General features: G+C 39.7%; 5 protein-coding genes across 8 annotated transcripts; 3 read left to right on the top strand and 2 right to left on the bottom strand.

Moving 5' to 3' along the window:
* The first annotated feature begins 14,852 nt into the window (after nt 1–14,852).
* On the top strand, nt 14,853–47,078 carry LOC121513436 (protein SOGA3-like). 4 transcript variants are annotated; one of them, XM_041793198.1, is made up of 12 exons: nt 14,853–14,926; nt 15,897–16,702; nt 16,909–17,133; nt 17,207–17,365; nt 18,090–18,161; nt 18,476–18,795; nt 19,290–19,449; nt 22,619–22,688; nt 22,884–23,430; nt 23,545–23,674; nt 23,797–24,119; nt 31,183–31,312. In XM_041793198.1, the coding sequence occupies exons 2-11, from the start codon at nt 15,950–15,952 to the stop codon at nt 23,905–23,907; spliced, it is 2,547 nt and encodes an 848-aa protein (XP_041649132.1). In that variant the 5' UTR covers nt 14,853–14,926; nt 15,897–15,949; the 3' UTR covers nt 23,908–24,119; nt 31,183–31,312. The 4 variants fall into 4 exon arrangements, with proteins under 4 accessions (XP_041649132.1, XP_041649131.1, XP_041649130.1 ...); XM_041793197.1 differs by lacking the exon at nt 14,853–14,926 and having other exon boundaries at nt 15,727–16,702; XM_041793196.1 differs by lacking the exons at nt 14,853–14,926; nt 15,897–16,702; nt 16,909–17,133; ... (6 more) ...; nt 23,545–23,674; nt 23,797–24,119 and adding exons at nt 29,366–30,873; nt 38,747–39,049; nt 41,880–42,455; ... (2 more) ...; nt 45,658–45,693; nt 45,776–45,914 and having other exon boundaries at nt 31,183–31,350.
* Nucleotides 47,079–59,072: 11,994 nt separating this feature from the next.
* On the top strand, nt 59,073–66,712 carry echdc1 (enoyl CoA hydratase domain containing 1). Its single transcript, XM_041792601.1, has 7 exons — nt 59,073–59,131; nt 61,017–61,083; nt 61,554–61,723; nt 61,893–62,035; nt 62,162–62,214; nt 62,361–62,441; nt 64,662–66,712. Exons 2-7 carry the CDS (start codon nt 61,025–61,027, stop codon nt 65,065–65,067), a joined length of 912 nt encoding a protein of 303 aa, XP_041648535.1. The 5' UTR covers nt 59,073–59,131; nt 61,017–61,024; the 3' UTR covers nt 65,068–66,712.
* A 669-nt stretch (nt 66,713–67,381) lies between these two features.
* LOC121513318 (E3 ubiquitin-protein ligase rnf146-like) lies at nt 67,382–73,622 on the bottom strand. The gene is made up of 3 exons (XM_041792981.1): nt 73,454–73,622; nt 72,761–72,820; nt 67,382–70,241 (listed from the first exon to the last, which is right to left on the bottom strand). The coding sequence occupies exon 3, from the start codon at nt 70,227–70,229 to the stop codon at nt 69,078–69,080; it is 1,152 nt and encodes a 383-aa protein (XP_041648915.1). The 5' UTR covers nt 70,230–70,241; nt 72,761–72,820; nt 73,454–73,622; the 3' UTR covers nt 67,382–69,077.
* Nucleotides 73,623–73,643: 21 nt separating this feature from the next.
* Nucleotides 73,644–75,206, top strand: mdh2 (malate dehydrogenase 2, NAD (mitochondrial)). Its single transcript, XM_041792983.1, has one exon. It carries the CDS (start codon nt 73,779–73,781, stop codon nt 74,790–74,792), a length of 1,014 nt encoding a protein of 337 aa, XP_041648917.1. The 5' UTR covers nt 73,644–73,778; the 3' UTR covers nt 74,793–75,206.
* A 5,106-nt stretch (nt 75,207–80,312) lies between these two features.
* Nucleotides 80,313–109,570, bottom strand: rspo3 (R-spondin 3). The gene is made up of 6 exons (XM_041792815.1): nt 108,717–109,570; nt 93,501–93,695; nt 92,294–92,437; nt 91,938–92,084; nt 91,378–91,563; nt 80,313–81,333 (listed from the first exon to the last, which is right to left on the bottom strand). Exons 1-6 carry the CDS (start codon nt 108,814–108,816, stop codon nt 81,110–81,112), a joined length of 996 nt encoding a protein of 331 aa, XP_041648749.1. The 5' UTR covers nt 108,817–109,570; the 3' UTR covers nt 80,313–81,109.
* Nucleotides 109,571–115,600: the final 6,030 nt, after the last annotated feature.

Genomic DNA, 115,600 nt, shown 5'->3' with positions numbered 1-115,600 from the left:
TATGTGAAAAGCATTTGCCTTCCCTCTTAAATCTTGAATTAACTGTGATTAACCACAGTTTTTGTTAAGCTAAATTCAATTTCAATAGCCACACCCAGGCCTGACTACGGCCAGACTTGTTCAATCAAGAAATCACTTAAGTAGAACCTGTCTGACAAAGGGAAGTAGACTACAAGATCTCAACAAGCTACACATCATGCCACCAACTAAAGAAATTCAAGAATAGATGTGAAACAAAGTCATTGACATCTATCAGTCTAAAAGGGGTTAAATCATTTTCTAAGCCTTTGGGACTCCAATGAACCCATGGTTAGAGCCATTATCCACAAATGGAGAAAACTTACAACAGTGGTGAACCTTCCCAGGAGTCGCCGGCCAACCAAAATTACAACTAAAGATCACATGGACAACTCCTCCAGGAGGTCACAGAAGAACCCAGAAAAACATCTAAAGACCTGCAGGCCTCACTGGCCTCAGTTAAGATCAGTGTTTATGACTCAGCAATAAGATAGAGACTGGGCAAAAATGGCACCCATGGGAGAATTCCAAGTTCAAAAGCATTATTGGCCAAGAAGAACACAAAGGCTCGTCTCACGTTTGCCAAAAACATCTTGGTGATCCCCAAGACTTTTTAGATATTATTTTGTGGAATGACAAGATGAAAGTTGAACTTTTTGGAGGGTATACATTCTGTTGCATCTGGAGTTAAACTAACACAGCAGCATATAAAAAGATCATCACACCAACAGTCAAACATGCTGTTGGCAGTGTGATGGTCTGGGGCTGCAGCAAAGCAGTTACTGAAAAAAACATTAATTCATGCTCTTAACCAGAAAATCCTTAAGATGAATGTCTGGCCATTTTTAAATGATAATGTCAGATGACAATATCATTTAAAAATAGTGTTTTGTATTAATTCAGGTCATCTTTGTCTAAAACTAAAATTTGTTTGATGATCTGAAACATTTAAGTGTGACAAATATGCAAAATAATAAGAAATCAAGAAGGGTAAAATACTTACACAGCACTGTAAGTGTACAAAAGAAAGGAATCTGACCTGAGGACACGATAAACAAAGAGAGAAGAGAACTTAAACAGTAAAGTTACAATTATATACAGGTGTACTTATACAAATATATATTAAGACATTTAATGTGAAACACAACAGTACTTGTAAACAGAAATAGATAATGCTTTAAAAATAAAATCTGAATCATTTTAATGTTCTAGGTGTAAGATGTGAAAATCAAATTTCAGTTTTTTTGAGACATTATTTTCACAGATGGTCCATATATTGTAGAACAGTGTTTCTCAACTGGTGGGTTGGGACCCAAAAGTGGGTCGCGGAGCAGTTTTCAGTGGGTCGCGAATGTGTGACTGGAAAAAAACGGCAAAAGCCTATAAACATGCAATTATACTGTTTATCTTACTCTATTTTGATTGTAATAATGGGTAAATTAAAATGTTTGATCCGTATTTCAACTCATTTATCTTCTTTTCTTGCAATAAAAGAGCTGCTTTTACCATGTCAATAAAGTGATTTCTTAAGATCTCTGGAAAATTGGCTGAAATTTACACTTTATTATGGGGAAAAGGGGTGTAAAACATGCCAGTTTTGCCCTGTCATTAATTCTGTTCCATCCAAGATCTTAAGTACAACATTTTATTTCCTAAATGTGCATTGTTGAAAATTTTTGGAAATTTGGGTCGCGATTTGTCATCAGAGATATCAATTGGTCCTGAGGCTGGACCAGTTGAGAGTCACTGTTGTAGAAGACAGCCTTGGCAAAAAAAAAAAAAAAAAAAAAAAAAAAAAAAAATTTAAAGCATCTTTGCACCACTAGAGGGCGTTGTTGTTACACTACAGTTAATCAGCATTCCAGTTACTGAAGTGCGTGCTCAGTGTCCAGCCCACGTTTGAACACCACACATTAATTATGGAAATAACTCCTCTTCAAGATAAGACACTTTAAAAAGTCACTTTAATCTGTCAGAATTTAATAGGCTGATAATTAAAACTGTGAAATCTCTGATGATCTGATAATAAAAGCTAATTTCATTCATGTATAAGACAAAGTATAAAACACAATCAACAAAGTGATGTGTCTTTGCATTTGGTTATCTGTGAAGGGTTGAAACTTTGCACCATGTAGTAAAGGAATAGTTTAACTCAAATGCGATGAATTCATTTTTTAATGCACTTTAAGGATGCATTTGTATGTTTTTGCTTTGTTACACCTTAACTCCACATCCAAGATCTAGTCAGGTTGAGTCATGTTTTTTCAATCAGGAGACTTAATACGAGTTTAACAATGATTTCTTTTACAAACTAGAAATTTTTTAAATTGTGAAATGTCCAGCAAATAGACTCCATCGTGATGGCTTTATAAACCTGAAAGGATAGTGAGGCAGACAGTGGATAGATACTCCTCTATGGAGTCTAGACAGGGGTGGTGGTGACTGAAGGAGCAGGAAAAGAAGAGGAATGGACTTCTGAGAAGCTTGAACCAGAGAAGATCAGATGGCAGTGAAGGGACGCAAGATGGCATGAAGGAGTTGGACCAGAACATCGCTGAGATGTAATGGAGTTGGCGTGAAGAAGGGTTGCAGTATATCTCATATCAGTAAGTAATTTCACAAAAAGTAGCTGAAAATTTTTTTAATTTTTTTACACTTTGAACACTTTGCAGCTCAGAACATGGCCTCTTTGGTAGAATTTCTTTGGTAGAACTTTGTTCTCTGCAACTGCAGGATGCCATCTACTAAGAACCTCTCATTTAGAGTACAGAGTACTGAGTAGCTCCTGAGGAGCTGTACAGTGAAATATGATCTTTCCTCATTGGCATTTGCAACATGATACAGTGAAATGCAACAGCTGTTTTTTAGATGTGATGTGGATCATTATCTTGCTGTGTGTTAGTGACAGTCATGTGTAGTCAAAGCCAAACTACAGGCCATTGCTTTGACAGAGAGCTAGAAACTCCTTGCTTTTTCTTTTTTTTTGAGTAATTTATGCTTTTTTAATGAAATAAAGTACAATACTTCCCCCAAAATTTACCCAGGTAAAAGTTAAAATTACTGTGTACTTAAAAAGGATGATGACACACTCTGAAATATTAGCTTCTGAATGACAGTAGAACTTTTCACAGGCCTTTGAAACAGAAACGTTTATATGAAATAGAAAAGATTTCACATGTGCATCACTACAAGACACAGACAGGAACAGGAGGAGAGACCAAGGACAGATTGTTTACTTATTAATCAGTCTCAGATTGCGCTGATCTTTGGGATTGATAGAAAAATAAAAACTAGGAGCAAAGTGACTTTTTGGCATGTGTTCTCATCAAAATTAGAAAGCTACAGTGGACGGTTGTGTGATGACTCTGAGAGCGATGAATCGGCATACACTTCCTGATTGTATTTTTCCCTTCATAACTAAAATCAATAAACATTTTTGACAGTATAAGTATCCATAAAGTTCTTTTGAAAACAACCCACTTCCACCAAAGTGATATGGCAAATGGAGACAATCAGGGACAGCTCTAGCCATTTTCACTTCCTGGGCAAGATTCCAGTGTAGTACCACCCATCCCAACATTTCATCATCACCTCAGAGAAAGTTAAAAAAATTTACTCACTAATATCAGCATAGGGTTTCTATTTTGGGTTCTTTTTCTGTCTGTAGTCAAAACATTTTTTGATGATGCACAATAAAATGTTTAAAAAGGAATTCAGAGCAGATGATGTGAGATGGTAACAAAGCGCAATTGTGAAAGAAGCCATTTCCTATTAATGCACAGCACAGACCTCAGGGGGTCTAGGGGGTTTCTCCCTCAGGAGAAAAATCAACACTAGCCAAGCCAGGTCTCAGACCTGCAACCTCCAGTGTAAAATATTATTCTATAGCTACATCTGTATCCATTATGCCACCAACTCTCACAAATGATAGGATACCAGCTGTCCTATTCTACATAGTCATTATACTTGTAGCTGTTCAGTCCATTTTATTTTGAAATGCCATCTAAAACAATGTTTTATTTTGAAACACTGTTTAGGACAACAATTAAAGCAACGTTTTATACAGTGTTTAAAAATTGGGAGCTCCACCAGCAGTCAATGCTACTGGGAGTGATTTCCTTTGTCTCTCATAACAAAAAGGAAATTGTAGTAGATTTCTCTACACATGGTGCTCCATTCATGATGTTCAGGGCTCTCTGGCGCCCCCTTTAGTGTGGCGCCTTTGGCGACCACCTATATTGCCTATGACCAGAACCTGTCCTGGAGACAATGCAACTGAAACCAAATCCAAATAAAAGACAAAGAGCACCCACATACACAATATGTAAATAGTAAATACCTAAAGGAGACACAGGTCTTCAGCAGGGACTTGTCCAGAGACAGAGCAGAGATTTAATGAATGATGAGTCTGTTCTTTAACAGGGGAACAGAAACCACAAAAAAGTCACATCACCATTTACCTCAAGGGGCTTGGTGTCTGCTTCAGCCTATACCAGAAGTTCTGACCCTGTTTTTTTTTTTTTTTTTTTACTGTTGAAGCCCCCTGACTAGTGGTGCCAAAGAGTGGAACCAATAGCCATTATAACTCTGATACACAATACATATAGTAGTGGTCTTTATATCATATAAACAAGGAATTCTCAATCTGTCCTGAATTTCCATGAAAAGTGGTGTTACACTTCTGTACATCATGGTAACTACAACTCATTATCGTTATATCATAATTATCATTCTTTCTTTAAGGACTCCTCATAATAACACTTCAGTACCTCCTATAATCTGATAAAAGTAAGATCAAATCTGTCGCCATAAGAGAGGATATGTACTTCCATAAAAGGGCGTGGCCATGTCTGCCAAGTATAAACTGTGTGTTTCTGATCAAATATGGTCTAAAAAAAACAAACAAACTGCTAAAGGTTAATGTTTTGGAACCTTTGTAGAACAAAAATGATAAATCATTCTTAAAATTTAATTCCTCATCCCTGTGGGCTCAGACAAAGGTTACTATGGTAACAGTACACAGCAGCTGCGTGGATCTCCCCCATCCAAATCAAGCTCCCACCCCCACTCACTGCCTCCCCTCCCCTCCTTCTGCCTCTTCTTGAATCAGCTGAGCACGTGTGGGAAACAGCCCCAGTGCAATAAACTATTAAACATGGCTTCAGCACGTGTTTGCATTTGTAGGTGGAGGTTTAATTTAGTGTGCTTGTGTAATAGGTAGAGATTGAGAAACATGTTTACACCAGAGTGTGGGTGCAGCACCCCCATGCAGAGTTTATGAGTGGGAGGCCTCCTGCAGCAGGACAGGGGGGTAATACATGCGTGATGTTTGTGTTTTTCTTCAACTCTTAGCAATAATTTCACAACTGTATCACAGAAAATCACAGCCTCAGCAGTTACTTTTCCTTCAATCTGTGACCTCAAATCCTGCCAACTGTTACAGCCGTCTCATCAAGATGATTTATTCTGACAAACAGCTAAACATCTTGAGCATTATCCTGTGAATGAGGTTTGGAAAGGGTAAAAGATTCGTAGCTTGGGGTGTATTACACACTGTGAGAAGAATCTGTGATTTCTGCAGAAGAATACAGTTAATTCTCTGTAAAAATCTTTAAAGCTCCACTAACGTCTCTGCCAAGTAGTAAGATTGCACAACGCTTTTGGAAAACTGAGTCACTCAACTTTAGGAAATAGTAAAAGCAGATTTTGATTCACACAGCATATTTTAGTATTGATGCAAAGGCCTGCTTCATGTGACATTAGCTGGTGTTGAACCAAAGACTGTACTTTTTTTTAATTATTATTTAACCAGGTAGTCTCTGGCCAAGACAGCACATCAGTTACAACAAGAGGATCATCAACATACAGCAAACCTGAAAGACAAAGAAAAGAATAAAGCCAGCTAAATGAAGCAATCGCATTACTCAGTTAGACGGCTAGTTAACACTGGTTAAAAGTGTCGCAGTGCAACTAGATTTTTCACATGTAGGGTGCTCTGGCGGTCATTCCAGGTCCAGGGAACAAAATCAGCAAAAGCTTTTTAATCAAGATCAGAACAAACCCTTGGAACCTAGTCAGAAATCCACCTGGAAATGTACAGATATATTACAGTGATTTCCTGTATTTCATTATTGACGGGGACTTCTAAAGCCTGTGATTCCTATGCCATATTGGAAACCGAACTCTTGGACAACCTCTAACCTGGCAAAGAGGTAGAAATGAGGTTGGCCTCCTGACAAACAACTACAGTCAAATCAGCCATATACTTAATTATGAACAGCTCTTTTACTTTTCAGGCTGTTTTGCCTTTATTTAATAGGACAGCAGGAACGAGAGAGGAAATATGGGGAGAGAGCAAAGGGGGAAGACATGCACCAAACAGCACCAGGGTCAGGAACTAATCCTACAACCAGTGCACTGTATACAGGACGCCTGTGCCTATGTCGAACTCTTATCCTTCAGAAAAATCAAAGCAGATGAGTTGCAAAGAAATTCACCCTCTCTGCCAATACGCAAGATTTTCAGACCCAAGTCTTGTTTCTAACCAGGCTGTAAAGTTGTTTAACCTGACATGCCAGATAAACTAACTCATTGTATAGATATATTTCACATTCATTTGGGAAATTTCCCATACAAAGTGTTTGGGAAGGGCAGGACTAAATGAGGTTGTAGACACTCGTAGCTCCAGCTTTTTCGTAATGAAAAGCTTTCAGTGTGGCTCTTTGCTTTTGTTTTATTAAAGAAAGGTGTTCCAGTTCTGAAAAAACTGCCACTATACTAAAGCTACATCCTAGCTGACTGCTCCACCAGCAGCCATTGCTATTGGCAGTAAAGCAAAACCCTGTACCACAGCTACTGTCCTCAAATGACACTGATTGGTCAGAACCATTTTTGGTTCGGCACAAATGATTTGAGCTTTTCAAGTTGGATTTGCCTGATGACAGACATGGTGTCTGGCAAATCCATGTGCTAAGCACAGTTAAAAGTTGTTTATTTCTACCACATGAACAGACTTTTATGAATGGGTGTGAATGCAGCTCCCGTCTGCACTTCCACTATAGCTATTTTTCATCTAGAGGGTTGCTTGGTTTTTACACTCAGTGAAATTACAGTAGTTTTTGGCCTTTAAATCTTCGTTTTCTTTTTTGTACAAATGGAATAAACAAACCACAAACCAAACAATCAGAGTATTGGTTAAAAAGAAAAATAAGAAAGGCTATGCACCTGTCATATAAACATGCAGCTCAGAGAGCTTCACATGGGAACAGAAGGATGGAAAATAACAGCAGAACTTGAATGAATCAATGAATCAATAGATAATAAAAACTAGTTTTAAAAAGACCTATCAAATGATTGAAATCAGTTAATAAAAGTGAAAACTTAAGGATAAAGCTGTTGTAAAATGAGCTAGACATCTGTAAGAAATACATATAAACAGTCTGTGTGTGTTTAAGGTATACTGTCAGGATTCACATGTATGCCAGTTTAACTGAGTAGTGTAGAGCTGCCTCCTTCAGTGAAATCCCGTGTGATTTCACAGCAAAGACGTAGTTTTCCTGCCTCTCAGAAGCTCAGCTGATATCTGGAGCACAACAACTGAGACATGAGGCTGGTCTGTTTTTTACACTTCCTGTGCAAAAAAATATTACACCAATAAAACACCAGCTTCACAAAGGCTTTCAGTGTTTACATGCCAGAGTGAAGGCTACAACACTTATGACTCTTTGTTCCCTCATCTGTGACACGGCTTTATTATGAGAGAGAAAATCAATGAATAATGAAGCTGTAGAAAACTGTGCACAGTGGGAGTTTTTCTCCTGCTGCTGTTTGTTGTTGTTTACACTGGATTTAGAGACAAAATCCTACAATCCTTAACAGTGATTGAGTCTGTTCTATGGAATCCCTAAGAGGTCATACAGGCATAAGTTTATTTTTCTCACATTTCAGTCGATTTCTCCAAATATATGTTGTTATCTTGGGATAACAATGCTGATTTCTAATATCTGTGTTATTTGTAGTCCTTTATGATCTCAGGAAATTAACACGTTATTGCCTAAAAGTAGCACTGATATCTTGAGGTAGTTTGTAAATTAAAAAATAAGCTAAGATCTTGAGATATCAAACAGAAATGACCTGTTATGGGGAAAAAAAGAGTAAAATTGAATGCAGAGAAAAATGTCCCCTTCAGGCTTCTGTATGTTGCAGATCATAGTTCTCTGTTTTTGTTGAGGTCTCTATATCAATGATGAATGTTTTAGCTGTTAGTTATGGAAAGTGCAAATGTGTATGCCTTGAAAGTGCCTTAAATGAAACAATTTAAAATACTTCTTGTAACACAGTTTAAACTAAACATAATAGGTACAACAAAGAAGCTGCTGTTGCAAAGTATTTGGCCTCGCTAAAAAGCACATTTAGTTCAGGTTTGTATAAGACAAATTGAGCGCCTTTGTTGTTATTGCATAATAGGATTCAAAGAGATTAAGATCACTTCTCATTTGTGGGGTTACGTGTGGCAAAGTCAGCAGCCTGCCTTTTCTCTCCCTGGCTCTTTGGTCTCCCTCCAACCTCTGCCTGCAGCACACGAGTATGATCTGCACTCAGAGAGGGTTTTTATTGTTTAGTTGAGTTGTAGTTTTCTCATGGTCCTATTATGGTCCATGGTCCTTATTATTGTTTTTGTTTGTTCTGAAATTGCTGCACGTTAAAAAAGTGTATCTGATCTTATGTTGTGTTAATCATGTTTGCTCACTTCCATTAAAATAGATGATTAACTTTTCAGAACAGCAACTATGGCTCCTGTCCGTCTTTAGTGTGCAGTAGAAGGTGTCTGGTTTCCAAAAAATTTTGATTCATCTGACCACAGAACCGCGGGTCGACCTTGACTTTGGGGCAGGAAGTGATATTACCCAAGATCAGAACCAGAATGATACACTGAATGATGAATAAAAAACAAAATTTACTGAGGGGGATAAATTTAAATTTAACACACCACAAACTAAGGAAAACCTAGTTAGGGTTAAGGTTTGGCACCCAAACCTAGTATGTCACTTCCTGCCCAATGGTCCAGGTTGCCCTATTGTAGAGGTCTGTAACAGATGAGCCCACAATGTCCCACCATAGAGGTCTGCAGCCTTTCAGAGAAGATGGCAGCATTTCTGGACTGTGTTCACATAATGGTTCTTCTTTGCATCATACAGCTTTAACTTGCATTTGTGAATGGCACAGCAAACTATGTTGACAGACAGTTATTTCTGGAAGTGTTCCTGAGCCCATGCAGTGATTTCTAGTACAGAATCATGTCTGTTTGTAATTAAGCGCCGCCTGTAGGGGCCAAAAGATAATGAGCACCCAGTATTTATCTATGGCCTTGTCCCTTGTGCACAGAGATTTGTCCAGATTCTCTCAATCTTCTGATGATGTTATGTACTGTAGACAGTGGGATATTCAAAGTACACTGAGGAACATTTTTCTGAAATTGTTCACCAATTTTTAGACAAATTTTATCGTAGATTGGTGAACCTCTGCCCATCTTTACTTCTGAGAGACTCCACCTCTCTAAAATGCTCCTTTTATACCCAGTCATGTTACTGACTTGTTGATAATTAACTTAATTGCTCCTCCAGCTGTATTCCATAAGGACTACTTACTCAAAGCCTTAGTTTCAACATCTGATATGTTCATGCTACAGTGAATAAGATATAGGTTTGTGAGATTTAAACACCTTATATATATGTAGGAGGATCTCTAAAAAAACAAAGCGGAAATTAACAGATCAACACTTCAAATTAGTCCTGATTGTATGTATAAACACTGACTAGAGCACATGCAGCCTGGGATCCCCGTCTACACACACTGTTACTGCGATGATCCTGAGTATGAGTGTTTGTGAATTATAGAGAAAGTGAGAATGTGAGAGGGACTCGGGAGTGTAAAATGAATGAGAGGGATATTTTTAGATGAAGGTTCATCAGGGCCACTCTCTCTCTCCCTCCCTCACTCTCAGCTGTACATGGTGTAGGATGGAGAACAGAGTAGGCTAATAATTGCATTTACCACTCAAGAAGATGGCGTAATGGTGACAAAAACAACAACGGCTATAAAAAAACAGACTGTCAGGAATTGTTGATGGTGAGCTGTCACATTATCACAGCAGAACTTGATACTTTTTTCTGCCTCATATCTTTAAAATCTATTGTATTGAGATGAGACACAAACAGGCGACTTTCTGCAGGGATATTACACAAACAAGTGCAAATATTTCAAAAGACAATAAAATGTTAGTCGGTTTATTTGATGATGATTTTACTGAGAATGCAAGCTAATTAAACATACTGTAAGTGATCATCAGAATTCCCTAGAGTTTAAAAAACTGATGTCAAATGACACCTTTTGAGGCAAGCGTCTCCTTCTTTTGTTTCACCCCGGACAAAGCTGAATCAGTAATCTCGTTGGACACATGGGAGCTTCCCTGGTGCAGACATCTGTCACTTTAATGCAAGCAAATGATTGAATAGTCCCGGGGCAGAGGGACAGCATAGGTGGAGGAAGTGGTGAATGTGTGACTGAGCTGGACCCAAACATCTGTTATCCTTTTCAGAGAAAATGGATCATCGTCCGGCCTAAAGCCGGCTGATTGGCCCAACAATATCTTGTCTGGCAATTAAAGTGGGATTACAAAAGAAAGCATTAACAGATTCAGAAACATAGTGTTGTTAAAGTCTGCAGTGACTGAAACAAATGGATTGCACAGAGGTATACACCAGAGCTGTGGTTACTGAAGCTTTGACAGGGACTAAAATCCATGCCGTAAAACTTTCAGAGCAGAGAAAATCCTCACTTCCAGTCTGAATCAATCCCCGCCACTTGCTAAAAAATTAACTTGTTATTTTGCTCACGCAGAACTGATGCACACTACACCGGTCTGCTTGTATCTTGAAGCAACTATTTCAGATGTGCGTGTGGGTTTTATCTAGTGGGCGCATGTCCAAGAATTAAAATTTGGAAATGGCTGGTGAGATGGGTCCAGCCCTCAGCAAAATAATTCAATCACAGTGAAGATACATTGAATTTATGAGGAACCAAGGAGAGCTGGGCCCGTTTCCAAGCAGAATAAATCGTCCTGAGCGACCATTTTCTCTGGAGAACCTCACATGAACCTGTTTTCCAACCAAAGCCAATCCTTTTTCAGCTTTTATAGTATTCAAACTAATTCTTGGCTAGATGAATGCCAGGCAGAACGCATTAACTGAGAAATTAAATGTCTTATTAATCCCCCGAAATAATCGAACAAGGCCTATTGTCTTCTATTCAAACAGGGAATGGTTTAACAGATGATTTTTTTTGCATTTGTTTCAACATTTCCCCTCAGTTTGGGGCTGAAGAAGAATTGAGTGATGGTTTCTGTGCTTACATGGGCTTTACTGCTCTTTTGTTCTTTGAACTGCCATGCCAATAAAGTCTTTGAATTGAACAGAACTGAACAGACGAGAATCAGAGAGAGAAAGATGGCTCATCCTCAGACACAATGACTACAATAACTATAAGGATTTTGAATTTCTTTAGGGCAGAAAGAAAACCACTTTCACTGAAATCAAAGCCACATTTCTGATTAGTGAACAAAAACTATAATCACCAAACAGCTCTGCTAATGCGTGATATGAGTGACCATGTTTCTGCTCATGTTGGTCCAGTGTTTTATCAAGTCCAACTCAAAGTTGCCATCTAGCTGGAGATATTAGAGCACTTCATGTGTCTGTCTAGTGCCAAGCTTTATGGAGGGACTAATTTCTTCTTCCTGTAGGACTTGGCATCTGACCACAGTGCCAAAACTACTATAAGTCCAATTTGCTGACCATGGTATTACTGTGCTTGATTGCCTGACCTGAGCCCCATAGAGAATCCGTGCAGTATTGCCAAGATGAAGATGATAGACACCAGTGCCAAAAGTACAGATGAGCTGAAGGCTGCTATCAAAGCAACCTGGGCTTCATAACACCTAGACAGTGCCACAGACTGATAACCACCATGCCACGCCACAATGAGCAGCAATTCCTTATTGCATGAATGACCACATTTCAAGAAGCTTGGCATATCTGTATTTTGAATCTTTTTTTGATTTTCCTGACCTGTAAGTAATAATCATCAGTTAAAAAATAGCTTGAAATATTTCTCTTAATGCGTAATAAGTATATGAATCTAGAATATAAATGTTTTACATAGGGCTGTCAGTATCAATGCATTAATTAATGCATTAATACTGACAACCCTAACTTTATATTTTGTTGCACATTCTTTTGAGGCAATCCCTGCAATCAAATGATTTCAGTGAGACTCCTGCACCTGTCCACAGGTATTTTGGCCCACTCCTTGTAAGCAAACTTCTCCAGCTGTCTTGGGTTTGAAGGGTGGCTTCTCCAGACTGCATGTTTCAGCTCCTTCCACAGAAGTTCAATAGGATTTAGATCAGGGCTCAGAAGGCCACTTCAGAGTATGCCAATGTTTTGTTCTGAGCCATTCTTGGGTGTTTTTAGCTCTGTGTTTTGGGTCATTGTCCTGTTGAAGGACCCATGATCTGTCACTCTGATCAAACTTTTGCTCGAGAATGCTTTGATAGTCTTGAGATTTCATTGTACCCTGCACAGATTCAAGACACCCTGTGCCAGATGCAGCAAAACAGCCCCAGAAGATAACCGAGGCCCCTCCATGTTTCACAGTAGCTACAGTGTTCTTTTCTCTGTATGCTTCATTTTTGTTTCCGTGAACATGGAGCTGATGTGACTAAACAGAAAACTCCAGTTTTGTCTCATCTGTCTGAAGGACATTCTCCCAGAAGCTTTGTGGATTATCAGTATGCGTCTTGACTAATTCCAATCTGGCTTTTTTATGATTTGATTTCAACAGTGGAGTCTTACTTTGTCATCTTCCATTAAGTCCACTTTTGCTTAAACAGTGACGAGTGGTTCGTTCTGACACTGATGTACCTTGACCTTGGAGTTCATCTCTAACCTTTTGGAAGTTGTCCTGGGCTCTTTGGTTACCATTCATATAATCCATCTCTTGAATTTGTCATCAATTTTTCTCTTGCAGCCATGTCCAGGTAGGTTGGCTAATGCCCCATAGACCTTAAATTCCTGAATAAAATGTGCAACAGTATTCAGAAGAACATCAAGCTGCTTGGAGATGGTCTTATAGCCTTTACCTTTAACATGATTGTCTATCATTCTCTTTCTAATCTACTAGGACAACTGTCTCCTTAGCTTTCTGTGGTCCATGGTCCAAATAGGCAGACTGACAGGTTACAAGTTCAAGACACCCATAATGTTAATTACAGGACACACCTTAGTTTCACATGTCCCTATAGTCAAATTATTTTACATTTTTTGTAGGGGGGCCATCTGTTTTGTCCAGGACAGTTTCATTAGATTTTTAATGATTCTGTTGATCCACAATTCAAAAGCAATGTTGCATTTTCATTAGTTATTTTTAAGTAAATGTTTTCTACATTATTACTTTCATCAGTTTAACGTTATTTCAGGGACCATTGTGGGGTTTTCTTTCTTTAACAGAAGGGTACCAACAATTTTGTCCACATGTGGAAGTTAATAATGCCAATAATGACCAACAAGCTATGGGAATGGAACTGCAGACTCAGGGGTGAAAAGGGGAATGAGTATACTGGGTCCTTATGCCAATGAGCCTCAAATATTCTCAAATTAATAGCTATATTAAATGGGACATATTATGCAAAAATCACTTTTCAGGCTTTTCTAACACAAATATGTTTTCCTGGCCTGTCCACAGTCCCCTCCCTCTCCCCCTCTCTTTCTCCACCTTTCAGAAAATGTGTGCTGAAACAAGCCGTTCTCAGATTTTACACCTAATGACCTCACATCAGGAGTAAGCACCCACCCCCAGGTTTGGTTGGCCCTTCCCCACTTGGAGGAAAGTTCAGCCCTCCTCTACTGATCCTCTCAGCTACCAGCTGAGATGCTGGGTAGCTCAGTGGGTTAACCTGCTGAATTTGGTCTGGGAGATTGATGGTTCAAATCCCAGACAGGTTGCAACCTTTGGATAAAAGTGTCTGTAACATCAGGAATACCACATCCATTCATGAGATGGGCGTGGTCAGGGGCGGAGTCAGACAGCTCATTAACATTTAAAGCCACAGACACAGAAATGGCTGGTTCTGAGAAGGACTGAAACAGATGGTTTTTAGACATGCAAAAGTCCTATACTAGAGTGTTTTTTCAGCAACATCTTCACAGGCATGCTTTGGGGACCTCTGAGACCAATGTAAAGTTGTCTTAAAGGGGTAAAATATGTCCCCTTTAAGGGACCTTTTTGTGTTGCCCCTGCATGTCAAAACTTTTCAACATGGTTTTATTTTGAGAAGTGGAGCATTCAGATTTAATTCAGGGTAAGAATGCATCATTTTATAAGCTCAAAAATATAAGACAAGAAGGCCCATGTGATGAAAACTAATGAATATGCTGTATTTTTTCTGTCCAACCTGCTCTTACAACCACACTGCCCCCAAGGCTAAAAACTGCATTGTATCATTAAAGGGTATTTTCCCCCCCTTTGGGTACAAGCATTTTGTCTCAGGTGCAGATCCACATACCCAAGGTCACTTCAAATGACTGAATACAAGGTGAATTTTCAGTTTTCAGAAGCCTCATCCATCCAATCACTGTTGAGCGAAGGAGAGAGAGAGCATGGTGCCCTCTTCCAATGAGAGCAGCCTGCTGCGCGCTGCTTCATTTCCGTGCACGCGGGCCCTCCCAGCGATGATGTAATGTCATGAATATTGAAACAGGTTGCCTGGTGGTCGGGAGGCGCTCGAGTCAGCATCCCTTCTGCCTCCCCATCATCACTACCCTCCAGCATCCGACGAAAACAACCAGAAAAGGTAAGAAATTCACCTGAATTTCCCTCTTTTCCCACCTGACTGTGTTTTCTTCTTTGCGTACAGAGACGTGATTGTGAGGAAACACTAACATGTATGAAGGGCAAATCTCTGACTGATGTCCACATTATGATCACTACTGTCAGGCCTTCATGCTGGGTTCTTTTACTGTTGCTTCCATGTAGAATACTTCAGAATAAATGCAGCTTTTTTTCCCTCTGTATTTGGACTGATGAGTGTCTGTATTTGATGAGTATGCACAGAGAAAGAGCGCGCGTATGACAGGTAGTAATTTTTTTGCGTTTAAAGCGACAAAAGAAAAAACACATAGACTTTAAACTGAGTAGGAAAGGACAGCATCGCGGTGTCCGGTAGTTTCTGACACTTTCAGGCTGATTTTCCATCCATTGTAAAAGTGAGTCATCGTTAAAGAGAGTAGGGATGATGGCTGACAGGAAACGGCTCTCTTGTCTGAGCTGGCTCATCTGATATCATGAAACTGGATCTTCCTTTGTTTCTGCAGGGATCAGATCAGATGCCTTACAGAACCTGATTTCTGTCCACTGAGCTGGAGCTGCTTTAATTGGCTGTCTGCTGCTCCAGGTTTACAGCCTGTGACATTGCTTTCTCTCTCTCTCTCTCTTGTCGGTTGCCCTTTGGGCTGCGCACATGACGCAAATGATCGACTAATTGGCCGATCTGCAGCTAATCTATCATACATCTCCTACTGCATGATCCCTAGTGGACACATGAACCCGTCCCTGGTTGTTTTGAGCTGGTAAAACCGAACTAACCTTCTTTATGTAAATCTAATACATGATCAGATTAAAAACAGATGTTTCCTGCAGTCCCACTAACAAGTTGGAGTTATTTCGTCAACCTGTAGAGATCAACCTCTCCTCTTTGAGTGTCTAGTCCGCATCACTGAAACGTTTTTGTAGCCACTAGTTCAGAGCTGTCACTTGTTTTCCAGCCACTTGAAGAGGATGGATGTTGTAGAGGATGATCTGAGCCTCTGACACCACCATGAACCCTTCCTCTGCCGACTCGCCGCGGCAGCCAGACAATAGCAGCCGGAAGCAGCCGCGGTCCTCTTCTCCAGCCGGCCTTAAAGAGAGCGGAGCTAAAGCTGCACAGAAAAGCAGCAGCTCGTCAAAGCCCATCACCTCAAAGCAAGCTGCAGGAGGAGGGGGAGGAGGTGGAGGAGGAGGAAGAAGCAGCCGAGGTCATTCTCCCGTCTCCACTGGCAGGGAGCGGCAGGCCGGAGGCGCTTCTTCCGTCAGAGGCGCGGCTGCTGTCCAGGCTTCTGGTGCTGAAAGCCCCACGTTGAGCAGGTCTGCGGAAAGAGGAGGCGGCATCCAGACTCCAGAGGACTCCTCTCGTCTTGTTATCGATGCTTCTTCACCCTCGAGGGGAGACACGAACCGCGTCGTCTCCGACCAGCCCTGCGCATCCAAATCCCCCAAACTGAGGAGCAAAAATCCGAAAGGCGGGGAGGCCGGCGCGGCGACGAGCGGCAGCAAAAAGAGCTCTAAAAGCACGGTGGGCTGCGGACCTGGTTTCTGGAAGGAAGGATGCTTACAGTCAGAGCTGATACAGTTTCACTTGAATAAGAGCCTGGGGAAGAAAGGGACAAAGATGCAGACGAAATCGGCATCACCACCGGCCTCAGAGCCGGAGCTGTCCCCCGAGCCTGAGTGTTCAAAAGCGGCTCCACAGCCAGACCAGAGACTGCAGGAGGAGATCGAGAGACTGGAGGATGAAAACGAAGACCTTAAGGTATGAGTACGATTTGTATTCATTTGCAGAATTTGATACTTTTGCGTGCGCAATGGTGGCACCTGTTGTTCGCTAAAGGCTGCATGTTAACCACTGCATGCTTTGTCTGAAAACCACGTTGATAAAACAGCCCAGCTTTCTTAGGTGAGCTTGATAGATTTCAATTGTGATGTGACGCCTTTTCGTTTGTGTCCCTCGCTTTTTAGACTGAGATCGAGGAGATGCGGGCAGAGATGGATGAGATGAGGGACACCTTCTATGAGGAAGACGCCTGTCAGCTGCAGGACATGCGCAGAGAGTTAGAAAGGGCCAACAAGAACTGCCGGATCCTACAGTACCGACTAAAGAAGGCCGAGAGGAAGAGGCTGCGGTTTGCAGAGAGTGGCCAGGTGGATGGAGAGCTGCTCAGGAGTCTGGAGCAAGACCTGAAGGTGAGACTACGGCAGTAGAACAAAAACTGCATTCATCATATTCAAGCATAACGGTTTCTGTCTGTCTGCCTAGGTGGCGAAGGATGTGTCTGTCCGCTTGCACCATGAGCTGGAGAACGTGGAGGAGAAGAGGATGAAGACAGAAGATGAGAATGAGAAGCTGAGGCAGCAGCTGATCGAGGTGGAGGTCACCAAGCAAGCCCTGCAGAATGAGCTGGAGAAAGCCAAGGAGGTGAGGGGCAGAGGAGAGAGGTCTAATAACTACTGCATCATCTCCTGTGTGATTTGAAAGTCTAATGCAAATTATGTCTGGAATTAAATCAAAGGTCAGGTGGAAAATATTATGGCATAACCTTTGAGTACCTTGGAGATTGAAGGAAGGTTAATCAGAGCAATATGGAGTGATTTTTTGCTGCAGTAATGACTCATATCTATCAATTTTAGGCATAAACGAAGGAAAAATGTCCCTTATTCACATGTTTAAGCTTTGTAAAAGATGTTACTGTTATAGAGATCAAATACAACTCATCCAACAGGCTGGCAGGATAGGTCAGCAGGGTTGTCTTTTGTAGCTGTTACAGATTTAAAAAAAGAAACATCAGGTCAAAAAATAATCCCGAAAGCTGTAAATAGGCACAGTTAATCCCACTGGTGTCCACAACTGCCCAGATTTACGTCCCAATACCCCCTTTAAGATGTGTGAGATATCCATTAATGCCAGCAATAAAAGACAGAGGAGCAAAAATGCCACCTTTTTCTTGGATGGTGTTGCGAGTGAAGCAGAGGAGAACACTTCTGTTTGGCCAGAAATGCTCTCAAAGGAGAAATCAAACAGTCATGTTTTCCATGACTTAGCCTTCAGTGTTTAATAAATCTGGATGATATCACTGCTTTCAATAAGAAAAAAACAATGAGCTGGTGGTGATGTTGATGATGTAACCGCTGTTTCCCTGCAGCTTTCACTAAAGAGAAAAGGAAGTAAGGATGGGCCAAAGACAGAGAGGAAGGCTCCACAGACCCCCATCGAGGTGAGTCAGCATTATTACATTATAAAGCTATAAACTTCAATTAAGATCTTTAATAGTGGTGCTGTTTACACTGCAACGTCCAACCTGGTATCACAGACTCATATTATGTGGTTTGAGTCACATAAAGAAGTTACCCTCTCTGTGTTGGAGTATGCACTGGTGCAACAAAGTGTTTCTAGGAATCTTGATATTAAAGCATGTAGCCAAACAAAGTGGAGGAAACTGTACTGCTTGTGCATTTCCCCCATTTTAACTTCATATAAATGTACAAACCAGAGGATTGAAAGTAAACAGCCTTGTGTTTCTCATCACAGGAGGAAAACGAGGATCTGAAATGCCAGCTGGCTTTCATCAAGGAGGAAGCCATCCTGATGAGGAAAAAAATGGCAAAGATAGACAAGGAGAAGGACCGGCTGGAGCAGGAGCTGCAGAAGTACAGATCTTTCTACGGAGACGTGGACAGCCCGCTGCCTAAAGGTGAGGCTGGAGGGCCTCCGACCACTCGTGAATCAGAGCTGAAGCTCCGCCTACGCCTGGTGGAGGAGGAGGCCAACATACTGGGGAGGAAAATTGTGGAGCTGGAGGTGGAGAACAGGGGGCTGAAGGCTGAACTGGATGACATGAGGGAGGACAGGTACTTTCACATTTCAGATAAATGATAGGCATGTCACAATACAATCAACTCTTGGTGTAAGCCGGATCACAATACTGGGTTCACAATCAGATTTTATCACAATTATTTACATTTTTCTATTTTTCACAAAGAAAATACACTGAGGTCAAACTTTTACTGTAATTATCTGTGAAAAAATGTCCCTTGTCAGCATTTATAAATGCCAAAGTCAGCCTCTGCTGGCTTAAGAAATTAGTATTAAAATGTATTTTTTTGTCTAATCAATTCAAATTGTCCATATTTCTTTCTACTTTTACTGTATTGATGCAGGTCTTTACGTTCCAGGTAGATAATGTTGGCTAAAATGAGTGTCAGTGGTAAATGGATGTAAAAATAAATTAATGTTATGATTGACCTGAACATGAGAGTATAATAAAACCATAATTTTCAGGAAAAGAAAAGAAAGTACTGATAACTTAAACCCACAGTCCTCAATGCTTCTTTTCTTCTTCTAGCATGGCTGCTTCAGGAGTAGACAGCTCTGGCAGTGGAGGTCAGCAGTGCAGAGAGCAGGGCGAGGCTCTGTCAGAGCTCAGACAGCAGCTACAGCTGGTGGAAGACGAGGCTGAACTTCTCCGCAGGAATTTAGCAGATGTTGAAGAGGAAAACAAAAAGGTACGTCATATTGACTTTTCTTTAATAGGGCAGATTTTCTTCACAAGTTCTCAGCACTGGTATTGAGACCTCTGAGGACACAACTGCTCAGTACAGTTACCTTTATAATTGATTGTATTTAATTCTCTGCTGGTTGTCTGGGACTGAAATGATCCTTGTTTCTAGCAAATGTAGGACAGAATGGTAACACACTATAAATAATACTGTATGATTCATGATATTTCCAAGCAGCTAACCTAAGACTGCAGAGAAATATACTTTCGTCAGGAACACTGGTCATACAGTTTATCATTTTATTGCAAAATGGATCAACAGTTTTATTTGGTGAAGAAGGATCTGCTTAAAGGAAGCTCCCTGGGTTAGTAAAGCAGCACGCTTTGACTTTCCAGGGATAGCATGGCAAGAAACCCTCATAATGAATAATATAGAATTAGTTCAAACACATGGAATCCACAGTAGCATGAATCTGAATATGAGGGTAAAACAAGCCCTGCTATAAAGGAGGAGGCTGGGGTGAAGGAGGTTAAGCTTTGCAGCTAGCAGCAGTGTTGTGCATCAGCATTAATGCAAGTAGGGATTAGTGAGAAATATGTCATATTTAGATACACCTCTGTTGAGGGAAAGAGCTGTGTTTGGCTGTAGGAGCTGGGAGGATAATTAGGATCAGCTGGCTGTCAGCTGGGCGTATGACTACCGTGTCCTGCATGAACTAATGCTAAGCTTCATAATATAGCTATCTTCAGGCTTGCACAAAACTCCTGAAAACTTCCCAGTTCCCAGTAAACAAGAATGGTTGAATTTTCACCACAACGTTCTCATTTTTTGCCCTGCCAGCCTACTGAGTAGAAATTTCTGGATAAAATTGAGTGGAGCTGCTGTGTGAAAATTCTCTGTGAGAGAATAAGAAAGAGAAGGTAATGACCTTTGGGGTCCTAGTCCTCAGCACTCACAACCTCACAATAAGTTCTAGTTTTGATAAAAAGGCAAAAAATGTCATTATTGTCTTTGACTCTGCTTCATGCGCCAGCTTTGATATATTGTAAGTGTTACTATGTCAGTTGTTAGTTAAGTTATACCTACAATCATCTAAAAGTGATGTACTGGTAGGCTGCTAGGCTAGGTGGCAAATAAGATAACCGATAAATAGGACTTATAAAAGGTATTCACCACCTTGGATGTTTTGCCCTTTTAATTATTTTATGAATCAGTGCTGGTCAATTATTTCATAAAAAAAACTCATTAATTCCAAAGTGGAAAGGGATTTCTACAAAGTAATGCCAATTAAATAAAAATATACGATGTGATATAAGTGACCTCATAACTATTCACCCCCTTCAAACCAGTATTCAATAGAGTCACCTTTGGCTGCGATCACAGCACTGAGTCTGTGTTGATAGGTCTCAGTCAGGCTTTCAAATCTGGACACTGCAATTTAACTCCATTCTTCTTTGCAAAACTGCTCAGGTTCTGCCAGGTTGCACAGGGATCGGGGCTGAACAGGCCTTTTCAAGTACAGCCACAAATTCTCTGTTAGACTGAGGTCTCGGCTTTGAGTCAGCCACTCCAAACATTCACCCTGTTGTCTTTAAAACCCTCTAACTCTGAGTTTCTGCACTCTTTTTTTTATTTTAACCATAAAAGGCCCAGAAAATGTCCTATGAGTTAATGCTTTTGCCCACAATACTTAGAACTTGAAATATATGGCATATTACATTTGACTGCATGTTAAGAGTGTTTTAACAGTTGAAAATGAAGAAACACAAAAAGGGGGGAACTTTATGCTAGAATTTTAGCAAGTAAAGGTGAAATTATGGCAATAACTACAGCTTTCTCTGTATGCTTTGGGCCATTGTGTTGCTGGAAAATAAACCTTCCCCCAAGCCACAGTTCTCTTGCATACTGAATTAGGCTGTCCTCCAGGATTTTCCTATATTTTCACACATTTATTTTACCCTCTACCTTTACAAGCCTTACAGGGCTGGCTGCTGAGAAGCATCCCCACAGCATGATGCTGCCACCATCATGCTTCACAGTGGGGATGGTGTGTTTGTGGTGATGTGCAGTACTGGGTGTCTGCCAAACATAGCGTCTTGTCTTATGGCCAAAAAAGCACAATTTTGGTCTCAACAGACTGAAGAACTTTTTCCACTTGACCATGGAGTCTCCCACATGCCTTCTGACAAACTCTAGACCAGATTTAACATGAGCTTTCTCAGCAGTGGCTTTCACTTTGTCACTCTGCCATAAAGCTTTGACTGGTGAAGAACCCGGGCAACAGTGGTTGTATTTATGCAGTCACTTATTTTACCTTATATATTTTTGTTTAGTTGATATTACTTTGTAAAAATTTCTTTTCACTTTGACATCAAAAAGGTTTTTTTTGTAAAATTCTTTTAAGATTTATTTTTGGGCCTTTTCATGCCTTTATTTGATAGAGGAAGGACAGTGGATAGACTTGGAAACAGGGAAGAGACATGCAGTGAAGGGCCACAGGCCGGATTCGAACCTGGGCTGCCCGCGTACATGGGTAGTGCCTTAAACCACTCGACCATCTGCACTCCCTTGTAAAATACTTTTGTCAAAAAAGGCAGATTTCATTGACCATGATTGATAGGTAAAATCCGAAAAAGGGTAAAACATCCAAGATGATGAATGCTTTTTAAGGGCACTGTTTATAGCTTCTTGTTAAACAAACTGCACACACTTTTAGCTCAACCTGACAGAGTAGCTAACATTTAAAGTTTAAGGTTGTGTGATCCACCTTCATCTAGGTCCACTATAATATCACAGCATAGTACAGGTTGGCATTTGCAGGTTTTTGAAAATGCCTCAGTCATGCTCTTTCCTCAGTGCTGGGTTAAATTTGATAAAATCAGATTAAAAAGTGGTCGAAGAGGTCAGCTGAAACTCTGTCTGAAGAAAAGGCCAGCCAGACACTTCTGTCACGGCCAATAAAACAAGAGCTTGCAAGTTGGTCTGGTTCCTAGGCAACTAGGTAACACAATACTGCTTTAAATTCAGTGACGTTAGATTTCATTTTGTGTCTGCTCTGTCCTTGTGTTCCTTGTTTTATTATTAGACTCATCAATGACTTTAAGGCTTTTGAAAATAAAACGTCTGAACTATTCATACCTGCTACAGGAGGAATAATGTTCTGTTTCATCTTTAGGTGACAAGTGAACTCAATAAACTGAAGTACAAAGCAGGATCTCATGAACCAGGATCGAGACATGGGGGAGGTTTGTTGATGCTCTTTCTTTAAATTGAGTCGTTGTTGGAGGAGAAAACAACAGCACACCAGAGATATCTGTTCTTGTCCTTAATAAATCTGTGTCTGATGAGAAATGTGTTTCATTAAGCCTCCAGGAGAAGCACATTAAAGTCTCATTTGCAGAGGTGTTCTACTTCTCACTGTTGCCTCGTTTCAACCCCAGGAGGAGGTGACCCCGCTAAAGTGGAGGCCCTGCAGGAGGAGCTGAAAGCGGCGCGTCTGCAGATCAATGAACTGAGCGGCAAAGTGATGCAGCTCCAGTACGAGAACCGGGTGCTGCTCTCTAACATGCAGCGTTACGACCTCGCATCCCACCTGGGCATCCGCGGCAGCCCAAGGGACAGTGACGCAGAGAGCGACGGGGGACGAGACGACGACACCCCTTCAGCCTCCGCATCCTCCCCTCGCCTCCTCCCGCCCCATCGCAAGCGTGAGGGCCCTATAGGAGGGGAGAGTGACTCAGATGAGGTGAGGAACATTCGCTGCCTCACCCCGACGCGTTCCCTTTACTCACCTGTGGATAGTCGTTTTTTATCCAGAAGCCTGAAGGACCGACAACAGATGATAGACATCCGCATCGAGGCGGAAAGGCTGGGTCGGACCATCGATAGGCTCATCGCTGACACCAGCACTATCATCGCCGAAGCCCGAGTATATGTCACCAATGGGGAGCTTTTTGCAAGACTGGATGAAGATGAGGAGGGTGGCAGGTAATAAACACATGAAAATGACAAGGATATTATTTCTCAATATATCCTGTATCAAAACACTATCAATATCACAATACTGTGATATTTAAAGTCCACTCTACCTTATGTGCACAGGATTAGAGAGCATGAGCTGCTGTATCGTATCAACGCTCAGATGAAGGCCTTCAGGAAGGAGCTGCAGAGCTTCATAGACCGGCTTGACGTCCCCAGGCAGGAGGATAAACAGGCAGAGGAGCCACTGTCTGTAAGGAAATGCAAACAAATAAAGATGAATAACTTTATAGTCTTTAACTTTTGTGTTCACTAAAATGCACCTCTCTTTCCTCCTATCCATCTTTCCTTTCTCATTGGCCCTCATCCATCAAGATGTTTCAGCCCATTATTTTATTGATCCTCATTCTTGTTTTGTTTTCCTCACTCTCTTATGCCACCATTTTTAAATTGGTATTCCTTTTCACTTTGTTCTTTGTTCTGTAAAGCACACACTCAATATCACATTATGTATATTTTCATTATTATTTTCTTTCTGATTTATTCATTTCATTTTGTTTGTGTGGAACGCGTCACATAAGGTCATTCAAGGTACAGGACATTACCATTTTCCATTTAAGATCCAAGCAACTCATCGACTCAGATGCTTTCAACATTTACTGGAGACCAAACATTGTGGAGTGAAGGTGGAGTCTTAGGTAAGTATGTCATTAAACTCCCTTAATTTTATGTAAAAGGTTCTTCTAGATTAGCAGTGGGGGGCGACTGGCAGCCTGGGGGCCACATACGCAAGTCAAGTACAAATATCCTTAAAATTGTAAACATGAAGAAAACAACAAAATCTACCATGAAAACATGAAAAAACCCATCTGTAATTATCTTTGATAACCCATTATGTTAGTTTATTAACTGTTGCTGGTAAAATCTTTTATATACATTATCAAATAAATTTGTATAAAAGACTAGTATTCACCCCCTTGGATGTTTTTAACCCTTTTATTATTTTTTCTAAAATAATCAATCATGGTCAATATAATTCAGCTTTTTTGACAGAAAAATGACAACACACTCTTTAATATCAAAGGGAAAACAGATTTCTACAAAGTACAGAAATGTATATATGAAATATGTAATCTAAAATAAGTTGCTGAATAAAAATTCCCTCCCTTCAAGTCAGTATTTAGTAGAGTCACCATTGGCTGCAGTCGCAGCTTAGTCTGTGTGGATAGGTCTCAGTCAGACTTGCACATCTGGACACTGACTCCATTCTTCTTTTGCAAAACTGCTCAAGCTCTGTCAGGTCATTTTGTTGCTGGAAAATAAATACTTTCCAAAGCCATAGTTCTCTTCCAGACTGAATAAGATTGTCCTCCAGGATTGTCCTATGTTCTATTGCATTCATTTACCCTCTACCTATTCAAGCCACCCAGGGCTGGCTGTCAAGAAGCATCCACACAGCATCAAACATAGAGTCTTGTCAGATGGCCAAAAAGAACCATTTTGGTCTCATCAGACTGAAGAACTTTCTTCCACTTGACCATGGAGTCTCCCACATGCCCTTAACTCTAGTTGAGGTTTAACATGAGCATTCTTCAACAGTGGCTTTCTCTTTGTCACTCTCTCATAGAGCTTTGACTGTTGAAGAACCGGGGCAACAGTTGTTGTATGCAGAGTCTCTCCCATCTCAGCTGCTGAAGATTGTAACTCCTTCAGAGTAGTCATAGGTGTCTTTGTGGCCTCTCTCACTAATCTCCTTCTTGCACAGTCATGGGAGGACGGCCTGATCTAGGCAGATTTACACATGGCAATTTCTTCCATTTCATGATGATGGATTTGACTGAAGTCTGGCGGATGTTCAGTGCCTTGAAAAAATCTTTGTCTCCATCCTCTGACTTACACTTTTCAATAACTTTTTCTGCTTTGAATGTTTTTGTTTTAATGGTGTAACCGTAGCTAGGATTTCCAAACACAGGTTCCTTTATATCACAGTCAATTGAAACACATTCACTGCACTCAGGTGATTGCCATTTCACTAACTGTGACACGACTAACGCCTCTGTTGAATTAAGTCATTCACTTTAAAAGAGGTGAATATTTATGCAGCCACTTTACCTTACATATTTTCATTTAATTGACATTACTTTTAGAAATTGGTTTTCACTTTGACATTATAGTGTTTTTATTTCTTTGTTTCTGTCCAAATATTGATCATGATTGATTTATAAAATCATTAAAAGGGTAAAACATCAAAGAGGGTGAATACTTTATATTGGAACTGTATGTAAGAAAAAATATATTAAAATAACCAGTAAAAAATATTATATTCAGTGCATTAAAACACTAAATTCTATGTTGAGCTGATTACTACTATTACTATTTGCATTTAAGTTTAAAAGTATAAATTTTAGTTTAAAGAATTGCGCTATGTGTTTTTCCCTTTGGTTAAATTATAAGTTATTTCATTGTTAACTGGAGAGAGATGTGCTAAAAAATGTCTTCGTCTGGCAGTAAGACTAAAATTTATATGGCCCTTAAGTAATCAAAGTTACCCTTCCCTGATCATCTAAGTCTGTTTTGGTACACCAAGACTGGCAGTTTCTCTTGCCAGGCCTTATTGGAGTGTCTCAGGAATGTGTGGGTGTGGACCTGCTATGTTTGATTGACCCCTGTCTCATTTTCTTTTTAGTTTGCAGAATTTTCAGTCTCTGTGGGCAGTTGCAATTCCTGCATTGTTGAGTCACACTTTAAGCTGAATAGAGGTCAAAAGAGCAACTATAAGAGGAAACTGTGTGGGTGTGCAGGTCTATTAATTAGATTAATGATTTGTGGAGAACGTTGTTGTTTTTAATTGTAAAAATGTATAAAATACATAATTTGAATAATTGGTAAAATATTCTTTCCTTTATCTAATAATGTTTTATTTGTGGGACACTTTTCAAGACAGGACCACAAATTACAGAAAAGCAACAAACAACAGCACATTTAGAACCAAAGGAGACAATCACAAAAGTTGGGTACAAACAATCAAAGGCAAACACCAAAGCTTGGATAACCAACAGTAAGCTAAAAAAGCAAGTCTGTAAAATGTTGACCTTGCAAAGCCAATGGATTGGCCAGATTCCATGTCAGTCATCAAGCAGATTCATCTTGCAAAGCTTCATTCTGAAACTCTTGTTCGTTTCATTCTGAAACTCTTGTTCGCTTCATACTGAAACACTTGTTCCTGGTCAGAGAATGACCACACCAGTCAGTACCATTTACGGAAAATGAGGTGGTAGCTATTAGGGCTGAACGATTTGCAAAAATAATCTAATTGCGATTCTTTTCCCAAATATTGCAATTTAATATTCTATTATTCTTGGGTTAATCTTATGTATTTTTCAATAAATTCAAGCAATAAATAATTCCATAAATAAGACCATGTGCATTGAAAACAATGAAATTATTTCAGAAGCAATGAATCCATAGTAGCATGAATCTGAATAGGGGGAGCATCAAGCTTCTTTAAGCTATAAAGGAGGTGGCTGGGGTGGAGGAGGTGAGGCTGGCTACCAGCTGATCGCAGCTGGGGTATGACTTTTGTGAACTAACACTAAGCTTCATCAGTTGTAGACAGAATGAGCTAACTATTTTTGCTGGTATTGCAAATGTGATGTCATTTGCTTTGTTTGAGGGCATTATAATTTTTATGTCACTCATTTTGATTAAGAAAAACATACATAAAAAACAAAAAGGAGGGTTTTTGTAAACCATTATAAAAATCGATACTTGAACGTTTGTATAATTTGCATAAAATCTCTGCTGCAAAAAAAATGATCAATTAAACTGGTATTTTGACACATTTCAAGTTAAAGAAATTTTGCATCTTTGCGATTTGAAAATTGCAGCAGGCCATATTGTGATTTAATCTAAATTGCGATTAATTGCCCAGCCCTTGTAGCTATGGGTGTGGTTTAAGTGTACCACAATGATAACAGCTGCCCGTTGAGCTTGCATCATGTAGTTTACTCCCATTGATACAGTGCATTCAGAAAGTTTTAAGACCCCCTTCATTTTTTTCCCAATTCAACCTGAAATCTTATGTTGCAGGCTGATGCATAGAAACAAAATCATTTTTGTTTTTTGTCAGCTGGGAGGCCTTCTATATAATCAAGTTCTAGAAACATCTCAGCAATGATTGAGAGAAATGAGAGCACCTGAGTTAATTGTTTCTGCAAACGGTCTAAATACCTAAGTAAATTTAATATTTATGTTTTTTAAATTTTAATAAATTTGCAAAAAAATTTATAAAATTCTCTTTTCATTTTGGGCGTATTGAGGATAGATTAATGAGAATAAAAATATTTTTTAACTGTAGCATCAGGCAGCAACATAACAAAATTGAAAAAAATGAAGGGGATCTGAATACTCTTTGAGTGCACTGTATCTCCATATCTGTTTTACTCCTCAGCAGCAGTGCCAGCCTACTATGTCATATGTTTTGTCGCCTCGATTGGTCCGTAATGAAAACGACATACAGAGCATTCACCGAAAGGTTCTACCAAACACAGACTATGGAGCTGTGTCTTATGAGAAATGTGTGGGCTGTTGCCCCTCCCAGATGAACATGAAACATATCCTATGAATCAGATATGAGAAACAATATCTGGTGTGTCAGGCTGTAAAAAACAAGTCTTAAAACGGCACTTAAAAGTAGAAAATGTCCACTGACCTAATACAAACTGGAAGTCTGTTCCAGAGCTGAGGTGTCATTACAGAAAAAGCTCAATTACCAGTGCACTGATAACCTTATCATTATGTTTGTGTGCCCCAGGCTGTAGTCCTCGAAGCAAGCAGGGATAAAATCTGGCCAGTGGCTCTTTGCCTCTATATCACTTCCAAATCTCTCACATCAATTTCTAACTCCATCCACTGTCCTATCTAAATAGAGGCATAAAACTAAATCTTTGAAAAAAGCTTGATCAACCTTTGACTGAAAGAGTTAATGGGCCTAAAGGCTGATATAAGGGGCCTTCTTGGGCATTAAAATATAATGCAACATTCAGAACCATATTGGAGGACATCCCTTTTAATCCTAAGAGCTATAACTCTTTTTTTGTAGCTTGTGAATGATATATTTTGTAATTTATCTCATGTTTAACGGGTATGCAAAGCCAAAAGATCACTCTTTACTCTGATCACGTTTTATGAAAACATTTGATAGCAGCATTAGTAAGATCTACAAGCAGTAGCTACATTATAAATACTTAAGTCTGTGTTATGACTGTGGGGCACTGCATGGATATGCACCCAAAGTGCAAACTTACAATAACAACATTGACTCTTAACACTCTCACACACCATCTGCTTCTGAAAAAATCCACCTATTTCTCTTCCAAGTTCCTCTGAGGCAACTTTGCCGTCTGAGTCATGCCTTGTGTCAATAATCTGTAACAAATCAGCCAAATGTGCTCAAGTAACGTGATAGTAGCATTGACATTTCACCCATATTTTGATATTGCTTATGTACAACCGTGTAAAAGTGCCCTTGGGTGGGTCTGTACAAAACAGCCAGAAATGTGCTGATGGTGGATCTGTTTAAACCAGCAGACCTGACCACCAGGACGAGGGAGGAACCGGTCCACTTCTTTCATCCCACCGGTGGGACGTTTGACGTCACATATTAGGGCCAGCTGTGGAGAGAGAGAGAGAGAGGGACGAGAGAGAGAGGAAGAGGAAAACACAGAGAAAAAGGGTTTTTTATTCCCGTTAATGAATGCATCATTTCAGCTGTAGGCTGCTGCTCCTCTGGTTGTTGATTTTGAACTTTTATCTACTTCATTCTTATGTAGACTTCATTGAATCTGCTTTTTTGCCTGAAAAACAAACTGTCACGGCTCTTTTTAAGGACAATCAATGCAACATTCAAGACCATATTAGAGGTAAGGGTCTACCCAAGTCAATGGCACGTGCTACGTTTTGCCTCTGAACGCTAGCTCGCGCGTTACCGTTAGTCGGCCTGTTAACTTAATCGTTGGAAAATCTAACATACAACCCAATTATTAGTGCTATGATATGATTAATATCCCAACCTAGTCTCTTTCCTCGGGATAGCCATCGCATTGCCACGCTTTAGAAAGTAAATGAGACATAGCAGAAGGGTAGAAATAACTCATTTTATTGACGAGACAAGAGGGGAGGTGAGAAATTTAGCATTTTAACAGAAAAGTAGGACCTACCGCATATTTTTAGCTGTGAATAAGTATAAAAATGACTGCTATAAAACTAATAAGTCTTTGTTTGACCACTTTAATGTGTAACGGCTAGCTAGCATGCAGCCGTTTGAGTATCCACGGGTCGAGCAGACCCCAACACCTTGCGCATGGGTACTGCGCAAGGTGGTAGATAGGCTATCCTGCGGCATAATTAGAGCAACCAGTGTTGATTAACGGGTGTTTCCTCTCTGCTTCGTCCAGACGCCGCTCTGCTATTTGGCTTAGGGTAAATAAACTCCCGGTTACAGGGGGTAAAAATACTCTTCTGCTCTTACATCAGTGCGCTCCGTGATATTTTTGGGAGCGTCCCCCATTCGCGTTGGAGCGGTTACTGGGTGGCTGTCGTTGCCAGATCTGGAGTGTCGCCTCCAACGACTCAGTACAGAGAGGAGAGGAGACACAGAGGGAGTTTGATAAACATGCAAAAGAGAAAATAACAGTGCACTGAAGAGGTCCTTGAAAGATAAACAACAGACAACTGAGGACCAAGCATGACGGCTTGACCTTGTCTCAGTGAGGATATGGAGGGGACCAAAGCGTCCAGTCGAGACGCCTTTAAAGCGGTGGCTGCTTTGTGGCCAACGGTGGATCTAGCCGGGTTTGGATAACTGGCTTTTATTTGTGCTAACGGTCACTATCCGAAAAAATCATGGAAAACTTTTCCGAGTTGTATCTAAGCCTTAACAGAGCAATAATCGAGACTTTCAAAGTGGCTCGGTTTACCTTCTACGACTTTTAATTGATCTTACGTTTTTTATTTGTTGTATTTTGATGCACTGGAGGAATGTGGAGTGCGTTTATGAACGGCTCGGGGCTGCACGGCGGGGGCGGTGCTGGTGGGGGCTACGTCCCGTCTCAGGGATGGGAGTTCGTTCCGTGCTCCAGGATGGATAAGACAGAAAGAGGCAGGGGCAAAAGCCGCAGCCCCCTCAGGAGAATCTCCTCTCCTCCCACAGTCTTCAGTCAGATCTACGAGCAACAATTTTCCGCTGCTTCACCGGGAGTTGGAAGAGAAGGTGGAGCGGGGACAAAGCTTGAGGTCCTCAGGGGACAAATGTGGCCAGGTTCTGAACCCCAGCAACAGCAACACACGCGGCTTAAAAAGAAATTTGAGGATTTGAAAAAGCGGCACGTGCAGGATAAGGAGGAATGGATGCGCGAGAAGGAGTCATTGCTGAGAGAAGTAGCTGACATACAAGTAATTGTTTTGCCCACTACACTATACCTTTCTGTGTGCGAAAGCTCCCCAGAAGGTGCACTTTGGGTCATTTTGTTGTGTTAGTATGGGGAGTCAAATTTTTGTCTAATGTTGTTAGTGATTTGGTTGAGTGCTTTGTGTCAAATTAGGGCCTCAAATTTAAAGAATGTGAGAATTTCAATGATTAACTATCATCCCCTACTATTTATGATTATCCTTTATATATTGCACAAATTTGGCACTTCACACATGCCAGCCCATTTGCCACATTCAACTGACAAGATTGCTGCTGACTGTGTTTCCATGCAGGGAGGGGAGAACAGGAGGCTTCTGTTGGACCTGAAGACAGTTTTGGATGAATTGCAGGCGGAGGTGAAAAGAGAGGAGGAGAAGAGGAGCGATCTGCAGCTGCAGTACACCAGAGACAGATGTGCTTGGGAGCTGGAGAAGGCTGAGCTCAAATGCAGGATTGCACAGGTAACAAACAATGATGACAAAGATGTACTGGTGGGGCTTTCAGACTGCTCAAACGCACATCTAAAGTTTACGTGTGTTGGAGTAGAGCAGTATACTGTATAGGATACTTTATTTTTAGCTGTGCATTTAGTGTGTGTGGGCTTGTACAGTATGCAGGTGCATACCTTTTAAATAGAGCAACACTGTACATAGTTTAACAGCAGTGAGTTAAGTGTTGCACTGCATGTAAAAAAAAAAAAAAACACTATTGTAACTTCTATGTTATGTCTAATATGGTATGTCTGTTCATGTCTGGCCTCAAATTTGGTGCAAATTTGGCTTGTCACTTTTGCCACCCACATGACATGGTGATAAGTCACCCTGGCATCCACCCAACTTGAGCCTTCAGCTTAGACAAAAGATTTGCACCGAGGAGACAAACATAGCTATTCCCTCTCAGCCAGACACAGACACCCATCTTGGCTTAAACAGCAAACTCTAAGTACATCATATATTAACCTACTGTTTCCTTGGACAGCTACTGTTAAGTGTTTCTTGAAATCCTGAAGTTTGCATACCAGTGCCATGCTGTGTCAGGCATTGCACGAATCACTTGAAAGATCTTGCATGGATGTTCTTCAAAGCTATGTGGCTTAGGGATTTAGCATTTTTCTTCTGCTTAGATCAGAGGATGGATTTATTTGATTGAATTCAAAACCTGAGCAGACTTGCTTTTGATACCGAGACTTTTATATCTTAGACTTTCTTTATTTCTTTTTTATGATGTTGTGATGCCACTGTCTCTGCCAGTTGAGCTCCATATGATTTCTATCACAGACATAAAACTGATTAGTCATGCGTTAACTCACCAGACAGTCCTCTTTTGTTTGTGCTCTAGAGCAAAATAAAAAAAATCAAATGATTCTTTAAATAGAGCAAAGAAGGCCAGAATTTTCAGTAAGTGGTGCTGGAAATTAACAAGGTGGTGCTATGGTACTGCAGCACCGTCAGACAAGACCACTGATAACTCTGTGACACGGGAATGCAACATAGTAACACGCTTTTACCACATCACACTCACATGGATGGTTTAATGTGTGATGGTACAGTGTCAGTGTTCAGCTCCTCTCTTTGTCCTGCTGGCTCTGTGCCTTCTCACAGTGTGGATGACTGAGAGCCGTATAAAAACAGACATTTACTGTTCTGTTTTGTTTTTGTAAGGCTCAGTGTGACCGTGGAAGAGGCTTACTCTACTGCTGGAGGCTATTACACGATGCCACACACACACACACAGATTTTCATGCCAAGATGTTGATGTGAGGCATTTGTGTTAGCGTCTGTGGAGCCACCTATCATGTCTAAGAGCTCTGCCACTCTAGTAAATCATAGGGAGAGCTATCCTTATATTTTGTTTCTCTGTTCAATTACAGCAAACAAGAGAAACATCCAAAGAATTTGGTAATAATGTATGGAACAAGCAGGCATACTCACATGCAGATATTTCCAAATTAATCTCACAGACCAAAAAGAATGCGACTTGGAGTTTAGCCATGCTAGGGAGGGTCAGCTTTGCTGTAAGAGTTGTTTTGTCCTGATGCCACATCCTACCACATTTTATAGTTTTGGGTGCATGTTTACTGACTGCTAATCTGGGCTTCTGAGCTTTCTCAACAGGTTCAAAATGAGTTAGTCCTATTTTCATGAATGGTTTACAGCTCAGTTTGAAATTAAAATTTTTACATATTTCAAGCTTCCTCTTAAAGTACTTAAAGGCACAGGGTGTAATGTTTAGCCAAGTAGCATTAAGTAGAACAAACTTGGTAAAGCAGAAGTAGACCTATCTAAATAAGTGTTTAATCACTTGAATATATACAGTTGTTTTGTTCTTATTTACGAAGATTAAGCCTTTTATTTATACATGGACTTTGCCATCTTGGATTTTTTTATCTGGCATGTATCTTTGGCACTACAGAGGGGACCAAATAACACATGTACTTTTTTTTTATTCCACTGGGTTGTCACAGTTATTACCAGAATGGAGTATCACAATCTAGAATCTTACTTTGCTCAGACAAAAGACTTGCAAGTTGAAACCAGCAACTGCTTGCACCAGGCCACTATGCAATGCTCTAAATATTTACCATTTCACACTGCTGGAACTGAAGAAGACAATACATCATTTTCATAGCAACTGTAGCAGCCCTTGGCATCAATGATCAAGCATAGAGTTAAGCTGGTACAAAAGTCTTTATTTCCTCTATCGAGCACCGTGAAACTATAAAAACACATTAGGCACAATTTAGCCTGTTGCACATTTTAATTCATACAATAAACATAAAAAAATACGATATTGAAAAGAAGAAAAAAAACACGCACACTTCCTTAAAAACACCAATTCACAATATAGATCCATTCACTCAAACAAAACTGACAATAATATTGCACAGCCCCATGATACAAACTATTGCAGCATCCCTTCACACAAAAGCAGTTAAACTTGGATTGGCATACCTCGCTTCACCTACCAAGGGTGCAATCTTTGACCGGCAGCAGGTACCATCCCGTACTCCGAACCGTCTCAACCCGACTTTACAAGCTGCATCGTAACAAACAAGCATTTACTTAATGGAATTGTATATCAAACAATTGTAAATTCATTCATAATATAGATAATTCTACATACCATGCTGCTCTGCTCTCGAGATGCGAAGCAAGCCTAATTACGCTGAGGCAAACCTGTTGTGTGAGTGCGCACCTACTTAATTTATGCGTCTTCCAGGGCATGTAGCTCAAACCGGAACATGAATAGCTCATAGCTTGCCCTGGTGGTCATTTACAGCAACAACTCTCACAGTCACTCAATTTAATGTGATTTATTCCTGAAGTTACTGTACAATAAAACTATCCCTACAATAAGGCCAGTATTGCACATTTACTGGGGAGCTCAACTCAACAAAATCCAGGAACATCAGTGCTGGCTTAAAAAGCATTAAATCACAACAAAACAAACAGATAGACACTCATCATAAAGTTTTACACTTTTGTATTATTAAAAAAAATATATAAGGCAGCAGCAAACAGAAATGGACACGTTCAGTATTGCACACGTTTTCTCCTGTTTTTTCCCTGCATCTTGATCATCATAATAATGCATATCATGCTGTCCTGATCATCACTAATTCATTTGTTATCAACACCAAGCGTGGCACCAAAATCTCATGGCGCATAAACACAAAAATGCTTTGCTAGCTCAGTCTTGTTATAATTAAGGTATCTGCTGAAAATAATTTTCCAAGGACAAATTTAGCTCCTACAGCCTTGAATTTCTCATGTATTATCTAAAGAAGCGCTGTGCATCCTGCTTACAAGCGCAGCTGGAACAACAAGTCTTTCTAAAATATGTTTATCTATTTCCCTTTTTCACATTTGTCTGCTTTTGGGCAATTATTACATCTATCTTTTTTTAAGTTTTCACATGGAAACTTCAGCCTGTTAGCACACCTGTGAAAACTTAGGAAAAAAAGATAGATGTAATCATTTACCAAATAAAGATAAATAGCCACTCAGATTTATTTCAATCAGGAGAGACCACTGACTGATTTAAAGATAACATTTTATTTCATGTGTGTGATGATGAATTATATTTAGTAACATAGATGTGATATTAAATTATTGTCAGAGTCTCTTTGGCACTTGAACTCCACAAGGACATAGCGTGGTCGAAGGGTGTCTGCCCTGAGCGGCGGAAAGATCTGTCCCCCCATGGAGTCCAGACACTGGTGGTGGTGGTGATGGCTGTAGAAGTCATCTTAGTCCATCTGAATGTGATGGACTTGGCAGTGATGGGGAGGTGGAGGGTTGCTCTGAACCATGCCATGGATGAACTGATGAAGAAGAAAGCCACATTTAAAAGGGGCAGCTGTGATATGACAGGCTCACAATGAGGGAGTGGTGCTATTAGATAGGTGTGACCAGGTGATGTGAACAGCTGATTACGATGTGGCAGAGAGCATGAATAAAGAAGTACATGAAATCGTGCAGGCATGAACTACTAAACCAGCGTGGAGAATATGGTCTTCCTGACTGAACTTACACTAAGCTTCATTTAGTGAACAGTGTTGGAGTTTAGACCTTAGATGGAACAAAACATGACTGAACACAGAGAAACATTTTAAGTGCCGAGTTACAGATGGGCATGTGTGCATACATTTTGTTTGCACTCACTCTTCCCAAGATAGTGTAGAGACTTCGGTCATTTCATAAGGAATAACCTGATTATCTTGGAAAATCCAGCTTTGTTACCCTATGAAAGGATTAAAAAAGTTTAAATCTTGGGGAAAAATGAAATATACTCAAAGATAAATTAAATGAAATGAAAAGTATGGACTTTTTGGCACAGTATTTTCCTGGGACACATTTGCGACCCACTTTTGGGTCCTGACTCACCGCTTGACAACCTCTGGTTTAGAGCACAGTGAAAGCATGTTTTTAATCTAACATTTCGGCTTAACAAACCAGATAAAAGCAGCAATTCAGAAGGCTGGACCCAGGCTTAAAAAAATAGACAGGCATGCACAGAGATCAATGGTAGGAGGTCAGCCGAGCAATGGATGAAATTTAATTTAATTTCAAAGTGAAATGTGAACAATTTAACCATTGCTGAGAGGCTCTGTTGTCATTTCCTCATGTGATCTCTAACATACCAGAGCAGAAGAGATGTCATTTTTAGCTCAGACACAGAGCAGGGGTTGTTGAAGCTGTAGAAGGTAATTGTGAGGGCAGTCTGAACAAAGGATAAAGGGGGGTTAATTTGAAAAAGAAATTCCTGGATTAGTATGAATAGTGTGTCTATGAGCCCTTTGATGATATCACATAAATGATACACTCAGAGAGGGCTCAGCTTGACTTGTCCATGTAGTTTTCTGTGATACACTTGTTCGTATTCCACTACTGGCTTTGTGCATTCATTATTGCTCTTAGTAGAAAGATTCTGAAAGCAGCAGTGCACTGTGAAGGCCAGACAGAAGATTGTAGAGGATTATCTGAGCAGCCAAGTGTATTACACAGACCTGAAGTCAGGAAGTGGAATAAGATGAAGGTATTTAAGGACCTGGGTCAAGTTAATTGGAATTTTGAGGTAATTTAAAGTAAAGCATGGACTGAAGCGACATTGAAGAGGAGTATGACCTTCTTTTAGTTAACCAGGAGTGTCTGCTTCTATTCACTGACTAGACTGCAACATAAGTGCCCTAAAAATTAAGTTTCATGCAGAAAGTTTTGTGTTTAATATAGATTTTCGTACCCTGCTGTTTTTGCTAGTTTGCATCCCTTTGGAAGATAATCATCAGTGCTTAACTGCATGTAGCTTCAAACTGCATTTTCTCAACCAATCATTAAAATGTCATACGCTTTCCATACCAGAGATTTTGAGATATGATTACAAGTGAGATAAATAAGCATCATAACTGTTATAACGCATCAATAGTCGCATGCTTACGCTATTTCTGAGATTTTAATTAGACACCTCTCTTGACAGTGAGCTATGACTGTGAATGTAACTACTGTAAGTTGTTTCCACATCCTTTTTGGGCACTCTTACCACCAAATACCGAGCAGGCATCTGAGGTCCCAGGAAGAGGTCTTAGGCCGGATATTTCCAGGCATATTTCTCTGCATGCCACTGATTTATGAAAGCCACTGGCAGCCAGGAGACATCTCACTCTGCCTGAGCAGCCAAGTCTCCCTCCTCCCTTTACCTCTTCTACCCACCTCCCCATGGAATGTGACATTGTACAAGGCTCTGCGTCCGCTATTTATAGTGGGTCACCGTGGTGACACAGTTACCTTTATACCCTGTGCCATATAGTGACAGACAGGGTGTTAAAGGGTGGCAGGATATCACTACCCAAGACTGATTTTGAGTTTTGTGTGCAAGCATGCAGGACTGTGTTATATGGTAGCTAAAATGATGCCAAGCTGTGTTCCTGTTTGCTTGTAAAGTTCCTGCGGAATTTCTGTCCAGAAATATTCAAATCAAAGAAAATGGATCTTCAGTCCTTTATTTTGACTCTTTTCATGCACTTTCCCTGCTTGTTTACATTCAGATGTTTAAATAGACTGTGGACAGCACCCGTCATCATTCCTCTGTAATTGTGGAGAACTCTGAGAAGAGCCACAGGCAGACAAAAAGAGTCAACTTGTTTTTTTCTAAACCATCATTTCATGACCCCAGGCCACAAGCAGAAATAGACCCATGAGTGAGGCTCGTAAGAAGGCTTTGGTCGCTGTCTGTGACTGAACACTGAAATAACACACTCAGGCATGCTCGTATGCATTCTCTCCCTCTTTCTAACACACACACACACACACACACCATCTCCCTGAGGCACAAGTATATATGACCATTCGCAGGCGTTGTCTTGGGCTCTTTCCAGCTCTAAAGCCTGAACTTTTTCTCTCTGTTTATGAGCAAATGAAGGGAAGAAATACACACATTTAACCCAGAATGTACAGACGGATGTACTTAAAACAAACTAAATCTGTGATACTATCAAAAAGGAAAGAATCTAAATCTGAGAATATTATATAGGATTTTCAAGACTAGCTTCTCCATCACCACTATCTTATCTCTGAGGTGCTATTTAAACCATAACACTGAACTCAGACTTGCTTAGCCAAGAGTGGGGCATAGTTTTGAATCATTTCTTTGTTATTCTCAGTAAAGGGATATCATGCTTTTGAGCTGAAGGTCTTGGCCCAAAGTCAGTGCAATTACAAGGGTATTTCCCAGGGGTTTCTCAAGAGAAAAGGGCACTGGATATTCCCATCAAAACTCCCCAGATGTCTAAATCAATTTAATGTTGAAGGCCAGTATTGGCAAGAATCAGGAGGTTGGTGTTATTTGTGTCCCCCTTGCTATACATCTGTTTCTGTAAAAACACTGGAGTATTGTTTGACTACAGCTGCATGCATCCTCTGCAGACACATTGTGTTAAGTGAATCTGCCATATCCTGATCTGTATCCTGTTAATGAGGTACCAAAGGAAAGACACTTGAACCCTGAACCCCTGTACCTAGTGTGTAAGTTCTTACAGGATATTTTCAGCTTTCAGCTTTCAGCTGTTTTCTCCCTCTTCCATCCTATGAACCCACTCACACTTGTCCCCAAGGCACATTTTTCTCCCACTTCTTCCACCTTCTCTTCCTGCCACTCCTTCATTCTCTCAATTCCACTTTTAACGATTTCTCCCACTCCCAATTTGCTTGTCTTGTCATCTCCAACTGCTGCTTATTCAATTTATCACTGCTGACATTTTTCTCCTCTGTCTCTCCCACTGCTTCCCGTTCCATCGCCCTGCTCCCCTCTTCTCTCCTCCTCTTTGCCCTCTCCGCTCCCTGTCTGTTTCTCTCTCTTCAGTTGGAGGCTAGAGAGTGTGCTGGTTCGGTCAGTGGAGGGTTCCAGTCAGCAGCAGGCCCTGGCTCTGGAGCATCCCGGAGCACTAGAGAACAGTCCGGTGAGACGTCGACGCTCCGCAGGGAGAGAGAAGAGCAGCGGAGGCTCCTGGCAGACACGCATTCAACAGCCATGGACTTGCGTTGCCGTCTGGAGCACAATGAGAGGGACTGGTCAAGAGAGAAAGCAGAGCTGCTGGAGAGGTTCGATGTGGAGAGGAGGGAGTGGGAGAGCCAGCTGAAGGACATGCAGAGGAAAATAGAGGAGGTAAGTGTTCTCTGTGTATGCATGAATGAAACTATCACAGCGTTTTTAAAGGTGCAGTTAGTTGGCTTTTGATTAAAACTGAATTTTGATAGACTTAAAAAATATAAAATGTTGTAACACCATTTGTGACATAAATCCAGATTTTTTAGTGTATGATATGTGGCGTCCTAAGCCCCAAGTAACATACAGTGTTTAATACTTCCTTCCTGCACATCCTGTTCACCATCACCTCTGTCAAAACAATTGTGACCAGTGCATCTGCAGAGAATGAGGAAAAGGAAGACAAGAAGCAGTGATGGAATCAGTGGAGACAAAGCAGCAAGCATGCGACATACAACAGAGACGCAGAATAGAGACATAGAAGAGAGATTAAAAATATATTCCCCGATTGTGGCTAAAACTGATTTGGCAAAAATATTTTTACATTTGACATGTTTCATTTAAATGTTTTGTGCAGAAGTTTACATGGCTGTGAAAGCAACTGAAATTAATGAGGCCTATCTATTATTTTGTTCTCCCTATTCTAACATCTGGTCAGGGACTGTAAATGGAAACTTGTGATTTGGCTAACTCTTGTATATTTACAGCAGTGTTGATTAATTTGCTCTGTCCCTGTGAAATGAAAATAAATAAATGAGCTAATATAATACATGAGACAAACAGCATAATGACAGACATTTCTAAACAGTTATTTCAATGCTGAAAACTGCTGCTATGGGGGAAGTGTCTGAAAAGATTTAAAACATGCTAATGAAACACACCACTGACTAATTCAACAAAGAGAGAAGAGGCCTTCTTGCCTTTTTTATCCACAAGGGGCACCAAAATTGATGAATTAAATGCTACCAAAAGGAACTTTTAGAAAATGCATATGTTCTAATATAACCAACTTTTTCTCAAATTGTTTATTCATTTTTCTATGAAAAACAAAGAAAGGTGAAAAATACACTTTAGGAATGTCAATTAGAGCAAACAGACCTGCCTGGTTCAGTTTGAATCCTATGACTTGTAATTAACAAAAAATATTTATGAGGAATATTACAAATACAGCTGAAGTAACTAGAGAATTACTTATTGGCTGAAAGATAGCCAACAATGTCTTCAATGGCAATTTCTTAAATGACTATAAATTGTGATGTTTTACTGATAAGTGATTTATTAATCTTCCTGCCTTACATGCTATTAAATGTCGCTTTATTATGGACAAAACAACAAAAAAAAAAAAGTTTGAACCTTTTATCTAGATGGGTTAAAATGTTGAAATTCTGTGAGAGTCTGTGGATAAAAAAGTGTAATTCAGAAAGAAATGGGCCTTAGGGAGAGGGACACAGGAGAATAAAGAATGAGTTATTTTAGCATTGGTTGTCTACTGTGACAAAGCCTAAGTTAGATCCTGGGACATGCCCAAAGGAGCAGATTAGTGTTTTTAATGAGGGAAACCATAGAAAAGTCGCTGGACAGAGTGTGAAGGCTTGGGAGCAATCTGCTAAGAAAAGAACATGTGGCTCTGGTTTGTGCCCCTGAGACCAGAAAATGAGAAGAAAACAGAGGAAGACTGCAGGCTGAAAGGCTGCAGTTCCATCTAGACATTGCATGTTGGGAGGAGAGCCCAGTCGACATGAAATAATTCCTATTTTAGGATCGCGTGTTCAGAGGCTATCCAATTTTATATGAAAAAATTCTTAGAGTGGTTTATTTTTTTGTTCTCTGCACTCCTAAGTTTGGTCAAAATATGGGATGACATGTCCTCTTGCCATGCGACATATGATTATGCAGGAGTGTAGATGAAGTGTGTTAATGTTATTATAATCTTATAATGTACTGTATATGATCTCATAATCTGAAGCCAGCGAGGGTTGAGTCATTTCTATAAGTGTAGGAGTTAGTCATATAATGATTGTCTCTCAACATACAATACTCTGACTTGGATGGACTTTTTTTGCTTAAACAATAAAACCCCAATTTTAAAAAAAGTTTTGTATAATGTATGACTCTCATAAACCCATATTTTATTCACAAGAGAACATTAACAACATATCAGATGTTGAAACTTAGACATTTTACCATTCTATGAAAAATATTAGATCATCTTTAATTTGATTGCAGCAGCACATCTCAAAAAAGTAGGGACAGAGCAACAAATTGTGAGACTATATCCCAGCTTCTACAGTACATAATATCATCAAAAGATTCAGAGAATCTGAATCAGTCTGTGTTTGAGGGTCAGTATTGGAGCAGCTGGTCTCCTCACTTCTCTGACATTTAAAGGTTGTCTTTATAAGAAGAGGAGATGCTACACAATAGTAAACATGGCCCTGTGCCTACTTTTATGAGATGTGTTGCTACTACCAAAATCAGGATGAGCCAATATTTGTTATGAAATGATAAAATGTCTCATTTTTATACAATTTTTCATGTTCTATTGTGTATAAGAGATGGTTTTTTTGAGATTTGCAACTCATCGCATTCTGTCTTTATTTTCATTTTACACAGTTTCCAATCTTTTTGGAATTGAGGTTGTTCATAAAAGGTTTCAATATTTCTCACATCTTAACTTTTGTTTGTGGAAGACAGTGAGTGCACAGGAAAAGTATGCAAAAAAGCAGGCAGACATACATGTAAGGCATGTAATCATGTAATTCAGACGATATATCTGAGAGCGTTAAGTTTATGGAAGTTCATCGCCTATGATAACATGCTTATTTACTAAACTATCTGCCCTGTTTAATTGTTATGGCATTGTTGTTTCTGCAAATCTAACCTTTAGGTTGTAAAGAATTCATTTGATGACATCAGAAAGAAATTAAATGATTGTTGTTTCTGGTCTTAGCTATACTGTGAAGTGAGAGCAAAGAGAGAAGGGACCGGACTGATCAGCGGGAGGCAGGACAGCCATGATGCGGCTCATCGACTCAGCATACGATCAACCAGCACGGGCTCCAGTCTGCTCAGTGAAAACTCCCATTCAGAGCCACTCAGCAGCAGCAGTCAGTCAGAAATAATCAGACATTCACCTTCACCTACTTTGGGTCGCAGCAGAAACCTGAGCAGCAGTGGATGTACTGGCACAGAGAGCAACATCCCTACCTGCTTCCAGGCTGATTGCCCCAGTGAGTTCAACATTGGTGGTCAGTTCGCTCAGAGTGACAATTCACATCCTGAAGTACCTGATGAGGTGAGATCCAGGGGCACTTGGCAGCAAGAATCAGTCACTGGTGGAAGAGAAGCTGTGGATACAACAGAGCTGGAGGAAATTTTCTATCAATCTCCTGGATGTGGAGTCTCAAAGAAAAACATCTCCAAAGAAGCTGAAGATAAAGTACACGTGAGTCTTCAAGACAGTCCTCTGTGGGCAGAGATGAGTTATGGCAGTGAAAAGAAGAAGAACACCACGGCTCTCAATGCTGTGAGTACTGCATGTCATTTTTCTATTTGCTTTAACTCAATATTTGTATATAGCTTAGACATATTGATAGGATTGTTAGTTTTTTCTTTCTTTTTCTTTGACACATTTTTGACTGTCAGTGTGCCTGTAATGTCTTGCAAAACCATGTTTGTCATTCTTCTGTTTCTTAAACAGATAATCCTCTTTATCTGCAGCAGTTTTATTTTTACAGAACTGCAGCAATACACAGACTCCAGCACATCTCACTTATCTCTGTGTCCTTGTCTCTCTGTCTCAGGCTCTGAAGGAGATTGCCCGTGTGAGCGAGGAGCTTTGTAGCTATCAGGATGAGATCAGAAAGAAAAGTGGGGATAAAAGGTACATAAATCCCCTTTGCTATATTCATTTCTTGCCATCAACATAAAACTATCGTAAACACCTGTTATGTTTTAAGGCACTTAATGTGCAAGTTACTCAAGGCCATGTTTTTAGATACTTCAGGTGAGTAATGAATGATTAAAGTGACTGGGGTTATGAAATTTTACTTTTTAATTCTTTCAGGAATTCATCTGATTCCCTGTCTCTACCTGAGAGAGAGGAGCTGGGGGTGGACGACGCTCCCTGTGACCTCAGCCAGATTTATGACGATCTTCGAGCACTGGAGAGGGAAAACTGGATCACTTTGACACCAGATAACACCTGGCTGGTAAACAGAGGGCTGAGCAAATCCTGGAGAGAGGCCATCCCTGATCCAGACAGCTACAAGGAAACACAGACAAGCCTCGGAGAACTCTCTGATATCGACAGTGCAGCTCCGCCCATCCCTCCCCGTGTATCCTCAAGGAATTTGAGTACTCCCATCCACCCTGACACAGAACTACACATCCCAGACTCCCCTGTCACAACAGTGAGAAGATGTCACAGCCCCTGTGGTCTGATGGACAGAAAGTGTAGCAGCCCATCTATTGTGAGGAAGTTTGAGGCCATGCTGCAGGAAAATGAAGGAAAAGTTCTGATGGATGGTGTGGTGACTACCTGTGCTGTACCTGCTAACTCTAAATGTAACACAGGCTGCTGCCACAACCGCTGGTCCTGTGATGCAAGCAAGTTTACTGGCAGTAAATTGTCTGCGTATGGGACAGTGCAGAAAAGCTTCTCTGAAGTCAGCATATTGACTGCAGGAAAACATTCGGATTACAGTCCTGGTGTCGGGGGCTTAAAAGAGCTACAAAAGGAGGTGCAAACCCCTCTGATTGTTAAAGATGTACCTGTAGATCTGCTCTTATCCACTCTTGAAAGCCCCACTGCCAGCCTTAACCATCATGGCTCCAAAAGAAACATAATGCTGGAACAAAAAACTGCTGAATTTAATAGAACTTTGTTTCAGGCAGAGATGGGTCGTACCGCAGAGGAACCGGATTGCTTTACAGTAACAGATGTCTGCTCTGTGGGATACACACCGGTCTTTTCAGCAACTAGTGCATCACATGATGTTTTACCTCCCAGGGATACAACAGTTCAGCAGCAGTGTAATGATGTAACCACAAACGTCACTGGTGTATTTCCTGAAGCTACATTGTCTCTCTCTGATTCAGACTCCAAGATCCACAACCCAGAAGTTCAACTCAGGCAAAGGAGGTGTAGTCTTGGGGGTCTAGAGGTTAAAATGAAGCAAGACATCCCCTCTGACTCCTCATCTCAACAGCTACACATAGGGCACAGGGAGGCAGTCACAATAACCCCCGAGAGTCCTCCTCCTCACTCTGAAGTCAAGCACAAAGTCCGAACAGCAAGCAGTCCATCCAGGAGAACGCAACATAAAGCAGCCACAGAGGCTCTTTTTTCAGAGCCGGTCTTGCCTGTGAACACCCAGCCAGGCCAGGATGTGGACACTCCTGGTGGAGCGAAGCCTCAGCCAGCCCGAGTTGCTGTCTCGCTCCAGCAGCCGTCTGCTGAGAACAAACAAAGACAGATGACAGAGCCAAAGAATGTGTCCACACCTGCCCACCAGTCTGACTCCTCCAGACCCGGGCCTCGAATGATGAATGACCATCCCTGGAAGCCCCTCACTCTGGCTGCGTACCCACGGCCTGAGGGATCCAGGTCTAACTATGGAGCGGTGGAACGGATTCTGAAGAATTATGAGAGTGCTGCCCGGGAAAAACAGAGCCAGAGCCAGCAGGACGGCAAGTGTCCAAGTCCTAACATCAGTACTAGGAAGGAAGAGAAAGTCACAGAAGTGGACATGCTGGACATGGACCCTCTGCCCCTACCACCAACACTGAGACATAAACATACTTCCCACAGCACACATACACAGCTCAGCAGCCACACTTCCAAGAGTGTGCAAGCGATACATCTATCAGTGCAGGTGGGTAGACTCTGACGCATTCACATTTTCGTACATCAGCACCTGTTTTGCCGCAGCTGTTTACATTTAGATGAAATCTTTGGAATAGAAAATGCTTTCCACATTATGTGGAGAGCTTTATTTTTAAAGGGTAATCACACCAGTGGCTCTGCATGAACTAGCAGATTTATTTCCTGTTAATTCCATTTTGAAACACTAAGCGTCTGCCCTTGACTGAGGACACCTCCAGTGGGATTGTTGTTTATTTCTGGTATGTGCTAAGAGACAAAAGCGGGCCAGAGCCTCCATTATAATCTGGGCATCTGGGCCATTGCATTGCTTAAAGGCTCCGTTCAAAGGGAAGTGGTGGCATTGCATATAAAGTTTAAACTTGGCAGGAGGTCTATCACCCTCATCAGGCTGTCTTTCATCTTACGGTCTTCCATCAGGCCTTGTAGTGAAAGTGTTTCTTGCTTTTTTGTATTGTAATTACAGATGTAGGAGAAGCAGCCAGCTGACTTAGTGCCCTTGGCAGATCATGAAAATGAGCACTCTGGAGTGATTACACTGCTTTAAAGTCATGCAAATGTTAAAGAAATTGTGGAAGCAATTATCAAACCAATTTTATTTGACCTCATGAAAAGAGTGCGATTAGAGCACCACTTTAGTTTCTGCTCAACTGAAGAGCACTGTCTGAAATTAAACACTGCAGATTGTGAAGTTCTTGGCTGGCAGAAGGTTAGAAAAACTGCAGCATGTGTGAAGTATTTCAGTCCAGATGCTTTTCCTTTAATCAAATGGAATGGGATCTACTTTTGTGACCTTTCCACATGAGCATCCTGAATTTATTAGCATTCCTGTTGTTTCCCCTAGGGTCAAGAAGACTACAGATGGAACACGTAACAGAATGTAAAGTATCTGAGTGTGTGATATAGATTGTTGATAGAACGGTGGGATTATCCTAAACGTTAATTCATTTGTTTCTCCACAGGAAGATGATGCCTCCTCTTCCTCTGTCCAGAAGAACTTCTCAAGACCGGCACGTCCAGCCAACAGACGCCTCCCTTCACGATGGGCCAGCCGCTCCCCGACCTCCTCCTCCACCTCTCCCTCTCCCTCCTCCACTCCAGTTGTGCATCCATCCTTCCCCCTCCACAAACACACCTCCTCATTTACCTACTCACATGCCTTTCACATAGAGACTGTCATCATCTGACCTTAAGACTGAACTGACAAGAAGCCACTTCTTATGGTTACTGATGTACATATCAAACTCAGACTGCTCCTTCACTCCTCTTTCAGACTCAGAAGTGCTTTAGATTGCATCTGCAGAATGTACGTGGCATCTGGACGAGCCAAACTGGCTGAAGAAGGCAAGAAAAGGATCTGAAGCAGCCTCATCTGTGCTCTGATTACCCTGCCAGGCTCCATACAGCCTCTTTCTCCAAAAAACCATCACATCCAATGCTTCATTTATTCATGCAAACCATTTGAATGGAAATCCTATGCTCAGGTCTGGATTCTAGCCTCGACTAGTGTAGCCTTGCAGATCTATCAACAACTTATTCTCCACCACAGTACTCCCTCTGATCTCTGTAATAGCTCTCATCCAAACAGTCTAAGAACTTCCAGCCAAATCCAAAATGATGTATTTAATATGTACTGTATTTTGTATTCTGTGTACATTTTTCACTAAACATGATGTTACATCCACCAATATGCAGCAGCTTTGAGATAGCATTGATCTCAACAGTGTTGGTATTCTGCCTTCTTGAATATTACCTTCAGTACATGCCTGGACTGTACCTTACCTGTGACTGACACATTATGCTTACATCTTCCATAATTACATTATTGCAAAAATGTGAATGTGAGTTCCTTTTTTTATAACTTTGTACCAAAGGCTGGTTTCTTTAAATGCATTCTCCTCATTTGAAGATTAAATGCATTTTCTGTAATGGCATTATTATTGCTGTTCACCCTTTGCTGATGTTTTCAAAATATGTTAAACATCATTCATGAGACTTTGATTTTAGCATTAAATGACTAATGTTGCTTATATGACAGAAATGAAAAAAAAGCCTTTTCTACCTTTACTAATTCTGAATAGTCACATATCAGGACATTACTCAGCTGAGTATTTCAGTTTTTGGGTCAAAGTGTTGAATCATATCATGATGAAGGTGATGCCTTTGCTGTTCTTTTTGTGTAATAAACTTAAGGACTCGACTATTTTTTCTCCTTTTTCACCACTTAGCAAAGCTCTCATATGCATGGCTTATCCTGCTGTGTGGATTTAACCAACCCCATATTTTAATGTTTTTTTCTGCTGTTTAGATCAAGAAATATGACAAAAGTTGTCAAATGATTTAACCGTTAATCATTATTCATCTCATAATTTCTGTTGTTTATTGAAATTAACCTCTCATTTTTGTTGTGTTTTGAAATTCTAATATATTGCATTTAACGTTTTTTTAAAATTTGGATTTTGGATTGGGAATCCACAGTCTGGAGTCACCTCGCCTGGAACAGGGAAATCAGGGCGCCCCCCTGGGCCAGACCTGGGGGGTCAGCATGATGGTGAGCATCTGGTGGCTGGCCTTCACTCCATAGGTCCCAGTCGGGCTCAGCCTGAAAAGGCAACATGGAGCCTCCACCTTGTGGGCTCACCATTTCATGAAAGAATGAGATTGCAGGCTCAAGCAGTCACAATGAGGTTGGGCCCATCCTTAGAGATAGGGTGGGGAGTTCGGACATCTGGAGGGATCTCGAACTAGAGCCGTTTCTACTTCACATCGAAAGGAGTCAGTAAGGGGGTTCAGGCATCTGATCAGGATGCCTCCTGGTCATCTACCTGTGTAGGTCTTCCGGGCACATCCAACTGGGAGTAGAAATCGGGGAAGAACCAGAACTCTATGGAGGAATTATATATCCCGTCTCTTCTGGGACCACCTCTGAATCCCTCAGGAGGAACTGGAAAACATTGCTGGGGAGAAGAATATCTTGGTTGACCTGCTGTTACTGTGACCTGACTGAATAAGCGATGAGTGGATGGATTTTTGATGTTTTCAGCAAAGGGTAATTGACTTCCTGTTTGACCTGCTTCTATTCTAATTGAAAAGAAGGAACTTCAGGTGGATTGAAGACTATGACATTAATTGACTAATATAATAAGGGACTTGTTATGGTTTGAAAAGAGAATAAAGGGGTAAGGTAAATGTTGATAACACAGGGTGCAGAAGATAACTTTCGTTCACTGAGCTATCTGTGAGTTTTTTTATGTGAAACCAAAAGGCTGTCAAACGATTCAATTTTTTAACCGTTATTAATCTCAGAATTTCTGTAATTACACATGATTTTTTATGGCATTTTAAAATTCCGTGATTTTGCATTTAAACTATTTTTGTCTTGATTTTTTTAAACTAAGGGTAGTTGACTTACTGATTGAATATAGACCTGCTTTTATAGGAAGATCAAACATTGTCACATGAACTTAGCAACAGAAAAAAGAACTTGTTATAGACTGAAGAGGAAAGAAGTGGACAATATTAAGGTAAATTTTTGTGAACATGTTGAGCAGATGACTTCTGACTCGTCCACTGAGCTGTTTTCTTTTTGAAAGTGAAATTAGATATTAAGAAGCAGTGGTGTACTTATTTTACACCACTGGCTGATGTGAAGTGGCCAAACCAAAGTGTGTTTAAAGGGACATTCAAGCATGTGATTAATCAACTCATACAAAAATAATGCACTAATTATTGATCTAATTAAATTTTGATTAATGCAATTAATGTTGACTGCCCTACAAATGAGACATTAAGGCACAGTAGTGAACTTATTCTACATCACTGTGGCTGCAGGGAGACATTACAGTGGCTTAACCAAAGTGTCCTAAAGGGACAATAAAGCATTGTGATTAAAAGAACTAATTATGGACCTTAATTATTAGTGATTGATTTAAGCTGAGAGCCCTGTTAAAACATTGCTAAAATATTATGTAGTGAATGTTTCCCTGTAGAAAAATGGTTTTGGTCTTATTTATCATGTTTTTCTGTGCTTTTCTTCACTTTTCAGACTAAGCACTATATTGAACTTGCCTCTGTGCAGGCTTCTGCAATCCTGAGCTGGCAGCAGGAGCAATAATTTAATAAGTTCAGAAAATTGATCCAACATTGCACAGAAATATTTTTGTGACCGCTATAGATAAAGCACTAGAACCAAATTACTGTCTTGCTCCTTCAATCTTGGTGACTGATATCTCTGGTGACACTGTGATCTCTTCTTCTGAGTGATGACTGCAGAGCTACATGGCAGGAGATGGGGGGGTGTCCATTACTCTAATGGTGTGGGTGTGTGCGCCCCCCCATCCCCCCACCCCAATATATGTGTGCTTCTGTGCTCCTTTATAAACCTGAGTGCATTCATGTTTTTAAAGATATGCCTTTTTTTTTGTATTTTATATAAAAAGCACCATCTTCCTGATGCTGACATAATGATTGTCTTTCTTTCTTTCTTTCTTTCTTTCTTTTTTTTTATTTTACACCCCAGTTGGGTAGATGATCAGTTTGCACCCTTTGACATACGTATACACACTTTGCCCATTCAGTTAGATAAACATACACACCCGTGGCCCTGAACCCCTCACCCTGAAACCTGGCACCTTGGGCTGACTAAAATAGCAGGTGCCACAGTGTTATGGTGCCAGAAATCCTACCCCAGCCCTGATATGAATATAAATATTGTCATCCTTCCCTGACGTTCAGCCCAGCTCTGCTCTAGCAGTCTCAGTCTGTTTTTCTGAGTACTGGCCTGTGCTCAAGTCTGGAGGTTTCCAGATGCTCAAGCCATTATATAACGAGTACTAGATGTTTTGATTTCATGCTGCTAAACACATCCACACTGAAAAGAATCAATGGAGTGATCTGTTTTTATTAAGGCAGCAGCTTCTTCTCACACTGATCACTTAATTAGGTACAGATGAGGATTGAATTATTAGCCACCCTCTCAAATTTTCTTTTTTGAAGTATTTCCCAATTGCTGTTAAACAGAGCAAGGAGTTTTTAATACTGCTTGTCCAAACATCCGAGTTTTATTCTAGATGCTTAATATTTTACTTTGCATACACAAACAAAATATAGAAAAGAAAACAAAATTCAAACAGAATTTATCCCCCTTCAGATTGACCTTTTTGTTGAGCCATAACACAAACCACTGTTGTGCAGTTTAAATTCTAATGTTCAAAGCTTGTAAAATCAAGCCAAAAGTGGGGGTTATCTTCTAATTCACATACAGTATAAAAACTTCAGTAAGGGTCTGAGCTGTCACTGGTCAAAGCATCACAGCAAAAGCAAAAGCAATCAGTTCAGACCCAAGAAGGAGAATTGTTGATGCTCACAAAGCAGGATAAGGATATACAAAGTTATCACAGCGTTTCCAAGAGTCAAGAACTGGAGGGAGAAGTATCATTAAGAAATTCAAAGAGAGCCATACAGTCCAGAACAAGCCTGGCAGTGGTAAGAAGAGAAAGATTTCAAAGACTGAGGAAAGAAAGCTAGTGAGAGATGTGTCTGAAGACCCCAGAACAACTGCCAAGACACTAGAGAAGGACTTAGCCAAGTCAGGAATCGTAGTCTCAAACTAGAGAGCAGACCAAGAACAACACCTCTGCAGAGAGTCACTTTTAAGCTAGACATGAGTACGCTCTAGTCTGGTCAGATGAGAGCAAACTAGAGCTCCTTTGCCCAGTGTTAATTTTGTCAACTAAAAGTATGACTAAAATATTTGTCAACAGCCTTTTTTTATATGAGAAAGACTAGACTAAGATTAGCCAGAAATAAATTAGATCTTTAATGACTAAAACTGAATAAAAGTAAATTTAGTTTTCGTCAAGATAATTAAAACTAGATAGAAATGAAACTTAGTTTTTGTTTTGACATTCAAAATCCACGATATTTCTCTGCTGTGGGTAAATCTGCCAAATACAATGCATCTGTAGCTTTTCTGCCTCTCAGCTGTAGAAAGGGTTCATAGAACACACTACCATGATTCAGTACCAGATTCAGGTAAGAGGAAAAATGCTTGGCCTAAAAGTTAAGACTAAAAAGTAAGAATTTTTTATGGACTAAAACTAGACTAAAATGTTTTTGACTTTTTGTTAAATAAAACTAGACTAAAACTAAATTATAAAAGGTAGAAAGGACTAAAATGAGACTAAAACTAAAAGACATGAAAAGACTAAGACTAAGACTAAAATCAAAAACAGCTGTCAAAATTAACACTGCTTTGGCCATAGAGATGTTGCTTATGTTTGGAGAAAGAAGGGAAAGGTGTGTAACCCAAAGATCATCGTCCCCACAGTGCCTGGTCTGATAAGTGTCAGTTTCTATATTAGTAATGTTTCTGGCCATGTCTTTATCTTTCTGACCACAGTGTCTTCTGATGGCTACTTCCAGCAGGGTCATGTACCTAATCAAAATATAACTTTTGGGATCTCATCCAGCCTTTGGGATGTAGTGAGGCAAGACATTCACATCATTCATATACAGTTGATAAATCTGCAGTGGCTGTGTGATGAAATATGGACCAACATTTCTGAGGAATGTTTCCAGCAGCCCATGTTAAATCTATATCATGAAGAGTCATGGCAATTTTGAGGCCAAAAAGGGGTCTGTATGTACAAGCAAGGTGTGCTAATAAAGTAGCCTGTGAGTGACTATTATGAGGTGGCACAAAACTGTATTAAGACATCCTCATCTTGAACCATTCTGATTTTTATAATGGCTGCAATATGGTGATCATTTTAGATATATTTTCTTCAAAACCAGGACAAGATACAACCTTGAAGGGCAACAATCTTTACAAAGAAAATAAAACTGGTGATCATTTATTTCACACATTTCTAAAATCCCATGTATTCACAGAAGTAGTGAGTCTCAGATCAGGAAAGGAAGCCACCCTGGTGGAGTCTAGACACTGGTGCTGGTTGCAGGGGGAGGATGCAGAAAAGTGATGAGGAGCTGGCATAGAAGTGACTGATGAAGGAGTCTCACAACAGTCCATGCTGAAACAACACAGCAGCTGAGAGGAGAACAGAATTCAAGTTTGACAGCAGCAGGAAGATTATTTAAGGCCATGGCAAAATCTGGATTGTGGTCAAACATTCACAATAAGCTGATAAGAGAAGCGGGAAGAGATGGAGAGAGAGAAAGCAAAGCAGAGAGAATATGTATAAATAATGATGCAATGGCTGCATAGAAGAATAAAAAACTTCCTGTTCTGAATTTGGCTTTGCTTCATTTTTGTCAGTTTACTGTGCAATTTTGCTAGCAACAGGAGCAAAATTGCATCCCCTCCATTAACCACATTTTTTTTAGAAAAGCTGAGTTCATTTTCATTAGCTACACCCAGAGTGGAGGTTGTTATAGTTGTAAAAGGGGAATCTGGTGATTTTTAATTTCATTAGTTTAAAATAATGTTAAGAGGCAGGGGGTTGACACAGCTGAGCCACTGCTGTTATTGTGTTGGCCTTCAAGCTCTCCGCCCTGCAGCTCACTGACCTCCACACACTCCTCACAGGAAACCTCCAGGCCCCTGAGAGCCCCGGGCACCTGCCAACCTGCCATTCCTCCTGCCCTGAAATAGACCCTCAGTGGCACTGATCTGATCTCTGTGAGTGTGTGTGTTTTCTTATCTTTAGTGAGTTGGTTTAGAGCCGTGCTGACTGCAGCACATTCCCTGACTTCCTGTAGAGCCTCAGACAGCTGCGGATCGATCAGCACACTGATGCATCACTTTAGAGGCCACATGCAGCACACACTGAAACACACAGAGCAACATTCATGAATGCCTATAGACAAAAGAGTGTATCTGTGTCTTTGTCTCTTCCCATCAGGCAGGTTGTAATTTCAGACAGGCGTCTATTATGATCTGGAGTCTGCGGCTGCATCTCTGATATCCGGGTAGATCATAACAGCAGGGCCGACTTCTATCACAAAGACTGAATGGACTGAGCAGAGGATGATGGGAGTGGCCAAGCCATTAATGGTAAAGGTATCAACGTTTATGAGAGAGTATAAACTCTCTGGATAAGCTGTCTACCACTCTGTTTCCACAGACAATCATTATAAAAAATTGTGGCTATGTATGTTTATTACTGTCTTCCAGGTGCTGCACTCCAGAGTGAAATTCAGAGGCAGGTTTCAGGCCGACCCAGCTGAATGTACTGTACACAGCATGAGGAGAGTCAGTGTGTCTGGAATGTGTGCCTGGGAAGAGTCCCACCGACCTTTCTGAATTCCTTCCCCCCCTTTTAAATAGACCGGAGAGGTGAGCACTTTTAAACTTAGAAGAATCTATTGCAGTCCTGGACACACTGAGCTGTATCCAAGTCAATGACCTTTTTATATTTGCAGCTAGGAGTGACTGACTTTGTACACACACAACAAACCTAAAAAGAGAAAATATCCCAGATTAATCTTATTAAACAGAATATATACAGTCAAATCTAACGCTTGACAGCAACACTTTATCAATGCCAAACTGGGAATACATCAGAGTGGCATAGAGCAAAAAAGTACAGAAACTAAACTTGAAAAACAAACACCAAAATAAATAAATAAAATAAAAGTGACAAAAAGGAAAAGTATTTGTCCTACATCTTGTCAAAACTATAGAGGCCCTAAAAGGCCATATATTCACATATATCATTTACTCCATTTTCCTGAGATCTCAACCTCTTTTTTCGTTATCTTGAGATAACGCTGGTTTTCTTGTGAGAACAACTTAACTAATTTGAGTGGGTTCCTTGGTGGGGTGGTAGTGTGAAGTTTAAGATTTTTCACAGAAAATTCAGGAAATATGTCTGAATGTTTGGAAGGCTTTTCTGTCATTTTCATGGAATTTTGAGAATTTTTCCACGTAGGTTCTCATGCATCCAGGCCATGGTTATCCAGAGCTTTGTCAAGGGGGTAAGTGGACTTGATTAAGGTTCTTGAAGATGTTTTGCATCTCATCCAAAATGATTCTTCAGTTCATCTGAACTGAAGGACAACCATCACTGCCCTCAGTTAGTCTGGGCTTTATGGCAGATGGGCTGGGCTTCCTCTGAGCAAAACTCGTGAAAGTTGGCTTAGAGTTTGCAAAAAAGGCCCCTGAAGGACTCTCAGACAGTGAGAAACAAGATTCACTGGTCTGATAAAACTAAGATTGACTGGTTGGCCTCAGTTCTAAACATTATGTCTGGAGAAGACGGGGCATTACTTATCACCTGCTTAATACCACTCCATCCCATCGTCAGCTCATCTAAACTGAAGAATTGTTTTGAAGCAGAGGCTAAAGATTTTCAAGAACCTCTATCAAGTCCAGTTGCCTTCTTAACAAAGTTTTGGATATTTGGAATTTGATATGAAAGTCTAGGGGGGATTTTGTATGAAATGAAAGGGAATTTTCTTCAAAATTTTCAGGGATTTACATGGAATTTTGCAGAAATCTGTATTGGAATATCTTGGATTCAGGGTCAAGTTTCACTGAAACATTATGAGAATATTTAATGTTTAACTTTTGGGGGTACTTTTTATGGAACACATAAAAACATGTTTGAGAATTTTCATAGAAATTTTATGTAATTTCCTTTAAATTTTAGGAATTTTTTGTGGATTTTAGAAAGGAAAATTTCCAAGAAATTAGTACAATTTTGCTCATGCTTGGCTTCATGTGGTCCATCATCAAAACAGAAAGTAAAATGACTGCTCCATCTTTCTCTCAATGACCCACACCATGTCTTACTGACTGAAGTCATCCAACAACTGACTGACTGGCCAACGACAACGAAGACATCTGCTCTAAACCAATACAGAGCGGCATTTCTGCTGAAACTGGAGCTTCAGGAGATTTGTGGACATCATTTTTGATCAAAATTCCTGTTCAGAGACAAGGCTGAGCTTTTGAAACTTAGGTCATACTGATCCAAAAAAGGTGGGAGAAACTAAGAACACATTTCAAACAAAAGCTCAGGAAGTTATGACACTTTTCTATTTTCTTCAAAGCAGTGTAATAGTCTACATGCACCATAAGAGCTGAGCCAAAGACAGACATTACAAAATGAGTAATAATTAACCATAATCCAAGCAAAATGACAGATACAGTATTTACAAGAAAATGGTACATACAAAGAATATATTTATATAATCATATGTTAAAACAGTGAAAATGTATAAAAAAAATTATACAGAACAAAACATTAAAAGGCCTTCAATGAGTTGGTAAAAAAACCCAAAACACACCCAGTCAAACTAACAGGCCTCAGGCACAAAGGTCCAGGCTACGACTAAGACACAATGTTAATCACTAAGCTAGCAGGAATGATAGCAGCGAAGTGAAACATGCTAGGAGCTAAGCTAAACATTTCTAACAAAATAATGTGAAAATATGTACAAGGAAATGAACCACAAAACATCTAACAGATTATGAAACTGATATCTTGTGTACCTGCCAGGTTGCTTATGGCACACTATCTGACCACCTCTCTTTGTATCTATCTATCTATCTATCTATCTATCTATCTATCTATCTATCTATCTATCTGTCTGTCTGTCTGTCTGTCTGTCTGTCTGTCTGTCTGTCTGTCTGTCTGTCTGTCTGTCTATCTATCTATCTATCTATCTATCTATCTATCTATCTATCTATCTATCTCAGACTCAGTTTTGTCTCTGTGTTGATCTTCAGCTGAAAGAGTGAAGTTTGTTTTCACAGGCTGGTTCAGTAGAGGATGTGAGGAATCAAAGCAAAGGATTTATGCCCTCGGGAGTCATCGATCAGACCACAGGACAGGAAGTATCTCTGCCTGCCTCTGTTCTGGCACATTTCACCTCCTTTTCCTGCACATCCTAGTCTTTAGATCATCCTCCTACTGTTGTTTGTTCCTGAAAGTCTTACTGTCTTAACACCATTTTAAAACTCTTCATACATAGAAAATGTCTGCTATTAAATTTATAGAAATATAAATACATTCCACTCTGATTATTGTTATATAGCCGTTTAAATTATTTTCATTTCACATTTTAGTCCTGTATGTATGTACAATCATGTATGTATTTTCTCCTCATATTTTTTGCATATTTGTCACACTTAAATGCATCAGGTCATAAAACTAATAAATAAATATAAAATTTCAATTATTAAAGAAAAAACACCATCCAAACCTACCTGGCCCTGTGTAATAAAAAGTAACTGACACCTAGATGTAATAATGGGTCGTGCCTCCTATGTTGCAACAACTACAGATGTCAAACTGTTCTAATAACCTAGATTAATAGATTAGTCTACCTCTCGTGTCTTTCTGTGTTTGGACCATACTATGATCCTGAAACAATTCACACTTTTTACGGCCCTTCATAAAGGTGGCAGCCTCTCTTGATATGACATTACATGCTTCTAGGAGGAGGTGAACACAGTCATAAATCAAACAACAGCAGAATTTTTAGATTTTACCTTAGTCTTTTGATAAACTTTAATCCTAACCATTTTTTTTAAATTCTAAACCCCTGATTACACATCTTTGAAAATACCTGGCCCGGCTATTTGAAGATGTAAACTATTCTGGTTGTTTGCTTTAACTGCTTGAAACCAAATCTTCAGACGGACTTTGTTTGACAAGAGGCTGACTCAGTGTTAAACCCTTGAAGTATTCACAGTGGTATCATTAATATCAGTCTTTTTAAAGGGCCAGTAAAGTAGACCTTTTGCTTAAACTGAACAGAACCTGCTGTCTTACCTTTGCACAGACACAGGAGCCTACAGTGATAAAAACTTTAGTTATCTGTCATGTAAATGTCAGCTGCCTGTGGCAGTGCTGAGCCATAATTCATATTTAAAGCTTTCTGTCAATACTACTGAATAAGGACATGCCTGGAGGGCCACGTCCTCTGGTTGCTGTGTTTACAGAACTGCAAAAGACAAAAAGCAGACCGCCTTGTTCAGAGCTTTTGCCAGTGATAAATATTATTACAATTCCTGACACATAGGGAGTTAGTTGTGCCAAATGTATGCTTTTGATATCACAATATTACCAAGTCGATCATTATCATTTCTATCTTTGTATCTTTTTTTGTACTACACTTTCAAAACATATATCAAGTCACCCCAGTCAAAATGTGCTGGAAAAAAAAAAACATTCAATGTCTCTGTGACTGATGAAGGATTTGTTTAGCAGTAGAATTGGTAAGATAAATCTCAAAAGTAAAAACTTGAAACAAATGAAATAGACTGCATGATTATTGCACAGTGTGTACCCTGATGCCAGCACCCTGATACTGATGTGATACCAGGGGAGCATATGAGACTGTTTTGAGCATTTATTCTGGGATAGATAATAATCAGCATATTCATTGTAATTCTAGATTGAATTAAAAGTATTTTGAAGGCACCCCTGACGATGTCAGCAGGCACACCATATCAACAAAGATTGTTTTTAAAATGAAAATCATGCTGAGGATATCACTTGACTTAAATCTTGATGATTTAAGTCAAGTGATATTCCCCTCTCTCTCTCTCTCTTAGAAATCTTTCTAAATGATCTTTTTCATGAAGCTTTTAGACAGTGCTGCTGATGTGTCCTACTTTTTATAAGGGAATTGTACAAAAATAGATTACATTAAATATTTTTGTTGGTATATCCTAATTATCAACATATGATTTGAATACATGTAGCCATTTAGTAAAATTATTTTTCATGGAAAATTGTCACTGGTGTTACTGTATTTGGCATCAGCTTCCTCATCTATAATCATTATCATCAGTAACTCTAGACAAAGTTCCTTCACAGCTTTTAATGACATTATTCTTTCAAAAATAGCACCAAGATTTTATAATTTTGATTTCCTTTGTTGTTGTTAGGGCTAAACTGAGTGCAGCTGAGAAGCATGGTCCATCTGAACAGAGTTTGGATGTTGATAAAATCAGTATAACTGACTCTCATGCAGGGCTGGACTGAATATCTGGCATCCAGGGTGTTTTCCTAGTGGACTGATGCACTTTGGAGTAAATATATTTTATTTTTTTGTTGTTGCTGATGTTTTACAGTCTTCTACTTGAGGATTCAGTAAGTTCATCTCAGACCACAAAAGAGTCAGTGAAAACAGAGTGAAATCATACAGCTTTATTTGTCTATGGTGTTTACTACTCAGCTTCAGAATAGTTTGGGGGAATGATGTTTTTGAGAGTTAGTAGAGGTTGCCACAGGAGCGGTGCAGTGCAGTTATGTCTGACCAGTATTTTTTTTGTGTTGATGAATAAAATTTGTCACTTTTGACATGAAAATAATAACAAACTTGTTGAGTTTTGCTATAAAATATACAATGTAGATGTTTCTTACCTCCAGCAGGTTCTCCCTTATGTCTATCACCTTTATAAATTCTTATATATTATGCTATCCAAGGTTTATTTAATTAACAAACAATAACAAAGACTAAACAATGCATAATGAGCCACTCTAAACTGTTTGGTCCCCACAGCTGAGACTTCTATAACTGAGTTGGTAACTTTACTTATGGTGCAAAAGCACAAAGGCATTCTGGGAAAATTATGCTGATTAAGGGATGATTGTCGAAAAACTTTAGTACAATGACCCTTAAAATACAAAATACAAAAAAATGTAAGTATTGTTTACATAAAACTAAAAATAATCTCAGGAAAACAGAGCTGAAATAGCTGTTTTGGATTTTCAAGTCAATAAAACTAATTTTCAACAACCTTTAACCGTTAGGTCTTACAGTGACAAATGAAGATTCTAAATGTAAAGCAAATTAATAGTTGCAAAATTAACCATGATTATTAAGTCACATTTTAAACAAATATAAATAGGATATATAAAAAAAGACTGTCTCCTGTTTTCTTTTCTCTTGTTTTTTAATTGTTTGCATTCCTATCATTCTTCTGTGACTCTGTCCTCATGTCTGAAGACAGAGATACATCATTTTTTCATCAAATGTCTTAAATATAACAAAATGAATAAGGTAATACCAGTGGCAAAAATATGGTGTATGGGCTCTTTTAATAAATGACAAAAAAGAAATACATTCAGTAAGCAAATTAATTCAGCCAATAAGTTATGTAAGAATGTGAAATAAGTTCAAGTGTTAGAAAAAAATGACATTTTGCAACATTAAAAGTGCTTGTTTCTGTGGAGTGACTATTAATTGATGCCATTCATTACTGACGAGATGGTAGTATTTTGCTCTCTCGTGGAGAAAAGGAGTAACTACAGTAGTGTGTCCTACGATCTAGTTCCGAGGAGTTTATGCTTCATGGGGACATATTTTAGCGCAACACCAGGCGACTAAGCTCAAACAAGGTTGGTGTTTATCTTTTTTTTTGCTGCAAGATTTCATTTTAGGGGGTAAATCTGTTTGAACCCTGAAACTTTTTGTCTGTTGCCCTCTTTTTCTATCCGTTACTAAATAAAATATTAGGTAACAAAAACACACGTAACCCCTGGATGACATTCAGTCTCTAATATCTTTACTTGCCTGCTGCTGCTAAACAACACCTACTAAAGGGTCATTGAACTTTGCTGCGTCAGTTTGATTCGTTTCCTAGTCCATTGACCTGATGGTAGATCAGTCTGGGTTTGCATGTTGCGGTGGTCTAAACCGGAAACGTTCAACAACATAGCCCAAATGCTAAATGAAGAGTAGCCTGCTGTATGTTTTCAATCACAAGACATAGAAGTCCAGTTAGATATGAACTTTGTGAAAACTTTGTGTCTGAATGTTCAAGTAACTTAAGAATGTGAAGTTTAAGGTTATCTTAAAAGCTTACTGCTCATAACGATGGTCATTTTAATATATCTAAAGAATAAGTTCTGTGATAGTAATTCGAGATTGTATTCTTTGAATTGATTTTATAAAATCTTAAATCCTACGAAATTTCCCCTAATCTGAATAATGTTATAGAGCAGAGCTCACTTCTTATTGTTAGCATGAACACAAACAGTTGTTGGTTTTTGATGTGATTTTATTCATTTAGTAACACCCTTGCACTTCTGGCTGTAACATCCTGAAATGTCTAACATGAGTTTTACAATAGACGGCATCATCCAAAAAGTCTGCAGTGATTTTCAAGGCTAAGAAAATTCCCATTTAAAGGGAACTCAGCACATTAAGACATATTGTCCTCATTGAATAAACATTAATGTCTTTTATATGTCGTATAAAGAAACACTAGATTTCTACATTTTGAGAAAATGTTGCCATGGTTTTGCAATGCACTCTGGGTGTTGATGTCAAATGGTGCATTGTTCTTCTTCTCACATCTTTCTAAAATACAAGTTAGAATAAAAAAGTGGGAAGCATGGAGGATGGAAAATTAATCATTTTGGCAACACTACCCAGACTGCAATGCACAACAATGGCATCCTATATGTAAACAGCTTTATAACATTTTTGAAAATGTAGAAATCTAGTATGCTTCTTTGTACAACATTCATATAAGGACACTTGTGTTAATATCATAAAGATGACATGTCTTTATAAGCAGGGTTCCTTTTGATTCACCTAAAAGTCGGTGGATTGGATCCTGTTCTTTTAAATTAATTGTATAGTAAGTCAATTTTATTGTATAGAAATGAAATGTAAAGAAAATAAAATAGGCAGTCAAGCAAGTGCAACATAACTTATCACTTTCAGTGGGTTTAAAAGATATATACAGTCCAATGTCATCAGTGTACAGGTGTCATGACACATTTAGATATATTTGGACCAAACATAGAAAACCTCCAATTTGACAGGCAGCTATATTACCAGTGGAGGGCACTACTTGTGACACTTTCCCACTGCCTGACTCTGTCAATTATAATAATATGGTCTATGGTAGCAAGCACTGAGGAGAGAACAAAAACTGAGCATTCCCCTGCATCAGAGGATATAATAATGCCATTTGAAACTCTGAGAAGAGCTGTCTCAGTTGAAGGTATTGGTGTTTGAAATAAAAAGGCAGTTTAGAAATTGGCAGGTATTTATGATGGACAGATAAATCTAGGCCACTCTTTTTGAAAGAGGAACACAACTTGTAACAAACTAAAAAAAAAAAAAAAAAGCAGCCTCTACTGCTGCTCTAGTCTTTAGGGTGTTTTCTCCTGTGCTGCTCTCAGCTTAAATATACACCTGCCTTCTTTAAAAATTGTATATATCTGCTGAATTTCCTCTAGTGAATCTAACTGTGAATGTTTTGTCCCACAGTCTGTAGGATGGTTCTGCATCCAATGAGGCAACAAGTACTGAGGCACAGCTGTGGAGTCTGGGCCAGGTAAAGGAGCTTTTATTGCCATGCTGCTTACATTAAGTATAGTCATAAATAAAGGAACATCTAGTCTCAGCAGTCGGAGCCACATTATTTATTCACGAATGACCCACAACACCAGTGACAAAAATAACAACAAGTCTCACTGTTAAAATGCATGCTCAAGCTTGTAAGAAATATTAAGTGCTCAATTTTAAAGTAACAACTTTTAAAGATGACTCACAAATGTAATGATGCAGTCTTTTTTTGTTGGCGCTTTGAATCACATTTCTCACAAACTGAAAGGAACATGGGGGTATTATTTCAGGCAACAACTTTAAATCCTCAGGAATTGTGTAGTCTTTTTTCCAAGTAGCTATTCTGCACACTATAACATTGTTCTACAATGAGCATTATGCCTATTAAGTTTGATTAATGATGTTGATTTGGGTATTGACTATGATTCATTGAATTTTGATACATTTTTGTCTTTCGAGGCTGCTCCAGAGCAGAGGCTGTGTGTATTCCAGTGCCCATGGCTTCAACCAGGACGAGATCAGAGAGAAACTGCAGGCGTTTCCTGGAGGCTCCATCGATCTGCTCAAACAGGAGTCAGGTGTCGCTGTGCTTACCATCAACAACCCCTCCCGGATGAATGCCTTCTCTGGTACGAGGACAAAGTTTACCTTTAATACTGCACATTTTTACAGGGACCAGTAAAGACTTCTCAGGATGAAACTCATTTACACAAAATCAGAGAAATATACACATGAATAGATCTGTCCATTGTCCAAGCTTTGACTACTTCATTGTTATGAGTTTTTTCTACCTCTCAGGCAGTATGATGGTGGATCTGGAGGAGAGAGTGAGTCAGCTGGAGTGCTGGACAGACGGTAAAGGCCTCATTGTTCAGGGTGCTGCAGGAACTTTCTGCTCAGGATCGGACCTCAATGCTGTTAGAGCGATTTCTAACCCACAGGTTGGACAGCAGAGAAATTATTCAAGTATCTCCTTTGTATAAAAGAGTATAGAGGATCTGCCTCTGCATTTGCTTTTGCTTCTGTCTCTCCTGGATGTGTTAATTCTGAATATTTTTGCTTTGCAGGATGGGATGAAGATGTGTATGTTCATGCAGAATACTCTAACAAGACTTCTCAGGTAAGAGCCCTCATTTCCCCCTGAATACTTCCTCCAATTTAATTACAAAATAAAAAAAGCAGGAGTCACTCTAAGCCTATGGATGGAGTTTTGCTGTTATGTAGGGTTTACTATATCAGGGTAATGGACTGTTTTTCTCAGTGCAGGCTGCCTCTGATCTCTGTTGCCGTGGTGGAGGGGAGAGCGCTGGGAGGGGGTGCAGAACTCCTCACTGCTTGTGATTTCAGGTATTACTGTAATTAAAAGAGACAAAGTTTAAGAGGCAATTTCAACTTGTCAGCTCACAAAGACTAAACTCAAAATCAAACCAACCACAGAGCACAGGGAGAGTGGATTGTATATATGATTCACACTCATTTTCAAAGGCAAAAATACAGTTTGTTGTTTGTGTATTGATTATTTTTTCTTTGATTAGTGATGAGTAATTGTTATCCTGAGTTCCTGACTCCCTGGTAAAAACCCTTTACCTTCCCCATTGCCTGGCCATCCTGTCAAACCTTTCCCATCTGTATGCATGTCACCTGGTTGGAAATTTACAACCCCAATTCCAAAAAAGTTGGGGCGCTGTTGAAAAGAGAAATAAAAACAGTCCAATCATTTTCAGTTCTCATAAACCCTAAATTTATTCACCATAGAACAAACAACTTGTCAGATGTCTGAGACATTTCATGAAAAATATTAGCTCCTTTTGGATTTAATGGCAGCAACACAGGTCAAAAAAGTAAGGACAGGTCAACAAAATGCTGAAAAAGCAAGTTTTACTAATGAAAAACAGCCGGAGGAGCATTTTGCAACTAATTAAGCTAATTCACAAAAGCTCAGTAACATGACAGGGTATAAAAGGAGCATTTTAGAGTGGCAGAGTCTCTCAGAAAAAAAAAAGATGAGCAGAGGTTTGTCAATCTACGAATAAAAAGGTGGAGCAGTTAAAAAAATCCTCAATGTTAAATATATGAAGACTATTATACCATCTACACTAGGGTTGGCTGATTAAACAAAATTTAGAATCAATTGCAAAATGGCCTGCTGCAGTTTTCAAATTGCAGAAGGTGAAATATTTCTTTAACCTTGAATATGTGTCAAAATACCAGTTAAAACTTTTGTCAGATCATGCAATCATTCAAGACTCATTTTTAAAATATAATATTTTACAACACATCCTACTTTCCTAGTTTTTCACAACCAAAATGAGAGTGACATAAAATGATTACTCCCTTCAATACAAAAATTTGTATAGAATTTGCAGTATGAGTCAACATAATCATGATTCGATTTTTTTTTTCCTCTAGATTGGTCAGCCCTAGTTTAATCTATCTAATACTGTGTTGGTTACAGAATGACTTGCAATATCACAAGATTAGATTATTTTTCCGAAACTGTTGAGCTTTAATCTACAGTGTATAATATCTTCAAAATTTTCAGAGAATATAGGGAAATCACGAGACAAGGCCAAACGTCAGTGTTGGATGCTTGTGATCTTCGGGCCCTTCATTGTCAGTCAACACAGTTTTCTGGGTTATTCACAAATGCAAGTTAAAGCAGTACCATCAGCCATATGTGAACACGATCCAGAAACGTTGTCTTTTCTGAGCTGAAGCTCATTTAAAATGGACTAAGGCAAAAAGGAAAACTGTTCTGTGGTCAGATGAATCAAAGTTTGATAAGAGGAACTGTCTAGCTTGTTGTCAGCCCACAGTTCAATCTCCTGCATCTCTGATGGCATGGGGTTGCATTAGTGCCAATCGTGTGGCCAGCTTATGCTTCTGTAAATACACTACCAATGCTACAAAGTATGGTTTTAGAGGAACAAATGCTCCCATCCAGATGTCTCTTTCGGGGGAAAGCCTTGAATATTTCAGCAAGACAATACCAAACCATACACTGCATCCTTTCAAGGAAGGCCACAGCATGGCGTCACAATAGAAGAGTCTTGGTGCTAAACTGGCCTGCCTGCAGTCCTGACCTTTCACGATAATAAACTGGTCTCCTCACTGTAGACGGGATGCTACACAATGGTAGATATGTCCCTGTCCCTACTCTTTTGAGATGTGTTGCTGCCATCAAACTCAAAATGATGTAATATTTTTCATGAAATGGTAAAATGTCTCATTTTCACTATCTGACATGTTGTTTATGCTCTATTGTGAATAAAAATGTGGGTTTATGAGATTTGCAAATCATTGCATTCTGTTTTTATTTGCATTTCACACAGTGCCCCAACTCTTTTGGAATTTGTGTTGTTCTTATTCTATCGAAATAAAAGCCTTAATAAAAACTCAAACATTGTAACTTACAACACTAATGATTTAATGACTTTTTCCCACATCCTCCTTAAACAAATAACTGAAGACAGAAATCTATTTTTTAAAACAATGTCAAAAGCTGTTACTAAATTAAATATTTTTCTATTCTAATGATCTAACTCATGCCTGTCATCTCTGTCAAAGGTTAGTAGCACCTGGCAGTGTGATCCAGTTTGTCCATAAACATATGGGTCTTGTCCCAGGCTGGGGTGGCGCTGCTCGACTCGTCCGTGTTGTAGGAAGTCAGCATGCACTAAAGCTGCTTGCTGGCACTCTAAAAGTCGATCCAGACCTTGGCCTGCAGATCGGACTGGCAGATGGAGTCTTAGCATCAGAAGAGGCTGGGACTCCCCTGCATCAGGCTGAAAACTGGCTCAGCCGTTACACGAAAGGACCTGCCCCGGTGATCCGAGCTGTGAAGAAGGTGGTGCTGTCAGGACGAGAGCTCCCTCTGTCTGATGCTCTGAGGACTGAAAAGGATGTGTTTGGGACAGTTTGGGGTGGGCCTGCGAACTTGCAGGCTCTGGCCAGCAAGTCCAAACATAAATGAACAGCTGTGTGTAATTTTCTAGGAACTTTTTTGTTTGGCTGTGATGTTCAGCGGAGACATTTTTGGGCCAGTTAAATGTTGAAGAGACTCACTATGGCTGAAAAAAATACACTTCAATTTTGCTCTGCTGTGATAAACAGATTTACAAGGACTTTTTGTATACTTGCGTGAATGTTGTGTCTAAAATGTGTCCTTGATGATAAAGGGTTTCCTTGGTTAAGGACTATGAACCTCATAAACACTGATACTGAGCAAGCATCATTAATGGTTTATTTTCAAGTACACAGAACTGTGCTGTCTTTTGTTTTACTACTTGAATGGTTTCCTCTCTTTGCTATATTCATGTGATGCCATCATGCCTGTCGGTCACAGGAGTAGGAGCAGAGTTACATATATACACAACAGTGATGATAACAAAGACATGCTGTTAGTGATATTTTAGGGAGACAACTGAATTAGAACCACAAATAAAAGCTGATGTTTATGACAGTATCAGCTATGAAGTACTGTCAAGTTTGACCTGACACATGCTGTCATTATAGACTAAAACTGGACTTGAAGACTTTGTATAAATTTAACCTGTCCTTTAAAGTGTATCTGTTCTCAACATTATCTATCTTTATGATCACATGGCTTATTCAGACTGTTTTTTTTTTTTTTTTTACTGTAAAGAGGCCATCTCAATTTTCGAAATCCCTCCTGTCCCTGTCAGCCAAACAGCATGCCTTTCCTCTAGGTCTCCTGAAAATATGATTATGGTAATAGTCACATCATGCCATGTTAGGTCTAACCGAGGCAGACGGAGAACAGCAGCACACAGAAAGATACTGATGAGGTTTAACAAGCAGGAGGAAGCATCAGTATCTGCCTGCAGGATTCACAGTATTTGGTTAACTTTGTTTCGTTTTAAGTAGGTTCAGCTGAGGCTTCATTTACTCCTGTGCCCATAGCCTTGATTATCCTGGCTCTCTTTGTTTCCACCCTGTTTTCAGAACATCATTTAGCTGTTCTCAGTGCTCTGCAAGGCTGACAGAGCCAACTTCAACAGTGAATAAAAATCAGTTTTCTGAAAAAAAAAAAAAATTGGCACAAATTAGTAGCTCATTTTCATTTCATGTTAAAAAAACATCTTGATAGCAAATTATACTGCAGAGCAGAAACGAGCTCAGACTGAAATGACAAGAACGGGACATATCCCTGGAGGACAGCAGGCTTTTATCTGCTGTTCCCCTTCTAGAGGTCATGTTTCCTGGCCAGACACCCAGCTGGAGAGCTGAGGGCTGCTGTGCTCAGAATATCAAACACCTACAAGGTGAGTGAGGGGGAACTAAGGGTTGACCTCATTACAATTTACAGCACATTACACCTGTTTACACAGAGTCCAATCACTGAAAAGATGCTTACTTTACAGTGATAAGACATTAGGAAGCAATGAGGAATGTCTCTCTCAATACAGCCTTTTTATGCCATTATGAAGAGCTGAACAATTTGCAATTGTGATTTAATATACAAGTATTTTTTAAGTTTCTCAACTTGGGCATTTTTAACAAACACGGGCAATAAATCATTTTATATTATCACCAACACATTATAAGATGGATTAAACATGAATTGTTCTTTCCTGTAAGCTGGCTATAAATGTTAGGACGATGCATGAATCAATATAAATTAAATATTTTTCACAGTACTAAATTGAATTGTTTAACTTACATCCTTGTAAGCAATCATGAGAATTAGGGCTGAACAATTTTGAAATTATATGTAACTGCAATTATTTTGACTCATGCAATGAGAATTATATTGAATGGAATGATTTTTATGTTAGCTAATTTTTCATTTAGACAAAAATAAAAAAAAAAATCAAGGAAAATATGGATTTTTTGCTATTCTTGAAAAATAGATGCTTTAATGTTAGCATGACGTGAGCACATCTCTGCTGCAAAAAGATGCCCTAAACTGGTATTTTAACACCAATTCAGGTTGAAAAAAATATTGCATCTACTGCAAATATTGCAATTAAATCAAAATTTTGATTAATTTCCCAGCCTTTCTGTAATCATAGCTACCACAGTGGTTTGCTAAGATATATAGTGAATATTTATTTGATATTTCAGTACCTCATTCCCTGCAAAAGAAGAGAAATCCCTTTAGATGGAGTGTCACTAAAGAACTGAAAGGCCTATTGATGGTCTCATTTTGTCATCATCGCAGCAGATGTACTGGTATTTCTAACAAAAAAACATTCCTCGTAACCTATCACGTTAAAACATTTGAAGCAAATTAATATTCCAAAAATCAGAGCCAAAAGCATGGGAATATTCTCCTTTTAGGATGATGAAATGACACAATTTATTTTTAAATTACAAACAATGTAACAAAAGGTTGCCGAGCAAAAACTGTTACACAAACTTTATTCTTCAGAATGGAGAGTCTAAGACTGAGCTGATGACATAAGCATGTAAGAAATATAAAAATAACATAACTCGAAATCTCTGCAGCATGGCCAGCAATAATGGCATGTTCTTGTTCTGCCTCAGATATCGTACAGAAGAGGATTCACAACCAGAAGAAACAAAGACAAATCAAAAACATTTACGCAAACTTAACCCAAAAAATATCAATTCTCAACATCCTGTTGACCAGTAGTGTTTAAATAACTCTCTCTTCAAACATGCACGAATCACAAAACTTTAGAAACACACCAATTGAGAATACTTTAATCAGGGACAAGAATACTCGAGAGGCTGCACAGGCCTTGACGGCTTTAAAAGAAGAACACTGAGCTTCACATTAAAATGCCAATTATTTCAAGCCGGGAAAGGTTAAAATATTTTATGCATGTACTTCCGTTATGAACATGTATTTAAAAATTATTTGTTTTATAGTTTTAATAAGTTGCACATCAAAAATAATTAAAAGAACACCCCGCAAGAGATGGCCAGACAATCCTGGGGGCGGGGGGCCTTAAGAGTTCATTTACAATGTTTAAGCATAGAGAAGTGAAATTTTAAGACCCACATATCCTAGGAAGAGCATCCACAAGTACTACTCAGTTTCCTGTCTTCATCTGGTTAAAAACCTTTGAGAAAGATACTTCATCCCACACACTAGTCTGAAATGACACAATTCTTCTAAAAGTCAACATTTGCGTCTCAGAATTTGAAGGAAAGGCTTCTGAAATCAGTTAATCTGAATTAAGGAAATCGTTAAAGGGGGCTGGAGTTGGAATAAGTTATCAAAAGATTATATTCTTTGCAGGAGTAGTCAGATGACTTGAGCTCTAACAAGCTCATTCCTGCGTGCTATGTTAGCTGAGAGAGTTAAAAGTGTAGATGATTAGAATGCAGCCGTTCATGATAGAGACAGTTTCATTTCCAGAAGAAAAATCCCCATTTATGCTTTTTCTGTCAAACTTCACAGATCTGAATGAGGCAAGCAGAAACCCGATGGTAATATGAGAGTAACCTTAAACAAAAGAACATAAAAGGAACTGTGGAAGCCGGTAAACAAGTCACTTTAACTCTTCAATTTTCTATCATTTCAACAGAACAGACTTGATATTTTTGCATCAAAATAGCACAAAGAGTCCAGGCTGATGGCAGCTAAACACATAGTAAGTCTGTTTACATCGGCCTCCCATGATGCACTGGATTGTAAATTATGAGATTTGTGTCTCACGACAACATTCTGTATCCATCTGGCTGTTTATGAAGCTCTACCTCCTGTCTCAATGTTGGAACATGATAACCCGGCATTTGGGCTTCTGGCTGGGACAGACTAACAAGTCGTACTGATACAAACAGACCATTGTGAGCCAAAAAAAGAAGAAAAAAAATTTGATCACTACATTTTAGATGGAGCAAAATTACAGAGTACATTTTGCTTGTTTTTTTCTGTAGCGAGCCATCCACCCACATCAGATCTGTGACAGAGTGACAGTAGCATAAAGTGAAGAATAAATTAATGAAATGGAACTGAGCTGTTCACTGATGATGGCGTCAATAAAGACTTCACACTTCAGTCACTGTACACTGGCCATCAGGCATTCTGGACCTTCCACTGCTACTGGATGAAGAGGGGGGAGAGGCGGACTCGGCACCAGGAGGGGCTCTGTCCTCTGGATTCAGTCTTTGCCTCCGTGGCCGATCCTCCCACGGTTCCACGCGCTCCCCATCTCCCCCCTCTTCTTCTTCATCCTCCTCTTCCTCATCGTCGCTCCAGTCTCCAGAGCCGGACTCATCCACTGAGGTGTGAGGGTCAGAAGACCTGGAGGCTGAGGCCTGTTCTTCCTCATCTTCTTCCTCACCTTCTCCAGCCTCAGACCGCTCCTGAGGAAGAGTGGGTCTGGGGCTGATCTGAAGCTGGGAGAGAGCATCCTCCAGGGTAGGGCTGCTGCTGCTGCTAGGCTGACCACCGAGGGAGGTCGGAGGTCTGGCGGCAGCTGGGACAACAGGGGGGTTATTAGTAACCTGCTGCTGTCCACCTGCTACTGTGGTATCAGCCCCATCAGCAGAGTTTTCTCGCCCTGCTGCCCCCATGGCCACAGTAACACCCTCAGCGTCCAAACGCAGTCCTGCCACTCCTTTCTTGGGGATATCCAAAACGTCCCTCTTCATCTTGCGTCTCCGCCCGTGCTCATTACGCCTGTACTGTACCATGTTCTCCAAATCGGCTACATACAAAAAACCAGCAATGAGCATTTCAGCTGTTTTCTTGCCTTTGGAGAAAGCGTCCTCCAGCTCACGGCTGGTTCGCTCATCATACTGCCACCACCCATTTCTGCCTTCATAATACCAGGCGTGATCACTTGCTGCCCCACCTCGACCTCCTGCTGACGCCTTCAGCTCCTCTGGAGAGAGAAGAGTAGGCCTCTCAAGAAAGTCATCCGGTACTTCCTGCCTGCACAGAGCACAGCGTTTGCTTTGCCAGGATGCCCCCTTTACACACAGGAAACAGAAGACGTGATGGCACGGCAGCTGGACAGGGTGGACGCAGCTCTGCAGACAGATGGCACACTCCGGTACAGATAGGGCTGGGGACGAGTTACTGGAGCCAGAGCACGATGATTCTGCACTGTTTCCACTTCCTCCACCACTGTTGCTGCCTTTCTTACTGGATGGAAGTGAGCTAACAGAGTGGTCGACCTCCCCGCAACTAGCCATCCTTCAGAAGTTCTGAGGAAAGGGATCAAGAGTGATAAATACAGATACAATGGGGTGAATAATTTAGAGCATGCTGAGTTAAATCCCTTTAGGTTACCCTTACACATATTAAAGGTGAAATAAGAATAAAGTGAGGAGGCAGCCATGTATCAGTTTTACACAGTATCAGTCAATGTCAAGCCGGTTGACAAACATGAGTGCATTTAACATTTAGCAGTGTCAGTGTTCAATATTTATCTGCTGTGCTACATCAATTCTAGGCAAACTAGTAGGAATGCACAATTTTATCAGCATGTATCAGTATCAGCCAATATTAGCTTATAAAGTCAAATATTGGCATTAGTAGATATTAATTTTTTTACCATACTGACAGCCTTTGTATCGGCAATATGGTATCAATCATATATCAGCAAAATGTACCAATGTATCATCAAATATAGGTGGTTGCCTCGGATGCCACACACTCAAGGCGCCCTATTGTAAGCCCTGAACATTTTTAATGAAGCCCCAAACTAGGGGTGCACAGATACATTGGTTTAACATAGTTATCTGCCTGTTGGCCCTGTGTCTGCCAAATTATGGGACATGCACAGATATCAGTTTCAGTGTTTATCTGTTATGTCCAATCAATTCTGCACAAGCATCTGGCAGATCGCTCTACTGAATCAAAAAAGACATTTTTACAAGGCAGAAAAAGTAACCTGTTAGACAAACTCTGATCTGATTTTAGGATCAAATGTGTGAGAAAATGTTGACATACCAGGAGAGTTACACCAAAAGAAGTATTTCAAGAACATCTGTATCAGGAATTTTAGGGGTGGACTGATAATCGGTCCGTCCATTTATTGAGGCTGATATTTAGCAAATTATCAGTATCTGCATTTCATTTGACTGATAAATGGCAAAATCAAGTAATTCAAAGGTGTGCTACATTAGTTCAACTGCAAGATGCATCTTCCACTCTGGTTTTATTTTCACTTTCTACAGTCTGAACTGCTGACAACTATCTGACTGGCTTAATGTCACAACAACCAGCCAATAAACACTGAGACCTAGGTGGGACTGACACTGCAAATAATGGCCTCTCTTTGCCACTGCTCTGTGCTGTTTCCCATGTTGACAGAGCTAGTGTCCGGAAGGCGCTCATGTACCTGTGCGACCCAGGAGCGGCTTGGTGTTAAACAGAGGGATCTAAATTCCCTTTTTAACCAGCAGATCCTTCGTAAGGCTGAGTGTATTCTGGCTTCTCCTGATCATATACTGATCGGTGAATAATCTATTCCGTGTGCAATCAGATTATTGAATGTTCCTTAGCATCTTATGTATATATCTTTCAGACTTTTACCCTGCAAGTCCCTTTTAAGCCTAAGTTATGCCAGTATTCACTTTTTTAGGTCTTACTGTGTATTTTAGCTTACACTTACTGTTGCTGTCTTTGTCACCGTGTTTTTACCTATGTTTTTATGTACAAGCTGCTCTGAACCAATTGCCCCTTGAGGGATTAATAAAGCTGCTGAATTGAATTGAGTGCTTAATTGTTTACCTTCCTTTTTTAACATGCAGTTTTACATTAATCGCATTAAGTATATTTTGTTCATTATAACAAATGCATATCAATTCCAAATATCAGTTATTGGTCACTTGCACTACTAATAATAGCATCAATGTCTGCCCTAAAAAAACAATATCTGTTGACCCTTAAACAATTTCACAATCAGTGCATCCCTTCCCCATATGTTAAATTGACTGTTTGACCACTTAATTTAGCATCTATTCCTACAGGTGACACTTGGTGTTCTTTACAGTAAAAAAGGATGTATGTATACTGGTATCAGCTAAAGAGTTTGGAAATATCAGCATATTGCCAGAAATCCAATATCGTGCATCCCTACTAACAAGAAACTACACCTATTTCTTGATTTAGAGAGGTTTTCTTTATGAGTGCAAGACCAATTCAGATTTGTTTTTATGGTCAGATGTTAAATATGCTGATGGTGTGGGAACCATCTTTTTCCACAGAAGACCAAATGACATGTCAAGAGGAGGGGACAGAAACAACTATTTAATTGCATTACATCTAATAACTCAGCCAAAAAACAGATACAAAGATTCACAACGAGTGTTGGTATTGAAATGAGCATCTGGAATAAATGCAATCAGTGTACCAGGTGTAAAGATTTGAATTACATACATGATAATTGTGCCCTATTCAAAGGAAAAGCACATGTCCTCATGTCCAATTAAGCCCTTACTATTATCCCCTACAAGTCAGACAGGCAGAAAAAAAGCCGACACTTTGCCGGGGTTGTCATTCCTCCTTTGCCACATTATGGATTAATAACCATGTATTTCATGTTTTCGGGTCCTACGGTGGTCAAATATTCTCATAAAATATCTCATTTTAGTTTTATTTTCCCGCTTGTGTCATGGTGACCTTTCATCTCAAGTCTTAAAGTTACTGCTACAAAAATTAAACCCGTCTCAGGTATGGTTTTCATGCCCCCTTAGCCGACATGCTATGTGATACTTACTGTAAATACTCTTACTGCCGATGTATCATCAGGAGAGCTGGTGGACCTTCAAACCTGCCACTGCCAACAGGAAAAGAGAAAATGAAACAAATGCAATATAGGTCATTTCAGATTTAACCCCCACACGACAAACAAACATAATGTGACTAACAAGCCGGAGATAAACCCTGCTATTAAAATGGATTAGCCAGACGTAAGCGTTAATTCTCTAAACTATGACTAAAATGTGACTTGAAGGTTTAGTTCTGTTGAACAAAGGCTGCTCTGTTCACAGCCTGCCTACAAACAATGAACTGTGTCAGTTAACTGTTACAAGTTTGTGCTAACCCAGCTGGCCTTATGACAGGGCTACAGATAAACACAGCTAACGTTACTCGAGTAAAACCCAAAGCTAACGATACACAAAGATTCACACAAACTAGTTCAGATAGCGTTGACACATAGTAAGTAAAAAGCGAGCTTTTCTGTTGGTATGTGATATAGACACACAAGTCAAACAGTACAGAAGGGTATATCAAATGACAAAGCGATCACAACAATAAGACCTGTTGTAGCTAATGCTTGCTAGGCTGAAGGCAGGACTCTGACTCCAGCAAATAGACGGAGTTCATCTGACTGCGCTGGCTAATATTAGCAGGAAGGTACAAACAGCGAGGAGCAAGGCCATGGACGACAGAACGACTGCGTACGTACCGTACTGTTTGTTTTTTCCCTGTTGTCCCGTAGCACGGTCACAGTTCTTGTAACTGCTCGTATCCCCTGTGCTAATTTTCCGACTTCCAACGTTAACTGGCTTTGTTTTCCCTGAAAAAAGAAGCACAGATAAAGACGACGACGTAACAGCGTTGCGCAGTGACGCAGTTTGACGCAGCATCGCGCGACGCCTATTTTCGACGCATGTCAGTTGTACAGTCTTCCTGTTCGCTCGTGGCTAGAGGACGTTGGTGTCACAGAGGAGAGGGGCTCTTCAAGTATTTTTTATTTCATCGGAAGTCAGAAAAGAAGAAACAGAAGCAAAATGTTCTCCCGAGCCGTGAGACCCACCGTCAGCCTCGCCCGGAGCCTGTCCACCTCTGCGCAGAACAACGCTAAGGTGGCGGTGCTAGGAGCCTCCGGCGGCATAGGCCAACCGCTGTCTCTACTTCTTAAGAATAGCCCCCTGGTGAGTCACCTCTCCCTGTACGATATTGCCCACACCCCCGGGGTGGCTGCGGACCTGAGCCACATCGAGACCAGAGCTCAGGTGACCGGCCACATGGGTCCAGACCAGCTCGATGCTGCTCTGCAGGGCTGCGACGTCGTGGTCATCCCCGCCGGTGTGCCCAGAAAACCTGGCATGACCCGTGATGACCTTTTCAACACCAACGCCACCATCGTAGCTACCTTGGCCGATGCCTGCGCCCGCAACTGCCCAGAAGCTATGGTCTGCATTATCGCTAACCCTGTCAACTCCACCATCCCTATTACATCAGAGGTCATGAAGAAGCATGGAGTGTACAATCCCAACAGAGTGTTTGGTGTCACAACCCTGGACATTGTCAGAGCAAACACCTTCGTGGCAGAGCTTAAAGGCCTTGACCCAGCTCGTGTCAATGTGCCAGTCATTGGAGGTCATGCTGGAAAGACCATCATCCCCCTCATCTCCCAGTGCACTCCAAAGGTCGAGTTCCCTGCTGACCAGCTCTCTGCTCTCACCGGCAGGATCCAGGAGGCCGGCACAGAAGTGGTGAAGGCCAAAGCTGGAGCTGGATCTGCGACCCTCTCTATGGCTTATGCAGGTGCCCGCTTCACCTTCTCAGTTCTCGACGCCATGAATGGAAAGGAGGGTGTGGTTGAGTGTGCCTATGTCAGGTCTGAGGAGACGGAGTGCAAGTACTTCTCCACACCTCTGCTCCTGGGGAAGAACGGCATTGAGAAGAACCTTGGGCTGGGCAAGCTGTCTGCCTTCGAGGAGAAGCTGGTGGCTGATGCCATGGGCGAGCTGAAGGCTTCCATCAAGAAGGGCGAGGATTTTGTGGCTAATATGAAGTGAACAGGGACATCAAATTAGTTGAAAACATCAGCTGTGATTGATAAATTGTCTTATAGGCATCTGGCTAAATCTGAAGATCTGTCACAGTGTTTCCTCTTTTGTTTCTGTCATAGCAGTAAGATCATCCTGATTTGAATCACAGTCCTTTCTTCTAAATATCATTCCCTTTAGCTTTTCAAACATGGCTTTATTTTGAACCTTTGATTTGTGTAAATACGCTGTACTGTGACTTATCTATTTTTTTGCAACTCGAAAGAAAGTTTCATATATTTTCATGTACAGTCTGTATTAATGGGGATTTCTCTGCTGAGTGAATGAGGAGGAAATACTGTCATCATGCCTGTTGATGCAAATAGATGTTACTGGTGAACAAAGATTCTCACTCCAACAATAAACAGTCTAGCTTTAAAATAATCTTTTGCCATTTTTCCTTTATTTTGAAATAATTTGGCGTACATGTGTGATCAAACATGAAACTAAGCAGGTTTATCCTAATCTAATGACCTTAATATACTGAAGGTAAAACTTACCTGACAACTTTCCTATTTAATTGTTTTTTTTGCCGTTTGTTCCTCATGGTAACGTTCACAATTTTAACACATTTGAAGTCTTTAAGGGTAAAAAGATAACTTTATCACAAGCAGGGAAAATGAAGACATCTGTTCAAATATGACCTTAATCTAACACCGTAGTCTAATTTAAAATGTAATATCTTTCTCTATAAATTTGCTGGTGTCACAAATGTTCAGGAACAAGTTAATGGTGTAAGCCAGGAGTCTTTCCTGTCATTAAAGGAAGGAGGCTTTTATTTGTCACTGCTGTATTCCTGTGTTTCTAATTGCACACTGATTCCGTTGACTGTTGTGCAAACAGCAGCTGCCATTTCTGCTTATGTAATTTGCCTATAGTGTGCCTACAATAGAGGCTTGTTATGTCATTTAACCTTACCTTGAACTTTAATCTTCTTGCTCATAAATCTATCAAAGTCTGATGCAAATCTACCTGTGCTCTATTACTTAATAATGGTGAAAAATTAAAGATCTACAAGTTATAAATGGTCTTCCATTTGCTAAGCAGACCCTGGATGTATGTTTTATTCTAAATCTTCTGTAGCTTAGTAAATATGCATCTTTGGCTGAGTAAGGACAAGGGGTTAAAGATTGGCCAGAAAAAGCATGCTGGTTGCATACTGCACAGTGTGACTATTCAGCAGAAGGTCATCCTGGGATTCTTGGTGTACTGTATTTAACATACATGTTTGGGGGACATACTTAGTGTGTGTCTTACATTTAAATCTACAGATGTATAGATACTGGAACACAGCCCCTTCAGTGGCATAGTGTCAACTTAGTTAATATCCCAGACTTTTATTTACTTTAGTATATAGAAAAAAAAAACTTATTATGGATGGGCCTCAAAATGAGACAGGCCTTTTATGAGAGTCAAACAAAACTCCTGCACAGCAACAGAAAGACTATGTAAGGGCACACTTACATCAGAAAAAAATTAGCTTGACAGGTGAAAAATACATTTTTTAAAGATAATTTAATTTTTTATTTCCATGTGACAAACCAGCACCAGCAGCAGTCCTTCCTGTATCCCCTTACCAGCATTATTCTGTCTTTGTTTGACAGATTTTTAAAGTTTTTCTGTAATTTTGTGTCTGCAGCTTCACCTTTTTTTTAATCTGCACTATCTTAGCACTAAATGCATGCACAATGGGGACCCACCTTTATTTGACAAAACATGACGGCTAGTTAAGAGGATTGGGCCTTCAAGTGGGATATAGGCTTTTATTTGAAGGCTTTTTATAGTAGGTGGCGCAAAGAGATGTGTATCTATGTTCAGATATTTCAACACACTACTGACGTGGCAGTTTTGATCAACAACATTATTGTAATCATTTAGAGCTCCACTGTGTGATAAGGTTCATCTTCTATTTACTGTAAGTAGATGTTACAGGAAACTTGTGAAACATCTACTTATTTTTAAATATCTATTTTTGGGCCTTTTTTTATAAAGCAGGACAATGGGTGGAGTCAGAAATAAGGATGAGAGTAGGGATGACATGGGAAAGAGCCACAGGTTGGACTTGGACTAGGACCTCCCACATAAATGGGGTGTAACCTAAACACAAAGTCATCTGGTACTCCAAAAATCCACTTTTTAGTCTTTTAGTGCCCATATTTTGGTATCCAGAGTATCTACTAACTCATAAAATGTAATAGCCAACACAGTCCTTTGCTACCTCTAAATCTGAAAACACAAAACCTGACAGTCTGTTCAGATGCTGTGCCCATTGTGACATCACATTAAGACATTTGAATAACTGATGAGAGTAGTCTAATGTTACTTCCTGCTCCATGAAGTGACATCTGGGTGAAAAAAAGCCCTGAAACTGAATGTCTGCTGTAGAACACATAGAGGCAACAAAGTGATTAAATACAATTGTGTTACATTTTGTTCCAGAAGTTATAAAATAGCCATAATTTAGAGTTGATTCTTTGTCCTCAAATGATGAAGAAGTGTAGAAGAAGAGCTCTGTGGCTTTTGGCTGAAACTGGAGAGGAGTAAAAAAGTTAAATGTGGGACGGGCTTTGAGTTCCTGACTTTGAGGCAGTGATCGCTCTGTGACAGCAGCAGCTGTAGTCTTCCTGCCTGTTTACATGTTCTTCACACATTCATGTTTTAATGTTTCACATGTTAAGAGCTCTCATTTATGGTTGATGAAATACACATACGATGTAAGATGAGTATGTCATCTCTGGTCACAAGATGGGGCCATTTGTTTGGTCAGACACACACACTCGTATACAGTGCCAACCAAATTTATTAGACCACCACCCAAGTAAGGTTTATGCCACAGCTGCATCATGAAGTGCTTTAATGTGGACTCTTTCATTTTCAGTGAACTCTCCACGGTTTACCATTTTGAAGGGGAATGACGAATTTCAAACTGAATTCACCTTTTTATACTCAAATTTGAGCCGGCTCACTGGGCCTCTCTGAGAAGTCATAAATTAATCAAGCATATTAACATTCAACCACTAAAACTAATTTTTCTGTTCAGGAATGCAAGTAAATAACTATAATTTGACATATTAATCAAGAAATATTAATGTGCTTTACTATTTTGTCAGTTTTTTGTAAATCAGTAAATTTGAAAATTCATGGATAACAATAATACTTATACTTTAGCATTAAAAATATCATTTGGGTTAAAGAGCTTCTACATATTGGTGTATTAACCATTGCAGAAACATAAAAAATGATTTTGGTAATTACCAATGCTGTTAATTTAGAACAGCTGTGGCATAAACCTTACTTTGGGTGGTGGTCTAATGAATTTGTTAAGCACTGTATCTCTAACCTTCTGTCATAATGCTAGTATGAGCTTTAATTTTGGCAGCTATTTTTAATTTAACCCTAGTCTTTGAATTTAAATGTTCTTAAGTTTTAGTCACATTTTAGTCAGCCTTTATAGTTTTTGTCTAGTGTTGGTCGCTGAGAATGCTAAAACATTTTAGTCCAGTTGTAGTTAATTAAAAGTCCTTCTAATCTAATTAGTCATATTGTATAGTTTCCATTGCTGTTAAATACTCATGTTAATGACTAACTCTAACTAACAAGACTTAATTGACTGAAAATATACTGATGAATAAACTAACATACCTTCTACAGTGGAGAAATACCATTTCACATGGTCCACAGTCCAGCTCTAAAATTTTGGCCTCAATTTAGTCTGCATGATGAAAACTAAACTTACTTTTCATCAGTGTTGTTATCATCAAAGATCTATTTTTAGCTCATCTTAGTCTAGTTTCCATATTCAAAAAAGGTCATTAACGTTTTTAGCCATAGTTTTAGTCAACAACATTAACACTGGTTTTGATGCCGGTCCTTGTTCAGAAAATTCTTACTTTTTATGTGTAACTCACTTCCCACTTGATTTTAACCATTAAACTTTTCTTTTTATATATATATTTTAAGCTTTTGAATCACTAAAGACCCCATATTTCCCATATACTGCCATTTATTTAGATAAAATGTTTTCACCCATGAAGTGAGTAAGGATGCGCATTGTGTGGTCGAAGCACCTGGATGAATCGCTCCTGCCCCTGCACACCTGCCTCTCACCTGTATCTTCCATTGATATTCCCCCAGAAGCACACAGCTATAAGGGGTATGATCTGTTCTCTACCGAGGGTAAAGAGAACCCTGCATTTAAAGACATAATGACCTTACTGGATAAACTCTAATGTCTTTAATATGTATGCTATACAGAAAAGAACACTTTATTTCTACATTTAAAACCCTCATTATATTATGCAATAAAACAATTTACAGATTAATCAGATTCTTAGAAAATCAAGATTTTGGAAACTGGGAAATGAGATTTTACTGCAGTTATTCCAAAAGTCAAAGCTCCTGTCAGAAACTTTAATCTGGTTTTAGTTTTGGTGACCCCTTTAAAAACATGATGCGCCATTTATTCACATACTGCTTATATATAACCAGGTAACCTTCTGGTAATAAGGTGGCATTTTACCAACTCATTTTTGAGAAATAAGATGGCGATTTTGTATAAACTTAGCACAAAAAGTAAGGAAATTTGTGTTTGGTGGATTATTTCTTTGTTGTACCAATGCTTTTTGGCAATAAATCTTATACCGTTGTAAGGCCTGGTTATTTCCTTTTTAATTGGTGCCACATTTGTTGTTTGGCAGATTTTTCATTGGTGTAACCCACATACTCAGCTCTGCTGCTCATCCCACAAATGCACGTCCCTTACAAATATGGCACCATTTAAAAGGGAAATAAACAGACTTTCCAACGGTGTAAGATTTATTGCCAAGAAGTATTGTTACAACAAAGAAATAATCTGCCAAACACAAATTTACTTACTTTTTGTGCTAAGTTAGTACAAATTGCTTGATAATCCACTGTTAATTACTTTGTTTTGGCCCACTAAATCAGAGTCCATCCTGAAAAATTTTCAAGTCATATTTGGCGTTTAGGGTTACAGTTAGGAGTTAGGGTTTTTGTAAAATACCACATAATTACTGCAGAATTGCAACAGTATTACAAGTGATTACTTCATCATCAATATGTTATTATTAGGTAGATACTTTCTTAATATAACTGAGTTAAAATGCTGACTTATTACCAGGTAATTACCACCTTATTCTTGAGAAATTACTAGATAAGTACACTTATTGCTATAGAATTATTCGGTAATTAGGGGCCACAAATATAAAGTTGCCAAAATGGATAAAAACTGTGACTCAGGTTAGATACTTACATTACAGTAACTTCTTTGTGATTGTCTGCTTAACTAAAACTGCATTCAGGCTACAATTAAAAGTTAAAACTCCATTGTGAGAAGAACAAAATGTAAGGATCCTGTGTATTTGTGAACAAAATAAGACACTAATGTTAATCCAGTAACATGCAGGGTTCTTTTAAAGAGCATTTATAAAAGGTCTGCATTAACTTGCCATCAGAAACAGATAACAGACACACACAGGTACAAACCCATTATAGTTTTATTTGACATACAGGTGTTTTTGGTTCCTGTTCAAGGAGCTTTACTGAGAGCACAGATTCCATTTACACAAAATGAAAAAAAAAAAAACAAAAACAATGGTAAATCCGATTCATCACTTACTGGGATAAAACTATCTTTCTGTCCGACACAAACAGACAACATGTTTCTGCTTCAGTTTTTTAACCTCTGACACTCAGCATGGAGGCTCTCCCACATCTAACATTTACTGTGATTGTGAAGATGTCGCCAGATGGTGACAGCAAACTCACTTTCAGTTTTTCTTTACAAATTCTGCACCAAATAAAATAAAGTAAAGAGATCTAAAGAACAGGAACAACATTAATAAACAATTGTTCTACATTATGTTGCAAAATCTACATTCAAAACCAAGACGCGCGATGTTGTACCAGGGCCCCGATAAATAACCATATCAACAAGCACATAGTGTAACGTCTTTGTCTCTCAGCATGTCTGTCTGTCCTCAGCACAGTCAGACATTTCTCACTTCAGTCTGTTCAGCAGTCTCAGCAGAGTCTCTCAGTGGTGAAGGTGAAGGAGCAGAGGCTACAGAGAAGATAAACAGGACTTTTTCAAAGCCCTTAGTGAGCCGAACCTTGAGGCTGACATGCTCCATCCTGCTTGTGCATAAACATTATATTCAAATCATACAGGTAGCAGCAACACCCCTGCAGAGAGGGGGCGAAGGGGGGAGTGACCAGAAGGTGAGGATGATGGGAGTCTTTGGAGAAGGAAAGAAGTAGGATGAGCTCTACTGTACAAGGCCGTCACCAGGAGAGACAGGGTCTGTGTCGTGGCCTCTGCGATGCCGGTGCTCTGTTTTGTTCTGGTTATCAGAGTCCTCACGTTCACCCGTGTCCCTCTCCCTCTCTCGCTCCCTCTCTCTCTTCCTTTCTCGTCGCACTTCTGGGTTCTCCTTGTCTTTGCGGTTGTTGCGATTCCTCCGCTCTCGACGATCATTTGTCCTCCGTCCTCCTGGAAAATCAGAAAACACAAAGTTAATGACAGAAAAACTTATGGTGATAGAAATAATTAAACTTTTAAAGAGTTTTTTTTTGGCTTGACAATAAATAGTGAAGAAACCAGGGAGAGAGTGTGGAATGGCATGCGATAAAGGGGCCATAAGCCAGATTTGAGCGTGCTCTACCTGCTTTGTAGACTAGCTTCTGTACATGGGGCACAATCTAATCATGGGGATCTTGTGCCCCTGAAAAATTCAACTATTATACTTTTCAAAATCTTTAAATACGTGCAAATGTTAATTAAATACTCTATAATAAAAATAAAATATGTAAAATAATAGCACGTGTCTTTGTGGGATTTGATGCAATCAGCGCAGGTGATATATTTCACTGTACAAACACCTTGTGTCTAGAAGTAGCTATTCAGTACTTTAGCCAAACTTTCAATGACTTACTTTTTACTTTTACTTGCATAGATTTGTAGACCTGTACTTTTACTTCTAGTTAAGTAAATTTTAACTAAAGTAACTGCACTTTTATTTTAACACAATAGTCTGGGACTTTTTTCCACCTCTGGTACAAACACTGTAAAGGACTGCAAACTCTCATTGCAATGCTCTGTATTCTCCACTAGATGTCAGTCTTTGTTCACAGAAAGAAGCTCCTTCCCCGTGATGAGCAGACCTTTGTCCAAAATAGAAAGCCCTTTAAATAAGCCCCACATTTATCTGTTCTTGCAACACCATCTCATAAACAAATGGAGCGTTTAGGAATGCCGAAGGTTTATCTCTGCTCGAGCTGCAGTTATTAATGATAATAACAAGATCCACCCCCAGGGAGGTCGGAGACAGGACCTGCAAGTGAAAAGCAGAGGAGGCCCTTTCCTGTTGTTGTACTGCTGCTGTTCATGTGTGAGTGGAACGGAGCAGCACGGCCTGCGCGGCTGGTTGGCCACGTTGGCCCAGTCGGGGATTGTGAAAGTGCTGAAGTCGGCAGTAGGCACAGACACAGGGAGAGAAAGAGATCTCTCTCTAACTGATCTGTGTACGCTCATCATCAAACTCTATGTCTGTTTATCAATAAAGTGGAACAGGAGCCATGTCTGACCAACACACCGTGCTACCCCCCTCCACCTGTCCTCTAAATTTAATACTTCCCTACAATAAATGTCATAAACTGAAGTGTTATTTGGCATGTGCACAAGTAGGATAAATAAAGCAAAGTGTTCAAATAGTTTACTTCCATGTCAGGAAAATCAGTAGCCCAAAGAAAGAATGAGAATCAAGAATAAGTGGATGCTTCATGCATGGATGGATGGAACTGACAGATGGAGTAATCTGGTGCACTGACTCACTGGAGTCTGCCCCCTGTCCTCTATAAACACAGGAAGTCCCCTTCGCTCTCATTGTTTTCTCTGCCCTGACACCATTTACAACTATTTACAAGTTCAGTGGATTAGTCATACTGTAGCCGCCGTGCTTTTGTCAAGCCAGTGGAGAAACCTAATCCACGCCCGTGTTGAGATGATTAGGGGAGTGTTTATCAAACCAACCTGCGTTTGGTTAGTTGGAACAGTTTCTGATGGGCTTTTTGTAAACTGTGTGCTGACATATGTGTAATGGTCCGCAAATGAGACACCTTTGGAGGTTTTGGATCATTTACAGCAGACACTGACTACGTCCAAAAAGTCAAGTTTTAGTGAATTATGTCATCAAGACTCTGACGGTACATTATGGGTTGGCTTTGGGGACATATAAGGATGCCACGGTCTCACACTGCCAAAAAATACATTTCTAAAATAAAAAAGAGCTCCAGCTGGTAATGTTTAAGCAAGTGATTTTGGGGAATCCATGTCGTCCTCTGAAATGTGTCCAAGAATAATCGAGAGTTTGCAAAGAAATTCTAATACTTGGCACACAAGCCTGTAATGAAAGCAGTTCACAATGTAGGATTTTCAGCAGTGCCAGGGAATGAAAATGTTTTTTAAGCTTACATTTTGGTACATCATTTTCAGGGGGTTCCCACACTGTTGGGGATGTTTGATTGCTTTTGGTACAATGAGTATTAAAGAAATGCATGCACACATGTAATACCATACAAATCTACAAGCTTACTGCATTTACTTTAGTCTAGTCCCCCTCTATTTTCAGACGAATTTCCATACAACCCTTGTATGATCAGTATTAAGTGAACTGACCTGTAGTTCTTAGTCGGCACAGATGATAAATGCTGTTTATGAAGTCAAGCCAAATATATGAAAATTATGTTGAACTAGAAGCCACTAGAATTAGCTAAGCAGCCTACCATTCCTTCACACACCTAAATGTTGTGATTGGCTGTGGAGTCTAGAGCCATTTAAGTATTTGCTTGTTGCTAACTCCACTGGGAAACTTGGGGTTGCCTTTTTGGTCAAATTGCTAATTTGATTATTGACAAGACTCAAATGACAATATCAACTCCACTCTCATGACTCTCAGAGTAGTACTGACCAAGGAGTAAAAGTGGAGGAGAACTGCTTGTACTGTCCCAAGTTAAACAATCCACTTGTAAACAGACAGTTAAAGCTGTAATTTTTCATGACAAGCAGCAGCCAGTAACCCAGTGTTGTCCCCACTGCTTGAATGGAAAGACTAAAAATCATTAACAACCTGTTTATGTTAGGCTGAAGTATCCTTGATGCTATAAGATACTTGTAAAATTGATTCTCAAAGAGATGACTGGTATGGGTACACAGTAGGCAGGACTTATAAACAAAGTAATATAATATTTAGTGTGAGTTATTATGTCATTTTTATTTTATAAGAGAGGAGTCTGTATTAAAACCCATGTTTTTCCACCATATTTGTTTTCCACATAAATGTCCGCTGTTGTGCTGTTCTGACAACAACAAAAACGAACCAACAGCTGCGTAACCAACAAACCAACCAACCAACCGATTATCCAACCAACCAACCAACCAACCAACCAAATGAGTAACCAACCAACAAACAAAGCAACTAACTGATTAATCATCCATCATCCATCCATCCAACCAACCAACTGATTAATCATCCAACCAACCAACCAACCAACCAACTGATTAATCATTCAACCAACCAACCAACCAACCAACCAACCAACCAACCAACTAACCAACCAACCAACCAACCAACTGTAATCATCCAACCAACCAACCAACCAACCAACCAACCAAACATCAACTGATTAACCAACCAACTAATCAAATGACTAACCAACCAACAAACCAAGCAACTAACTGATTAATCATCCAACCAACCAACCAACCAACTGACAAACCATTCAACTATCCAACCAATTAACCAACCAGCTATTGGAATGACTAACCAACCAATAAACCAACCAACTAACTGATTAATCATCCATCCAACTAACCAAACAACTAAACAAACAAACAAATAAACAACTGATCAGCCAACTGACCAAGCCTCTGAGCAAACAAAAACCTGTGGTAGTTTGTGTTCCTACAAAAGACAGGAAAACATCCCAACAAACTTCCCAAAAAACTATTAATATTTGGAAAAGAAAAATTAACTTTATTTTGTGTTTATAAAGACATGTCAAATGTTCAGAAAATTTTGCATTTTTCAATCATAGCAACAATTTAAGATATAGTAAATACAGATTTTAGACAGAAATAGATTTCTCACTGTGTTATTTCTCTATAGTCCCAGCCAGCACAGCGAGAATGCAGCAACTATTGTGGGCCAATTGAAATGTCTCTTTATCTTTCAGCTGTCTGTTTCAGTGTACAACAGAGGACAGCAGTCATTGTACAATAGTGAGAAGAGGAGCATAGCTAAACACATTTGTTTTTGTATGTGCCAGCACTATGGATGAAAAAGCAGGGACATTCAGCATGTTTACATGCACAGTTACAGCTTAGTTATTGATTCTGTGACAAGTCTATGCTGTAGCTATACTGTAGTGTTGTCTGCTGTTGTGATCACAACATGCTTGTGTACTGGTGTGTCTACATTGCTCTGCAATACTACGCCCAAACACTGCTTGGTAAGCAGTGCCATTTTTTATGCCAGTTCCTAACCTCGCCCCAATGCCACATTTCCAGCTTGTTTGTGCACCAGCATCTAAAACAGAGCTGATATATATATTTAACAGCAGTTAATTACACTGTGGTTATTGCAAAACAGAGACACTGGAGGAGATGGAGTGTACGGCTGTTGAATCAGCTAGAGCAGAGGACAGGGAAATTTTTCCACCAGTTTGGTTGGTAAGAGAGACATAAATGAAGAAATGCATGTCTGATATTTTCAGATGCCAACAAGTAGATTTGACTTCTTTTGCTTTTGCGACTTTAGAGTGCACACAAGTATGCCTGTCGGCATACTCAGAGACTGGTAGTCATCCATTGCGATCCAGTCCCAGGGCTCGTGGTCTGTTCTGTTTCAGGGAGTCTGTGCAGTTACATTTTTTGAGGAAGTGCACATTAACTATGCATGTAGACCTCTGCATAGGTTTCAGGGCTACACAGACCTACAGTGTATGCTGTCTTACAAAGCTCCAATGAAATGGCTGTGCCCGGTGTGAGAAAAGACAGACCAATCGGCGCCTTTTGAGTAGCTATGGGCGGGGTTTAGTTAAACTGCAGGCTAGTAAACAACGGCTGCCAGTGTAGAGGTTAGCTCAGATGTAGCTAAAGCTATACAGCAGTCGACTTCCAGGTCAAAGCCTGGAATGGGAACTGAGGAGCATGCTCAAAACAACTAAACCAGCTCTGGGCCTACTGAGGTGAATACATGCAAGAGTTAATCTTCCAAACACCTGGATAACACATTATCCAGGTGTGTTAGGCCAATTTTGGTACATTTTATTTAGTACGATATTAGTCTGACTAATATTTTAGATACATTTAAAAGTCCAGTTTCTGTCGTACTAAGAAACTTCTTTAGAATGTAAAAAAGAGAAAAAATGGTAAAAGAGACAGATTTCAGTTCAGAAAGAGTGTTGAATAAAGTTTTTTAAAAAAAGGATGAGTGGTAGACATACAGAGATGACATGGAGGGCAAATGGGCACTGAGGGTAAAGGGTGCTCTGTGGGTGTGTGAGTGTGTGTGGTTGGAGGAGCATTGTGTATTTTATGGTGGCACATCCTCCATGGCAGGCGTTCTGTCGTCCGGGGAGCTTTTGGCGGGAGCCAGGCTGGGATTAAAGGCTATATGCTGTCCCATGAGTGGAATGCCTGCCGCATGTCCGCCAGGATGTCATGAGGGGAGGGGGGTTTGGATTGTTTTTATATGTATGTGTACGTGTGTATCAATCCCACTCCTCATTGACCGGCTGATGCTAGCTTGCTTTACTGTATGTTTCTATGTGTGCAGGAGTTTGGTGTGAGTGTTTGCATCTGTGTGTCAGTGAGTGGGAGTTGAAGGGGGGCTAAGGTTTGCAGAGGGCACACGATCTATCCTGTTACAGAGATAGAGAGGTGAACCGTAGGTCCACCGAAGGACAAATTAGCCAGGATTAACTTAAGAGAGGCAGCAGCGGATGAGGATGTGCGTGTAAACATTCACAATCTCTCACTGCTGATAATGCAGGAGCAGAGCCAGTTTTAAATCTGAATATGTCAGCATGTTTTCTGCACTCAAAATGTTTCTCACATATAATTTAAAACACAGTAAAGGTAATCAGAACCAACAGGAATCTGTGAGTCTGCGAAGGTGACTACAGTAAGACTTGGTGTTACATTTCTGGAAATGTGCTGTGTTGTTGAAAAGTGCACCACAAATTGATACCACTTCGTATCTGTGCGGAAGATATGGAAGTGGAGCCAAGAGTGGATTACTGTAGCTTACTGTAAAGGCTGTGAGCAGCAGAGACAAGCTAGCCTGGCTTTGTTAAAAGTTATGAGACCTTGCCTCTCGCTACAGGAAACAGCATTAGTGTATCGCTAGCTATTCATAAAAAACTACTGCACACATTTTTGTTTGTATACATATTGAAGGAAATTAGAGCACTCTTCATTTGTGATCTTTAAATATGCAACTTAAATACATATTTGTCTATTTGGACTAAAAAAAGCAATTTTTTTTGTCAGAGTCTGTGTTGAGTCAACTGCTAGCTAAAGCTACATGGAGTTGCCCGTGCTAACACCAACAATTGGCACTGATCCTAACACTTTAAATGAAGGTTGTTGTTAGTTAATGAAAAACTTTGAAGGCATAATAAGAAGCTTATCAACATTTATAAAGCTATATTTGTTCAGTAAAATCATTATTGTGCTAATTAGACACTTGCAGGTTCTCATTAGATACTTGTTGAGAGTTTATTTCCCTGTTGCTGACATAAATAAGATGTTTATTGACATTAGTAACACTATATATCAGTTCTTTACTGAGACTTGTTGACAGTTTATATACCTGATAACATTTATGAGATATTAATAATCATAAGACTTGTTACGACTTCAAAATTAAATGAAGGCTGCAAGCAGCACTAAATGGGACCTTGCACCAGGTGCATGTTGGGTTGTGTGGCAACTGCGTGTGTGAAGCCACTGCTGGGGGTTGGTAAATCATGCAGTGTGCTGCAGTACAGCAGATACACCATTTAGATCATCCAGGACTGTCATTGAAGTCAAAATAATAAGCATTTTGCACTTTGTATATGAGGTAGTACTGGCTCTCAACCCTAGCAGGCAGTATGACAAAGCAAGAAGCAAATATGCAGAAGTGATTACGCCAGAAATGATAATTATAACGTACATTTCAAAGAAGGTCAGAAGTTTTCTGTCAAAGGTGTTACTGGCTGCTTACAGTAGATAGCACAAAAACAAAACCATGAAATTAGAATTTAAATACATGGATATCTGTCAATTTGGACACAAAACACAGCCATTCGTTTGCTCGAGTCTGTGTTCTAGGCTAAGCAAGTCAACTGCTAGCTAAACCTACATGGAGTTGCCAGTGCTACAGAGCCAGACCATGATCATACATGTTCACTTCAGTACATGTACAGTTACAACAACTTCCTGTGTCAAAGGTGAGATATTGTATTCTTCGCCACTGCCACCAAGTCATCCTTTAATGGAACACTTCAGAGTTATGTGGCTTTTATCTGAAAATGAGAGCTTGAAAGGTTCAACAAAGTAAGAGCAGTGAGGAAATTGCTGCATTGTGTGACTTCCTGTTGCCAGTAGAGGGCACTATGACGCAATGTTTGCATGCTGGTGTGTTCAGTGTGGTACTGTTGTCTCACCAGAAACTTGAAGAACACAGAACGATGTACACTAAAGTTAGAAGAGGGTTACGTCATTTAGCACCATCAAAAACACCTTATTTTGAAATTGAGATTCATCTTGTGGACTTCCTGTTAGGATTTGGGCATGGGTCCAAGAGGTTTTTTTGTAGGACTGATGATGATCCATATGTTGACTGAAAAAATCATAAGCCTAGGTTGATTGATGAATGTTTTTGAGGACATAAAATAGCTTGTAATGTGCTTCTGTATATTGTAGGTGCAAAACAAGCAAGAAAAGGACCAGGAAGAGTGGAGGCAGCAATGGGGGGGGGGGGGGGGGCTGCATGAAGAGGAGTAAAGGACAAGGAGGAGGAGGAGGATGTATCAGTGTCTGATGGCTGCTGGAGGATTACTGGGGGCTTTCTGAGGTCGGACCACTGACCCCCTAGCGTGTGCAGAACGTAAACAGCAAGGATAGGATGCGCCGAAGCAGATAATTAGCTCTCATTCACCGCAGATGCTCTCGAAGCCAGGGTAACTTGGTAATCACAAAGGGGGCACTAATTTCGTCTTCTTTCTTTTGCTTCCCTCTCTGCAGTATCATCAGTGCATCAGACTCAGGCTATATCCACAGAGCCGTCAATTCTACACCAAAGTCTCAGTCCCCGGCCTGACTGACCGGGAGTGCCAGCAGGGAGCTTATATGGGGGTCTATGTTTTCTTTGGTGTGGTAGGGAGTGTGTGTTTGGAGGGGATAAAGCAGGGAAAGGATCAGTAGAGAGATACAGACAGAAAGTGAGCAGGAGAGGGGATGGAGGGGTCTCAAAGAGGGCACATTTCACAGTCTGCCTTACAAATCACGTCGACCGAGTTGACTCTCTTCACAAATTACCACCAAGAGCAGCGGCTGTGTAGTTATTTTAGAGACACACTGTTGGTATGTGTGAGTATCTGTGTGCCAGTACCGGTTAGGTGTTCCCAAGTGAGCGTGCAAGTATGAATTAGAGCATTTGTCAGTCTTATTGAAGTGCAGAGGGTGTCTGTGGACCTGGATTTGTGTTTGCATGTCTTGGTTTGTGCCTGTCTGTCTGTGTGTATTGGCAGCTGTGGGGATAAACCAATACTGATCCCCTGGTCGCCGCGTGCCTCCCATGGGGAGGATGTTGATGTTGAGCTGGCTGTTTCTGCTCCAGAGTCAACTGCTTTTCTGCTGCATCACACACACATGCACATAAGAGCACACACACAAATACGCACACTGTTTGTTCTGTAAGTGTGAGGCCCCGGGGGACTGGATCTCAGCCTCCTAGCCTGTCTGCAATCTGTCATTTAACACTGCAGAGCCCAAGCTAAAAAACAACCATCCGTAGCCGCCAAGCCGCTCAGTAACCGCATACAGGCAGTCCACACATAACACGAAGCCATCGTAAATGCAACCACAGCATCGGGGTTTAAAACGGAGACAAGCCCGTCTGAAAGCAGTTTTCGCTCCCTTCATTAGTAATGATCACGCTATTCCTTGTTTACTAGGAGCAGAGAAAGCGGTTTTACTGTTTAAAAGTCCAAAGAGGTCTCATGGGAAAACATACCCATTGCAACATCACACATGTGTTCCCCCCACTGTCCTCCCTCTAACCACAATGACAATCCTCTGAGTAAACAGCCGGAGTCCTGAGCGGAAGAACGGCTCGCTCTGATTGTACAAGCTGTAGCAGCCGGGTCTGGAATTCGTAGAGCAGAAATTGTGCCATGTGTCACAAATACAATGTTGGCAGCGGGTGTCATGGGTCAACAAAAACAACATTTTAAAATGTTGTTTTTTGGTCCTTGAAGCCTTTGGAAAGAAAGAACTGAAACATGAAAATGCAGATAATATCACTGTTGAGGGTCTTGTTAAGCATCCCCAAATGTTTGTGAAAGGAAAAATGGAAAATGATTACAAATCACTGTTAAAAAGCATCTCATTACACTAAAGGAGGACATTTCTCAGGACCACTCCCACATTTCCCTGGATGGTACACAAAAAGATTAGTGACATAAGCATGGTTAGCTGTGAGTTTTTTAGCTTCAGCTAAACAGGGATCATAAGATGCCAACTTGCAAAATGATAAGACATGCAACTCTTATTGTTTTTTATGGATTGCAGCACTGCCATTTATTTAGTCCATGCAGAACACTTTAACTCCAGTACAGGAAAATTCTTCAAGTCTACACCGGGGCAGGCGAGCAGTCACAATAGTAGCAAAACAAGAACTTAGAGCCACTTACTCAGTGTTGTTTTTTCAATATGACTGTAAAATTAATAACGCAGAAGCAAATATAACACCAGTGCTACACTCAGGGGTACCACACAGGTAGTACAGTATATTGACAACAATTCAGGTCAAATATTATGGCAAAAATGGCTGGATGTCATTCACACACACAGTCACCAACATAAACAACGCGAGTCAGGTTGGATTTGAACTCACAGCTGCCACCTTTGGCCATCATACTTTTTTCAAAAACACCTATCTTATCAGGTGTCAGATAACATCAACACCCAGAGGCAGTTCGACTTAGTAGCCCTAACTGCACCACTCAAATAAATGCAAAAGCACAGTCTCATCTTTCGTGGGGAATGTGTGAAATTGCTCTTTAGACAATGCCTCTAAACTGCCCCTAATAGTCTCAGTCAGTTGAGAAATGGTTGAAAAGATGTCTTAGACGGGCTCAATTTCACCCTATATTCAACCAAACTTCAGCGAACTTGTGGTTTGTGCTGGGATGAATCTGGATTCGGTATTGGACTCACATAAGAACACAGAAACAGCATTGCCACAGTGTATTTTTCTTTCTTTACCTTGACATTTCCTCCTCTTCACCAGGCACTCTTTGATCTCTGAGATCTCAGGGCAGGGGTTCCCGAACGGAGACGGGTACTGGAGGACAAGCCGTGTGCGGGTCTCCTGGCCCCGCTTGAACCCACAGGTTCTCCCAGAGCGAGAGCAGGGGCTCCACTCGCTCCACTCACTGACCTCACAGTGCACTGAGAAAAGATGAAAGGAGAATGTGGTTTTTAAAGTCCAACAATGAATTAAAAACAAGTAAATATCATATTCACTGCATTGAAAAACAGCCTGAAACTGATTTAATTCTGCATTTTTCTCATTAAATTTCAAATTTCTATTAGCACTTTAGTTCAAAAACATAAATGTCAATGTAATCAATGATCATAAACGTAACAGATTCTTCCTTTCATTGAATTACCAGTAATCACAATGCTTAAATTGAGAATATTCTGCAATTTTAACAATCTGGCCATTTGGCTTTGACAATGAAATTAACGCAGCCCTCTCAGAAACCATAGTTGCCCCTCCCTGATTTAAAGTGTTAATTTTTTCTGACACAGGCTGAACTGACCTTGCGCTGTGCACTCCATGAGCTTGTCATTGGGCTCGTAGTCCTCTGGACAGACATGGTGGCACCTCCCACTGAGCTGGTACAGGCCTGTCCTGCACCGCGTGCACGTTTCACTGTTCACACATGACTCACAATCTGCAGGGCACCCTGTAAACACGAAGGTACATCGGTATATCTCTGAATTTGGAGGCCAAATGTAACACATAAACACATGTCAGGCTTCACTCCAAAGTCAGGTTTATTTGGTGAACTCCACATGACTAATGGGGGATAAATAGATAGTGAGCAGAGCTAAATAAAGGGTAAACACTGAGTATGGCCCATGTGTCTGATAAATATAAGCTGTAAACACTCACTGGGGATACACTCCCTCTGTGTGTCGCTGCGGACCAAACCCTCAGGGCAGTACTCCTGGCACTTTCCCAGGTGAAGGTAGAAACCTGCTCGGCAGCGTGTGCAGAAGTTCTTGTTGAAGCAGGAGTCGCACTCTGACCTGCACTCTAACGACGGGGACACAAACCCACAACCAGAGTTTACTGAAACACCATAAGTTATTGATTGGTCAAACACAACAGCTTATTATAAGGGCTGTCCAGATTAATCAAGGTAATCAAGATCCATAATTAGTGCAATAACTTTTTCATTGCATGCTTTCTTGTCCCTTTGGCTTTAGGCATGCCAGCGTCTCCCTGCAGCCACATTGATATTTAATAGGTCCACCACTGCTCCTTAATATCTCAGTTTACTTTAAAATCTTACAGACAGCTCAGTGGACATGTCAATTGAAGAAGATTAGGGCCACTGAAAAAAATTTTTTTGGAAGGTAGTTTTTTACTTGTCATAAAAAAGTCCGAATTCTGAGAAAAAAGTCTGAATTTTGAGAAAAAAAACAAAATTCTTACTTCAATCTCAGAATTCTGAATTAACTATTTGAATTCGGACTTTTTTCTCAGAATTCGGACTTTAATCTCAGAACTAAAAAAGGTGTGTTATTTTTTTTTTCCAGTGGCCCTAATCCTCTTCCATACAAGTTAGAAGTCATCTGAACCTTTTTTTCACTTATTTCATTTAACAAATTCCTCTTTCTGTGGTTAAGTTCATGTTAAAATATCTGATCTACCATAAAAGCAGGTCTGTATCCAAACGACTCTAAATAAAGTAACATTAACTGATTGAATTCACTGTCACCAGAATAAGTTAATTTATTGGCTTTTAAGTGCTCTGAGTAGCTTGGTGATGTGCTGTACACATATACAGTATAATGCCATATTTTATTACCAGATCTTTTTATGAGTAGTGTTTGAGAGCTAACTGGTGTGTGTACAAGGCAGGACATATATTTTTACAACATCCTGGAGCCAACCAAACATCTCGTGCTTATACTTGTCGTGTGAAAGTAAAACACACTGTCAAGGGGACACATTAAACTGAAGACAAGTCTAAGAGACTTTTCTGTGTGTTTGTTTGGAGGAACGATTTACAACACAGAGGTCAAGCCAGGCTGCAGAAACCACACTCATGGGCGCATCATTTGATTAAACAGATACAGGTTGCTCCGCTTACTTGTGCAGGTGTTTCTATCTGGTGAGCGTGTGCCATAAAAACCCGGAGGGCAGGAAGTCATGCACACCCCGATCTGCTTCATCCCAATCCTCTCCAAGTGCATGAAGAAGCGCGGTTTGCAGGACAGGCAGCCATTGTAGTCGGAGCAGGTCAGACAGCCACCCTGCTGGCACCCCGAGCTCACGCCAGAGATCTCTGTAGACAGATGCAGGAAGATGTTTGGGGATTAATTTCACATTATAGATCAAAAAGTATAATATAAGGCTTAGTTTGGGGAATTTGTAACTTCATATGCATTTTAGTGGGTACATCTGGTAAGTTGCAAATTTAAAGATAGCATAAAAGCAATAGCAGCTGGTGTCATATTCAAACTTGTGTAAAATTCTGACTCACTCACTTGCCACTCACTTAGATAACCTTTAAATGAACTTTTCTAAGTTCTAAATTGTTTTCTTTTTTGACCAAATCTCAGCTTGGTGGTAAACTTCTTTTATTGTGTTTTGTCTTTCTGGCTCTCCCTCTCCTGCTCTCTCCTTCCAGCTAAGCAAATGAACATTTGGCTCGCCCCAGCCTCTTTCACAAAAAAAAGGTGAACATAGTTAATGCTGTTCATCTCTTTTTGAGTCAACAATTTCTCAATTGGAGACACCTCTCAGCACCACCGATTTAAAGCCTTCATTTTCAGCCATTGTTAGCCAGCTCTATGAAGCTGGTGCAGGCCAACCGCGCTAGTTCCTGAGCAGCTGGGAGGCAGCAACCGGGTAACTGTCTACAGTCAGCAGTATAAAATCAATCTGTATGTCATTTAATTATGACATTTAAATGATGAACACATTAATGCATTTGTAGTTTTAATCTCAAAGTACAATATTATTCTTCTTCCCCCAGGCCATCACTCTGATGATCACTAAACAGTCACAGGGTGTCTTCTGCTGTCAACGAGACATTTTGACCTGGAGAACTGCCGCTCACTGGATACTTTCTCTTTTATGGGACAATTCTCTATAAATCCTAGCGATGGTTGTGCATTAAGATCCAAGCAGATCAGCAGTTTGTGGAAAACTCAGAGCAGCTCATCAGGCACCAACAACCATGGCCAATTCAAAATTACTTAAATCACCTTTTTTATCCATTTTCTGATGCTCTGTTGAATTACAGCACATCATCTTGGCCATGCCTACATGCATTGGTTGCTGCAGTATGATTGGTTGATTTAATATTGGGTTAAGGAACAATTGAGCGAGCATAGGTTGTTTGTTTGCAATATGACTGAAATGAATGCAAGTAAAAGAAAAGTTAGTTCTTAACAGTTCTAGATGGACTGGTATTCTACAATTATCAGAATTTTTTTTACAAATACTGAATGCGATTTCTACACTTTACCATGAAGTGATTTTTTTTCACAGTTTAACCAATTTACCTGATGTGTAGGGGATGAATATCACAAATTACTCAGTCCTGCAGGCCTCTTGGTGTGGCCTAGTCGGATGAAGGGAAACAACAGTCTAGAGAAGTCTTGTAATGAGCTAAGATGCTAGCTGAGCCCCTTTAACATACAAAGAAATCCTCATTTTGTAACAGACATGCTTTTAATTGAAATAGTGATAGACTATCAACTGAAAAACCTTGTCGGATGAGTGACCAAGAGATTATGTGCCATTCACGAATGAGTCTGGGCTACAGAACGGCTCTTTTATGTTAGCAGCGATAGCTAGTTTTTGTCTGGATGCAAATTTCCTTTCCTCCACTACTTGTGGTTATTAAATTGATTGATCTGGATGTCTTTAAAGAGGCAGATTTGCCGTCACGAGTGAGGCTGGAGGTTGGTGAGATGGACATCAAATGAGGATACATGGGTAAAATCAGAGTTTATTCTGTTAAACTATGACAAAACTGTACCACCTTGTAGAAATGGACCATACGTGAGTGTTGTGTGATACTGCTTGTCCAGGTTAAGTTTTTAAAACTTTTTTGGGCAGAATATTTCGCTACTTTTGGGCCACAAAAGCAGCTTAACAATTATGAACGTTTTTATTTTTGCACTTTGAACTTTTGGCATAGTAGTAGTAAACAGCTCAAAACCTGGCCCTTTTGGGTAGTGTTTCTCTTTGTATAAATCATTACTTCTCTGCTGTGTTCTCTGCTGCTGTGAGACGTCATCCACAAAGAACCTCCACCTAATAAAGTGTTAAATGCAAAGACTGGTGAGATCTCGCTCATTACATTTCTAAGGGAAAATGAGTGTTAGAATGTTTGTTGCGTAAATGAAGCTTAGCGCAAGTTCAGTCAGGAAGACTATATTCTCCATGCTGGTTTAGTGGTTCATGCCTGCACCATTTCATGCCCTCCATCCTCCTCATTGTTAGCCTATCATATCACTGCTGCCTTTTAAATGTTGCTTTCTCCACGGGGAGGGATAGATCTTTCCACCGCTCAGGGCAGACACCCTTCGATCACGCTTTGTCCGTGGAGTTCAAGCGCCAAAGAGACTCTGACAGTAATCAGTATCACATCTGTGTTAAATATAAATTATCATCATATATTTGAAATAAAATGTTATCTTTAAATCAGTCGCTGGTCTCTCCTGATTGTTTTGGTTTTGGTTAAAAAAGAAGAGAAAAAACAAACAAAAAAAAAAATCACAGAAAGGATCTTAGTAGGCACTTGAAATTCTTTCTGAATGAGCAATCAACTTTATTTTCTAGATATGAGATTTTTAAAAGGTCTAAACATGTGTTTATTGACTGTATCCAATGCCTTATTTGTAAAACGTGTTTTTGTCAGTATGTAAAAACATGACTTTTTTTGTAGGCATGATCCCTTTTTTACTCACTCATGACATTCAAAATGTCTTTCTTCTGCTAAAAACAGTCTTTGTAATTCAGCCTAAAAAATATCTTATTCAATAGGGTATTTGATTGAATTAAAAAATCTGAAAGTGAAATAAAAGATATAATCGAGTTTTTTTTCCACCTCTTCTCTTCTCAACCCCTTCTACCATGATAATTTTTCTAGTGGAAGTGGCTTCATGGCTCAGAGGCGCCCCCTACAAAAATTTTTAAAAATATCAGCCCCTGCACCCTATTGAACCTTAGATTTTGGCACACAGTGTACAATATCACTCAAAATATTCTTATGTTGATATAAAACCATTATAACTTAAAGGAAAGTTGTTGGGATGGAGGAAATGCAGTACATTTTAAAAAGTCACCTGTCTTTACGATCACATGAGTTCTTTATGACGCCACAAACCCAACATCTGCCAGACCCTGACATGAGCCAAGGTGGAAGGGCCCGATGAGTGCTGCTTGCAGCCTGTTTGTGTCAATATATTTTGCAGAAGAGTTTTTTTTGTCCCACATTTTAAAGTATGTTTATACATTACTATCCAGGACTTTTCTGCCACAGATGAAACTGAGGTTGAATGCGTCAATCCTTTATATTATAAAACCTTGTCATCTACGATTTTTTGTATTCTTACACATTAAAACATTTAGTGCATTTCACATTTATAGCATGTAAATGCCAATGGCTGTTTATGAACAAACAGTAAAGACAGATTCCTTTCTTTTAGTTTCTCAAAAAACAAAAAGCTTTCTGTCATCTTTTATCTGATTATCCTCAACGGACAAAACCAGGATGAAGAAAGTTAGTAAGAAAACAGTAAATAATACCACTTTCACTGAATCCAAAGAGGACAGGGCTTCAAAAACCTTTCAGCCCATAAGCCCCGCACTAAAAATGTCAGAGACTTGGGACCCCCTTGCTGTCCCTGGATGTTTTCAAAGCATACAACGCTGTGCAACACATTATGTGCAGATTTACATTTTAAGGATTTTTTTTTTTTACATTGTTTTCATTTTTAAATTCATCTTTCTTTTAAATTTTGTTTTATTTAAAATGTAACAGATTTTCTGCATATGTTTTTAAACTAAAGGTAAAAAAATACGATTTGAAATCAATAACCCTCTGAGTCCTAACCTTTTTTTTTTCCAAACCCTTTTGTTTCCCCTTGATTTTTTGTCTTAAAAGCTTGTAAAAAATCAACCCCGAGGTGAAAAATCCAGCTGAAAACATCCATTTTATCAAGGCAACTAGGGCTTTAAGAATATGTGGGGTTGCAGTAATGTCAATTAAAGTACAAATAAGTTTAAGGGACAAAATTCACAAAAAGGAAAATTAAAAATCAAACAGTTTTATGTGTGACACAAAGTCAACACTATAACAATCATTCCCTGACAGAAATTCTTCATAATAGCCACATGTTAAATAAGTCCTTTTTTCATTTTGGCTGATTAATCGCCATTATTCAAAGCAGTTCCTGTCTGCTGTGACACAGATGGCAATCAAAAATGGATTAAAAAATGGATAAAAAGCCATTCAATGACAGAGTTACTGGTGTGGATTTAATCTTTAAATGCAATGAAAGTCATCCAAATCCCATGCTTGCTAGAAAAGCTTTAGTAAGACCTTTGTATGCATGGATAGCATCATTAGAACAGCATAATAGAGAGCTTCAAGAGCAAAAAAATGCAAGCGGCTGTGATTTGAGGTTCAAAAGTTATTTAACTTCCAACAACCTGTGTCTCTTTTCTTCTTGTTGTATACGACAACGTCTGTCTCAAAGGGTTAAAAACTCCTTCGTTTTTATGAGGGAATCTTGTGACCCCCCTCCAATGCCTCATGGCCCCCCTGGGGGTCCCAACCCCCACTTTGGGAACCACTGCTGTCAGAAATTTTGATGTAAGAAAATTGACCAGGAACAGACACTCATGGTGAGCATGTGCCTGTGATAGGACTGACATGTATGGAGTCATAATGCAGGCAAAAGCTGTAAGTGAAGGCATCCATTCTGCATAGTTGGTTCTTTCTTAAAATGTCCTAAGTCATTACAGTAGTCACACATTAGTCACACATAGCTGGCAAAGCAAAACGATCATTTTTTAAGTGAAGTGCAGCAAGCATTTCCTACCTCCAGTCTCCCTCAGTCCTATGATTATCTGCCAGTTTAACACAGGCCACGGATGCTTTGTTTGAAATATCTCGGCAATCTTTACAACTGTTGTCCGTTTGCCCACGAGTGTTCCTGCCAAGCTGTCCTTATTCACAGAAGTCTGAAGGCCCAGGAATTTGGCCTTGACCTCACACATGCACCGATAAAACCTCAGATGGACAGGGGTATCTCGCATAAAATGCCGACAGTCACAACGCATTCACATGCCTGCACACACGCCGTATCAGAGGGATCATAGAGAAACTAGGAAAGGTGCCTTAACATGGATTCAATCTCACTGAACACATCAATGACCAACTTTTTAAAAATCTGTTCATAGTTAAGCTATAAATGAACTCTTTATCTTCCACTGTGCTGACTCATTTTGATAAACTCTATGATGCATACTGTATCATTTCCACAGTTACCACCCAGGCACCCACATGCCTCCATTTCTGGATGCATCATCACAGACAGGAAGCGGCGAGCTCGGGTTCAGTCTCTGCCCGGCGATTCTGGCTGATTGACTTGATGGTCATTGACTCCCAGCTCACTCTTACCCCCTTTTGTTCCCTCTGAAGTCTGTACTCATTCACCCCTTCACCAGCTAATCCCTCCATCCTCCCTCGTATCTTTGCAAGGGTGAGATATCGGCACCCTCGGCGGAAGTTTGGATTCTTAGAAGCTCATGTCAATTAATGAGTCATTCAGAAAGACAGAGGAGAAAATAAACATTGACAGGAAGTATTTAGCCCTTTATTACTGTCATCTTAGCTGAATTCACTGTATAAAATAATTGTTCAACCTCTATCCTTTTGACGTAGTATATGATTTTTTGGGGGTTCTTACCTGTAAGAAAAACTAACTTGAACACATTTCACACATTCAAACTTCAAAAGTAACAAACTTATATCTACGAAGCACTTAAAGAGCCGTGGAGAAAGAAAAAGGCATTGGTGCGCACCAGAATCTGACTCATGCTCACCAGAAAATGTCTTGTACTTATAATCAAGTTATGGATGTTTGAAAGTTTTTCATGCTAATGAAAAAGATAGTCGCTCACATTAATATTTACCTCTGCTGCGGAGGTTATAGCAACATAACTCAATTTTGATTAAATTTTCAGGAAATGTCAGAAATGGCATAAGGAAGGACTGTTCAGCTTTTGGGAGTGATCTGGATCACCGTCTGGATCCAGGAATTTTTTAAAGGATTCTGTACTATTGGGAGATAGGGCTAATGGCGGAGCTCTGCGCTCTCTGAGTGCTTTTCTAGTTTAGATATGTACGGGAATATTTTTTTGTACTTGGTAATTACCTTGTTATCAGATGGAATTTTACAAAGTTTAACCAGGAAATATGTTATAATAAGAAAGTGTTCACCTAGAAGTTATGTATTAATTACCAAGTAATTCCTTGTAATATTGTGGCCAATCTCTGGCAATTAGATGGTATTCAACCCTAACCCCTTAACCTTAAAAATTACTTTGACATTATTTAGGAACAGTGTTGGGTGTAACTCAAAATTACTTACAAAATTATCCATTAGAGTAATCCGTTATCAGTTACCTTTCCATAAAATTAATTCATTACTGAAAGAAAATTACCCAAATTTCTTTTCTGTGGTCGCAAAAAGCAATGGGGGGGGGGGGGGGGTCTCCTCGAAGCATCTGAACCGTTTCTTCTTCGTTATCTTCTGTACACACGTTGGCAAACGGAAGGTTAACCCAGCTGTGCCAGTACACCATCACTTGATTATTGAGCCAGTGAGATGGCAGAGAGGACAGTCTGACATTGTGGAATTATCCCCTTATGTTTGATTTTAGATGAAAGGGACAAGGACAACATCACAGTGAAATGTACGTTTAAACGCTCCTGTTATAGTTTTCAATGAATCAGCTGTGCAGCCGTTCCAAATATGCAAGATTATTGCGCACAGTGTTCGTGATTCTGAAGGCCTCTGCCCAGTTTGTTGTCAGACTGTGAGCATATTAAAGAGTTGTAAATGTTTTACGTCTGTTAGTGGTGTTATCAGGCTGTTGAGCTACTGAAGATGGGCCTTGAATTAGACCGAGGCAATTCAATTACAATTCAACTGGGCTAAATTTTTAAAATCAAGAAATTTACTCGGGCCAGGCATGTTTAGTGCCCAGTAAGTAGGTGGTAATGTCAAATTTTGAACCAATACAGATCATTTTGATAAAAAATACGCACTTTTTATTCATAGTCTCCCTTTTAAATTCGGCAACATGACAAAAGCACATCATAAAATGTATAAAAACACAACAACAGAGCTGTATTTGAACATAACCTGAGGTAGTACATTTTTTTTACACTTCAATACAAATAAAATAAATAGAAAGAAAAAATAAAATGAAAATTCTGTAAATTATCATTTTGGTCACATCTTACCCAGGAATATCTTAAAGTGCATAAAAAATTCAGCACAATTACAAGAGAACTGCCACAATATTATGAAGATAAGGGTAAAATACCACCTAATTACCTGAGATTTTCAGCACTGTTAGAAGGAATTACTTGATAATTGATACATTATTACGTGATACATTATAGAGTTATTACTTGGTAAATGCTATATCATCACTAGGTAATTTTCATCTTGTGCTTGAGAAATTACTAGCTAATTGCACTTATTAGTATAAAATTAGGTTATTAGGGTGCAAAATAAAGTGTTACTGAAGAGGATAAGGGCCAGGGGTAAAGGAAAAACAATGCTGTACACTTTGTAAATGAAGTCAAAATGAGGATTAAAGAGTTGAAATGTCAAATAAAGTCAAAATTTCATGAATAAAGTTCATGAAATTATAAAAATATAATCTCAAGGTTAAAATAGAAATGTAGAGAAATAAGCCAGAATTTTGAGCATAAAGTTGAAAAACAGTTTCAAGAATAATATTGAAATTTGGTAATAGTATGAGGCCTTTTAGACTAAAAACAAACAGCAGATTTTAGACAACCAAACTGCATTCATGAGCTAAAACAGAATCTCTTTGTTGTTAAATCAAATTCTTAAGTTCAGTTTCACAAGTCCATCGACACAAGGCCTATTGTAGAGACGGTTAAGACATGTGGTTGTTGTACGTCTTTTAAGGTTTGACTTGATTCTCAAAATGTAGACTTTCTCATAATTTTATTTCACTGTCTTAATTTTGACTTTTTTTCTTGTCATTTAGACTTTATTCTCAAAGTACATATGTGTTATGTGCTTTGTTTAACACGCTCTAAGAAGATTTTTAAGAGCTCAAAGAAAGTTTCAAGTGCTTGCAAGACAGCTTTGTTTGCTCACAAGAAAAACTGCACACTCAATAAAGTGATTAATGATTTTGAGAGGGTTTAACATGCTAAAGAGGACTGATGTACCCTCAAGAACATGCTATGTGCTTTGAGGACATTTTTGTGCTTAAAGATAATGTACATGCTCAGTAGACATTTGATTTTGGTGGCCTAAAAAAGTGTCACATTTTTTGCGCTCACAAGGAAATGTACATGCTGAATAGGGTCTTGTGTGTGTCCTTGAGAATTTGTGTCCTCAGATATTGTAATTTATTTTTTGTTTTGGAGTGTTGAGGACTATCCCCTTTGTATACGGGGTGCCTGGTGTATCAAATGAGCTAAACTGGCCCCAAGCTTAAGATGCGTTTTTGTGTACTCCTAATGAAAGTTTTAAGTCTATCAACGTTTTGTGTGCTCGAAAAAAAAACAAAGTATATATGTGCGTGGTCAAGAGAAAGTTTTGTGCTGTCCCAATTCAGTTTTATGTTCATAAGAAGGTTTTATGAGCTCACAATATAATTTGATGTGCTTACAAGGTGTTGCGTGCTCATGACGAAGCTGACACACTCACGAGATGTTTACATGTGCTCTAAATAAAATTTACGTACTCACAAGGTTTTGTGTTCCCTTAAAAACGGCACGGTTTTTAACTAAAGAAGGGTTTTTTACCCTCTTGAGAAAGTTAAACATGCTCACAGAAAGGTTTAGAGTTTACAATAGTTTAACATACTTTCAAGAAAGATTTGTTTGCTCAAAAAGAAAAAATTGCATACTCAAGAGAACATTTCTTCTACTCTAAAGAAAGTTTTGTGTATTCATGGTTTGTCACTGCACTTCAGTGATAACTTCTCACACAACAGCGTGTGATTCTTCAATTACTGGGCAGACTCCTCTGGCTCCCGAGTCTAGCAGTCTGACGGTGCTGCTCCACACTGCGCACTGAAAACGTAGTGGGAGGGTGTTGGTGGACAGAAAGTCAAACTGCAGTGCAGCCATGACGGACCAGAGATGACCCAGTGGAGGTCTGGGGTTACGTGACATTTACTTGCGATCACAAGAGTGTTTTATGCATTTACAAGAAGATTTTGTATGCTTACAAGATTGCACTAATAAGGTTATGTAAGCCCTTGAAAAAATTGTACATGCTCGAGAGAAGGTTTCATAGTATTTCGAGAAAGTGTTTCATACTTAATAGAAGATTTTATGTTCTCCTGCTAAACTTTTAAACTTTTTGGGATTTCTCCACCTTCACAGAGACAGCTGAAGACAATAGGATTATTTTATGTATATGGCAAAAACTCTGCTGTGCAATTCCTTCCAGTGATTGCAAGAAACTTTGTCTTGAATACAAGATATTTTCTTTTTAGCGGCAAAAACTTTCTTGAGCATATGCAATACCCTCTTGAGCAGGAGACCTTCTCAGTGATGGGAATCATGGCTTTTTCTAGTGAATAATCTGCCCCAGTTTAGTAAGTAGAGGCAGCTTTTTATGTCCCAAATGTGTGTCCCATATTACTCCAATTATGCTTACTGTTTATTAAAATAATAAAAATCACATGTATTTTTTTCATCCTGCATTATCCAGTCTTTCAAAACACCAGATGAAACCTTCTGGGTTCGTACGACAACCCTTGTGTAAAACATGAATGTTACACCATCAAATATGACTCCTTATACATGGTATGACCATGACAAACCGCCGCTTTAAGGGTACGGCCCCACTGAATATTTCCAGGTGGAGTTGCATTGTATTGAATCATGGATGAGCAACATTTATTGAGATAAGAAAAGCTGTTTTAAACTGCCACTATATCCTGACTTGTATCTCCAGCGAATGTCAGATACATGCAAAGCTTTCTAGGAGCCTGGAGCGGCGTTAGGCCGGAAGGCGTCAGCACTTTAAAGTATCTTTGCTCTTTCATTAAGTGAAATTTATCCACAAAAATTTAACATTGGTTTAATGTATAGTGAATACACCTTAATGATTTCAGTTTTCATGAAAAGACTCCTCAATTCAACAGTGATTTAATGGTTCAGCAGCTTTACTGTGTTTAGAGCAGCAGAATAATAACATTTTTTGCTCCAATTTATTTTAAAATGAAAAAGAATCATTTTAGGATTGAAAATAGATATTTTGTAAATAATCAAATTAATGGTAAAAGCCTCTTTTGCCTTCACTGTATTTGATGTATTATAGGGCTTTAGTGACACGCCACATTTCATTTTAAGCTCTGCACCAACATCCAATCACAACAACGGTCCTTATTCATCTCTCTCCTCTACTTATTGTAATTTTTGAAGTAGAAAGTGTTTTTTTGACCATAAAAAAATCACCTTGTGTTTCAAATTTGACTATTATGTTTCAGAATCAAATATTATTTCCCCTCAGAAATGAATATACCAGAGATACACATACTTCTTTAGCTTCATCAATCGCCATTTTTATTCAAATCATTACTGAGAAAATTAGTACTAATTAAGTATTAATCATTGGAAGGATGACCCATCCTGATTGGCCCAAACATCCCACGGTTACGGCATTTGCGTAAATTCCAGATGGCCAGTCTGCCCCTGGTTTGGAATGCTCTAAACCACTGAAAAACTTTTCATTTTTATACAGACGTTACGCCAAAAGAAATATGACCTGCAAAACGTAATTACAAAATCGAACCCTGCTGACCGTGCCGGCTGAAAAAAACTCATCCGACATGAAAATACACTGATATAGCTAAAACTTGCCACTGTTTGCACAACTAATTCCGAAATCACAAATATGTCTTACTGGTACCTATGGTTGAGCGGTGTTGAGAAATTAGGGCTGTCAAGATTAATTGAGTTAAGCACGATTAATCAAGGTCCCCTATGAGTGCACTCATTTTTTAAAATGCAATTAATTACTGCTTTATTTCCCCTATGACACACTTTGGTTATAACCTGGTACGCCAGATGGATTTGTTTCACACCTCCATCTGGTAAACCTCTCATAGACGGCGTTTGGGAAAAGGCAGAGCCTTTGAAAAAACTCTGAGTGTGATTGGATGAACATTCTGTCTGTCACATCTTTACGGGCCAATCAGAGCAACAAAACACATAACGTAGCTGCTATTGAGCTGCGCCCCTACCGAGGACTGAACTCCATAGAGAACTGCATAACGTGAACCATGGCGACTGTAGACGTGTCAGTACACGATTTTAGTCGTTTTTTTTAAAGAAAACAACTCACTGCTGTTCTTTGTTCTTCTTTTAACGAAGAAATGTTGTCAAGTTAGATAAAACTGGTGCTTTAGCAGCATCCACACTAATCTCTTCCACCAGAATTGCACTGGTCTCTTGTTGCTGCTTGCTTGCATTACCAGTGGTCCTGTCACTTTGTAACCGGACCCAAGCGGTTCAGACGGGAGCTTTGCAAGATGGATTTGCCAGTGAGAAACATGGAAATTGGTGTATCCATCTGCTATATGAGGTTAGTTTGGTTAAACCCAAGCGGCAACCTCCAGTCCTAAAAAATGAAGCCAATGCGGAAGTGCAAAAAATTGCTATACCGTGACTGTCCACTTGAGGCTGGCTGCAGGAAAACCGGAAGTTCCATCTGCACACATGCTAAACAGCCAGTTTTGAGACACAAAATAAACTGGTTTACAGCCTGGTTCAAAACACCAAACGTGTCTCATTAGCTAGTGTCTCACTGTGCTCCCACTGTACGGGGGGTGAATTTTTTTGTACCACGATCGTTTGGATTGTATTTAGGATAAACCTCACTTCACGCTGATTGGCGCGTCTTATTTGATTGACAGATAGCTTGGCAGGCAGAGGCTCCGTTCCTGTCTACCGGAATACTAGCTAGCAGGCTGACAGGAAGTTCCGCTTGGTGGGCGGGCCGTTAGGTTGATCCAAAGTTCGGTTGAGACCGTGATTTCAATATGGAGGCATCCACGGATTGGCTTCAAAAGCCATTTTACTCCACCTATTGTAAACAGACGACTGATGTCACACGGGGTTTGTCCAAATCTTTCTACAGTCTATGGTTAAGCCATGTCGTTGTTTCCCTTCAGCCACAGTGATGTAAAATTACTCCACCAATGCTCCTTAATGTCTTATTTTACTTAAAAAAAAATTACAGACCACTTAGTGGACAAGTCAAAAGTCATCTGAAGATTGTGATATCAGTTATTTACTATTTTGTTATTGTCTCTTAATATCCTTTTAAATCCATTACAGATTCCTTTTTCTGTGGTTAAATTTTTATTATCATTAGGCTACCTATGAAAACCGATTTGTATTTAAACAGGAAGTCAATTACCTTAAAATCCAAAATGGCACAAAAACGGTTTAAAATGCATAAAAGTGGAATTTTAAAATGTGATACAATCAATTGCTATTATCTACAGAGATCTGAGATTAATCGAGAATAAAAATGTAATCTTTTCACAGCACTAGAAAAGATCAGTCATTTTCTTTAAATCACATAACGACTATGACAACAAACAGCTCTTAAATAGGATCTGGATTCCGTGGTTCACATAAGAGATACATGTCTTTGAACCGGCTCGTTCATGAGCGTCACATTGCTTCCCTCTCATACTGACATGAGAGTTTCTTACAGAACCCCTAAAGGCTCAGGTGAGAAAATATAGAAACTCTTTTGCAAAGCTGTTGCAGGGATTTGTAAATCCATGCATCAGTCTTCATTCAGAGGCTCCGTTGTTGGTGGCGGTGAGTTTTCTGAATGCATCTAAAACTTTTTTTTTTTCCTTTCCGTGTTCCCTTTGAGCCACTGTATGTTCTGTTTTAAGTCTGATTGCTCGTTTTCAAAAGGCTGACTCCTCTCAGTAGACTTTCCTGCTCTCCCTCCTTGCACTTGCTGTGTCAAGAGGCTCTTTAATTCTGTTTAGGGGGAAATAAACACTTAAAGAGAATCTGTGTCCTGTTGCAGCTTAGTGTATACAACAGACATATAACTACCCTCGTATCCTACATCATTACAGCTCTAGTAGACTGGACAGGTGCATTTCTTGTCTTTTTTCCTGTTGTTTGGTTTCTTTTAATATCAGTTTACAGCTGTTAAATTCAAGTCTTTAAGCTTTGTCAACCAGAACAGCACAGCGATCCACACAATGTTCCTCTTATTTGACCTTAACTACACTCACCACAGCAAAATTACCTCCAGGACCCCCTTTAAATTCTGTCATAAACACACCATTAACCCCAGATGCTCTGACTCTTTGCTTTTTAAGACAATCCCAGAATGCTCTGCTATCTGGTCCCACAGATCTGGGCTCTGCGATTAAATGTAAAGAGGAGTTTCAGCCCCAGATGGCACGAATAAAAACATCACTTCTAACGTGTGTGATTGTAGCTCACAGACAGTTTGTTCATCCACGCTGGCAGGTGATGCATGGAATATTCCAGATATCAATGCTCTTCTTCTCTAACAGACTCAGTCACAGAGCACATCTGGAGACCCTCAGAGATAAAGCGTGCGGAGGAAGAATAGAAAAATATACTTTATCGATAGTTGTTTTATGGTGTGATGGAAAAAGGTTGGTCATAACTTAAGAGGTGAGACATAATGTTGGACACCCGGGGGGAGATATATGGGAGATGAAATACCAATAGAGTGATTATTGGAACGCCTCTGCTGTTTCTATGGAGCAGTTGAGATGTATTTTGAACAGTAAAGCACCAAATGGGTCATTATTTAAAATTATGATGCTGAGTTCTTTTTCTGACTGGTGTGAAATGAACCCCTCTGTGTTTTTATGACCAGGGCCAAATCAGAAAAAAACTCTTCCTCATAAATTTCTAAATGTGTCAGTGTAAAGATATGAATTCACTTTGAAGGCTATAGTCCTTCAAATATAGGAACTAAAGCTGTAAATATGCGTTTGAACAGTGATCCAAACAGACAGCGGGAAGCCTGCACACTCTGGCACACACTTTTAATGCCTGAAATCTGCAGCTCTGACCGCTAGAGAGCGACGGGAACCAGGAGACGGAGCGCAGAGAGGAGCGAGTGCAGGCTTTAAGTGTCACAGAACAATCGACTGGATTAAAGTTCAACAGAAACAAATTAAAGATGCACTGAAATAAGTAAAATAATAGAGCATAGATTGATGTATGGAATCAAATTAAAGTGCTGATAGGCTGAAGAATGCGCCGCTATCTGCCAAAATTACCCCAATTAGTCGTTTTCTGCACATTTATGACATAAATCTTGTGCGTAAAACTTTGGAGTGAGTAGAGCTGGAAATGCATTAATCTTAATAAAGTTTAAAGGAAACTTGAGCTAAAAAATGTACCTTAAATTGGCAAAATGTCTCACCGAGAAGTAGATAAGATAGAGCATGCACTGGAAATTGCCAGAAACAACCGATCAATGCGCACTATACAGCAGAAAATTAGTGCGTAAAATTCGGCGTGCGTAAAGCGTTTAATAAAGAACGGTGGGATTCAAACTGAAGAAAATGTTTCTAATGGCCTACACCGATTCTGTTGAATACCTTTATTAACAACTAACGTGGAAATTCCTTTACTTTTTAGCTTAATGTGCAAAAATGTGTGATTTATGGTTGTAATTGGATGGAGCGAAAAGAAAACCTTTTTGTCACATGAATAACACCTATTAAACATGTCCACAGCGCACCCGTTTCAGTGCCTTAAAGGTGCCACTCTTCTCATTTACAGCACCGACTTAAGATTTTGCCAAACATTCATATTCAAATTAAATGAAATTCAAATTATTAAAGTGAAAAAAAATTTCAGTCAAAACTGGGAGCAGAGTGCTTGCAAGCTTTGTGACTTAATTGGCTTACTGCGTAAAACAGGCCAATAAATTGTGGTTTTAATTCGACAGAAAAAGAAAGGTTATGTAGAGCGTGTTTGTGAAACAAACTCCGTGCAGCATCGCTCCCCACTTTCACCCATACTCACGTTTATGTTGCCGGTGCCTGGAGCTGCTGTGCGGCTGACCACCAGTGTAATCCATGCAGTGCAAGATGATCAAAACAAAGGAGATCAGTTGTAATTGCATAGTAGCCCAGAGGTGAGACTCGTAAAGCCAATGTCAATGTTCACCAAGCACTTTATTTTGGAGAAGATTCCGTTTTCTTGCCCCAGCAGGAGGCAGAGTGCGGAGGGCAGATAATGATAATTCCTACACACAGCGGGACCCCCAGCTATGTGGTGATATGTGGTGATGGTAGTGGACGCTGGCCCAATGGTGCCTGGGCCGCTTAGACTGTAACATCCTGGAAAGGGTCTTCATAAGAGCCAGACCGAGTCAGGGATCCGTTATCCGTGCTGTGGTGAAAAACATCCCCTCCAGGAATACACAACAAACAAGCACGGCGAAAAGCTCGACTCTCATCCAGTGCGCGCAGGAGGAAAGAAAAGCAGCGTAGGTCCAAGAGGTGACAAGATTTATGACCAAAACGGCTCTGCAAAAGTTTGTCTGATAGTATCCATGTGGAGAAACTCCGAGTGGATCGTCCTCTCCCGCCTCTTGTCTCCCAGTCCGGAGATGCTCCGTGCGCCCCGGTGTGAGGAGACCCCTAATGTGCCAGGCGCGCAAAGGGAGTCGGCTTCACCTCAGCATCAGCTTCTTCACAAAAAGTAAAACCCACCACAGGATTAGAGCAAGAAATCACTGAAAACAAGCTGAAGGTTTCCCCGCTGTTTCTGCTGTCAAACACTCTCACACCTCCTCGATGAGGCAATCTGAACCAAAGTAAATCTCTTCGTTTCTGCTATGCGTGCATTCCCATTCACTCCTCTGCTGCCGGCCGGCTGACTTCAGCCCTCTGCTCTCTCTCTCTCACTCTTTCTCCCCCTCTGAAGTTTATTTAGAGGACAAGCCCCCCGCGTCAGAGAGAGAGAAGAGGGGGGCACATGAAGTTATTTCAACCAGGCTTTATAAAGAGTACCGCAGCTTCTCCATGATTCCTGTCTGTCACTGACGCTTTAAATGCACTTCTTAACTTAACTTGCATGTGAAAATATTGTGGCTGAAATTAATTTAGGCCTTTCGCCTCACTCATGTGTTGCCCAACTTTTGTTTTCATACTTTTAAAACACATTTTCAACACTCAAGTTATCTTACTTGCCTCTAAAGCTGAAAAAGAAGCCTGCCTCCAAGCAAAACATGAACAGTATAAGAAATCAAATCTGCAAAGATTATTTCAGTTTTATGTTTTAGACACCATAAAATATGAATAATTGCAGTACATCACCAACAGGACATCCCTCTAAATGGGAGCTAAAGTTGATCAAAATGTCATCCTGTGCACACAGACCTCTACTACTTTTACTCCTTTTTTAAAGGTTTGCAGGAGTCTTTGTTCTTGAGATTACCTACTATCTACAGAAGCCCCAAGAGGACATTAATCAATATATTTTATTCTACTCAATTTTCCAGTGGCAATGCATACATTTTGGGTTGTTCTGGATAATAGTGGTTGTTTTCTTGTGATCTCATGAAATGCTCAAATGAGCCCACAGAGTCAAATAAAATGTCCATGTAGGGCTTCCGTAGTTACTAACTCAGACTAGAGATTATAGATGAGCAACCTTGACAATGTGAGATTAACCAAAAATGCTGTAACTGCATTAAAATCAAAATTTTTCAGTTTTTCTCATATTGATTTTCAATGATGACATGTTGGAGTGATCGCTGAGAAAAGGATCGAGATCCACGAGTCCCGTTGAAAAGCAGCTGGGTATCTGAGAGAGACCTAACCAGGCCGTCATCACTGCCTGTTAGATTTGATTTCTCTGTTTCTTGTATTTGGTTGTCTTTTTGTTTTACCCTGTCCTGTTATTTTGTTGTACTGCAATTTTGTTAAAGTAAATAAAATGTTTTAAAAATGTGAAAGTTGAAGTTTTATGCTTCAGTATGTTACTAATAAGAGCGATCTATCAGTGTACTTTGCCCAAATGATGCTGGCACTTCTTTACTGGAGAAAACACTCCATCATAATAAATGGTGGTTAAAGCTTAAAAAATATGAAAACGATACAGTTATTGAGCCACAGAGCATTGATTTTACATTCCTTTGACATTTGATTAAAAATAAAATTAAAACATTATTTATTTAAAGTTTACTTTAAGTACTGAGTAGCTACTGATGAGATAGACAGTAAAATATGATATTTCCTTAGAAGCAAAAGCGAGAGAACAGATTTCCAACCAAGTTGTTCTAGTAAAGTAAAATACACAGCAAAACTGACAGTGTTAATTAAACTCATATAGAGTTAAATTGAACACTTTAAAATGTATTGTCCACACCACATGCATATAGTTAGACTACACTTAAATATGTTTAATGTAAATTAATAAATCCGTGGCAAAGTGGGTCTTCTCTGGCAAGAACAAAGCAGAGTCAAGCCCTAAAGTCACAGGTGGGAGTTCTAACTCAGTGGATAAGTTCACTCATGGTGCAAATGTGTCTTGAATCAAAAACAACAAAAATCTGATGTAAAACAAACTCCACCAGGGATAACTGTTCAACAGACAATATCCAAACACATCTAAACACTGCCCAAGGGCATGATGGGAAACCTCACCCACACATCCCCCAGATTTGAAATGTCAGTGGGCGGAGCTTAGATCAGTTGACTCTACAGAGTTGAACACTGGTGGATCGACACTTTCGACAATTTCACTCAGAATGGAGGTAAAACACTTTGGGAGTTAAAATCAACTTCAAAATATTTAACCCTAAGATATCAACACTCCTTCTTTTGTGTACAACAGCTGTTTTGTGATGGGATGTGGAATCATTCTCTCTGTGTGTGCCGCTTTGTTGTCAACAGAGGTGGAAAAAGTATGAGAGTATCAATATTTAAGTAACAGCACTGCCACTCTGGTTTGAACTTACTGAGGAGAATGAAAGAATTGATTTCAAAATGTACTTAAAAAAGTAAAACTACCCCCCAATAATGGATCAATAACAGTAATCTGAGTAAATTTAATTAGTTACTTTCCACCCCTGTATTCCACACCTGCATCTATTTGGTAAATGTTTCAGTTAGGGCTTTAGATGGAACAAACGTGACTGAACCAGGAAAGGTAAAATGAAGAACATTTAGAAAGCACATCATTACAGAAGCCCTTCCTTTGTCTGCTTTCCAGGATAAAATAGTAACGTTTGTTTTCTGCTCATCTTGAAAAAATCAGCTTTTTTAATCCAAAGATAACATAATACATCTGTCAAGACCTTGAGAAAACAACCAAAATGTGCTCATTATCCTGTCAAAAGAGTAAAATAAATTAATTTAAGCTCTATTTAAAATATTCGGAGCATGCCCTCATTTTCTATGATGTTAAGAATAAAAAAAGAGAAGATAAAACGTGCCATATGTTACAGAGTACATGATAAGAACGGTAATAACCCAGTTAAAAGCAGTCACACACAAAGGCAGAGTAGTTCAAAATGGTTTTAAAAATATGGAATATGAATGTTTGTTTCAAAGTATGTGAACGCAGCACACAAGCAAAATAGACTTAAATAGATGTATGTCCGCTTAGGGCTTCCATACATCAGATTTTTGCCACAGTTTCTTATCTTTCCAAGCACGTATTCCCAGCCCACTGAAAACAGCTTCATGACCCACTTCTGGGCCCCAACTCACCAGTTGAGAACCACTGCTTTAGCTGAACATTATGTCTGAATCCCCAGATTCTTTGGCATCTTTTCTCTTCTTTTAGTGTCAGTGATGATTTACTGCAGATCAAAATAAACCCTCCCAGCTGACATGAGCCTGATGAAGCAGCAGCGACTCGTTTCATTACCTCTAGAGGGAGTTAGCTCCATGAAAGCTTGAGGCACGTTGTCATAACAGACAGACAGGCCCGGGTATCTGTGAGTTATGGTAAACTGTGGCACTTGACCTTTCCATGCTGAGTCCCCATGTGATGTTTGTGCTGCTGGAGGAAAAGGTTAGACAGAAAAAAACACTTGAAATCCATTAAAAGGCACATTTTGGAGAAATGTAGTGCATCTTAGTCCTTGTCTCAGAAATGCAGAGCTGTCGCTCCTGCTGTAGAGCACAGCGGCCTCTTGAGTTTGGAGCAGAGCTGTGTAAAAGGAGTCCTGAAGCCTCATTTGTCTACCTAGTGTGTTGATGTTTAGCGGGGAACAGTATGCACGAGCCCAGCACTTCTCCTCGCTGTGGCTTCTGGTCTTTCATCAGTCACTGTGCTGAGGAAAGCAATGCAAACACACTGTGGCTTCTTTCTTTATGGGAACACTTCCCTGTTTGCCCTGCACTAACTCAGCAGCGGGACAGTGAGACATAACACAGATTGATGCATTGTTTTAAACCCTTTCACCTCCGCAGAGGCAGACGGCTCTATCCAAACTTACCCAGGACAGTAAGTGATGCATTAGAGTAACACATGTGACCCTAATGTGCACATTTCAAATATTAGCTCATCTTTTCATTAGAAGTTTAAACAAACGCTTTGCTATGCCTCTGTTAGACTGAGTCAGACATTATACTTTAATATCCAACCTTAGGTTTGTCTGTTTTCAATTAACATGTTTGCAAAAAATGTGAAACATTATGATGAAATGTTATGAAGAATTATGAAATCTCCCTCCTCCCTTTCCTCCCTCGCTGCAGACTGGTGTAAGTGATGTCAGAGAATAAAGCTCGTCTTTGTGTCCCAGTCTGAACCACCGTTCCCTGGGGATAGGAGTGTGTATGTGGCATTGGGGTGCAGAAGGTTAAGGTCACTTGGTCAGTCCCTGCGACCGTCCAGTGAGAGAATCAGTCGACACCTGTAAATGAAGTCAGGCAGGTGCATAAACCCTCCCCACCAAGGATGGATGCACACTACAATTTTTCCCCTCAAATACCACATTAAGTCTATTTTAGCCACACTAATATAGGCCATGAGGGAAGGTGAGCATGCAAGAGTAAAACATCATCCCTGTTGACAAATTAAAGACAACATAGAGCCTTTTAAATGTTTATTCTTGCACAAGGATAGAGAAAAATACAAAACACATAAATGTATATAATATAAACACATGGAGGTAGGATAGAAACATGTTAATGGTTTGAATTTTAGGAACAGAAATACTGCAGTTAAGTGGTACATTTGAGTGGTATATAAAATGTCAGGAGATGGTTAATATGTTTTTAAAATGTGGCAAATAAGTGGTGATTAAGTGGTTAGTGTGTTGTTTTCAAGAAGTGACACTTGGGGGAAACATGCAGTAAATAAAAAGTACACAAGTAGTAAGTTAGTTGTCCAAATGTAAAATGCATAAAGTGGTTATCAAATGTCAAATAAGTGGTAAACAAAGGTATGATGAAAGGACGGATTCATAGTGAACAATATGTGGTAAAAAAAAAAAAAAAGTCTTAGAAAAAGGGACATATTTGTGGTAAATTAGTGGTATAAAAAAGGGGCAGATTTTTACGAATAGGTGGTCAGCAAGTAGTATAAAAACAGACTTGATGTAAATAGGTGGGTAACAACCGATATGAAAAGGGGCAGATTTTTAATAAATACGTGGTCAATAAATGGTAAATAAATGGTAAACAAAAAGGCACAGGTTTGTTTAAAAAAAAAGAGCAAATACTGGTAAATAAGAGGCCAATAGGTGCTAAACAATCAATGAGTGGTCAATTAGTGGCAGATCAACAAGAGAAGAAAGGGGACAGATTTGTGTTAAATAATTGGAAAAGAAGGTGATTACAAGTGGTACATAAAGGGTAAATAAGTGGCGATAAAAGGTATTAGTGGTCAGTGACATGAAAACTAGTTCAAACAACTGGTAAATTAATGGCAGATAAGTTGTAAACATATGGAGAATAAGTGGTCAAAAGGAGGAAAACAAATGATGAGTGGTAAAAAAGAAGTGGCATATATATATATATACAGTGCTTAACAAATTTATTAGACCACACTAACCCTAACCAAAGTAAGGTTTATGCCACAGCTATCCTAAATTAACAGCATTGGTAATTACAAAATCATTTTTTATGTTCTGCAATGGTTAATACACCGATATGTAGAAGCTCTTTAACCCAAATGATATTTTTAATGCTAAAATATAATTATTATTGTTATCCATGAATTTTCAAATATACTGATTTACAAAAAAACTGGAAAAATAGTAAAGCACATTAATATTTCTTGATTAATATGTCAAAATCATGGTTATTTACTTGCATTCCTCAACAGAAAAATGAGTTTTAGTGGTTGAATGTTATGCTTGATTAATTTCTGACTTCTTAGAGAAGCTCAGTGAGCCAGTTCAAATTTGGGTGAATTCAGTTTGAAATCCCTCATTCCTGTTCAAAATGGTAAAAAGTGGAGAGCTCACTGAAAATGAAAGAGTCTGCATTAAAGCATTTCATGATGCTGGATGGTCTCTGAGACAAATATGACAGGTGGTCTAATAAATTTGTTCAGCATTGTATATCTATCTATATATATAGATATATATATAGATATATATATCTATATATATATATAAATATACAGTTGCAAGAGAAAGTATGTGAACCCTTTGGGATTTCTTGGATTTCTGCATAAATTGGTCATACAAAGTGTTCTGATCTTCATCTAAGTCACAACGATAGACAAACACAGTCTGCTTCAACTAATACCGCACAAAAATGATATGGTTTCATGTTTTTATTGAACAAAACATGTAAACATTCACAGTGCAGGGTGGAAAAACTATGTGAACCCCTAGGCTAATGACTTCTCCAAGAGCTAATTGGAGCCAGAAGTCAGCCAACCTGGAGTCCAATCAATGTGATGAGATTGGATATGTTTGTTAAAGCTGCCCTGCCCTA

This window comes from Cheilinus undulatus, linkage group 8 (genome assembly GCF_018320785.1).
Source record: "Cheilinus undulatus linkage group 8, ASM1832078v1, whole genome shotgun sequence".
Lineage (NCBI taxonomy): Eukaryota > Metazoa > Chordata > Actinopteri > Labriformes > Labridae > Cheilinus > Cheilinus undulatus.
Note: the sequence above shows the minus strand (reverse complement) of the source record. Positions and strands in the feature narration are given on the sequence as shown.

Excerpts from the sequence above, each read along its gene's own strand:
- LOC121513436 (XM_041793195.1), top strand. The coding sequence starts at position 30,460 with ATGTGGAGTGCGTTTATGAACGGCTCGGGGCTGCACGGCGGGGGCGGT. Across the intron at positions 31,351-38,746 it reads TCAAATGCAGGATTGCACAG|TTGGAGGCTAGAGAGTGTGC; the intron begins GTAACAAACAAT and ends CTCTCTCTTCAG. Across the intron at positions 42,813-42,995 it reads AAGAAAAGTGGGGATAAAAG|GAATTCATCTGATTCCCTGT; the intron begins GTACATAAATCC and ends TAATTCTTTCAG.
- echdc1 (XM_041792601.1), top strand. The coding sequence starts at position 61,025 with ATGGTTCTGCATCCAATGAGGCAACAAGTACTGAGGCACAGCTGTGGA. Across the intron at positions 62,036-62,161 it reads GAGCGATTTCTAACCCACAG|GATGGGATGAAGATGTGTAT; the intron begins GTTGGACAGCAG and ends TTTGCTTTGCAG. Across the intron at positions 62,215-62,360 it reads ACTCTAACAAGACTTCTCAG|GCTGCCTCTGATCTCTGTTG; the intron begins GTAAGAGCCCTC and ends TTCTCAGTGCAG.
- LOC121513318 (XM_041792981.1), bottom strand. The coding sequence starts at position 70,229 with ATGGCTAGTTGCGGGGAGGTCGACCACTCTGTTAGCTCACTTCCATCC.
- mdh2 (XM_041792983.1), top strand. The coding sequence starts at position 73,779 with ATGTTCTCCCGAGCCGTGAGACCCACCGTCAGCCTCGCCCGGAGCCTG.
- rspo3 (XM_041792815.1), bottom strand. The coding sequence starts at position 108,816 with ATGCAATTACAACTGATCTCCTTTGTTTTGATCATCTTGCACTGCATG. Across the intron at positions 93,696-108,716 it reads CAGGCACCGGCAACATAAAC|AGATCTCTGGCGTGAGCTCG; the intron begins GTGAGTATGGGT and ends ATCTGTCTACAG. Across the intron at positions 81,334-91,377 it reads GAAGAGGAGGAAATGTCAAG|GAGGACGGAGGACAAATGAT; the intron begins GTAAAGAAAGAA and ends CTGATTTTCCAG.